The following is a 139,322-nucleotide window of genomic DNA, read 5'->3' as shown; positions in this document are numbered from 1 at the left end:
GTTTGCTAACAAGGGAACTGTCTTGAACGGACCGTGGTTCAAGCATACAAAAAGTTCTTTTGGCATATACTACATGCTTGGTTAATATGAGCACTCTACTTCCATGCCGACCCTCGTAGGCATGCTACGAAATGCCGCATTGCCACTTGTGATTTCGCACAGTTCCTAATACATTTCGCCGACCATTGGAGACTCAGCCGCCTATTTCTGTCTGCCATTGACGAGCGTCCTGGCGCCTATTATATTCGAAGTACTTGAACGATGCCTGTGAATCATCGGCATGTAGTTTCTGTTTGTAGACACGCTGTTGACCTCCTGGTTACTGTGCATGGGTATACTATAGGCCGTTGACTTGGCTGCGTCAGTTCTTCAGGCCCCGTTTTACCCTGCGTAAGCGAAAGCTAGCTACCTTCTTGTTTATACGGGCGCTCGCCCAGTTCGGACGCTCATAAGCGCGCGAATCGACCCAACTGCTGACCCGCTCAGCGTCCGCTTGGTTTTCGTCCACGTTTGAAAACAACGTTCTGGCCCAGGTCTCTCAAGCAGACTAGTCTCAGGTGTACGCGTCTCGCGTAAACAGCCTGCCTCCTGGCAGCGTTCCCAGGTCGCCGTGGAGAACGGTGCTGGGTGAATGCTTACTCGAAACTAAATTAACTTCGCCAAAGCAACTGCACGTAAAGCACGGAAGGCCAGGCGGTTCGCGTATACAGCGGCGAAAGACGGATGACGTCATAGTAGTCATTCGCTCGAGAGCGCTTCTCCAGTCTTAGTTGAAGAGCGCTTTTTTAAATTAGGCGTCAGGGTCTGTACTAACACTACCTAAAACAGAGTACAAAAACTAAAAAAAAACGAGAAAAATACTTAATTGGCCTGGCGTTTACTCGTATTCCTTCCTTTTATGTTTATTTTCTTTTAAAGTAGAGGCGCTGGCTGCCAAGCCCAGCTGTTGATTCTCTTATTTTTTTTAAATTTTTTTTCCATTGCCGACACGTCAGATGCTAGGCGTTTTGTACAGGGCAAGCGGTTGCAGCGAGGTTCAATGCATAAAATGCTCGGCGGCGACGGCTGAGTCGTCAGCGGGGGCATGACTCGTGGACTGCGGGAGCAGCCCGGTCGCCGCAACATCCGGTCGCCTCTCGCTACGCAGCATCGCGGTGAGAGGACTGCGCGTAGTCAGCCGAGGGCTCTGTGTCTCACGCCTGGCGGATGGAGTGACGTCATCGCTCGCGGAAGCCGCATCGCGCAAACCTTTCTTCTTGAACGTCTCGCTGCAGGAGGCATTATTACGGCCGCGCGTCGCTTAGTCGTTCAAGAAAATTGCGGAAGAAAAGTGTGTGAAACAATAGATTTCTGGCTTAGAAATCTTTCTTCTTTCTTTTTTTTTACTATCTGGACGCCTTCGCGCTTAACATTGGACGTGTTTGGTCGATGCGTTAGCCGTCGTCTCGTCGGTAGTCGTGCTTAGCGGGTGCCGGGCAAAAGCTAATCAATTTCGGGATAACCAGAGCAAAAAGATATCTTGATGATGATGGATTTTCATCGCGCAAGGACATCTGTGGCTAAAGAGCGCCACGGCACAAGATATTTTTCTTCTACTCAAGACTGGGGTTACACCAGACCAGGGGAAAGCTTGTACCAAGTGTATCACCGGTGGGTGCCCGGCGGCACTGGGGATCGAACCCCGCACCTCCCGCATTCGGGGCGGATGCTCAGACCACTAGGCCACCGCTGCGGTCTGAAAAGCATATCTTACCGAGGCTTATACATACGACTTGATCTTATGACAGTTTACCGCAGATATGATTAAGGTTAGGTAAGGTTTTAAATGAAGGTGTTAACAACTAAACATTGAGTGCCTTAGTTTATGACTGTAGATTTGCTTTTAGTTTTGCTTTGGTTCTATGGGGTTTAATTACATGAAGTGACTCAGGCTATGGGGGACGCCGTAGTGGAGGGTTCCGTATTGTTTCGACCACCTGAGGTTCTTTAAGGGGAACTGACTGCGCACAGTACACGGGCCTCTAGCATTTCGCCTCCATCGAAATGCGACCGCCGCTGCCGAGATCGAACCCGCGCCTTTCGGGTCAACAGCCGACCACCACAACCTCTGAGCCACTGCTGCTGTTCTAGTTTTGGTTAACTTTAAGATTGAGTTAGGGTTTAAATACAGTTGTTAAAAATTAACGTTCAACAATTAACTGTTAACTTCGATAGTCCGTGGCACTTTACCGCAGGTATGGTTCATGTTAGGTTGCGTTTAATGCCAAGTTAGGTTCGAGGCAGATGCGTTGACAACTAAGGCTAGCGATTAACAAAAAAAGAAAACTTAGACAATCATCAGCGGATCATCTGAATGCGTTAGCATTTTCTGTTGGTGCTGATAAAAATCCACATACACATTTGCTCACATTCGTTTCATATGCCTTTATTCGCATTTTTACAACACAGTGTATCGGTTATTTCGATCATACAAACATTTCGTGTTATTTTTCTGGTGGTGGAATATACTTATTATCACCATATCCGAGGTTGTACGCTATAGGGTTCGCTCTATCAGAAATCAACACACTAAATTCGTTGTAGGTCAGCACACTAAGCAAGTTTATTATATCAGAGGTTAACACACAACAGTTTGTTGTATCCGAGTTGCCATATTAAAATTCGTTGTATCATAGGTTAGTATACAACTAAGTTCGCTATGTCCCAGGTGGTCGCGTGTGCCGGGAGTCGCCATTTCCACTTGCACAGACCACTCTAATGCTAACGCAATAATAACTGCGCGAGTTCACGGCAGTTTACCGTGCTTTGGAGTTGGTCAGTGTCAGGTTACGCTTAAGGTTAGGTTAGATTAGTTTTGAGGTTAGGTTTAAACAGAAGCAATAAACGTTAACGGTTCCGTTAAGAGACTACAAGGTTCCGGTGCGGTGAGCTCTCTTTTGATCGGGACTCATGTTTGGCTAGGACACTTAATGACAGCCACCTGTCGTTGGCTGTCATGGTTGGATAGTGCTCTACGAGCGAAGGCTTATGGAGTGGATCACAAGCCCTTATTGGGCCACGGGATTTGCTGCCGTAGAGTGTGGTGAAGCAACTTGCGAAAAATTTCTGAGCGGTGAGGGCCCAGTGTGCACGGGAATAGGCAATCTCGAAACCACTAAAGCAACATCCTGCTGGAAGAACACTCGTCCTGATCCAGCAGTTCGTTGGAGCTTCAGGCGTACCACATGTGCCGTGCACGGCTCAGCAGCCATCCCGATATGGCCTGGGGATTTGTGAGTTGTAGCATATTCGTAAATGTGTTCCCTCGCCTTTATCACGGCACGCTTGACGCAATTACAGCCGTCATATCATCCTGCAAGTGCAGTTTGTGGGGTGGAAGGGGTGCCGTTAATCTAGCCCATACAAAAATGTCTTATGGCCGGCTATAGGATTTTGGCCCAAATAGCTATAAACCTTTCCTATTTCTGTCTATAGATGTATATACAGGCTGATATATTTTTCTATAGAGAGCTTAAGACAGTTGTATGGTTCCAAAGCTATAGCTTTAGTGGCATAGATTTTTCAATAGCTGGCAATAGGCACCTCTGTGGGTGCTTATAGACGTTCATAAAAGGCCATAGACGGACATAGCTTTTTCCACAGACGCCCATAGGACGTTTTTGTATGGGAGGAAAGCCCCTGGTTCGATACCCACTGTTCAGAGTACCGTGCATTGACTCGCACGCATACGCATTTCTTTGTTCCAGAACGAAACGACGGTATCGGGCAATTCAGTGCCATTGTGTTTCGTTCCTTTGTAATTGAAGGCGCCAGTAAAGGCATTCTGCCGGTCTCGAGCCACTGGCATAATGAAATACCTACAAGCCAAGATAGCTACAAGCCGTTATCATACACGCTGATAACTGCGAACGTGTATGATAACTGCGGGGGGGAGGGGGGCACAGCACCGATTCTATGGTTTTGTGACCTCTATATGTCAGTTATCAGAAAAACGGGTGCATTCAGAAACTGTGATAACCGCTCCTGTCAATGTCAAAGCTACACCACCTCCCTGATTTCGTGGAAGGTTTTTGCATAGATTATGAGCTGCACGTCGAGGGCACGCCGTGCTTCTGCACAGCGCAAACGTTGGCTACGTTCTTCAGCTTTACAACTGCGTCCGTGAGGCAGAGACTGGCGTCGTAATGATGGGGAGCGTGTTGGTCGCGCGAAAACCCAATTTCATGTTATTTCTTTATTTCACTCCCTCTGTAAGCAGGTCACGCGCGTGCAGAAGCCTCTTTTCGCATGATTAAAAACCAAGCACCTGCTGTGTGTGTGGATGTATGGAGATGTTGAGCTCATTTAGCATTGGTCTATCATTTGCACCCAAGCACCGGCAATCGGTACGTAAATGCAATTGCATCTAAACGGACATTTTCGCAATGACCAACGAGATTAGTAAAGTTTTTTTTTTCATTTCGCGTACTATTGCGAATAGCGATTCGCTCCATAAAGAAGCGCCCCGCCGCGGTGGCTCAGTGGTTAGGGCGCTCGACTACTGATCCGGAGTTCCCGGGTTCGAACCTGACCGCGGCGGCTGCGTTTTTATGGAGGAAAAACGCCAAGGCGCCCGTGTGCTGTGCAATGTCAGTGCACGTTAAAGATCCACCTCTTCTTCCTTTCTTCTTTCACTCCCTCCTTTATCCCTTTCCTTACGGCGCGGTTCAGGTGTCCAACGATATATGAGACAGATACTGCGCCATTTCCTTTCCCCCAAAACCAATTATTATTATTATTCATAAAGAAGCTTTTGATGCCAGTAAATCTGAAGAAGTCCTGGAAATGTACCTGTTGCCTTGAAATCTTTCCTTTTCCACTTTTATGGGTGAATAAAGTGTTGTTGCTTTTGTGCTTGCTTGAAATGTGTCATAAATTATGCTTTTTTCCACTCTTGATAGGGCCTAAATAGGGCCTGTGCCATTGTGAAATCGATAACTAATGAACAAGTTCATGCTTGATTGTCAGTATTCTCTCTGTGTTGAACTAGGGACAGGTTGCACTGAGGCGTAATTTGTTGAGCCCTTAAACGTTATCGCATTTATCTTATATTTTGCTTCCTATTTCAGATGAGATACCCACTGTGACAGCAACGAGGACGTGCTCGATCTCGCAACGTCCAAGAACAGTGCGCTGTCAGCGGGCAGTCATTTAAGATAAGAGATAACACATAACTCAGCTATGCAGAAGAGAACGGAAACAAATAATTGCATTACTCTGCGCAGGATGAAACGTGCTGTGCGCTTCCTGAATTCCTCAGCTGATCCAGAAGGCTGACCCAAGTGTTTCGTGCTCGTGTTGCTCGTTCAATTACTCCGCAGCTGCGAGACAGGCCGCCGACTTTTGCAAGGCTGGGAAGTAATAATATCGCTAACCAGGAGGCGGCTGCAATGCACACGAGTGGCATCAAGCAAGTTTCGGCCAGCCATCCGGCTCTGCGCTGCAGTGCTGACGGGGCCTTATGCGTCCTGATTGGACTGAAAATCGAATTTAAGCCAATTAGTTTCTCATGTTATTTCTTAGACCAAGGCTGGATTGCGTAACATGTGTGTAATTACATTTTGGGCAAAAATGCAAAGCTTAATTGAAAAGACATACTTGAGAGACGTTTAAGTTGCGCTTTAAGAGTGAAACGCGATAGCGCCTGACCTTTTACCACCCACATCCGGCAACCCTCCGCACTGCTCCGATATAGAGGCCCCCGTGTGAAATGGAAACTTTCGACTCCGCTTCCTCTAGGACGAACGATGACGTCACACTCACTCACAGCGCTCCTGGTAGTCTCCGCGAGAAGTGGAAAGCTTCCGTTCTCTTAAACTGCACATGACCTCCACAGCTGGTGCTCCTGGGATTTTTCGCGCACTAACGACACGACGGAGACTGTGGCGACGACGACGACGCTGGCTTTTCCGCCTCACGAGCTCCTTAACGCTCTCGCGTTAATGGGACTGCAACTGATTTCTTGTTGTTGCACATTATCAGGGAGGAATTTGGGAATATCTAATTGAGGAATCGCGTTAGGATGCGTTGTATTCGGAACAAGAATATAACAATGAACATACCCTCGCATAATTGGATTACTTGTGACAGGAGGGTTTGACAGAATGGTCTACGTCTGTGGCTGCTCTCTTATCTGACGGAGGTTTCAAACGGCAGTTTACAATGGCGCTAGTCTCTTCGTGATCTCAAAAGTTTTCAGAAAGGCGTTATTATATGCTACTGCCATTACCGTTACAGTATAGCTCTCTGTGCACGTGTACCGCGCGCATGCGCAGTCAGTTACCGGCGCTGTGGCTTGATGCCAATGGTCTGACAAAATCTCGTCCGGTGAGAAAGAACAACGGCGTCGACTTAGGAGGTATATAGAGGGTTGAGACGTTTCGGCTTCCATGCGGGAGCCTTGTTCACTCCGGACATGAAAGGTGCAAAACAACGAGCTAAGAACACTTCAAGAACTGTCCCTGGCTATTAACGCATATACGTTGGGGAGAGGTTTCGTTGCTGCGATTACTCATTTTCTTAGTCCGAATAATGAAGTACTCGAGAAAATGGTGCGGGCAGTTTCTTTCCCTGCAGATAACCATCGCCTTTTCCTAGTCTATACCACATGTCTCGATGATACAACCCCTTAGGCGAGTGCACCGAAAAGGCATCCTTTTGTTGCTTTGGTCTTCTGCTGTAATTACTGAGTTTCCGGCAGTCATTCCAGCGCCTTTTTCATCGTTTGTGAAGCCACTGACAAAGGCAGGCGGGTCCGCAATAAATGCTTCTATTTCTGTGACAGCTCTCAATTTGACAATGACTGCAATAGAAGCATCGAATTTATAGCCTCCTTCAGCCCGCCTCCAATTTCCTTTGCAACACTGATGGCTCCGTTTGTATCCGGAAGAGAGACAAACTGACTCTCTTCGCAGTCCGTCTAAATAGCATGGAAGAAACTACTACGTTCCAGGCCGAATAGGAGGCTGTGTGGGCCAGCTGTGGTTCTTGGATGTCTTGGTAGATGGAAAAGACAGCCGCCTAGTCTCTCTTCCGAAGTCTTTACGAGGGGATCGCAGCGGCTGCCACGTTTCAATGGTAACGAAATGCAAGACACGCCCGTGTGCCCTGCGATCACAGTGCTCTTTAAAGAACCCCAACTGTTCTAACCGCAGACACTGCGGCGTTCCTCACAGCCCCATACGACAGCTTACCCTGAGGGCACACTCAACCGAATACGGTGCACTATCGATCAAGCTCTCCCCGCATTGAGTTTCGGCGTCGGCTAACAGCGACGGTCTGTGACCGCTGAAAAGTTAGTAACTTTATGCTTTTGAAACACTGCTGAGGAGTTCACCTTTCACGCCTGTCTATCACTAAATGAGGAAAAATACGGTATGTCCGTAATGCTTAGCCGCAGCGCCAGTGCACACCATTCAGCGAGGGCCGCCCGTCCTCTGGGGCTTGCGGAATCAGCCACAACAAAAACATAGAGAAAAGAAAAGAACAAAAGGAAATTGAGTAGGCATCTCCCGTCTGTTAGAGAAAATCTGAGGCTGAGACACTGGTGAACTGCAGTTCGCACGCGCCCATCGGCGGCTCCTCCTGGTCGTGTTCAAAACCGATAAGCTCGAAGCTGTTCTGAGCGCCGGGTTTCTTCGGGCGCTATTTACGAAGCCGCAGGGGGGGTGTCTGTCGGAAGGCGTCGGCGTGGAACGCAAACGGCGCTCCTCGTGCCCCGACCGTATCAGACGCGTCCTCGGCCCGAGCATCCAGAGCGGCGCCTCGGGTGGAACAGCACCACACTGCTGCCTCCATTCGCACGAGTCGCGACCCTGAGAGAGCGCACACACGGGTCCGCGCCCCCTGGACCGCGTAGCTTCCATCCCGCGAGTGTCTCGGCAGGGGCTTGCTCTTACCGCCGCTTCTATAAATAATAGGCGGCACTTCGCACACCTTCCCGCCTGTGCTGATGCTTCTTCGCTCAGCGCCTATTCATGTCAGGGTTAGAGCGATGTGTTTTGTCGCCGGGAGCGGCAGGCTGCGGTTTGTGTCGCCGAGCTCTTCGCTTCGCACGACTTCCGCCATTCTTCGCTGTTTTCGTCTCGCGTGTTTTTTGTTTATTTACTTCAAATAACCTAATCGCCATAGGAAAACAAAAATACATGAATCGCCGACCAAAGGCTTGTGTCAATAAACGACGTTTCGGCTTCCTTACGGAAGCCTTGTTCACTGAAGGCTTTACTAAAAAACCCGGCTCTTAAATACGTTTCAATAATCGTCCGAGGCATCTTGCATACACTGGCGGGAGATTGCCGTCATTGCGATTAAGTGTTTTTTTTAGTCGTTTGTATCGCCAGCGACTCAAGATATTGGCGTGTAAGCCCGTTTATTTCTTTGGCGATAATAGAGGCCTCATTCCAGCAGATACGATGTTTTGCTGATACGGCATGCTCCGCAAGAGCGTTGGCAACTACTTTTTGGTTTTCTACGTCCTTCTTTTTGTTTTCCTATGACGCTACTACCCGACCAGACGAGATTTCGTCCAACCTTAGACTTTAACCTAATCGCCGTTGAGGTATTTACGTAAGGCTTGAGGGGGGGGGGGGGGGGGGATTCATGAAACAAACGAAAGGTTTCTATTTATATATAACCCCAGGGCTGAAGAATTATAGAGGGGAGTTGGCTAATAAGATGAAATAACAGCATAACCGGTGATCAGTCAAATAGTTATACAATTCTAGCGAGCCCAGTTACGTTAAAAAGAACAGAATGAAAGTTACTCGTGTTACTAATACTTACTGTCGATGCAGGAAGGTGGTTCCAGTCACGTGATGTCTTGCGAATAAACGACATACAAAATGAAGTAGTGCGGCATGCCGGAGCAGCTACTTTGTGATGGTCGCGGGGAGACGCTACATATGTTGTGACGAGAGATATTCTTGCGCTGTATAGAACAGGCTGACGAAAATTTGCCTACGAGTAGTAGCGCGATAGTAGCTACGATAGTAGCGCGGCGCCCACGGCGCACGTGCCGTCGAACGCAATATTAGCGTGTAGTGTGAGCGGAAGTTCATTACAAACCACGCCGTTTTGTGTGTTCAGCGCGAAGCGGTGCATACCCGGACGCTTTCGCTGTCGAGTTAGATTTGCGAGCGAATTGAATCGACAGCCTTGTTTGCGGTTCCGCTGCGCGGCACGAGCGTTGTAGAAAGAGCTCGGCGGAACCCACGCATCCGTTGACAAGAAAATACGGGCCCGGTTCTCCGAATCAAGCGCCACGTTTATGCAGCCCGGCATGCATGCGCACGAGCAACGCGTGACTTGTGCCGTAAATTTTCCGCTTCGTTTGCCACGCGCGTTCACGCCTGTAGTCATTAAATGCGCGCACGAGTAGAGTCACTGGAAGCTATGTCCTCCTCTCCACGACTACGGATCTGGAAGGTGTACATAACTGTTTCCAGAACAACAATCACCTTTGCAGTACCTTGCGTATCTTCCTTCTTCACGTGGTTAGTTTAAGCGATAATCCAAAACCCCGCGTAGTTGACACATCCCGAATCGACGATATCGGGAACACTTAAAGAAACAGCAAACGAAAATTTTTGAATGCCTTTCGGCAGCACTTTGTGCAGATACAAAGGCGCCGCGGTGTGAAATTTACCTGTAGATACTTGTGCCGCCTATTTTCGAAACGCCCAGTTGTGGCAGCCGTTTACTTCCGTGCCCGGTGGCACAAAGAGAACGATTACGGCACACACAATTAACATTTTCCTGTGACTAACGACGAGTAAGAGGTCCCGCCCGTCCTCGCCCCTGCCACTGCATGCGCAGCCGGCGTCCGGTAGCCCGGTAAACGTCTCCACTATGCTAGACTTCTGTTCGTGTCTGCAATCCGTTCGGTTCGAATGACTGTTGGTGTTAGGGGAAAGGAAATGGCGCAGTATCTGTCTCGTATATCGTTGGACACCTGAACCGCGCCATAAGGGAAGGGACAAAGGAGGGAGTGAAAAAAGAAAGGAAGAAAGAGGTGCCGTAGTGGAGGGCTCCGGCATAATTTCGACCACCTGGGGATCTTTAACGTGCACTGACAACGCACAGCACACGGGCGCGCCTTAGAATTTCGCCTCCATAAAAACGCAGCCGCCGCGGTCGGGTTCGAACCAGACCGCTAATTCCGAGCAATGGCTTTCTTTTCATACTGCAGAGTTCTGTTCCTCAATGAGAATATCGTTTATTAGATTTCTCCACTCCGACCTGTGTCAGTTCGATCAGGCCTTCAAGCAGAAAGGGATTTACGAAAGCGATCGCACCCACTGTGTGAGCACTACCCGTTTTTCTCGGCTTCGGGGATAACAAATATAGGTATACAAATCGCAGAGAAAGCCGTTGTAAATAGAATGCTCGTATGCCTAGTGGAGGGCCCTCAGTGAAACTAGGACGAACGACCCGAGCTCGGCGGGTTTCGACGGCGCACCGCACATGCGCGAACATCCGCTCCACGCGCGCTCGGCGCTCGCTCGCGCAGCCTCGGCTTTCCAGGTGTCGGCCCCGCGGCCCGAATTGCCGTCGACCCGACAGCGAAGGCGACGACCGCGGCTGCGAAAAGCAGCAAGAGCCGCGGCTGCTCGATCCGTCGCCAGATACTAGACCGCTGCTCGGAGCGGTGTCGGCGCTGACAGGACTGGGTGGAGGCCGAGACACATTCGCGCCGTTGTTTCGGGAAGGCCCCGACGATGGATCGCGCTCGCCGCCGCGTCGCATGCGAGAGTGTCACTGCATGGAGCACGCTCGCCTGTGTACGGGCGCCCTGATGGAACGGCGCGACCGCGACTCCGCGCACGCCGCCTCGGATCGCGTATGCAGGAATGCCGCGTGTCCTGTCTCGGACGCTCTTTATACGCCACGCTTCTCCTTTCCGGCTGAAGCCGGGACGAGGAACAGCATACGCCGTCTCGCTGACGGACGGGCGACCCAGCTGCATGTAGGGCCCCGCACTGTGCGCTGCAGAGTACGCAGCCGGCTGTAGGACTCTTGGCGAGGAGTTGTCTGGAGGCGCGCTTCAATTCGGCTGCGGCCCAGTCCTGTAGTAGGCGGCCCAGCGCATACTGGGTACCTTATGTGCATAAACGACACCTCACAAGGTGGGCGCTTGATTTTGGGAAGTCACTACAACTTTCTGTGTCTGATTGCCTCTTCACCGTGTGTGGAAAAACAATCCCGGAATAAAGTTTGAGACATAAGAGGTTATACCCACGCATATGGAGTTGTCTTCCCTACCCAAAGCCCGAATTTAGTGGTTTTTGAGGAAAGTAACTGGCGCAGTAGCTGTCTCACTTCTCGTACACCTCAACAACGCCGTGAGGGAAGGGAGGAAGGAGTGAGCGAAAGAAGAAAGAAAAAAGGAACCGCACAGAGTGCCCACTAAACGCGTGTACAAGGCACACAAGAATCCACAATAGCCCAGGTAGCGCTGAACTTTAGTGTAATTTTGTAATACTGCGTTTAAGCAGCAGTACCTTTGCTTCATTTGAACTTTACGCTACTGTTAAATATCGAGACATTTCGGAGCCGCCTTGGCTCCTTCCTAAGGCTTCCAGGGCGCTGTTGGCTTGTGTCACGCTTGAAAGAGCCATGCCGGCTCCGAACGTCGCGATTGTTAAACTGAAAAAGTTTTGGTTGGAGATGTCTCGCAGTTTATTATAGGTTATCAAACCCAACCAGACAGGAAATTCGGTCCAATGTTTAGTTTTCAAAAATAACAAAAGACGTTATGTTTCATGTCTTAAACACGATAAGTTAACGTTGAAACTAAACACTGTAATCTTTTACTTTAAATATTAGTATCACGTAAACCATAAACCAATAATAAAATTCTAAATGATCTGTAATGTGCACACCTTAAAACTATAAAAGAATATTGCGAATAATTTCAAGCATTGCTTCTTAGAACATTTCCAACAGTTTGTACAGTAGTGATGTTTTTAAGCATCATTGTTGTGCATCATTACTAGCTGAAATTTTCAGTTAAGTCATGATTTGAACAGCGCGAACTACAAGGGACAAGAAAAGAAGGGAAACAGGACAAGCGCTGTTTGTGGCCTGTAAAACATGTGTCGTATACAGTGTACCCCTTTCCTGTGGAGCGCGTTACATTGGTCAGACAGGGCGTTGCCTTAACAAGCGCCTACAAGAGCACAGGAACAACTTAAACAATGGTGATGACCTTTCGCATTTGGTCAAACATTGTCTAGAATGTAAAGTCATGAAAAAGAAAAAGAAAAAATGCACTGCATTATTCAATCAAACCCGTGTGCTATACACCCACAGTGATCAGACGACACGAGAAGTTGTCGAGGCTTTTCACATCGCAGGGGATCAACTGAAGTGCGTCAGCAAACCTTCTGTGTTCCTTTGCGATAGGGAGATGAATTATCTCGGGAGCACCTGACGAATGTTGCGTTTCATGGTTTTTAGTTTTTGTGTTGTTTTTTTCCCTTTGATTGTTTCTTCATATAAGAAGGTTTCATTGAATAAACCTTTTAGTTGCGAGTCAGCGCTTGTCCTGTTTCCCTTCTTTTCTTGTCCCTTGTAGTTCGCGCTGTTCAAATCATGAATATCTACCAACTCGCCCAAATGAACGTTTCAGTTAAGTATATACAATAGTGCCTGCTGTAGATAGCATACACAGCCTCAAAATTTCGTTAGAAAAATTTGCTTCTTACCCACTTACCATTATCACTAAGAGGCACCTTTCATAGCTGGCTCTATAAGCTTGAGGTCTGGTATCTGTTAGACGGTGAGTGTATGAATTCCATGTATTGGTTGTGCTGCATTTCAGTGCTCAAGTGTCACTGTTGTTCACTGAGAACTGTCGATCGAAGCTTTGGGCACTCACAATTGGCACGGACCGGTCGTGGAGGGTTGATCTATCGTTTTAGAAAAGTGGCATTTATATTGTTTGTACGTTTAATTAGGTGTAAAAAAAACTCCATTGTTTATTCTTAAAGTTTCTGAAACGTCAGAAAAAATTGTGGTAAGAACAGTAGTATACGTTCGGCCAAAACAGAAAAGTAAAATTCAGGGGGGCGCTTTGTTGAACTAAAGTGCGGTGAGGTTTCGAAAGCCTTTAGCGCGGTGTTGCTGCTTGTGTCACTGATGTGTGGTTCAGATGTTGATGAAGTACACAATTGTTTGTGAATCTTGAATGCTGGAAACACTGGAGGGCGTTTGGGAGGCATCCGTCTGACTCGACGCCTTTCCACAAACACTCTCCAACGTCCTAGACAAGGAGAACTACACATGCGTTGGGAGGAAGTAGCGTAGTCGTTAGCACGCTCGGCCGGGGGACGGAAGGATGGTGGTTCGAATCCCATCGTGCACAAATATTTTTTTCTTATCGAGTTGCTGAAGAGCGTAAAATCGGACGGACAGGCTCGTGGCCGCGAGTATGAGCCATTAAAGGCTTTCGCATTAATATTGTAACGTTTGTGTGCTACCTGGGGGGACGGATCACGGATGCATATCGGCTAACACTGCAGTATGTCGTCTTCAAGCGTGCGTCATGTATCCTCAGGAAATGATTTTCTGCGCTCGTAAATGTAAAAGGAACCGTTCTGCCTCGTCTATGTGTGCCGTTCTGCGTGCCCATTAAATTCTCCGGCCACCGAGAGGCACATAGTACGCTTACACGCACGCTCGCCTGCACACGCAAGCGCATACACGCAGTGGACCGCGGAAGCTTCCTAGTGTATGTCTTTGGCCTTTCTGCCTCGAAAACGCATTTGCGGACCCTTTTCCACGCGCCTTTCAATCATCAGATTGTTTGCAGAAACTTCATGAATGGTCTGAGTCCAATTCACTGATCATAAACACTGGAAAAAGCAAAGCTGTACTTGACCTCGTAATAAGGATCCTGCTGTCTCACAAGTTCATCTAAAAATGGGTTCCTCAGTCATTTAAATAGTTCCTACGGTCAAAAGCCTAGGAGTGCTTTTTAATGAAAATTTATCATGGGATGAACACGTTGAAAAAGTCAGGGACAAGTTGTCCAAGGCTGCTGGTATGGTGTCCCGCCTGCGATACCTCTTTCCAAAGCATATTAAGCTGATGCTGTACAACGCACTGTTTTCCTCTGTTGCTAACTATTGTATTTTGATCTGGGGAACAACATCATTTATGAATATCAAACGGTTGCATTTACTTCAAAAGAAAATTGTTCGAAATATTGTTAACGCTTCACGTTGTGAACATACGGAACCGATCTTTGCATCGCTTCGCATCACCCCCCTTCCCCAAGTCTTTGAATCTATACTACTGAGGCGGTATAAAACAAGTATTAGAAAAAATTATCTATTTATGGTGCACCTGTCGAACATAAAATGTAAAGAACTGATGTATGCCATCCGTACTGGTTTCACATGGTTCGTGCCGAAAACTCGTACGAATTATGGTCGCCAAATGCTTTCACACATTCTTCCGTCCTCATTAAGTAAGGCATCTAAATTTGTGTGCACATAAGTACCGTGAAAGTTGTACTTATTACCAACTGAGAGTTGTACTTATTATTTGTATTTTATTTCCTGTATGCTTACTTGCCGTTTTATTTTATTTTCATATTCATGTAATGATCCTGTTATTAACATATATGACACTCTGTATACTATCCTGATGCTGCTGTCAAGTCATTGTAGGGTGCGTCGACCCCTGTCAAGCCTCTGGCTTTTTGTCGACGCACCCAACATCCTCAAGATTTTGAATAAATTGAATTGAATTGAATTGAATTGAATCTCCATCCTCTTGGTCTTTAGTTTGCAGCTTGTAGCCTGGCTGAACAGAAAAAGAACTTTGCTGGCCGATTTCCCAGTCAGAGAAGAGTGGCGAGCAGGCTCAGGGGTCTATCGCCAAGTAGAAACGCGCATGAAGTCCTGTGACCGACAGAATTAACGTAAGTTCACTGTACAGCGGGCACACCTGAAGCTCCCATCACACAAGCAATCGACAGAGCACGGCACCACGTTTGGTTCGGAACTTCATAGGTTTCTTTTGGAGTTACAAGAAAGTTGGCGGAAACTGACGATGTATACGCGACCTTTATTAAAACATTGTTACCTGTGACATGTCTCATTACTTTTACTACCGAATTAAATTCACTGTGTGCATATGTAACTAACTTATCTCTGAGTCTTCTAATGAGTCGCACTGTTACAAACTGATGACAGTGTTGACTTTAGAGACAAGTCGAATTGCGTCTATTAAACTGAACCTTCGCACAGTATATGCCCTCCCCTGTGAGAATGCAAATTGAGTTTCGGCTCATCATTTATGGTGTATTTGTGGAGCCCATAATAATTCAACCCAAACTCGAATCTTACTGAGTCCAGTTGTTAAAAGGTCATTCTCTGCAGTAATACTAGTCAACATGAAATCAATTGCTTATAAATAAATGTCAACCGAATCTCTATCAGCAATTTACTTGTCTAAAGCTGAATATGATCTCATGGAACAGTTAAGGCAAAGCTGCTCGTTAATGTTGAAGATGTCGCTTTTATACGCTTCTGGAGCTTTGAGCATCACATATAGTAGACATTGAGCACTGCAACACTAATTATGTTACAGACAATCGCAAGACGTCTTCAAGCACTGACCAAGAGCTCTATCTACTGCTTGTGCAGTAATGATGCTCTTCAACTGACTAAACTTTGCTCTTAAGTATCTTGATTAGTGCTCTCCAAAGAGTGCATACATGACGTCAAAATTCTTCTAGAAGACTTACGAAGAATTGATTCACCACGTTTTTGACGGCCGGTACATAATCATGAGCCCGGGGTACGAGTTAGTTCGATTCAGGTGAGTGCATAAATGTATGTCAGCTGTACGCATAATGTTGCGGCCTATTAGCCTTATTTTTGCAGTTTAGATTTTCTAAGCCTTTTCCCTTGACCACAGTTTTCGCGAGCCTCTTGTCATCCCGTGATAATGAACTTATGAACGCCTTGAAAGAGACTTTGTCAGTACATACTCTGCAAAATAAGCAACATAAATCGGAAACCACGCAGTCCCACCTCATAAAAAAACCTGAATACCTCAACTGGGTGTATTGAGTTGGGCCAATAAGCTCTAACCACCAACCTGTAATGCGGACTCAATACGAAGATTCACTAAATAATTATTTGATCGTTATAAACCAGAAGTGGGCAACCTCATGAGGTGTCGACCTCATGGGGTCGACCTCAACCTCAAAATGACCTCAACCTCACATCGTGAGGTAAGGTTGAGGTAAAGTCGGCGACGGCTCGAAATTTTGTGTGAGGTCAGCAAATCAGACCTCAACCTCACGCGTGAGTTTGAGGTTGAGTGAGGTCGTCATTCAGTGAGGTCGAAATTTGGAGGTCGAGACTTTTTGAAGTTGCCACGTCTTCCTCCGACGAGTGCCGCTCCCGAAGCAGAGTTGCAAAGCATCACCGCAGTGCTCATGCAATGCCGCTTGGTGTTCGGTTTTCCCTGTTTGGACAACCGGATGCCACAGTTCCCTCTCAGCTTCCGGTGCTGCTCCGTAATGTCCGTTCAGTACGAGCCTACAGGAAGACGCACCCCTCTGGTCTTCCCGGAAGGAGTGTTACTGTCAGAGCACGCCTCCCTCCCTCCCCCTTGCCCCACTGGCGTAGCACCCGTAGCTTCCTGCCGGTTGGCTCAAACTCCCGGGAGCGCGCAAAGCACGTAACTCACGTTGACCCGTGGTAGCTTTTTTTGATGCCGCAAACAATTAAGTTCAGCCCAACAAGCACGCAATAAATTCGTCGCAGCGCGGATGGCCCCAAGCAAGACTGCTTCGTGTTCATGCTCGTTGCCGGCGCTGACGTCATGGCTCTTGCCTTGCAGTCGAATAAGGGGGATACTGCTGTACAATACAAGCTGACTTAACAGAAACTGGAGTAGTCGGCACAGGCGAGAGAATGTGATTCAGGTGGTTCCTAACAAGGACAACTGCTGACTTGATTAAAAAAAGCCCGAAGCCAGAAAAACCTGTATAACACCGTCGAAGCTTTTCATCAGTGACTTCCCTTTTCGAATCTCGCACTAATTCTGTATATTCCCGTTCCGTAATGCAAGCAGATGCAAATATAATTTCACTTTTTTATCCTTCCGAATAACCTCTCTTTTGGTCTCCGGTTCCTTATTCCTTGCCGGAAATTCGCTTATTATGCCGAAACACTGCAACACGAGGCGAACGAACCAGCATAGCGGTGTTGCAGCGGCTAAAAAATGCAAAACCATAATGAATGTATGTTGATGTGGTAGCTGATTCCTTTTCCTATCTTTTTAATGAAGATGTGTGAATGGAACTGATTACTTGCTCGCGCTGTGCTGCTGAGTCGCTGTTTCAAACCTTCTAATATGACGTTTAATGGGGCACATTGTTGTTCGCTTCTGTTTTAGTGTGCGATTTTTGTTTGTATGTTTCTAATCATTCTCTTTTTTTTCTTTTCTCGTATGGGATCAGTTAGGCTGGCGGCCTGCGTTACAGACGACCAGGTACTACACGTTATCTTTCGTTTAACTATGTTGCAGAGACCCATCGTTCACCTTAAACGGCTTCCCAGAATGCTCGCGCGGTGCTCGTAGGCAAAAAACGTCGAGGATGCTGGCGTACCATTGATTGGTTCAATTTTGAAGGAAAAGAAGTGATTGACATAAAGCAGCTTGTCTCAGACTGGTTGAAGAAATGGTACCCAGAATTTTGTTTAGGCGTATGAGTACTTAGGCGGTTTTTTTTTTCCCCAAGGGGGGGGGGCTCGGAAAAAGATTTCGCTGCGAAGAAATTTGACCGGAGAGCCGTGGTGCTCTTGACAGAGAGAGCGGCCGGTTCACGCCGCCCACTCTAGGCCAGTTGTTTTGACCAGTGTGATTTCAATAGTTAGCGCAGTGTTCGAAGACGTAACCTAGCCCTTTCTTTCAAAATACCGCGGGTTCACCGAGTCATCGGAGAATTCCCAGGATTTCGAAACCATTACCATCGCCACCTGGAGGGAAGTGGCGGAAACGGGGGAGGGTCTTGATCTCCCGGGAACATCAACATCATCATCCTTAATTATTAGCTGCAGGTATTCCTATTTTTCCCACAATAATTGTCTTCGGTAGCTGGGTAATGTACAATATTTAATCAATATTCTGGCAACATTTAATTTCGTAGCGGTATATCAGATTTCCCCGGGCTCATAAGAATACACTGTTAGCATCATCACCATCGCCATCATCTCGAGAGTCAAAGGCATGTGTCGTTGAATGATCTTTGCAGTATGTCACACATGAGAACTGGCGCATTTACCTGCTGGACAATCCGAATGTCATTAAAGTGAACCAGGTTGTGGGTACTGTTCGTAAGACGTCATGCGCGGATGTGTAGTAATGTGGGATCCATATTGATCTTGAAATTGGAGTGGAAGGGGGAGGATGGCGGCCTGGTACGACGAGAAATTACATCGTTGTCACGTGAGTAGGTGTGATGTCATATTAGAGCGTCGTCACGTGACTAGGTTTGATGGCACATTACATCGCAGTCACGTGACCTGGTATGATGCCACACACATGATGTCGTCACTAACTACACTAATTAGTCTTAGCGGTACCTAATTATATTGATTAGCATTAATTAATTTTGACGTCATCGTCGTCGCGTGACTCGTCGGCTCGTGACGTCGCATGGCGCCTTTTCTTGGGGACACTTTTTTCCGGATATGACGTTAAAAAGTGAGCCATTTAATGCTTTCGCATTAAGAAAAGAAGCCGCTCGCTTCTACACAGACATAAATACAACGTGCCTCTGTTGGCGTACTAGAGTCGCAGCTTGTTAAGTGTTTTCGAAGGCAACATACAGAGGACTGAAAAGAGCCTTCTCGCTATGCCGTATAGCGCTAGAAAATCGAAATATACTGATATGTGTCTGCATAACCGTCCCATTGCAAAGTACATCGACGAGTATCGTGAACCCCGCCCCCCCCCCCCTCCTCCCAATTTCTGGTAGATGGTGTAGAAGGGATGTGTTTGTCAATTGCCGGCTCGTGCGTGAATGAACGAGAGGCTTCCAATACAAACAAGTATACACGAAGTAGGCTGCCAAATATTGACACATATAAAGTACTCATCGACGTACTGGTGATAACCGCGTATGGGACACCCCTGCCCGCAGGCCATATACTCTCTGAGGGGTCATCCCATATTATAAGCTTCTCCTATTGCGTGCACATCAATAGCGTCTGTACGCACCTTATTAAATAATACCATCATCATTTTGGCTTTCCTGTCTCACAGGATTCTCAGAATTATTTTTAACTGAAAAACTTCTTAATCGATTTTTGTTTTTGTTTTCCGTTTTGTTTTCTGAGGCCCAGCAGCCGACCCAACCTCACAATTTGAGGTTGAGGTGAGGTCAGCAATGGCCTCAGGAAAAGTGAGGTGAGGGCGTCTAAGGAGACCTCAACCTCAACTTATGAGGTTGAGTGAGGTCGGCAAATTCTTTTTGAGGTTGAGGTGAGGTCCACATTTTTGAAGTCAAAAACCCACCTCTGTTATAAACACCCAGTTTCGTGCACACTCATTAGTGCTTCAATTTTAACTCAAGACTCATTTTTGTAGACGTCTTGTGCATTTCGAAAACGATGCGGAGCTGGACCAGTTGGCAAAATTGTTTCGTTGTAGACAGAAGTGCAGGGGACAACAAACACAGACAGGTGCCCTGTCCTGTCGAATGCCTCCGTGTGTTATTCTCCATTATGCACTTCTGCCCCCAGTGGCTTCTTCGGGGCAGGCCCAAGAGAAAGAGCTTGTTCCTTAGCGGCGCGTGCCCGCCAAACCCCGGTGCATTCTTTCTGTTTTTCTCGAGAGAGCGACGACTGCCGTCGGCCTTTTTCCTCCGGCGCTTTTGTTGTCGTCTGCTCCCGCAAAAGAAAGGTTCGTTATCATCTGCTGTGCAGCGGCGTCCGCGTGCCTTGTCGCGGTGGGCCCTCCCGCCTCTTCCCTCGGCCGGACGCGAAGCGTCAGGAAGCTCTCGGCTTTCGCCACTCTCTGCGGCGACGACGCAGGCGGCAACGTGATCGCGTCATGCAAAACCACGCGGGCCTCCCCGGTGGAGTTGCGCAAGCTCCCGAAACTTCATACCGACGACGATGTCCGCAGCCGACGATAAGGCTTCGACGGCCCCACCCGTCTGCGGAGTCAGTGATCGAACACACCGGGGGAACGGAAATCACGGGGGTGTGGCGTCACTCGAGGCACTGCCAGCTTATGGTGAGGATAGGGATGGCTCTCTGACTAAACCCTTCGTAGCTGGCGGGCGCTAACTTACGGAAATGCATTGTTCCTTAAACATTTTTCATAGGATCGTGGAAGTCTTTTTTTTTTTTTTACAGGAGTTAAGCCATGTTGCAATAATATGCAGCCAAGCAGTCAGGCGACGGCACCGGATGTATCGTGGTCCTCCTTTTATTGGGTCTTCGCCTTGAGTGCAGAGATACGGTTTGAAATATTACGAATAGAAAAGAATGCGCCTACACCGCAAAGGCTGTTATTGAGGCAATTCTTAGACGCTGCTAACTGGTACGTGGACGAAGCAGCTAAAAATGCGAGGCAAACTCATAACAAAGAAATGGGGGGACACTCAAGCTCCGGCAATAAGGGCGTGACGCGACAGCGGTTCCTCTAGCTCATGCAGACATGGACACTCTTTCAAATCAGAATCATTATGTGAAAGACCACACGACACACACACACAAAGCCCTGCGTTAACCAAGCCGCACGAGCGTGCCTGTGTGGCGTAGTGGTAGAGTGTCTGGCTCGCAACCCGAGGGTCAGGGGTTTCCGATGCGCCGCTGGTGTGTTTGGCGCCATCTAGGAGAGCTTTTTGCAACAGCGACCTTTTCGACCAGTCCGGATTTTTCCGTCACGCCGACGGCAACGCCGACATCGGCTTTTCTGCGACACGGGGCCTTTACGCTTTCGCGTAAAATTACAGGACGATCAGATCGTCCACAAGAACGAACATGTTAGTGTCATTTACGCAATGAGCTTGGATCACGTTAGTGTGAATATATCAACTGCGCCTTTTCGAGAGATACTTCAGCCTTATCCTATTCACGACGTTCTACCAACGTTAGGGCATAGGCGCGAGCGGTTGAGGAGCTCGATAACATTTGCGAATTTTCATGCCTTCCTATTGACCCAGGCGCCAAGAAAAGAACGCTACAACTGGACAAAGAGCCGTGCGCACTGCAGCCAAGGCCCGCGACGATCGCGTTTCAGCAGCGACGTGATCGTGCGAGACAGAACGTCTGAAGTTCGTGTTCCGCCCGCACCTGTACTGTGCGTGGCTGGGATCGCGTTCCACGCAGCCGGAAGGCGCGCCGTGCTTGCAGCGGCGAGGAGCGTTGGACGCGTATGCTGCGAACAGTCGCTTGCCGGCTTGTGCAATCGGGGAAAATGTGTTTCTTCACGTTCGCTGAGCTGAAAGCGGAAGTCTCAGATTTGAGGCAGATGCGCATAAACTGTATAGCGCCGTCGCGTCAGCAGATGCCTCGGCTTGGTATCTTCCTTTTTTTATTATTGCACAGTTCGCTTTATGACTCTAGTTGCTCCGCTTGCTCCTCATGTGAGTTGGTTGGTATACAAGAAGAGGACAACAAGCACTCGGTGACTGTTCTAACGCTGCCGTTACAGGCCCCTTTTTTAATGCCTAAGCAGTAACAGTGTTTTAAAACGCCCCAAAGAGGAAACTTGGTTACAAATTATAGATGGGCGCAAAGTAGCACGGCTGTTTTCGTCTTTATCTCTGCAACGCGTGCCAGTTGAGTAAATAAAGTCAGACTCTGCGATATTAGTGATAATAATAATAATAATAATTGGTTTTTGGGGAAAGGAAATGGCGCAGTATCTGTCTCATATATCTTTGGACACCTGAACCGCGCCGTAAGGGAAGGGATAAGAGAGGGAGTGAAAGAAGAAAGGAAGAATTAGGTGCCGTAGTGGAGGGCTCCGGGATAATTTCGACCACCTGGGGATCTTTAACGTGCACTGACATCGCACAGCACACGGGCGCCTTAGTGTTTTTCCTCCATAAAAACGCAGCCGCCGCGGTCGGGTTCGAACCCGGGAACTCCGGATCAGTAGTCGAGCGCCCTAACCACTGAGCCACCGCGGCGGGGCGATATTAGTGCAAGAGCACTATTAGTGCAAGAGCACTAATCCGGTGGTTCTGACCCGAGCAAAATCGTGTAGCGTTTGTTTGTGTGTCTGTCCGAGAGAAACCTGGATCGCACAAATTCCACCGGTGGCAGCACCTTCCATCGCAGGGCAGTGGCGCACCACTTAACCGTTGCACCACTGCGCCAGGAGTGGTACGAGGGCTCTCAAGGATCTATGAATGTTGAGTAGAGAAAGACCAATTATGCATATATGGATACGCCGTGTTTTCCACTGTATACGAATGTTGCAAACTTTCTGTCTCATTTTTGTTGCCTGGTCAAGCAATGCGCATTTCGAAGACGATATCATGACTGAGGCCAAACACAGGTTTTGAAGCCGGAGTAAAATCAGTCGTTTTAATGAGTAAGCATTTAGTTATCATTCTTTTAATAATCCTGTGCATCGATTACATCTTTCCTCATTTACAACTGAAATGTTTTTATTTTTTTGCCTACACTGTAATTCGCTTGTAACATAGCCTGTCCTTATTCAAGGGGTAGACGGAACTTTAGTGAAGCTGTGAAGGAACGGACTTTTCTCTACCGCCCCCTTCTTCAAACAACATTGTACTTTTGCTGGAATATATATCCTCTTTTTTTTTTGCTTCTAGTGATACTTAGCTAGAAGTGAAGCAGGCACAGAGTCAAAGTTTTTTCACTTATCGTAGTGTCGGCCGCCGCGGTGGCTCAGTGGTTGGCACTCGGGCTGCTGACCAGAAAGATGCGGGTTCGATCCCGGCCGCGGCGGCCGAATTTCCATGAAGGCGAAATTCTAGGGGTCCGTGTACTGTGCGATGTAAGTGCCCGCTGAAGAACCCCACGTGGTAGAAATTTTCGGAGCCCTTCACTACAGCGTTCCTCATAGCCTGAGTCGTTTTAGGACTTAAAACCCACATAAACCAATAGCCAACCTTATCGTAGTGCCGCGGACTTTGATTAAGCTAGGGCGAGAAGATGATGAGATTGTTCGGAAGATTTCATCGAATTAAATCGCGCTTTTCCCAACGCTTTAGGAGCGTATATCTGATTACGGCAAGCATTGCCTTCTTCTTGTTCAAAACACATGCCCATTCCACTGTCCTGTGTCCATGTTGTTGCGTCACCTTTAATTTCGTCGTTTGAGCAGCAAATTTTTCTTTACCTGCACAGGCGCATGTTTTACGCTTCTGATATCGACTTCTGCCAGAAAAATGGACGCATGGATGATGATAATGAAGTTTTATTGCCTTTGCCTGAGTTCAGCGATGGCCATATTTGCTCGAACACCTGACTGTACAGTTTATCATTACATCCGTTTCCCCCGCCCCCCTCTTTCCTCGTTTCAGAATCGCTACCTGATATGGGGCAAGCGCAGGCTTCAACGAATTATCTTTGCAAGAGGTAATTTAGATGACGTCGAGGAAAATCACGGAGTCACTGCCGGCCGTGCGTGACAGGCGTCGACGGCTCCCGTTCTTGATTAGGTCTTCTAAATACCTGTGCCTGTTTCCCTTTATGGTCACACCTGTTTCATCTCGCAATCGGACAGCCGCCCATATCGCAGGGCCCAGTTCCTCGGCGGTCGTCTCTCCAGTTTCTTATCTGGGGTGAAATACTCGAAGTTGGAGAGCGCCCACTTGATACTTATCGTTGATACCATCCTCTTAGTCGTTCTCCCGATCGAAGATGACCCGAGGACGGCACGTTTCTATCAAACGTCGCATATCAGCTGGCTTTGTGTGAAACGGTGCCGCTCAATTTCGTCCTGCTCCTTGTGCCTCAACCATAAAATGAGAAGCGACAATAGACGCCTCGCTTCTGCAGGCTTGGTCCTGTACGTGCCAGCTGGCACGCCGCAGTAAAGTTTTTTTTGTTTTTTTCAGGTGCGGCTTTGGTTACATCACGAAACAAAATGTTGCCACTATCTGCCCTTTATATATAAAAAAAGTATACGACGTCAACTTCACGCGCATGATGGGCGTGGCGCCCAGGATAGGCGTTGCATTTATAGGCCGACACACGAGTTTTTTGGTGTGTCCACGTTACTACTGCGTATTCCGTTCATGCTCGTACAGTTATGTCACCTACACTCGAAATGTTGTAATCACAACGTTTTCAAACAGCCTAGCCGTGCGCAGTGCACACCCGGCGCGTTACATTATTAGCTTACTAGCATGACTGGCATGAATAGCACAATGTACGCCACTCAGAATGAATAGGAAGCGTTGCCCCGTTCATCTGCTATCCCTTGTCTTTTCTGTCACGCTGCATGCTATCCCAATTAGCTTTACTCACAGTTATCGGTGTTATTACTAATAACACTGAAAATTCATGACCTTGCAATAGCTTACAATGGAACTGCCGATTATAAAAATCACTGCTTGCTGTAGAACAGAATCGATTAGAATAAAGGAGCCCATTATGATAGCTACAGTACAGAGTCCGTGGTAAGGACCCTATATGTATCTCCTCTCTCATCATTTATTTCCTTCAGCCACCGAGGATTCACCATTGTGAGACGGTTTTTACTGAGTCAGTAGGGACAGCGGAACTCCTCTGCGAGCAAACGTCATCCTCATCCCACATGACTTACCGTGCCTAACATGCATTTTCGAAAATTCCAAAGCGACGACTTGCAGGCGAGCGCTTGAGAGCGGGAAAGGGCATGGCGGACATTCCTCACCTACTTTCCAGGAACGATCGCTGCTGGCGCTCTTTGGCGGTACAGAAATAGAGCCCCAAAACAGAGAGACAAAGATGACGAGGAGTTCATAGCGCAAAGTTGTTATTAAGGCATCTTTAATTACAGGGCTAATGTACACAATCCGGGCGGACAGCTCACGTAGTCTCGTACTCTCTCGTGTGAGCCCTCCCGGCACCAGCGGCATACCTGGGCTCTATCAAACCAGCGTATACAGTCAAAGCGCGCTCTCGGGGTCCCGTTTCGGGTGCCCGCGTTGTATTTCTCGGTTGGAGGTTGCCCACTTGGCAAACTGCCGCCGGTGCAGGAGAGCGGGGGTGTGAGTGGCGTTTAGGAGAAGAGAGAAGGGGCTGGCGTCAGGTACGTGACGTCATATATTCGTAGTCAGTGACGTCACTTGGCTTGGGCCAGGGCGCACTTGGTGCACCGGCTGTGCCGCTGCTGCTGCCTGGCGGTGAGTTTGAGTAGCTGCGGCTGGGGCTGAGCGCTGGCCGCGTCGCTGGATGCAGGGGTAGGAGAAGAGGCGGGCTTTTTGTCTTTGCCGTTGAGAACCGCACTCGACTTGCACCTGCAAGAGTGAACTCAATGCAGACCACGTGACGGAATTCATTCATCTGACAGCTACTGCTAATAGTTAGCTTAATTATAAGTGAGGGGCTAGAAAAATACCCTCGACTATATGACAGAAGCATCATCCAGAAAAACAAGTTCGTTGTAACCGGAGTACGCTTTATGCGAAAAAAAGAGGAAGGCACAGCTGCAAAAGACCGCTTTTGCGATGCAATTTACGAATTTTTTTATTTGTTCGAATAGAACGGTTTTAAATAAACCGGGAGGAACTTTGCAACTGTGTACTAGAAATGCGACGCAGACATACGGCAGAACAGCTATATTGCTGCTCAAGAATCCTTTGATTGTCTCGATGTGCTGAATGGGTTCGTGCGAGGTTTATTTAAAGACTGTAGGCACCAAATTCTTGCCTGCGTGCTTTCTTCTTTGAAACGATGCGTTAGAGATTGGTATACATGGTGCACCCAGTGGAATTCGGCTACGACCGTTAAATAATTTATAATTGAATTTTGGTTTCATCAACCGAACGATGGCTGTGACGTTGTAGTTGAAGGCAGTGGCGCATCGAGTAACCGCTGCACCACTGAGTCAGGAGTGGTATGAGGACTCCCAACGATCTTTGAATGTTAAATAGAGAATGACCATGCAGTTCCACATATATGGGCCCATTAAGGCTATCGCCTCAATCCCTTAAAGCGGAGCTTAAGTCCGATTTTGCCGATCTTTGCTGAAGCCTGTTTGACCTTGAGAACCGAACATCGAACTGAATTTGAAGAGAAAACCAAAGTGCCAGCGCACCTAATTCGCATTTGGCCTAACCGCGCTAAATCGACCGCCCCTTTTTTTTCGTAGATTTTTCGCTCAATGCCAACAACGCCGACGCCGCCGCCGGATTTTCTGCAATGCTATAGCGTTAAAAGCCGATTCTCTGTCACTTCATATATATATATATATATATATATATATATATATATATATATATATATATATATATATATATATATATATATATATATATATATATATATATATATATATATATATATATGGGCTTTTAGCCTTTTCGCCTTCATTCTGGAAGCTCTTTGCCCAGATCAACGCCCTCGTCTGCCAGACCCATCTGGTTGATCGAGACACCACTAAAGGGGCAGAGTCTATGGATGCGCACTCCCAGGCGCACCTGGATAACATTGCCAAATTGGGCGGGTGGTGGCAGAGCAGTCGCTGTCAAATTTTCGGCCCGGAAGAGGGCGAAAGGTCCTGGCGCACTTTAGGGTGCCTCGATGCAGCGTTTCTTCAAGACAAGAAAGTTGCATCGAGGCACCCAAGAGCTTTTCATCGATGAGAGCGTGGGGACAGAGCGGCGACTTATTTTGTTTTCCCCTCTTCAGTTTTTCTTTCGCCCTTGTGCAATAAGATCAGCACAGCCTAGTCTTATTTATGTCACAAGAATGCAACACGAATAATTGGCAGTAGCAGTAACTGTTCAGGTGAAATTCTTCATTGGCGACATTCCCAGCATGGCCACCTTAATGCGTCGAGGATAGAACAGGAAACTGTCGCAAAATAGACCACTTATGATATGCTTAAGGTATCCCCTGGCTCTTTTTTGAGGCCGCCAGTCTGCATAATTTAGCCACACAAGCTGTAGAGAGAAGCCGATCGCGTTCACTCATTTACGCGGGCATGCTCACGCACCTGGAAATGATTTTGCCGATAAGCTTCTCCGCCTCCCTGGTAGGGGACATGTTCCTCAGTTTGGTCAGCTGGCCCTCCTTCCGGGGTCCCGCTGTCCCGTTGGAGCACTGAACGCTCTCCAGGGGCACCCGGGCCGTCGACCGGCCGAGCGCGTTGGGCTTGGTCACCGTGGACGAGATCTTGCCCGTGCGGACGTTGTAGACGTTGTAGCAGTCCGTAGAGACGTCACTCGCAGCCGACGGCGGCTCGAAAGTCTTCTTCGTCACAGGGGTTGCCTTGGCATCTTTCGTCGCGTGTCCCTGCGTTCTCGCGCTGTCTCTCGTCCCCGCTCTGCTCTGAACACCATTGGCTTTGGCGGCGGCTGGTGCCTTGGCGCATCCATTTAGTCTTCGTTGGCACTGCGGCGACGGCTCTCGGATCTTTCCGACGGGAGAATGAGAGCCGTTCACTGCTCTGTGGCACATAGGCGATGCCGCTCGGCCTTTGCCCACAACGGGGGATTGCGCCTTTGGTGGCGGGCGTGTGAAGAACCCGTCCTCTGGACAGTCGTCAGCCATGCGTGATTTCTCCCCGGCGGTCGTCCTATCTTTGTTACCTTGTTCGCAATTCTCGTGGGTCGTGGGCAGGACCTGGAAGGTGACCCTCTTGAGCGTGGGCGAGGCGTTCTCCTCTGCCTGCCGTCTGGCCTCCTCCTTGGCCTTCCGCGGCGGAAGCGGCGGAGGGGAGAAGTCGTCCGTCGTCCTGGACGCAGCTGCGCTGTGGCCGTCCGACAGCTCGGGATTCCGATGGCTTCGGAGACTGCGGCTGCGACACAAACTAGTCGTCGACCCGATGCTGTGACCGCTCTCGCCGGTGTCGCCATTACTACCGGCAGAACTCTGTGCCCTTCCGTTCCAGGGGAGGCCGTCGCGAACGTTGAAGTCTACGTGAATGGAATTGCGCGATTCAGACTTGCGCCGGAAGCTTCCTGTTTCTGGCAGAGTTCGGAATGTTACGGTGAGCCTAGTGTTGTCCCTCTCCTGAATGGTGCCGTTTGGTGAGTAGCGACCGCTGACCACCCGGACGGCGTTGCTGTCTTCCGAATCTGGCCTGCCGTTATGGGCAAGGACTCCGAGGTTACAGCTACCAACCTTGTTTTGAGTGACGATTTCCCCTTCAGTAATATCACTGCAGTGATTATGGTGAGGACTCGATGAATCTGCCCTTGTCGCTATTCCTAGTGACCCTTTTATCGCGCCATCCGTGTTCGGAGGGCTTGCTTCATCCTTCTCCATGGCGCATGGCTTCAAAGAAGAATAAAAGAAGGTCCTGGAGCAGATAGGAGAGGGCACTTGCCGTCGTAAGCTGCTGTCTTTCCCAACAAAACCGTCCTGGTGTTTAATGTCGGCGCCGGAAGACACCGAGTTGTGGTTGTCGAACGCATGGCTGCCTGTCCTCACTAGCGCCCGCGAGACTTCCATCGGACTGGAAAGATCTGCAAACTCTTTCGGCACGTGCGTTTGTGCTGGTGGTGAGCAGAAGGGCTTGAGTTCTCCGCCACAAGGCGCCTGTGTCCTCAAGACATCGTCCTTAACAAAGCCATCGAGGTGATCCTGCTGGCTTGGGGAGCTTCGACTGCTGTCAGAGTACGTCTGGCTTCCCGTTATAAGAAGCGTTTTGGATGCAGGGTCGCTTTGACACGTGGCGGTCGTGTCCGGTTCTTTGACAGGCTGCTTTTGCGGGTTTTGCACCATGGACCTTTGGTCGAGGCGAACTGGCAGCTCGGTGAAGGGACGCCGGAGAGGGCGGTTCAGACGGTTATCCGGAGAGTCCGGAATGTGTGCAGTGGGGACGCCGTTCGCGGCGTTCCCATTCAGCATCAGCGCACGGCGCCTTCTCTCGGGGCTCAGGTATCGTCTCCTGGGCGGCGGACTGACCGGGTAGTCGCGCGCCGAAGTCACGGAACCCGTGGAGGAGGAGCGCGGCAGGCAGGGCGGAGGCCGCTTGGGCACCGGCGGTGGAACACCGTCGTCCGCTGCTGACTCCTCTTGCTCTTCCTGGAAGAGGCGCGCAGAAATGCCACCGGTTAATATAGTGTGGACGCTTATTTCTCTCCAATCAGTAAAAACAAAAGATGGAACTGCGACCAGAGCTCCATCAGCGGTAAGGTAGGCTAAAACAGGCTTTGGCGGTCGCAAAGTCCTCATCGGGCTTCTGCAGTCTGACGCCTATGAGTAATGTGTATGTGAGTAATGTGGCGGAAACAGAATGGCTGTAACGTTCTCAGGAAAAAAACGGAAAGAGAGTTGATGTAGGTGCATATATATCCGTTGTCAAACGTTTATGGGAGGAAACAGAGTTAGTCAAAAAATTTAATTTTATCATAGTCTTTGCATAGATGCTGCAATATCTAGATATACCACGTGTTACAGGGAAGAAACCTGTAACATCTGGTTTGAAAGGGCAACTGAACAGGTTTTAGAATTCGATGAGTTTAAACGAGCCGAATGTGTGAAACTCGCAGGTAAAGCATGCGAAATCTTTTTTGCGCTAGCATTCGGCGATTTCGCAAACGTCTGGAAAGATCACATTCAAGAAATTTCATTACTGTGCATGAAGCTCAACGCTCTCAATTGCACCTGATGAAAATACAGTAAAATATCAGCAGCATTTACTTATCTGCATGGCTACTGCTATCCAACGTAGCTTCAACCACCGTGGCATCAACTAAGGTTCGGTGGCTAAATTGTAATGGAAACTTAGTAAGTAAAGTGTCCAAAGAATTAATCCATTCTCCTAAAGGTGCACTGCACAAACTCAATAGCCGATTAATTTAAGTTCAATAGAAATTTTTGTAAGGCGTCGTAGACTGCCTATCTAAGCGAGAAATTTGTTGAAAAGCTGCATCGGCCCCGATTTCTTCCGATTAAGAAGTTTAAGAAATATATTGCGCAAATGCAAAACATCAGTAATAGATTTAAATTACTGCACATATAACTCTAAACCACAGGAAGCCAGAGGCTCCGAGAGGGAGCTGGAGTTGGCCTCCGCGACGGCTGCTGCCGCGCATCCACATCGCGACGAAGACAACTCCTAGTGCCTCGGGCAGATGGCAGCACCTTCCTTACCGCCGTCGTTTTTTTTTTATTTGTTGCGCGCCGCGGAACCAGTTCGCGTTCCTGCCCACTGTTCCCGCCTAGCAGGCATGCATGTCGCCCCATCTACCGAATGGCTTTCTAATGCTCGAACACGCGGGTAATACGATTTCGTCGACACATGGGTGTTGCTGTCTGAACGCGTGGATAGCGCTGAAAACTTCTTTACTGCACAGTCCAACGCTTAGTTAACAGTTCCGCGTTGCCTGAGTGCACTAGATGGCGAAGCGGCGTATGACAAAGAAATTTTCATACCAAAACATTAGCGAGCGCTTAAAACGGCATTGTTACTGTAACTATCAAGTCGCGACAGCTATCTGATAACGTACACATATTAGCCATCGAGTAGTACTAAGGGCTTACTAAATCCGACTGTAGAATAAGTAGTTTCTGAATTACAGAGTATCGGGAGTACTGGGGCTATAGTTCTGTGTGGTGCCTCGCACTATGCGCGTGCAATTCATCCACGGTTGCGATTGAGATAGCCGATTTTTCCGTGTTTCAGACTTTGAGCGATAACCATGCATAGTGCAGGCAGGAGCATGCCATTCATGACTAAGCGGCCAGTATTTTACTTATCCCGAAATGTCATCATCATCATCATCAGCCTGACTACGCCTACTGCAGGGCAAAGGCCGCTACCATGTATACCTGCAATTAACCTTGTCCTTGGGCTAGCTGCGGCCATCGTATCCCCGCAAACTTCCTAATCTCAACCGCCCACTTTATGCCGCCCCCTGCTACGCTTGCCTTCTCTTGGAAATGTGACAGACAACAAAGAAGGGAGGATTCGTTCATGGCTGGTGCGAATGCTAATTATATCTCCGTCAATGTATATATATATATATATATATATATATATATATATATATATATATATATATATATATATATATATACAAACACGCAGACTTATATTCTGCTTTTTAATGTGGCCGGGCCCTATTACTTGGTAGATTATTATGAGAAGAAACGCTACAATTAACTGACCCAACCAGTCAATAAATGTATGAGCTACATGTCCCACGAACACTACGTCACGATCAGAACTGAAAGCCCAGACACGTTACCACAAGGTTTGGCAGAATTTTACTGCATTCTGCCGCGACCTACCCAGGTTGATTACCTGTCTCGAGACAATACAGTCGGTCGTTTTTTCGTTAATGACTCGCGGCTGGGTGAACCGATTGTCTCAGGGCTGTTCACCAGTCGATACCAAAGTCGGCAAGAAAACGCAAACTATACGATCTCTTGCTCCTACCCACGCTGCCTGCGGGGGAGCGGATTACCGAACAGCCCACAAATGATGGCGTCAGCGAAATTGCGTCCCCGAATGTTACGCAACTGCACGAGCGACCATTTGCCTCGATCACTTCGGAAGTGCTGTTTTTCCGACGCGCACTCGCGCCAATGTGTGTGGAAGGCCGGCCCGCCATGGCCGGGTCACCGACCTTAACGACGTCGTTCACGATGACCAGGTTGATGGAGAAGCGCTCGTGTGCCGGCGGCGCTGCGTCGGGCGCCTTGTCCGCAGGGGGGCTGCCCGTCGACCGCCTGCAACACACGCGACACGTGAGCCCGAGGGGAAAGGGCACACACGAAAGCGAAACTGAGCGAGCGGCGTGACCACAATCTGAACGAAGTTACACCCTTAATGTTGGGTTATCGTGTTTATAATCAATGCCCTTACACCCCAAGAGAAGCGTTTCAGACTGCAAATTTCTATATAAAGGGCATTATTGTCACAACTGCACGTTTTTTGTGCAAAAACCGTGAAGGGTGTTTTACAACGCAGACGCCATTTCATAATGGATTTTAGAAACATTACTCCGCATTTTGCACCCATATTGCATTCGGCTTTATATGTGCTGTCCTATTTATCCTACAATCATCGTGCTGTGTACCGATAAACAAGGCGCGTAAAGGCGAGCATGTGTTGTTTTGTCATTTGCTTTCGTTTTCGCTCTCATGCAGCTGCCCTCTGTACCACAGCTGCAGGTGGCGGTACCACAGCTGCAGGTACCACACCTGCAGGTTTGCCTCTTGGGAGGCAACGACTAAGTGGAAAAATACCAGGAAGCGCAAGCTCACCATATCCAGAATGACCTGAGTGGGCGTACAAGCATACAAACATGGGCGTAAACAATGCAAAACGGAATGTGAGCCTACGCTTCGCAACATTATTTACAGTACCACGAGGTAATATATGAAGTAAAGGGTGCTCAGGGTCCATCAGAATCGCAGCGTATACCTTCATATGTGCACACCAGCACATGCATAGAAGCACACGTCGTATGCAGAATAAAGAGCGGTGATATCAAAAGGAAACCACAATGAGCATTCAACCAACTGTTGCCCGTTAGCGAGAACCAGGGTTTTTTTTTCTTTTTTTGCTAAGAGAATGATGTTCTTGTTTGCAAACTGCCTCGCGGTTGTCTCGACTCGTAAATTTGCTCTCTGCCAACGAGGAGAGGTACATTTCTGTTCGGGTAGACACCATAATGCTATCCTCAGAACCTTGCAATTCATTTCTTTTCTACTGAATCTTTGCGTAACCAACAGTAATCTGATATTATAAAAGAAAAAATAGTTCGGAGTAGGGTTAGCATTGTGGAAAATTTTTCGTGTGATGAAACGAAGGAAAATTAGATACACAGACACATAACCAAGTGTGCCGTCACGGTGGCTCAGTGGTTATGGGGCTCGGCTGCTGACCCGAAAGACTCAGGTTCGGTCCCGGCAGCGGCGGTCGAATTTCGATGGAGGCGAAATTCCAGAGGCCCGTGTACTGTGCGATGTCAGTGCACGTTAAAGAACCCCAGGTGGTCGAAATATCCGGAGCCCTTCCCTGCGGCGTCCCTCATAGCCTGAGTCGCTTTGGGACGTTAAACCCCCATAAACCTAAACAAAAACAAATGTGAACAAAGTAACAGCTAACAGATGCACAAAGCGCCAGTCTTGTGCGTCTGTTATTCGGCTTTCTTAGGCGGTGTGAACGGCCACAGTGGAGACTTGATATGTTCCTAACACGTCAGATGCGAGGGACGTACCCCAGAGCAAGCCGAGTCAGCACAGTCGTGCCATGGGTACAGGAAACAGCTACGTAACACTTCACTTATCTCGTTCAGCCTTCTACAGCCCTACATCACCTCGCTTTGCAGTCGAACTTGTTTGCGTCTCCGCACGTGGCTGCACCATCTCCTTTACGTCTCCATAATGTTTAGCGCCACGCACTCGCGCGTTTACCCAAGCGAGCAAGGAGCCGAAAAGAACGCCTGCCAAGTTGGGGGGGGGGGGGGGGGGGGGGGGGGGCACTGCAGGACGTGATTGTTGTGGGGCGGAAAAAAACGCAACAGATTTGCCCTTAAAAGAACGTCTTGCGGGACAAGTTGGTACATCTTTGGATTACAGGCGCGAAAACAGACAGACCACAGATTGGAACATAATAGTATTTCTTGCGTGTCAGCTGGTATATATATGTTTGTCGTGCATTTGAATAAATCATTTGTGAGTGGCGCTCCGTCCCGTTTATCTACCTTGTGGTCTGTCTGTTTTCGCGCCTGTAATCCAAAGATTTGCCCTGGCGGTGTTGTAATTAATGGCCGCAACGGCCCGAATTTGTTGTTACTGCCCCCGTGGGACCTACGTAGACACCTCGGGGGGGGGGGGGGGGGGGGGTCGTAAAAGGCCCCGAGCAGATGCGCTTACGAAAGCACGGTACTGCAGAGAGGCGGCGGAGCTCCTTTCGTGCGTCGGCAAAAATTTGCGCTTAGAAAAAATGACGCTCCCTTATACCCCTGTCACACGGGCACTTGTAAGGCCTTAGAAATTAAGGTCCTTTGCCCCAAAGGCGCGTGACGCGCATCTACACGGCAAAGCGTTGAGACCTTTGCGATAAAGTTCCGTAGCAATAAAGGCGGCCGTCAGCGGCCTTAAAGTTGCTTAAAGGAGCAACCCAGACGGCAGCGCCAGCTAGCGAGCTCAAAGAATAAAAAATTGACGCAATTTTTAGTTTTGAAACCGTAAAAAATATCTAATTTATCTTATTCAATGGTTAATTTTGCGTTACAGTGCACTTAACCGTAGAGGAGGCTATGACTAAAGACATCCACACTGCTAAGAAAGGACCTGAACGCTTTTCAGCAGCCGCATCGACACACACTTGCTTGCGCATCTCGCTTTGCTGTTTTTTCTTCGTTTGCTCTTTGTTGTGTGCGTGTTTTGAGTTTGGTTGTGTGCACAAAGACACAAGCAACAAAGCACGCTTCTCGAACACAACGAGGAGCCGAACGGAAAAGTGCGCCTACCGTGGTCGGACCGAGAACGATGAAAAAAAAAAAAAAAGAAACTTTGTTTCAAAATATCCGTTTCTCACCGTCAGAACGCTCGTTTATTATCGTGATAGCTACTTTTTCCAACATAAACGAATGCACTCTTAGCTGAAGTGCTACCGTCTGCTTTAATTTCATAATGTTACTAGCGCCGCTTCACACACAGCGGTGACTTTTGGCATTCACGGAGGCCGCGTTCTAGCTCCTTTGGATTTGCCGTGTAGCAGCGTCGCTGCTCATTTTCGGTTTTCCTCCTTTAGTGCAATAAGACAACTTTACGGCAAAGGCCGAGAAGAAGTCCCGTGTGACAGGGGTATTAACCTCTCTCAGCAGTCAACTTGCACGAGAACGGCTGAAGGCCTTGCCATCAATTACCGTGCCGCAGCAAGGGTGCTGTAAACCCCTTTCTAGCTATACGAAAAGAATGCCTGGCACTGTCTTCGTTGCACGTTCAAGACGACTGCGCGCACAAGTGGGAGTAATCACGATAAACTTCGCTGATTCGATTCCGCGAAGCCGGATAAACTGTGGTTAATCCGACTGATCAGCTAGATGCAATCCCCGTCTGATTTTCTCCGTGTATTGCAACAAGTTTGTAAGTATCGATATATTCCAGCTTTTTAAAATATCAGAGAATATTTTCTACTTCCTGATAACGTCAAATTTGACTAAGTAAAGCTGCGCAGATATCAGCTAATCCGCACAGGGTTAAGGCGAAATTAAGTTGGAGCAAAAATAAACACCGATGGCTTGGTGGCGCTGCTGTAAATTTGGCTGTCGGATCCAAATAACCATTTTATGTCTGGCTGTGCGAGAGTGAGTTTGTGCAATAAATTCTTATGAGAATGCATTAATTATTTGCTGACTTCTGTATCGAGGTGCTTTTAAAATTTGGTCACTGAAAGTTAGTTCAATATATATGTCGAGTAGCAGGTAATAGTTAATTGAGCCAATCACTATATCCTCTCAGGGAGTTTAGCTTTTCATGAGGTGTAATTGAGTATGTATTCATGAAGGAGGTATTCATATATAGGAATAAACGTTTACTATATACAGCGAGTCGCTAAAAGTGGTAAAGAAATCTATCTACTTAGGATAGGTAGTGACCGGGGATCCGGACCACGAAAGAGAAATAGCTAGAAGAAGAATGGGGTGCAGCTCATTTGGCAGGCATTCTGAGATCATAAATTCCAGTTTACCAGTATCCCTCAAAAGAAAAGTATATAACAGCTGTATCTTACCGGTACTAACCTGTGGGGCAGAAACGCGGAGGATAACGAAAAGGGTCCAACTTAAGTACAGTGCAACGACCTATAGAAAGGAAAATGATAGGTGTAACGTTAGGAGACTGAAAGCGGCCAGAGTGGGTGAAGGAACAAACACGTGTTAATGACATTCTAGTGGAAATCAAGAGGAATAAGTGGGCTTGGGCAGGGCATGTAATGCGAAGGCAATATAACCGCTGCTCCTTTAAAGGGTAACGGCGTGGATTCCAAGAGAAGGCATGCTCAGCATGGGGCGGCGAAAAGTTAGGTGGACGGATGAGATTAGGAAATTTGCGAGTATACGGTGGCCGCAGCTGGCACATGACCGGTTAATTAGTGAGGTATAGGAGAAGTTTTTGCCCTGCAGCGGGCGAAATCAGGTTATGATGATAATGATGAATTGAGTGTGTTGGGTTGTCTGCTGTACCAGGTGTCCCAGCCAAATGTAACCAAGCTTTTTGTAAAAAAAACGGAGTGTCCTAGCCCAGTGAAACCAACTGGGGGCTATTGATACAGCGCATGGCCTAGTCTGCAGTATTTTTTTCATTCTACAAAGTTAACTAATTAGTAAAGATTAATTAGCTAATTTTTAATATAGCTGCTTCAGAAATGGAGTTTAAATTGGGAAGGAATAGATCGTCTTTAAAAGCAGCTGACTGAAAATTTTGCATCTGGGTAACATTTATGCAGCCTTATTTTCAAACGGGCTGCAAAACGTGTCTCAATAAGCGTCAGTCATCATCATCATCATAACTACGTTCACTAAAGGATACATACCTCTCCCGTATTTCTCCTATTAAATCTGTCCTGCGCCAGCTGCGGTCGCCTTATCACCGCTAATTTCCGAAGCTTGTCCGCCTACCTGGCCCCCTACAATCCCTGCTACGCATGCCTTCTCTCGGAATTCACTTCGCCAGATTAAAGGGCAACTGCATATGTTTTAGAATTCGACCAGCCTAAAGAGAATGTGAAATGGTTTTTCGACAATTCCAGATTATTAAATAATTTGTGTCTATGAAGCTTCCAGGTAAAGCATGCAAAGCAGTTTTGCGCTAGCGTTTAAAATGGCGACGTAATCACCGATTAAAACTGCGACGATTTTTAGGCTTCTCCTCACAGCGTTGGAGCAGTGCGCAGAAACTCGTGGTAGCGTCATTGCTGCCGAAATTTTAGATGACCGCTGCCTTCGCCTACGTGCTGACATGCGTCATTCGATGCCGCCAAACAATGCTTCGTGAGCATTACCTTCGACGGTATTCGTTTTCTTCCTTTAAACTGCCGTTTCTCCGCTGAAAACTTAGCGCCGCCGCACGTGACGTCATCATTGCGGTCTCTGTCCGTCGCTAGGCACTGAAGAGAAGCCTGAACGCCGGTGCCGCTTTATTCAGCGATTACGTCACCATTTCAAATACTAGGGCAAAAACATTCCCATACTTCACCTGCAAGTTTTGCACATTCGGCTCTTTTAAACTCATCGAATTCTAAAACCTCTTCAGTTGCCCTTTAAAACGGTCGAATTCGTGAAACTTGCGGTAAAGCATGCGAAGTCCTTTTGGGCTAACGTTTGAAATGGTGACGTAATCGCCGATTAAAATCGCGACAGCCTTCAAGCTTCTCTTCAGCGCACAACGCCGAGTGGGGGGCGCATGGCGACGTCATGGAAGGTATTGGTACATTCCAACGCATAAAGGCCTGCTTTGAAGGAAAAAAAAAAATGCCACCGAAGGCAAATCTCGCCATGCGTTGTTTGTCAGTATCTAACGAGGCGCGGCAGGCTGTGGCTGACGGCGGCGGCAATTTGAAATCATACCTTCCACGACGCCGCACTGAATTTCCCCACACTCCTCAGATGCTTTGAGGAGAAGGGCAAACTTCAATCGTCGATTACGTCACTATTTTAAATGCTAGTGCAAAAACACTCGGCATGCTTTACCTACACCCTGTGCAGATTTGAATCCTTGAATATCGAGAAATTCTCAAAAAAGTGGTGCACTTGCCCTTTACATTGCCTACATCGGTTACATTGCCTTCGCATTCATGCCCTGCCCATGACTATGTCTGATTTAGACTTGAATGTAATTTTGGCTCTCTTCGTGTCTCTTAACGTCATTCCAAGTATTTTCCTTCCCTTAGTTCGCTACGCTTTCTTCCTGAATTTAATTTCAAGCCTTTTCATTAGCCAGTGAGACATTACTTTCCTCTTAGTGATACTGGCCAGCTGCTCTTCATTACCCGGGAGAGCCTGCGATATGCAATATACACCTCATTCTTACTTTCCCAGCTATTTTACTGCTGTGGTCCAGATATGCGGTCACTACCCTGGTTATATAAGTGCTAGTGGAGAGTTCTTAATCCGCTGAAACAATTATAGCGCTGTGAGTGCAGATATGACACGCAAAAACCAGATTCTGTGATGGAACAAATTTCTGTTATTGAAGTAAACCTTCATTGCATGAGCAGCGCTAAAAAGTTCTGACGCAGTGCTTAAAGTAGACGTGTACTCGTCGGGAACTTTTTTTTATCGCTGTAGCAGCGTTATAATAATGTTTTAAGTGAAGGTGTAGTAGATGTTGATAAACAGTTTCGCATCCAACATGAATGAGGAGCTCCACCTTGAGCGTACGTTCCATGAGTAAATTGAGATTCAGGCAAATTAATTGCCAAGCCAGATTCCATGAGATTCAGTTGAGTTATAGGAACTTGATTTCCAATTTATTGGTATGTAAGTAGCGAAAATTTTGACATTTAAACGTCAGTAGCTAGTTTAGGAACCAGATCGCTTAGTGGCATAGGGGAATAGCGGGGTGTCAGTGCGTATGCGTAGAACAAAACGTCCCCTAGCCGATGGTGTTCCCTTATTATAAAACTCGCTAGTAAACTGAATATTTTTAGGCTCCACAAGAACCCAATCAATGGTCTATTGGGGCTCAAATGCAATTTTTGCAGGGGAGTCTTTACAGGGACTCCTACGAAGTTCTACGAAGAGCCAACAGAGCGCCAAGATGGGACAAGCCGGACGCATTCGCAGCGTTGACTCGTAGCTGATGACCTTTATTGCCAGCGTGCAGAGAATTGAACGGAAAACCGGGAGGAAGCAAAACCTCAGCCATAAAGATCCTCAGATGCGAGCCAGCTAAGTGTAGTGCGCTGTTCAGTCTGTGCGGATGAATGTATCATGTAATTCTAACTACGCGATGCTTTCTTCCTGCCTCCTTTCACTGCCCTCCCTCTCATATCTTCCCTCTATGGCGTGGTTCAAGGGGCCACTGAGAGCGCGACTACTACTGCGCCTTTTTTTTTTCTTAAAAAATAACAATTCCTGTTTTTGCGAGCACTCTGGCTCTAATGTTCTGCCAGTGCTATGACTGTGCACTATAACCTCGTATTTTATTTAAACTTGTTATTTGCTTCTTTTTACCTTAAGATTCATGATCTATCCGAAATATTTTACCTAGTATTTTACCTATATTTTATGTAATATAACAACACTTCTTGTGTCATTTTTTTTCCTCCCCTGCATTTGTATTGTTTTATTAATACCTGATATTTTATTCTGAGATCGCATTAGTTTTTTTTTTTTCAAGCGGTGTTTGTTGCCTCAGGGCATAAAGGTTATGAAATGAGAGATGAGTAAGATGCTTAAATAAATGACAAAAGGTGGGCTGATTTGATGAAATCAAGAAGTGAACGATGATATGGACCCTGTGTCCAGGCAATATAGCAATCCGGATTGTCCGGTGAGAGTCCCACTGCCGCCAGGTGCCGAATTCTCGTCGGCTTCACCGCCGGGCAGTCCCACAACAGGTGGTGGATATCCGCCTCACAGTCTCTGATCTTGCAGACTGGACACCCGGGGCGGGGATATAAATCTTTGAAATGCGGCCACTTGCGTGTCACAGCTGGAGTTAGGGCAACCCCGACCCGTATCCTCCGAAGCGCAACCTCCTCTGCACGGGTAGGACCACGGGGGAGGGTTACCGCACACGGAGGGATTAGAGCACGTGTGCGGCGCCGGAGGTGTTCCTTTCTTGTTAAAAGGAGGGTGGTGTCATCCAGAGTGAGGACTCGAGGCAAAGACGAGGTTGGGGTCGAAAGGCGGGTCGCTGAATCTGCGCGGCTTTGTGCGCTCAGGAGGTCACGCGGGGCCCACTCAATACGTATTTGCTGCGGGATACGTGCCGCTAGACGATGGATGTCTTGGCAGATTTCTGGGGTGCGACTGACTCGTCGTAGTAGGCGTGTGACGTGAAGGGCGTCGGTGCGAATGACAATGCGGGCCGTAGGTAGCATGGGAACGGCGGCCACAGAGCAAAGTGCTTCTTGAACCGCAAGCATCTCCGCACAAAAGGAGGAAGGAGGTTCTGAGAGGCGAAACCTTGACGGTTTGTTCAGGGCAGGCTCGCAAGGACAGTAAACTGCCGTTGTTTCGCAGGCCTGGATGCTTGCGTCAGCGTACATAACGATGGAGCCATGCGGCAGATTGGCGTCTTTCTCAGTAATTCGGTCGCGAAACGACAATGCAGCGCGGGTAGATGATGGCCGACGTAGATCAGTTGGTTTGCTGTCGCTTAGCTGCACAAAACGCCAGGGAGGAAGAACTGGCGGGGGCGGCTGTAGAATGGAGTGCGATGAAGCATATGCCCTGAGTGCACACGTTGTGTGTGTAAGGCTTGACTTTAGGCGGCGAGCATCGGGTCGTTGCTGCACCAGCTCATCTAGCGTATTCAGCTGCGCATGCTCTTGGAGCGCCACAATCGGGGTAATGCGGGGAAGGCAAGTGATGACCCTCATTGCCTCTCGATTAACAGCTTCTAGACGATCCCATTGAGCCCTCGTCAAATGCTGGAATTGGGCTTGGTAAACGAGGCGCGGTTTGACAACCGCCCGCACCAACTGTCGTGCAACATGAGAGCGGGCTCCGCCTGTTTTAAAAGCAATGCGTCTAATCAGACCCAACGCCTGAATTGCTTGCTTTTTAGCCCGAGAAAGCCAAGCAGCACCTGTTCCTGACTTGTGTATTGTCAAGCCCAAGATTTTTACGGTCGAACTTTCTTGAATTGTAGTTCCGGATAGATGGAGACGAATTGGTGTTGCAGCGAGTTTACGGCGCCCCCAGCGGTTGGCGACTGACACGAACGTGATTTTGCTCACTGAAAGCTGAAGACCAATTTAAGAAGTATAAGTCGACGTAATATCTATGGCTGATTGTAGGCCTGCTGCTTGAGTCATCAGGTCGTTGTGAGTGTTCCACACCATTATGTTATCAACACACAACAAGAACTTAATCTCAGAGACATCATATAAGCGCCAAAACAAGGCGGATAAAAGCAATATTAAATAATGTTGGCGGTAACACCGATCCCTGGGGAACGCCGCGAAGAGGCACAAATGATCCGGCGGCCTCACCACTGAGGCGTATGGCAAAGTGTCGGCCTTCAAGGAAGGATTTAACAAAGTTGCGCACTCTAACGGGGAATTGCAGCATGTCAAGCGATTCCAGGATGGCAGCATGACTGATATTATCGCATTAGTTAGTGTTCATTTTTAATATGTCAAATTGGCTTATATTGCAGTTTTATGATTTGTGCCGAATTTATGTGCCATTTCTCGAATTTATGTGCCGTTTGGCTTTAGTTGGTGTCCCTTTGTGGTCGATTTTTTCTCATTATTTCTCGTTTTATTACCTGCAATTTATGTCCTGGTGCCATTTGGTTATTTATTAACAGCAAGTCGACCAGACAGTCTTTTACTCCGGACCTACCCATGTTGCACTACCAACAAAGTCGCAGTTCTTGGTCATTATTTCTGAAATAAATCTCATATCGTAAAAGCCTTGCGATAAGCTGTTCACATCTATACATCTCTGGCTTCTGTGAGTTTATTTAAGAAAGATCTGCACAGATATGCACGCACCCACAACAGATTCTACTATTTCACAAGGCAATCGCTCCTCATTGCTACTTCCTCCGATGATGGCCGACTCGAGCTGATTGTATATATGGGGAAGAAATGAACAACAATCACGGAAACACAGAGAGACAGACTGCAGGTTGAGGTCGATAGAAGAAGACCTCGTCCGCTCAGGGAAACATGTGTGAATGCATCTTTAAAGTGAAGCGTGTATCAGGCTTTGGACTGTACACAATTACCAGAAGAAAAGCTTAGCTCAACATGTCACACGCAGTGACTGTCGACTCCTGTTCAGCAGAAGCTCCTTTAGCTGTTTCTCACTTTCGTTAATCTTAATCTAGCATATCGTTTCGTTGGTATTCACGCGTGTGAAGAGGTACCGTATACGCCTGCAAGAGTCAACCAGTAAGTCTTCAAAAACGGTGGCTGCTGATGTTAGGCCGAAATTTGCGAGGTGAGCAATCATAAGAGATGTAGAAAGTGACGAAAAGAGGATGTAGTACGGCACATCTTGCGCAGCGCACAGAAATGGGGAAACAAAGGAAAGAACCTCTCTGATAAAAATGCACATTTAGTCTCAACCGCCCACCAATTCAGTTCTTGTGGAATCTATAGCAACTGTCTTTCCTTCTACTCCTCTTCCTCCTCCTCCTATAGCAGCTCATCAAAAGGCCAAAATTCTATTGATTACTGTCGTTAAAAGAGTCACAGCGTTTTCTACTGATACAACTCGACAAGCTTTCAGCTGTCTACAAATAGAGATAATTTCAGTATTGTTTCTTGGCGACTGGTCAGTTTAACTAGAGCGTAATTTATTCTCATGCAAATCAAAGCAAAAGTGCTGAATAATGCTGCAGTGGAACGTTTAGTTTATGCCTTGGTTAGTGCTACTTCACGTTATTACGTTACAGTGCTACCTGGAAAGGCAGCAACCCTGCATTATATAAGTGAAAATATCCTGATAGGTTATGCTGAAGGGGTATAATAGAAGTATTTCTGGAGAGGAAAAATATTTAGTATATCGACTGAAAAATATGCAGCTTATGCGTGCAGCATCTAGCGCAAAACACTCTTTAGAAACCCATCGAACATTCGGATTCGGTAAGATCCCAAATTATAAGGTAAGAGCCATCAAAGAATTAATTTATTCTCATGGGGATGCGGACACAGTATCCTTTTAGTGTGAACTAAGAAGCCATTGCAGACATGTCCTGTTTAATTTATTAAAGTATCTCCTCCTCCTCCTCCTCCTCCTCCTCCTCCTCCTCCTCCTCCTCCTCCTCCTCCTCCTCCTCCTCCTCCTCCTCCTCCTCCAAGCAACCATTTCTGTACGTACGCGAAATGTACGAATTATAATATACCTTATTTGCACGGCCTTTCGCGTCTCTAATCCGTAAGCGCTTGTGCACTGCCCGATAGTAATGGACTTTTCCTCATTAGAGCAACAACTGCGCTCCATCGACAGACTCGCACTTTTGAAAGTATACATCTCAAGCACCAGACCCGGTCGGCCCTTCTTGAGTGCAAAGAAGCCATGTGTAATGTGCACTGTTTGGCGTACCTCCTATAGGCTAAACCAGAAAGCAAGAACATATGCGGCAATAGCCGCGTGAAGTCTGTCTTCAAGCTAACCAGCTTCCTGCTGCAATCATCACCGTAGCTCGTAATGTTTCTTAGGGTCGCTCCAGCTCAAAGACAAAGTGAAGACAACGATAAGCGAATCACTGAGACGGAGAGAAAGCGGCCATTACAACACGTGTTCCTGTTCTTCCCTGGGCTATAGACTCACCCTTTGGATGCCTTGGGGACAGAGGCGTCATTCTCGGGGGGTGGTGTCGCACCGTTGTCGGTAGGGTTGCCGTTGTACTCGGCGATAACCTTGTCCAGGAAGTCCAGAGAAGCCCGCACGTCATCGGAGCTGCACGAAGAGCGCTGGTAAATACGTGAAACTGCCTATGCGTCCGACCATTGCCATGTCACTGAATGCATTAAGACCTGCATGACTGGACGCTGGATGCGAAAATGCTGCTGGGAGAGATACAGGTTTGATAGAGCTCAAAGTATGCAGAAAGGCCGCACTTAGTTTCTTACTGGTTTGTTTAACATGCTTGGCGGCTGTACTGGCTCGTTTCCATAGTCTTAACAGCGTGAGACCACGTCGCGCCATTAGTGTGGCGTGACCCTATTGATACCCCATGGCTGAAAAACTTAAACTATCAATTAAGGCTTGTTCTGGAAAATTCCACCACACCGAAGGGACGGCAAACGAGCCTCTTTCACTCAGATATGTAGCGTTCTGTGTGCTTAGCGAAAAAATTGTTTTCACTGCTCGCGGAAGTTCGCGCACGACACCATCGCTTAAGGCGGGTAGATTCTCCTCACGCGTAACATAAGTGTGAATACATATCGCGCATCTCAGTGCAGGCAGTGCTTATTATTGCCGCAATAAAAAAGTCCGCCGTGGTCAAGGTAATGTGTACACAGCTCGTATAATATTAGATTCTGGTGCACGGTCGTGAATCCTCGCTGAGCCTTAATAAGCACAGATGCCTTCATTTCGCAGGTGTCCCTCATACCGCGGACACTATACCCAAGGGATCACAAATCATGCCGCGGCGTCAATGCCCTTGTTCTTAATACACCGCCTTATCGTCATCATCGCATCGTCATCGCATTGCACCTCCATTGCCGGTGCCGCCAGGAGGCCAACTTCCTGCGGCGGCTAGCGCGCGCCCTCTCGTGGGCGTCGACGTGACAGGGCCTTTCGCGATCTCAATGCACTGCACTGAGCCGCGCACGGCCAAAGGCAGCGCCGCACCACGCGGCTGCCGGACGCCACACCGTGGTCGCCCGATCGAGTATGCACGACGGGCCGCGTACGGCAGCAGACAGGGGGGCAGAGTGCAGGAAGAGGGACGGCGCCGCGTCTTGTCACCACGCCCCGAACGACGCCGCCGCCGCCGATCGGGATGGGGTCCACGACCGGAGCGCGGATGTGCGCGCCGCCGCGCTGCGTGCATGTTATTCTGGCGGGCGGCGACTTTGACGTGGGAATCGCCTGTTGGGCTGTCATCCTACCGAGGGCACCCCCGAATGTAGCACCTTGCGTGTGTGTGTCCAGTGTTTCGTCTGGCGTGCACGAATTCAAGTGAGGATTCACATCGCGCAAACCTGGACGAGGAGCCCAAAAAAGAGGGCAGCGGCTCGCAACTGAAAAGTTAGACGGAGAGAACCAAGTATACGAATAGGATCGCGCACGTAAGCATTACAGAATTAATCAAACACTGTTCATGTCTGAGTACCCCCTTTCCCAAAAGTAACCGAACAACAGGTTTTTTGCTTCTCAACCGTATAACGTAGCCTTTACGGCACCTCTAAAGACCCAGAGGTGTCGAAACGTGAGGACAAGGGTTCACCTTACTTTACACAGATTCAGAGTTTAAGGGCTGCCATAAGTGCTTCGCTACGCGGCTGAGAAACAAACCACCGCTGCCCGGTTACGTTTGGTAAAGACGGTACGTGTCTTTCTCTTGCTGTTGCGCGCTGTGAAGCCTCGCCATCAAGTAAAGAGGCCACGTCATTTTGATCGAACGGGTGTCGTACAATCAGAGTGAAATATTACTTAATGCCATCATTTTAACGTGCAACTCACAGTAGTTGGTAGGAGCTCAGTTCACGAAGCAGTGCGAATCCAGGCGATGTTAAAAGTGAGAATGCAAAATGCCATTCCTGAATGATAGATAGGTTTCCTGTACCAACCGAGCAGATTTGGTGCTTCAAATTACGTCGTATTCTATAAGTATGAGGTGCAAACCACATGCGATTGCTACCGGTGTTTTTCAGCTTGTGTTCAGCACGGCTCTATTTATCAACTAGTGTATCATTAGTTTTCAAAGCCACTATATCCAAACTATTCAAAGCAGCCACACGGTCATATTGGAGAGCGGATAGGGAGCAACTGTCATGTACATCAAGATCAGTGCACGTTACGATGAGACGTGATTGAATACACGATTGCAGCTAGATTTGAAAAACGAAAATCGATCTTGAAGAAAGAGAGACGCAATAACTGTCTCACATCTCGGCCGGCACCTCAACCGCGTCTTGAGGGAAGATTTGAAGGAGAGAGGGAAATAAGAAAGGAAGAAAGAGGCGCTGTGGTGAAGGGCTCGGGATAGTTTCGACCACCTGGGGATATTCGATGTGCGCTGACATCGCACAGCACACGGGCGCCTGCCGCGTTTCGCCTCCTTCGAGACGTTGTTTTTTATCCGTGCGTCGTCGAGGCCGAAACATGGCCGACAGTTCTTCGGCGACCGCCACGTGCGAGCGCGCGCGAGGAAAACTGCGGGCTCTAATTTTGGACTTCGTGTACACGATTCAAGCCGGGCGCGCTTGTGTAATCAGACCTTCATTGTTCGCTGTTCTCGCCTTGAGTTGATCAGGGCAGCTTCCCATAGCTTTTTCTGGTCGGCGATTAGGAAAAATGGGGCGGACGTACACCGCTTTCTTTATATCGAACATCTCGAGGTTCGCGAGACACCGTGTCCGCGGGGAGGAAAGCCTGCGGGCTGCTTCGTGGCGATCGACAGGCTGCGTGCGGGCTCTCAAAAGCCGCGTGGAAAAGGAAAAAAAAGTACGACGTAAGCGATTAAAAAGGCACTGAGTAAGAGGTGAGTGTGAGAGTAGCTCTTTTTCCGCTTCCGTTATGAACAGCATTCGTCGCCGCGATTTGGGAGCGAGCTGCTTTCGCTGATTGGCAAAAATACGGGCGCTCTGAGAGGGAGACGCAATCTCCTTCCTCCGGCTGTAGAGGGACAGGCCCTATCGTGAAAGTTCTACTCTATATCATTCCCGCTCTCAAAACTTCAGCACACGCACACAATGACATGATTCTGGGGTGCGTCTCGGCCGCACAGAATCGTCAGGGAATAAAGAGTGCAATGGCTCCGTGTACTAAGGCGTATATGCAAGAAGCTGCCGTTCATGTTGGAGGAACACACAAAAATAGCAACAGATGGGGGCGGAGATGACGTGCGCGCAGCTGTAATGGCGGGGTTCCCGAAAGATGTGCTCACCCAACGATCATGTCGGGGTTCACATCCGCGAACACCCAGCGAGGCTTTCTTGCAGGGGAATGACGTTCGAAAGCCTCGACGCAGAATTGTATACGACGCGCCCTTCGCCGTGATGTTGTATATAGCCCCTTCGGGAACGGTGAAAGCATGGATCGCCGTCGGTCCGTAATCATCGTCTCGCCCACGTCAGCGCAGCGTGCCCCGGCGGAGCACGGATGGGAGCGGGGAGCCGATCACGACCTGGGATCCAGTGTGCGCCTCCTGTGCCAAGGCGCCCCACCACATCCGTATAGCGAGGCTATAAGCCGCTGCCGCGAACAGCTTGCCGCGCTATTGAACTGCATGTGTACATCAGTCGCTGCGTCCACACGAGCTCAGTTTAGATCAAGCCAGCGAATGCTGCTGGTGCCGCTTAATGCTGAAGGGTGTCCCCACGAGCCATAATTTATAAGGATTCTTTTTTCCTATTCATTATTTTCCTTATTGTTACATGTTCGGCCCTCGGCACTGGAACCGACCATGTACGTACGCTTCTTGCCGTATGTATCGGAGCTGACGTCACGGGCACCGTGGTCGCGGGTTTAAAAGCGAATGGTTGTGAGGCACAGTAGCCTGGGAAAGGAACAGCGACTAGGTACCCCTTCACATACGAGATAACGGGACGATTGTTTTCTTTGCGCTCATCGTCCGCCACATCGATTGGCAGATCCCTTCGAAAGCGGTGTGTGCAGAACGAATTGGAGGATCGGAATAGAATACTTTTATTACTCTGCCCCATGTTCGTTTCTTATCGGAATTAAGATACGGATGGTGCGTCACATAAATAGGTCAGCGCTTCTAATTTATCCGTTTCATCCCAGTCTGTCTCACGGGAATGAAGAGCACGCTATATTTCATGAGTACGGCTAATTCAAAATGTTAATCAGCGGAATTTCTAACTGCCGCGGAAATGAATTAAAAGGCGAAGTTAGCCATTGCAGAGCGTCGAAACAAAACTTTTTAAAATTTAATTCGGTAATGAGAAGCGCAGTTTAAAACCGGGTTTCTCATTCCCGTCCGCCGTCTTCCTTTCGCGCTGCGCACAACAAAACATGGCCCCGGAAGGTGTTTTCCCAGCGAACGCTACGAGCGCGTACATCAGGCATTCTTTTTGCGGAGCAGGTGCTGCTGTCAACGTCGCCTCGATCACCCGCAGCGGCATCAGCAAGTGCGGCTGGAAGGCTGGCCGATCAGGAAGTAGAAGGAAAGAATCTCGCCAAAGGAAGGGGGGCCGGCCGGCCGGGAGACAGGTTGCGTATACGCCAATCCGCTCTTCGTTCTTTTCTTCTTTCACCTTGTTCCCTCTTTCACTCCCTGTCCTTTAATCTTGCGCCGGCAGACGCGCTCGCTCGCTCCTCCCGCCCGGCTGGCGGCGTGACGAGTGCGCAGTGCCCCCCGTCGACTCCGTCAGCGGGACCTCGGCGCTCCTTCGGCGAAATTAAATATCCTGTCGGCCGCGGCGGCGTTCCGCGGGGGCCGTCGCGCACGCGATGTCCCGACACCTCATCTTGACACATCTGCGTACAGGCAGGGACGACGGCGGACGCAGTGGTTGGCGCTTGCGTGCACGGCTGGCCATGCTTTGCTTCCCCATGAATTGTTCTGCACTGGTGAAGGGAACGACGACGCGTGCATTCCTACTCAGGACTTCCCGAGCACTCGTGACTTGTGGCAGGCGGCGGCCAGCAATCTCCACTGCCGATGGCTATGAGGGTTTAGACCGTTGCGCGCGCACTACTGTCCGTCTCACGTGCGCGTCGTTCACAGCGTCAGCAGTAATTCTCCGCAAAGCCCAACAGAAGGCGCGGACACAGGCCGAGTGTCTTGACAGTGCTCCCCTACTCAAATAAAATACTGGAACTCTGCTCGAGTCTGAGCCATTAATAGACGTTGTAGCATATACCGGACACTCGTTAGCATAGACGTTGTTACGTTCCTGGGCGATTCGACGAGCAAGCGGCGACACCGAAGGTTGCCAGGAATGCCCCCATTCCATCTCGGCAGCCCGGCAGAAAAGAGCGACGCAGCGCTCTGGCGTGGCGCATATGAATAGCCAGCGAGATCAGCGTTTTTCATACGCGTCATGTTGAACAAGGAATCAGCAATGCGTTCCGCACGACAGAGGGTGTTATCACCAGGGTGACAACGTATACCGGACCCCTCCTGCGCATGCGCAGTGGCATTGTTGGGGTCAGGGGGAGCCACTGTGCGTGCGCAGGAGGGTCCGGTATGCGTCTATACTAATGCGTCTCCGGTATGCTAAAAACGTGTAATACCGACGAAAGGGACTCTTCATGGCGAAATTCAGAATAGCCAGTTCAGGCCAGACCCGCCGTGGTGGCTCAGTGGTCAGGGCGCTCGACTACTGATCCGGAGTTCCCGGGTTCGAACCCGACCGCGGCGGCTGCGTTTTTATGGAGGAAAAACGCTAAGACGCCCGTGTGCTGTGCGATGTCAGTGCACGTTAAAGATCCCCAGGTGGTGGAAATTATTCCGGAGCCATCCACTACGGCTCCTCCTTCTTCCTTTCTTCTTTCACTCCCTCCCTTATCCCTTCCCTAACGGCGCGGTTCAGGTGTCCAACGATATATGAGACCGATACTGCGCCATTTCCTTTCCCCAAAAACCAATTATTATTATTATTAGTTCAGGCCACGCAGCGCTCTACACAGAATGGACCGGAATGCAGGCACGCGCGCAACTTTCCGTCCTGTTTTCATCGAAACAGGACCGTCGAGTTCGGAAATCCAAATGGGGGCGGTGGAATCGGCTGTTGCGTTCAGAAGACCCTAGCTAGCCCCGCGTATTTAATATTCGCTCCTCCTGTCCGCATTTTGCTCTCAGCTGTGAATAGACGGGTTTGAGACAGCCCTGGGCACCGGTCTCCAGTGAAGAAGCCCGACAGAGCGGGTGCCGCACTTATATGTACGAGCAGCGCAAACACAAAACCAGGAAGAAGGAGGAGGAGATAGTACAGAGTGCTTCTCCTCCTTCTTCCTGTTTTGTGTTCGCGCTGCTGATACAAATGGATCGCAACCAACTAGCCTGGCCACACTTGCCGTTCACGATCATCGTTCGCTATGGGGATAAGAGTACCGGAGGCACGTTTTTCTTCATTATTTCTCATCGAATTAATTTTCATTAACTGGAAAAGATTAATTTTCCTTCATTTCATCAAATTTACTTTTAGACCTTTTTTGTGTGGGACATCGAATAGCCTTTTTTTTCTTCCCTATTACTTTCATACACAATATAGAAATTGAAATTTCGCTGAAAAATTCTATCAATTCATATATTAATTTTTTTGTCATTTATTAAAATGATTTTTTTTCATACACTGCCATTTTCCGAGCAGCCCTTCCGTGTCCGCGCACGACCTGCTTGGCTTTGTTTGTAATGTTCGGAGACATTCATTAAAGATCATGACGGCCATTTTAAGCGCCCAAGAGCCCTGGAGCAGTACGCCGTTAACCTGGGCAGCGCATGAAACAACGGCGCCAATAAGACACCTGGTCAGAATTCGGGTATCTTCTAAAACGTAGTACTTTTCAGTGTTGTCCTCAAATTAAGCCGTGTCAAGAACAACAAGCGTTAAAAGCAGGTTAAATTATCAGTTAACTGAAAACGCCGCTCTTGAGCACTGAAGATGCCCGATAATTTTGGTGCGGTGTCCTTAGACTTGTGCGCTGGAGACTTTCGTTGTCAAAAAGGAGGTTTTCGGGTGAAAATCGGGTTTAACTCGATATTTAACAAATGTGTTCGAGGTGAAAGAATCGGGTAAAAGCGGGTTTTACCCGAAGGCGAAGGGCCTTTTATGTATACATCATGAAACTATGATCTAGCAGCGAACACTAAACCCAGCTCTCGTGATACCACGTTATGGCTTCCACCTAATCCTTGCCCGCTGCCTGCAAATCAATAAAATAGAAACTCTCGTTGCTATATGTACTCAGACTTGGGAATTTTTCAGATTATTTTGACTTCTATCTATATGAGCTCTTTCTACAATTGCTGGATGATTGTTGTGGCCGTGGCGTTTTGCACGGACGCTTAACGAGCCTTCCTCTCGTGGCCAATATTTGTCAAGGGCAGACTACGAGGTCCATGCACTGCGCACTTGATCGGACGTCGTAGCCGTCTATGGGAGGGTAGCCCAAAGTGTGTTATGGAAATTCGAACACTGCTTAAAAGCATTTTCTTTTCTGGCCACTTTGCATAATTTCGCTTCGTCAGTCCCGAAATGCCAACGGCCCGCATGCCAGTACCTCATTTCGCGCAAGGTGGTGTTGGTGGTAAAACTTTATTGGATGCACTGGGGCGGGCTTTAGAGGAGAGCGGAGGGCTTCACCGCTCCCTTGCCTGGGTGATAGTCCTCGTTCCGGGACACCATTGGCGGTAGCCGCTGCCCGCGCACTCTGGACCGGAGCCCTCTGGGACTCCAGGTCCAAGCAGCTGGACAAGGTGTAGCCGAAAGACTTGTACGTAAAGCGTTACAAGTAATCGATTACTTGCAATAAATTACATTTTCTTCGAATTTAGTAATGAGTAAGTGCTTGGTAATCCAAACATTTTTTTCAGTAATTGGTTACAAGTAATTTGCAACCTTTATTTTTTCAGAAATAAGTTGTAGCCAGCGTCATTTCTTCGAGAACCTGAACTCGGTGGCAAACTCTGGTGTGGCACGGGATTCTCTCGCGTATAGGAGCGGCATCGGTCGAGCTACGGAGAAGCCGCGCGCGCGTAAGGATGGATGCCTGCGCACGCAAGCTCCAGCGGCCCGCATCTGACTAGCCCGGGTTCCGTACTTCGCATTTCACCACGATGACACAACAGAATGTCGTGATTAGTGAGCTTGGGCTTTGTCCCCTCAGAGCGCGAACGTGCGCGCGTTGTGCACCAAGCAAGGCGCATCAGCTAAGTCCGTACATGTTTATGGGGCTACGCTAATAGAAGGTGAACGGAAAATAACGTAATACTAATCGAGTACATCTCTGGAATTGTTCAGTTACCTTTCATGAGCCGTAATTCACCACTGCAATCACTTCCATTTCAGATTAAGTCATTGTAACTGGCGACTTCTCTGTAGCGTGTAGCCGAGATGTACAGGCCCTTTAACGCGGCCTCTTCTACGACTTGTCCTCGCGTCATGTATCCGGCCTCAAAAAAGAACAAACACGCCATGTGTGACCGAGTTCTGACCGGTCGTACTTAGACGGGGTAGTTGCTTGAGTTTCATACTTCGTTGAGTTCGAGACCATATCCGCTATCCAATGCTTAATGTCACGCATCCGCCTCCGTGTGCGCAGTCAGGGCTCGCATTTTCAAATAACTCAGGACCATCTGCATCGCGAAGCCTTACGCGTGATGCGGGCAGCAGCTGGCCACTCGCACTGATGCACGCAAACGGTGAGACAGAGGAGCAGGCACTGCCGCTCGACACGACGCCGACAAGGGCGGCCCGGTGAGCCTCAAAGGGGGCGAGATGCCGCTCCTGCAGCTCGCTAAACACGGGTAGGAGAGGAGGGAAACACGGAGCTACAAGGACTGCCGAGAAGTCCGCAGCCACTGCCGCGGCCGGACTGGAGTAGTGGCGCAGCCGCCACTCTTCCAGTCCGGCCGTGGCGCTGGGAACGCAGGACAGCCAGACACGAACGGACGCCGCGTAGTGGGAAGCTCGAGACTGGCTTGCGGACAGAAACCAACCGCTGTCGCGAGAGGTGCTACGCGGCCCGAGGTGCCTTCATGACAGCGCTAAGTTTAAGGGGGACGACAGCCACTGTTCGGTTCACAGGGATGGCGTAGAACTCTGTTATAGACATGGTGCTACTAGAAACAAGACTGAAACAAGACTTGGTGCCTAGCAACTGTATTCAACGATCTCGTTACTCAGATAGCCGAAAATGCGGCCTTTCGAAAATTGCTTGTAGAACAACATATAGCGTAGTCGGCGTCACCCTAAACGGCAAATATGAATATTGATGCATTCGAAGACTGCCAACGGAGCACCTGCCTTGCACTCCAGCGTGGTTCAGACGGTTGCGAGAACTAACGCGATAGGAACATGGTATAAAGGCCCGTATGGCTCATTTGATACATAAATACGCAAACAACAACATCCATCTGCATGCGCTCTGCGGTCAGTGCTCTGTTTTCTGAGACGTCAACGCGACATTCTATGGCAATAAAGTTGTTTCTCTCTCTCTCTCTCTCTCTCTGCGTTAACACTCATATCGTGACGTCGTGGATGCAATTCCTGACACGGAGGGGGCTTTAACTATGCGGGCGGGTTAAACCATGACAGTGTTAGTATACCAGCACTTCAGTGAACGTCAGTTATAAGCTGTCAGGCCGAAATCAAATGTGAATCCCGCTTATGTGCAGAACGCCGTCCTTCGCCTTCTTACGCTCACCTGCAGCAAGAAACCAGCATATCTCGTGTGTTTTTGCGTAAAAGGTCGTGCGAAGTGTATTCTTCGCCGCTACAATATTCATTACCTGGTTGCACACCAACGCCACGCAGTGCATTCGAAGAATAACGCATAGTTTTCGCGTTTGAGCCCGGTCTGGCAGGTGTGTCCGCAAAGGGGATAAACCTCAACTGAAGCCGCTTTAAGGCGCAGGTTTACATGTGTGTGATATCTTCATGCTCAGATACGGCATACCCATAAATTCTGGACAAAAGCCTCTTTCAATGGGTAGGTTTATGAACGCAACTTTTTCATTAATATATTCGCAGATCTCTCTTCGGCAGGCTTCCATTTTTTTGGCTATTATCGTTCTTTCTGTCGTCATAAATGTCCCCCCCCATTTTTTTACGACAATCTTTACTGCTCGGCGCGAGCGATGGAAAAACTTTTAAAAGACTTTGCTATGCATTGGAAGAACGGACTATTACCTTCAATATTTACACAAAAGCCCCTTACAATATTCAAATATTCAAATATTCAAAACTTTGTCATGAATGCTGGACATGCTTAGGTTTCAGTTCCCCAGAGCAAGGGATGCTATAGCGATTCTTCTAAGCGATTTTCGGGCGGTTTGTAATCTGTTTTCATGGGACAGTTTTCGGCCATCCAAACAGTGTCAGATATCAACACTATAGCATAGGATAGTGAACAGTGCTCCCACAATATCGCTACAACAGTTGGCAAAGGGTGGGAGAAGCTACACCGCTACAAACGACGCCTGCCGGCATACCTCCCGCCAGTCAACACGACTGCAGACGCTTGGCAGAAAACTTTACGGACGTCACCAGATTACAGCATATTTTGCGGCGTGGACGATATACCGGGTTTTTCAGCGAACACTTCCAAAAATTTTCGAGAATAGGCTTTTTGGGGTACAAATATGGCTTTTGGGGCATATATAGTATTACCTGTGTTGGAGGATACCAGAAAACCGGTGAACCGTCTTAAGTAGTAAGCTGGTCAACTAATTTTTAACAATTAGCTTTTTAGCTAGTACAGTTAGGCGCCTAGTTTCAATTAGAGGTTTGTAGCCGGTCGTTGGTAATAGCCGTATGTTTTTAGAATTTCGAAAACGCGATTACCCTCGCCTCTGTGTCACGACAAAATTTGGCTGCATCGTGATAAAATACTGCATGCTTTCGAAAGCATGTAGGCAAAGCAACCCGTCCAGTGCACGTAACTAGTCAAAAGAGACAAATTTTGTCGCGCCACAGAGCCAAGGGTAATCGCGTTTTCGAAATTCTAATAACTGATACAGCTATTACTAACGACCGGTTACAAACCTCTAATTGAAACTAGGCTCCCAGCTTCTAAACTATACTAGGCGGAAGCCACACACGTGTGCGTGTGTGCGTGCGTGCGCGTGCGCGTGCGTGCGTGCGTGTCAATGCACCTAGGGACAGTAATGCTTTCGCATTCCCACACGTAAGCAGTTTTAAGTGTCTCAGCCGAATTTTTTCATGGCAAGATACCGCGTTCACTCCAGCGTTGTGTTATAGCCACTTTAAAACGTTTTTTTTTCTTTTTTCTTTTTTACTATAAACAAGCGATTCAAGCTTGTCGATATGCGGGAAGAGGCAGGCGGACTTCTCGTTGCCGAGAGAACTGTCAGGCCAATGGCAGGCTAAGAACGGGAGTGCACGGGGCCGTGATTTACGACCACAGCGCCGGTCGCTGGGGCCACACAGGTAGTCCGGAAATAGCACGTCTGCGCCATCTGTGAGGAAGTCAACGTAACTTGCGCCGAAAGATAGACAGAGAGCTGTTTGAGTCTGTCTCACTAAAGCCGTGCAGTACTGTGGAAGGTGGTTAGCGTCATCTCGCAACGAGCCGATCTAAAGCTAAGGTGTCGACATGGTAACAGCATTTCTTGATTCGCCGGTGCCTTGACTACTGTGTCATCGGTCACAGTGACTGACGCCACGATCGTGCCCCAGCCAATCAGAAACCGTTATCAGATGCGGACGGCTCTGTGAGCACGGCGCATGACCTGCTGACGCGAGTTATAAGGGCCGCTTAGCTGCACATTTTTAGTGTGACAGGCAATAAAAGTGGGTCGAACCGGCGGTGAATGATGGGTCCCGACAGGTGGTCTTCGTGAGGAGAGCGGCGCGTTCTTTGCACTCTGCATGCGATGGCATCGGGTTCTCGAGAGAGGGAAATGATGCGCACCAAGTCGTGCTGTCATGCCTGCTGATGAAGCGGTGGTAGCGAAAGCCTGGTTCGTCCGGAGAGAGAGAGTGCGAGTGAAATGTTCTAGGTTTGTCCACCAACATGCATCCACGCAGGCACGCAGTCTAACACCGCGTCAGTAGTATGGCCTTGCACCAGAACCCTCTACACACTGCGGCAGGTTCTAATGTCCTTCGACTGATGCTTTTGTCAACGTGGGGCGCTTCGTTCGAGGGTTGCTATCAAGCTGATTACTGAAAGGATAAGCATCTTACTGTTATATAAGCCCCGCCGCGGTGGCTCAGTGGTTAGGGCGCTCGACTACTGTTCCGGAGTTCCCGGGTTCGAACCCGACCGCGGCGGCTGCGTTTTTATGGAGGAAAAACGCTAAGGCGCCCGTGTGCTGTGCGATGTCAGTGCACGTTAAAAGATCCCCAGGTGGTCGAAATCATTCCGGAGCCCTCCAATACGGCACCTCTAATTCTTCCTTTCTTCTTTCACTCCCTCCTTTACCCTTCCCTTACGGCGCGGTTCAGGTGTCCAGCGATATATGAGACAGATACTGCGCCATTTCCTTTCCCCCCGAAACCAATTAAAAAAAAACTGTTATATAAGAACTGCAACATGCGAAGCACAATTTAGCAAGAGAATAAACTAGTGACAACAGAGAGAAACTTCTGTATTAGAGTTAGCAGAGACTTTTTGAACACACCGACAGAGTAATAACGGATAAAGCAGGAAAAAAAAACAACAACGAGAGAATATTTGGAGCAATATTAGATGAAATCTTCATCACCGAATGTGGACGTAAAGGGGCCGAATAAAAAGCCGCACAAGACAGCTGGGGAGTGTATCGGCATCAACATTAAGGCGGCAGCCGACAACAGAGTACGTGCGACGATTGCATCACAACAAAAAGAAAAGCATAGTACTGACAAATGCAGACACATATATTTTATTAGATAATTTCGGTAAATAGAACACAATCCGCTGCGGAACACAATGATCCACCAAAACAAATGTAATCCCAACGGTCTGCGCTTCACCGATCTTCAGGACCTGGTCCTATGCGGCGAGAGGAGCCTAAAAAGCGCGCTCGACGAAGTGCTGGTAGAAATAAAGACAACAGAACTCTGTAAATGTTGAGGCATGACCATATTCTGTTCGTGATCATGGGCTTCGATTTCGCTTGCACGTCGACAGGAAAAACTCAAACGGTGGCCCTGCGTCGACCTTTCAGCTGGGCCCACAGGTCTATGAGCTCTAAGCACTTGTCGAAACCTACGTATAGGCGTGTTCACGTAGCCTGCACTTACGCTGGCAAGGCCCAGTCGCGCATTATTTTTGTGGGTGGCCAGTGGAGCAAGTAACAGGTGACCGTTCACCCGAAGAACTCAAAAACTGCACCCGCAATCACCCGCGCTCGCGTAGGCAAACATATCATCAGTGGCCTCGTTCCCCGATGCAACTGCAAAGACCTAATCGCCGCATTGTGCTCGCCAATAGAGATAGTGATCTTTGTTCCGGAAGTCATACGTATATGCGCGCACGCACGATGTTGGCGATCGTTTCCTTTCATGTGAGGTATCGCGTCTTCTCTGAACTATCACTTTCTAGCGCCCCCCCTCCCCCTCCCTTCATTACGCCCTCTGCACTGCTGCGTCTACTGACAATCTGCGATGTTAGCCACGCAGAAGAGAGAACGGCAGAGGAGCAAGCTGTCTACACGGATACATACGTGCATACGTAACGCAATTTCATATGTCGCGCTCTCCATGCGTTGCACCGGCGACAAAGGCACGGCGCGTACACGGAAACGTTTTCAGCCGTGGTATGGAGCACGGATGGAACACAGTTCGTCGCAGAGATCCATAAAACGACTCACGTAACGATAACGAGACGATCGCTCCGACGCTCGCTACGGTGCTACCCGCAGCATGTCCCCCCCCCCCCCCCCCCCCCCCCCCCCCCGGAACTGGGCGGCGGAAAAACGCATCTTTCGGCGCGAGATCGTATCATCGCGGTGCAAGACTGGTTCAATGGCGCGCCATCGCATCGTCCAATCTGGAGCGGCCTCAATGCGGCATCCCTTTCCGCATGGGGAGCGTATCAGGCCGGTGGTCCTGGTGGACGTCGTGAAGAGCCAGCCCCGCGGCAGAAGCGATGCCGAGATGGCCTCGCCTGACCTTGATTGCCGCTCGCGGAGGCGAACAGGCGCGAAAAGACGGACGGACAGCGTTCTCTACGTGTGCACTATTATACACCGCGTCCGCAAGCTGCGCGTACGCTGCATCAGATGCATAGCATAGCGCTGCAGCGGGGAACGAAGGAGGACACTAAACATAGACCAGACGTTTCATACGGCTATACGCGTATACAGATGACTCCGGAGCCGACCCCTCTGTTTGGTTGTTTCCAATCTTCTTTCTTTTTTCAACGCGGCTAACGCTCCGTCGGAATGCACGGTGCGTTAGGAGACACAATTTTATCCAAGAGGGATGTGTGTTTAGTTGGGACGTGCTCGGGGCAAGCGGAGTATGTACGCAGTGTCCCAAGACGCGATAACAAGCTGCGCTACATATTGCACACGCAGTGCAAGTATATAGGTCGAACCACGGATGCCAGGTTTGGACCTCCTTTGACTTGGCCTAAGATACGGTGGTAGAGCGCGCATTTGGCTTGGTGCTCCGCGCCAGCTTGGAGGACACGCAATCTATCACTAGTATTCTAATCGTTTAATCTAGCATCCTAAACGGCCCGTTACATGAACGCCTGTTATGTATGAGTGTTGTCACACGGGTCACCTGATCCATGGGCTCGGCCTGTTTGGAAACCTTGTAGCCCGTATACATCAGCCGGCACTTCCTCGTTCGGTCGGGTTCGTTTGCCTCGCACGTTCTGCAGCACTGCCGGTAGCGAAGGCGGCGCCACCCCGCGTCCGATCTTCTCTGCAGAGGCCTCCGCATTTAGAAAGGAGCGCCGTTCGCCGCCCGGAAGGTAAACAAAGAGGCGCCGTCCCCGTTCTGCCATGCAGCGCCACTCTTCTTCTCCAGGGCCGCATTTTCCTCGGCGCCAAACACCGCCGCTGCAGCGTTTAGCGAAAGATGAGTGGAGGTGGGGAGAGAGCGGCGCGTGGAGCCACCGCCTGTCATACATCAGCGCATGCTTGAATGCCGGGCGACCAGGAAGATGGCGTCCCCTGGTCAGCGAACGCACGCGCGCACGCTCTCGCTCCTTAATGAAAGGCGTGGGTTCCGCTGCTGCAGCGGCGAAGCGGGCTCCCCTTCGGACTGCGCTCGGTCGCCGGTTCACAAAAGGCGCTCTTCTCCCCCGAAGGGAGAGTCGTTTTGTTTCTCCCGCCCTCTGATCTGCGCGCATCCCGCAGCGCAGACGGCGCCCACGGGTGTCTTCTCTTAATTCGCGCACGCCATGGCTTCGCGGCCATTGATGGGTCGTTAACCCGCCTGTTCCGGGCGGCAGGCTAGTCTGCGCTGCAAGGAGACAGCAGTTCGCGAGCGCTATGCAGCTGTGGTTCGTCCTCGCCACATGTAGCGCACCTCGGGCTCCGCTGTCTCCTAGAGCATCAATGCCGGCCGTGCTGTGGTGCAAGGACTCTCGCAGATACATGCACTCGCATTCAGAAGCAGAATGCTTACCAGTACAGACCGGATAGTGTATGTCGTCTGAGTCCACTCACCGGAGGTGTCATCTACGTAGAAGCCGCGTTCTGGAAGACTTTTGTCGAAAAAAAAAAAAAAAAGCCAGCCACCATTCGCGAAATGTCGGTTCAGAGGAAACCGTGTATCGCAGCTCCTATGGCCGGAAATCGAAGCTCTGACCTCCTGATTCCAAAACCGGCGCCTTTTCGCGAAGCTAACGCTGAGAGCACGTTGCACATTGAAGCGCATGCAATTCATGGAGTGGTGCCTGCTTTGACCGTCCAGCGATTTAATCCGTGAGCTTTTTTGGTCCAGCTACAGGAACGTCTAGGAGTTGATTAATGGGAAAAGGAGTGGCGGCCTGACTCCCACACATTACCGAAGCAAGAAATGTTATATAGGAAAGCCATGCCGGACCACATTTTTTTAGACGAAGAGAGGTATTTCGACGAATTACGTACACTGGAGAGGTTGCTTTGCCTCTAAGATTCCCGAATGCGCATGTATTTTGGCGCCATGTAGCCAGAATTTGTTGGGCCACAGCGCCGACGGTAACCACGTTTTCAAAATTCTAGAACCTGATATGAATATTGATTACGGTAGGCTACAAGCCTCGCAATAATTAAGGAGCCTGACGACAAGAATTAAAAAGTTAAATATTTAATATTCGCAAAACAGCCTGCCAGTTAGCACATCTTAACTGTGTTCTCATGTACTACACCGCTGAGAATACTACGCCAAAAAAGCGCTCTTCTAACTCAAATAACCTATTTTTAAAAATTGTGGAAAGTCTTAGATGAAACACCGTGTATTGATTGTTAAAATGAAATCTTATAATATATGAAAAAATTGAGTGCATAAACTCTTTCCCGCTAAAAAATGCTTTTGCCCAGAATTTTTGCATATAAGATCCCATTGCGTCGCGCCGCCGTGAAATAACGATCCGTAAACAAGAAGCGAGCACCTATGCGATGTAGGACCTAAATACCGTGTCCATTAACGTTTCCCCCGAATGCTCAAATGTCGCGTACATGACGCAATACAGTCGAACCCGGACGTTTCGAATAATTGGCTACATCGAAAACACAGGTCATTTCCTTGAAAATCTTGCGTAGAAGTATAGGGAAGTTGCGCTGTATATCGAACAGCAATTTCGCCGGCGATATACCGAACTGAGCGCCGCACCCCTGAGAGTGGCCGGCCGCTATTCGGTCACTTTCCGTGCGCGGAGACAGGTCGGCTGCGCGGCCTTGGGCACCTGCTCATAGCGCTATGTAACCGCTTGACGAGGTGAACGTGGGGTGTGCTTTAAAGTGGCCTTCGGTGTCTTGTACTTTTTTTCCACGCCATATCGGTGTCATGCGGTGAAGCCAGCCTGACTAACCAAAGCTATGCTGTGGCCCTCGTGTAGCGTCCATCGCTGCCGAAAGGGTTGCATAAAAAAAGCGATTATTCCTTTTGCAGTGTACTGACAATAAGATTAGGCATTTTGTCATGACACTTGACAGTTCTAAAGCAGCGTCCGCAGCGGCTTCGATGCGAACTAGGTGAGACCTAGGGATGCCTTGCAAGCGGTGCTTAGCCAGGACGCCTGCGAGCAGCACGTCACTGAAAGAAGCGCGTATCTAGCATGGGTACAATGCATTATTGCTTGCAGGTTACAGGTAAGCCAATCTAATACCATTTTTTATATCGAATTATCGATATATCGAACTATTTCGCGACCCCCTTCGAGTTCGATATATCCGTGTTCGACTGTATTTAATCTTTTAATCGCACTGATGGTGTCTTAGGTCACCAGTGCAGGAAAACCCCCCTTCTGACCCTATTCAAAGCCCGCGTGCATGGACTGCTCGATGTCTCGACATAGGCAAGCAGTTTCTGTGGCTGAACGAGTTCACTGCCACGATCGCGAGATAAATTCCGAATGCGAACAACCCTCCCGCGAAAATATCTGCTTCCTTTCTAAGCCCACCTCCTACCTACTGCCCTTTCTTCGCCTACCGTCCACCTTTATCTGCTTTATCCCGCGTTCTCTCTTCTGTAAAGGTCTCCTGCGGAGGCCCTTATGTATGCGGAATGTCCTTCGACGCTCCCTTTAACCCACCCTCCTCTCCCATCTGGATCTGCCTCCTCACGACGAGAACCGCTGAACGGCTGCATACCTACAGCCTTTCTTTCCCCTTTCTCTCTCTTTCCAGGCCCCAAAGCACAAGCAGTTGTCACGGTCAAAGCGCTCCTTTTTTTTTTTCCTTTCGGCGGTCAACAACAGCCCCGAAGGACCGTGGTAGCCACCCGTCGGTGCAAAATGAAAAGGAGGTAAAAGGATGGACGACGGGAAGAAGAGGGGACAAGTCAGCTGCGGCATGCAGCGAAGTTCCCTTCTCGACCGGCGCGCTCCTGTCGGCTCGGGCAGCAGCGGCCAGTGACCAGGCGCCGACGCTGGGCCGGTGTACGTGCCACGGGGCCGCGCGCGGAGAAAAGACGAAGCCGCCGCCGAACGTGAACGGCGGTGGACTCCCGCCGCGGAGCCCGCGCGCGGCGACCGGGAGGCCGACCGAACCCGGTCACACCGGTTCCTCCTGCGGCCAAGCTCGCCCCCGGTGCCCGCCGCGCTGTCGGCTCCCTCCTCCACTGCGCAGCACTCTCGAATGCCCGCACCGCGCACTGGTCGCTTGCATGTGGCCGAGGCGTTTGGAAAAAAATCCGCGCAGCCCGAACAGACGGTCATCTACAGATTAAAACTCGGTTACTTGCTGACGAGGATGACTTTTTTTTTTTATGGCGCAAGGGCCAAAGAGCGCCGTGGCACAAGGTATTTTCTTCTACTCGAGGTGGGGTCGAAGACCCATTTTCCAAGCATTTCACCCTGAATAAGCCGAGCACCAGACCAGGGGATAGCTTGTCCCATTGTATCACCGGTGGTACCCGGCGGCACCGGGGACCGAACCCCGCACCTCCCGCATGCGAGGCGGATGGTCAGACCACTAGGCCACCGCTGCGGTTCGGTTACTTGCGTTGGCTTACCATTTTGATTATTATGATCAATCAGTATCCAAGCTTCTATTTTAGCTTGAGCAGAGTACTTTCATGTGTGTTCCTATGGGTTTCCACTTTTATGCACGGAAAGGCAGATTACGCCTTGTTACGCTTGGATGACTGCTTTAGCATTACTATCATTTGAATAACGCAGAATTTTGATTCCCGAGAAAAAATTGTCTTTATGCTAGAACATTTTTTTTTTCTGACATTCGTGAACCTTCCTGAGCGTCGTTTGTAAGTTGGCCTTGTCAAGCACAATGAATGGCTTTAGGCGTATGTTCTCGTTTAGCTCTCCATGGTACGCTCTCGCAGGATGATGCTCAGCTTAACAATGGAAGGTTGCGTGCGAGCGCGCCAGGCACACATTACACCGTGCGTGTCGATTAGGACAAACCTCAGCCCTGCTGCCTAGGAAGAGGCGCTCACAATTCACGAAGGTACCGCATACAGACATTGCCTGTACCCGTGATGCAGATCATGGCCAAGCTCCGTGGCCAAGCTTGCAATATGACTCACTGAAAGCTGTATAAGCTACATGATCTCGCTGCTGTAGCGGGAAGGTTCTTTACTGGAATTTATAAATGACATCTCACGACAAAGAACTGGCGTGTGCGCCGAAAAATGACAAGTGATTTGATTTATCGATTGCGTACAGAATTTTGTATTCAATACACCAGTATACAGCGCTGGGGACCACCTTGCTCACGCGCGAACACGAACGCCCGCACATAAGCACACGCGCACAGAAACCACGGGAAGACGACAGCCACTGCGGTGTAAGGCGCGAACGCTTTTCCGCATTGCTAACGTAACCAGAAAGCAAAGCTAACAAAAACCGATCAAGGAAGCAGAAGCGTGAGATGAAGGAAACGTTGCATACGAGGAAATGTCCGAGAGATAAAAACAACTTTCGACGCGTGTAGGATGCGCTCGGCTTCGGGACAGTAGACGCTCCCTTACATAACGCCGCCCGACGGAAGTGGTCCGAGAACACTGCCATTTAACGGCGCCATTTGGCGGAGCGGTAAAAGTGACCGCGGTGGCCGCCGATATATAGACGGGGATACTGGCCCGCGGCGCTCCCTCGGAGAGCGTAGCCGGTCGGCAGATGCACTGCACCTCGCTCTGACCGAAGCTGAGAGGGCGAGAGAAACTGGACGTTTCGCCGCCGACAGCGAGCGCTCCGTCTCGCATAAACTGTGCAGCGGTGTGGAAGGTAGGGTTGTCATCTGGACGGACTCGAGCGCACTTTTGGGGCACAAGCTGCATCCAGGCCCCGGAATCTTTAAACGCGCCATTTATGACAACGGCGTACAGACCGATCGTCTTTACGTGCGGTCATTGTCTCGGTTCATCCTTGTAGCCACTCAGCGCACTCGAGTTACATGTAGCGTCTTTCAACTGTGGTGTGTTCTTACCTGTGCATGTTCTGAGCACTCGTGAGCAGTTCCTCCTACTGTAGGCGATATAAACGCACCCCCTAATGAACGTAACATGGCTCCAAGCTTTCGGCCGGTAAGCATGCGGCATATCAGTGAGATTGGAAACTTTCCGGGTTGGAATGATAACACCTGGCGTGAGACAGGGCTAACGAGATCGGTGGGAGAAGCCTTTGTCCTACAGTGGACGCAATAACCGAGTTGATGACACAGATTATGATGTTCAAGCGAGGTCTCTGTGCGGAATTCCGCCGCTGATATGACTAAACAGTTGTGACACGAGCCGAAGTCGCGTTCTCGAGACAGAATAGAGGGGCAGACGTGGTTAAACCGGCATAGCATGAAACAAACGTGCCCTGGTAAATGAATACCTCAGGTAACAAATGTTCGAATCATAGCACAGCTTCCGGCTGCGCATATACGATGACCGCCCCAGAAATCCCCCTTCGCATCCAGTACGCTGCACGGAATTAGCGGGAAGGAGAACATCTCGGTCGAATTAGCCGGGGCTCCCCTGTGGCGACCGCGCACATGCTGAGACCGAGTCCGCGCCGCGTTGCAGCGCGCAAGCAATGGGTGCGCGCCGATTCGTCGCGAAGAAGAGCCGGCATGCGTGACCGCCAGCCTGCGTGGAAGATCCACGCCGCCTGCACGGTGTGTGTGTGTTGATGCAGCAACGCTTAAACGGCCGTAGTCGCAGCTCGCAAACCGAGACACCCCGTTTTATGCATGCGTTCCCTTCTTTGGGTATGGGAAGGTTCGCACGGATGTCCGCGGGAAAGGAATCGATGAGAAACCAATGTGGCACATATATATGCGCGGCTGAAGAAGGAGGAAGCCGGGCGACCGTGGCTGAAAGTAGTAGGCGAAAGAAAGTCTAGAGCGACCGCATTTCATGCAGCTGCATATGTTTGCAGAGGGGTTCCGCCAAAGAAGGCAAACCGAGCTGGGCGGCTACAGTCCAGAAGACCACTGGATATGAAGGTAAAGAAGGGCTGCGTAACATTCGAACTGAATCCTTTTTGTTCCAGATTATCTCCCCTAAATACCTCGTAACGAAATGATGATACCTGACGCGTACGTTTCTGCACATTTATAGAAAGAAGAATGTATCTTGCGATATGCCATGACAAGTGGTGTTCTGTATGTCATGTGGTAGAAAAAATTTTGTTGAGTGTAAACCCATATCCTACGTTAATGTGCATGGCCCGCAAGGCCACGAGCTGCAACGTTCCTGTATATGGATGTTACTGTTCTTGGCTGAGCACGCGAAAAAAATAACAAAATTTCTATACTACTACTACTACTACTACTACTACTACTACTACTACTACTACTACTACTGCTACTGCTAACCGCACCACTGTGCACAACCTTTCGTCACAGAAACTGGACGACGCTGAGCTCTCAGTGTTGAGCCTTGGTCTCAGTTTCAATTTGGGACCAGAGCCGGACATAAAAAAGATGGTATGCGCCGTGGTAACTGCGGTTGAAGAATGTGGAGCCGTCCCGTCGCGACGAGGCACGCACCCGTGTCGTCAGCGTGCTGTCCAAGCTGAACCGGCATCAAGTACTTAATCCTCTTTTGCCCGAAGAAAGAAAGGCACTAAAAAGATTGCGCGGCAATGTGAACATCGTGATCCTGCCCGCGGACAAGGGAAACGCAACGGTCGTCTTGGACAAACGAGAGTACGTGAACAAGATGACGAGCATGCTGGAAGATGAGAGAACCTACATGCCACTTAATCGGGACCCCACTTCAAATGTGCAAAGGGACCTGCAGAAACTTTTGGCTGATGTCTTCTCCTTTGTCCCGCCACAACACAAGTCCCTCTACTACTTCCTCCTATGCCACAATGGTTCCGCTCCCGCTCTGTATGGACTGCCAAAGATCCACAAAGAAGGCAATCCAATGCGCCCAATCGTCGATTTCACCCGCTCCCCGCTTCACAAGCTGTCGAACTATTTGCATCGTGTTATCTCCCCTTTGGTCGGTAAAAGCGAAACGCACGTGCACAACTCACACGACTTCGTTGAAAAGGTTCGCAACATGGTTGTAGAGGACGACGAAATTTTGGTGTCATTTGACGTGAAGTCACTGTTTACGAGCGTGCCCACTGACCTGGCCGTGAAGGTTTGCACAGATGCGCTCCAGGCGGATGCAACCCTACCGGAAAGAACACCCATTGAAGTTCCAGACCTCAGCAGACTTCTTCAATTCTGCTTGTCAAACACCTATTTCACGTTCCAGGATATAAACAGGTCCAAGGTACGACTATGGGAGCATCAATTTCTGTGACCGTTGCAAACTTGACAATGGAGTCACTGGAGTCCCGCGCCCTTTCATGCTTCACGCCGCGCCCGAAAGTCTTTCTTCGTTATGTGGACGACTGTTTCTGCATAATCAAGAAATCGGCTGTGAGTACATTCCTTTTGCACTTGAACAGCATGGAGCCGGCCATACAGTTTACCACGGAAGAGGAAGTAGGTGGCCGTCTGCCTTTTTTGGACGTTCTGGTGAAACGCGACGGCCCTGGAATACCATTCAGTGTATTCAGGAAGGACACGCACACTGGCATGTACCTCAACTTCAGTTCCGGTGGGTACCCGGCGGTACTGGGGATCGAACCCCGCACCTCCCGCATGCGAGGCGGATGCTCAACCACTTGGCCACCGCTGCGGTACTTTGGGACATTAAACCCCCATAAACCAAACCAAAACTAATATATTCCTGTACTTTGTAGGCTGTAGCAGTGCCGTCGCCTTGCACGAGGAATCCAGGGGATTCATATTAGTTAGACATGGCAGGACATAACGTACGCGAACCATTGCTTCCCATATATAGCTGCCTGTGTAAAGGAGCCTGACTCAGCAGCTGAGAGAGAGAGAGGAACATGGGGAAGTAGAAAGTGAGGCAGGGGTAGCGCGTTCCCTTCGCCCATACCGAAGCCGCTCAGGCGAGCAAAAGCATCTATGGCATCAGCGTGCAACGCCAAAGCCCCGTGGGAAGATGCGGAGCGGCAGGGAGCCGGTAAAAGTCCGCGGAAAGCGCTCGCTGGCGGCCGCCGCCTCTGTCCTGCACAAGCTCGTATCTTTTCGAGCGTATACCCCCCAAGGAGAAAAGAGCGGCCCGCTAGTCGCCTTCCCGGACAGCTGTAGAGCCGAAAGCCGGCTTAGCGGGGGAAAAATAAAGGGAAAATGGACGCGTATGCGCACCGTTTTGCGGCTACTTTTCCTTCGCTTCTCAGCTGTTTCTGCGTGGCGCTCAAGGGTGTGTCTTCGGGTGCTTTGTGGGCTTCCTGGCGGGCGCCAAGAGCGGCGGGCCCGTTTTTACTCTGAGTCGGCACTTGCAAATGCGGATGGGTAGATAGCAGAGAAAGCGCGGGAAGACGAATGCCCGCTTGCCTGCGCTTGAGTTTATGCACCATAACCACATACGGGTAGCTGAAGTTTGCTTGAGTGCAGCAAACGTATATGCCACTGCACAGCATGAAGAAACTCGCAGCTCGCGCTCCTACATGGTTACGAATGCGTCAGGCGTGTTCTTCTATAGGGCGCGCTGAACGTAAGTGAACGCATGACAGTATAGTGAAGTAGCGCGATGCACAGATACTGGGTCTCGCTTCCCACGAGAGAAAACCTGCTACGATCCTCTGCATCAGCCACTGCCGTGCTTTACATTTTCTCATTGTCCCTCTACTATCATCACCATGTGCTGACAGTCGCGGTAAAGGCGCGGGATAAGAAGAGACCGTTAGGGCATGCAGGCAATGCGCGCACCCTTGCGAGGACACTCCGCAAGATTCGAGGTAGCGTCCCAGGCCAATGCAAACTAAAGACGCCGCAGCAGCGCTTCTGTCACCTTGACGCCCATGAGGCGTGAGGCCAAGGTTCCGAAACCTTTGTTTCGGAGAATGGCCGATCGCAAGCGGCGGAATACTATACGGTTGTCCAAGCAAGGACAGCGGCCTGCGACCGGAGCTGCTTGCGTCCACTCACGGCGCGTATACACTGCACTGTCAGCCGTATACCAAGCAGCGAGGGGCGCATGCGAAAGTCACGCGTGTACAGGGTGGCATGACATAAGAAGAAGACGACTGCGTAATGTGAGAGGGAGTACATGCGTACGAGCGCTTTCGGTTTCGGGCTCGTTCGGACGTCGACATCGGACGCTGATGTATGCGCATAACAATGGGCCATCGCGGTCGACCTCGGTCGGCCTCTCCCGCTCGTATCTGCGCGCGCATCGTGTTGGCGCGCGCCGCCGCAAACAATGCTGCTCGTCGGACAGCCCGCTCGCTTCCGAGAAAGGCAAAGCGTCGCCGCTGCACGCGCGGGTGGAGAAAGGCGCCCGGAAAATGCCCTGCAGTGAGCCTCTCTCCCCACCACTATTCCAGAGCCGAACGAACAGAGACAAATGTTTGCGTCAGATATTAGAAGGCTGGCTATAATTTAAAACGTTACAGCCTCTAGACATCGACATCCTTTACCGCACGCAACCGCCGCTTGCATTTCAGCCCTTTTTATGGCTTATGGTTTACGAGAGTTTAACTTCAAAAAGCAACTCAGGCTATGACGTACGCTGTAGTGAAGGGCTCCGGAAATTTGGACCACCTGGGGTTCTTTATCATGTACTGACATCGCAGAGTAGACGAGCCTCTAGAATTTCGCCTCCGTCGAAATTCGACCGCCGCGGCCGGGATCGAACCCGCGTCTTTCGGGTCAGCAGCCGAGCGCCATAAACACTGAACCACAAATTCAAGTCTTTTTAAGGCTGCCTTTTCTAAATGATTCCGAGTGTAGGACGAAAACTCCTTTGGTCTTTTTTTTTAACGTTTTAACTTAACCTGCCTCGTCGAAAACAGGGAAGGCGCGCCAACGCGCTACGGAGAACAAGAAATCATCCACTCGACTGCCTGTTACTGAAACCGAAGGGAATAAATAAAATGAAAAAAAAACAACAACTTAGATGGTGCATGAAATGCAACAAACGAAAGATTTGGCAAATGCAGCGTACTTCTCTGTGCCGGAATAGTGAACGAATGTCCGGGGCGATCCCAGGACGGAGCGCTCTTCGCTCGCCGGCGTGGCACACGACCTCTCGGGTAAACTCGTAACGTTCTCGTTACGCGCTCCGCGGCAGGAATTTGCATTTGCGCTCTTTTCTTGTCGAGCGCGGCTTCCGAGTTCAGCGCCGCAGCACCCCGGCAAGAGATAACATTTGCTCTGGGTGGCGCTTCCTCAAGACGCCGTTCGCTCTCCCGCGCGTAAAGCGAACGCGCCTGGGCCGAGCGTACTTTTCTCTGTTGCGGCGCGCACGCGGCGGCGGCGGTCGTGTACAGTCGTAGCGACGCCGTGCAGCTTAGTCCATCTCGCGCGAAAAATACAGCGAGGCCATTCTGCGCGCGAGGCACGCGTGCCGCAAGCGTGCCTTTGTTTCCTGCTGCTGCCGCTTTTGTTCGTGCTCGGTGGAGCGTTTTTCGCTTCAGGAGCTCCCAAAGGCTTCCTGTCCGCCGGCTACGCTTCAGAATAAATTGTCACTTGGCGGTGGCCAAAGGTAAGCAAGCAGACAAGCGACGAGTACTTTGAAAGCGAAGTGTGCCCTGAGCGGGACCTGTGACCACCGAAGGAAGAAACTCGCTGGAAAGCTGTCGCTGCTTATGACGACGCGATATTTAAACATGACACGGAACGTCCACGGCGACGTACGAACATCACGGGGAGGATTCGCGAGCATCGTAGGGATCATTCGTGGGTGATCGCGACCTTTTTCGACCTAATAGCTTTGTCGCATGACGTACGTAAGATGCCTCGGCCTGCGTGGTGACACAGAAAATGACAGTACATCGCGCCGGGCAGCAAGAATCAATCAATCAATCAAGCTAAAGGTTTGCTTGGGCTGCTAGTTTTTCTGGCAATAAGGCTGACTCTTGTTACTGGCATATTCTTGTGTTAGTGGCACAGACACAAAACATACGAGGCAACAAGGCAGTGATTTCTTCTCCTGTGTGAACAGTATAATATAACCGACGCCGCTCTCTAGCAACAACTTTTCCTTCTGTGTCCATGTAAATAATAAAAAGAAGGCAGATTCAGCCAATTTCTATGTCGCACCTCTTCGTCGTCATTCTTCGTACCTCTTCGTCTGCGCTTTCATCACAAGATCGTTCTTGGTTTGGTTCGGTTTGGTTTATGGAGTTCAACGTCCCAAAGCGACTAAGGCTATGAGGGACGCCGTGCTGGAGGGCTGCGTATAATTTCGACCATCTGGGGTTCTTTGACGTGCACTAGCTACATTGCACAGTACACGGGCCTATAGGCTATAGCATTTCGCCTCCATCGAAATGCGACCACCGCTGCAGCCGGGATCAGACTCGCGTCCATGGGTCAGCACCATAACGACTGAGCCACGGCTCCAAACGTTTCATTACCCATGAGCACGCGCGCAACACGTAAGAGGAGACACGCAGCGAACCATCCGAGCTGAGCTTCTTTTTTTTTTTTTCCTGCACGAACTTTTTGCACGAAGGATTCCAGTTAAGGGACCCTAGAAAGGCTTGACTTAGGAGCACTCGGTATTCTACCCCAAGATGGTATGCAACTATAGTGTCGTGAGTGCACCACAGAGCTCTGCCACATAAGCCAAGGCGCGCGATTTCAGGCCGGGCAGCGACCGAGGTGTTTACCTTGAAATGTCTTTTTGGAAGCTTTGGGACCCGCCGCGGTGGCTCAGTGGTTAGGGAGCTCGACTACTGATCCGGAGTTCCCGGGTTCGAACCCGACCGCGGCGGCTGCGTTTTTTATGGAGGCAAAACGCTAAGGCGCCCGTGTGCTGTGCGATGTCAGTGCACGGTAAAGATCCCCAGGTGGTCGAAATTATTCCGGAGCCCTCCACTACGGCACCTCTTCCTTTCTTTCTTCTTTCACTCCCTCCTTTATCCCTTCCCTTACGGCGCGGTTCAGGTGTCCAACGATATATGAGACAGATACTGCGCCATTTCCTTTCCCTAAAAAAAAACAATTATTATTATTATAAGCTTTGCCTGCATGCCGGTCATGCATAGCTCGTGAGCACGGTTGTTTTGGGCCTGGAACTGTGCGAGTCGGAAAAATGAAAGTGAAGTCTGGGCTCAGCTGTTTTATTATTGGTACAGCCAGAGCAATGCTTCTGGCTATGCGCCTCCGCTCCAGCACAGGCATTGCTCCTGGAACCGAAATTCCGCTTTCGTTGTGCGACAGGGCGGCGTTCGAGCACTCTAGAGAAGCGTGCACGCTCATGGCTGCACGCGAGATGTGATGACGAGGGTCTCCAAGTTGACCTCTAGACAGCCACCAACCTTATGATCAGGCTGTATCAAGGAAGAGAAACTTTTTTTTGCATTTTAAGATACGCATATGAGTCGGTAGAACAACGCGCCTGGCGCCCGTCATCCATCTCTCTTCTTTTTCCCCTAGCATTCTCGGGCGCGAATCTGAGCACGCCAACAGACGTTCCACGGCACCGGAGCCAAGGCCGGCGCATGTTGCCGTCGTGGAAACATGGCCTGCTGCGCCTATATACAAGCAAGTCCGCGGTGCGCGCCGCCCGCACGGAGTTGAGAACAAGTGGCTCTCCCAAGGGGACGGCGCGGCGGGCGCCCATACGCTGACCCCGAAGTCGGGGACGTGCCGCGCACGTTTCGATCGCACGGCGATGCGTGCTCCTTGTGCGGCGATAGGAGAGGCAGAGCTTAATTTGGCCGTGGGCAGCTCGGGCGAAACTCGCGGATTGCGCGCCCTCTCCTCAGGTGCTGCACGCATGCGCAGTTGAGTGCAGCGGCGACTTACAGCGCGCCCACGCCACATTGGGCATGCACGGCGGCGCCGGACGGAGGAGCTAATTAATGGCCTCTCGAACCCGATTACGCGCTTTTCCGTGAGAGACCGCAGAGTCAAGGCCTGCTAAGCTAGCCGAACGCTCCGCGACACGCCGCATATCGTCGGTATTTAATGCGATAGCCAGCGGTGCGCGGCTGCAGCAGTGGGAGACAGAATGGACAGGCTAGTGGTGAAAATTGTGAGAGGAAGATGGTTACAAAACAAGCGGAGGAATTTATGCGCGTGCGCCGTATTAACGCGATAGCGTTAAGGAGCCAAGCGTTAAGGAGCCAATAATACACGGAAAATCAAGAGAATCAACCTAGGAGGCAGGTGGCCTACTTAGGTCTCGTAACCTTGTAGCGCCATCACAACCTGCCCACCGGATTGTGAGCGAACTGCGCACCGTGGGAGGTGGCAGTTAAATTAATTATCACTTGCTAGAGGTTGCTCGGTAAGAGCAATGCGGTTCGCACAAGCCCCACCGGTGGCAGCACCTGCCATCGCAGGCCAGTGGCACATAGCGTAACCGCTGCACCGTGCACTGCGCCAGGAGTGGTATGAGGACTACCAGGAATCTATGAATGTTAACCAGAGAATGACCAATTCTGCATAAATGGGCATCACCGTGATGGGCATTAACCCATTAAGCTTTCGCGCCATACCCATAAGGTGGAGCTTATGTGCCCCTCCAATTTTTTTGCTTACACGCCTCATCCGCTTCATGTGCAGGAGGTGAGTGTTCGATCCTCAGTGCCGGTTGGCACTCCGGTATCCAATCGATGCAAACTTTATCCGGGCCTGTTGCTTGGCCATACCTGGGATGAAATGCTTAGGGAAAGCAATGGGCTTGGACCGCACAGGGCGAATTTAGGTCCTTTGCGGATCGACGATCCATCGGAAAAGAGGGGGGGGGGGGGGCAAACTGACGAAAAAAAATGTCCAGATGTAGTATACATGGAAAGAATCAGCACAGAAGGGGCCCTAAAGTATAGAACTGCGAGTCAGTACCACAGACACAGGATTAGTGGTCATCAATCGTGATTTTATTTATTTATTCCGGCTGTTAAAGAACCCCAGGTGGTCAAAATTTTCCGGAGCCCCCCCCCCCCCCACCCCCCCCCCACCCCCCCCCCCCCCCACCCACCCACCCCACTACGGCGTTCCTCACAGCGGGAGTCGATTTGGGACGTTAAACTTCATAAACCAAACCAAACCAAACTATCTCGTGCCCTGATGTAGCACTCCTCTGGGGTACCTCTTGCGAGGAAAAGACGCACCGAACAAAGTAAAAAAAGTGTGCAAAGCACGGAACAGTTCTGTTCTACAAAGTACATACGTCCAAAAGTCAATTACACATCCAAAAAGCCCACCATTCTTCCTTTATCAGCTTCGTGTTTAGCAGTTAGGGCGAAGTTGGCAGGCTTTCTTTTGCAATCAGTCTCTCTCTCCACCTCCATTTGCTGAAACCCTTCCCAGATGGAGCGAGATGTAGGAGGGGCCCATTTAAGCCTTCGAAGCTGCCAGAAGTATTGTCCGCCAAGCGTAGTCGGATGGCGATACGCAGCCATTATTTCTCCCGCTCGTGGGTGTTCGCGGGATGTGCTTCACCTTCGAGCCACCTGGCGGCGGGCGAGAGTCACGCTCGGCCAGGCAGCCGCCTTTACGGGGGCCTGGCAGGCAGCCGGCGAAGCGCTTCGCCCACGGCAACAATGGGGCTGGGAAGCGCGGAGGCGCTGCTCACGGACGCTGTTCCGCCTAATCAGAGTCGTCGATGCGCACGCCAAGCCGCCCATGCAGGCACGGCGGTGCCCCTCACGGGAGTCGAACGCGCGTCAGAAGTGACCTCGTTCTCGCTGCCGTGAGGACGTCCCAGCACGGCCTACTTCTAGGAAGCCGTACGACAGAGGGGGAAAAAAACAACTAAGAAAGCAGTGATGGGACTCCTCCCTAAGCGTCCGCATTGATTGTAGCAATCTTCGGACCTCTTGCGACCAGGAAACCCCTATAGACTTGTATAGACTTCTTATAGACTCTATGCCTTCCTACAGATATTTCTTTTTTGTCTATTCACAGTCTGTAGACTGCCTATATAGACAAAAGTCGAGTAAAAATGTATGGCCATAAATATATATATTGTCTAGAGACTGTCTATAGGCTTTGTATTGACTGTAGACTGTTCTTTAGGGTTTGTCTATAGAGAGTCTATAGACTTTATATACAGAAGTCTATGGACAGTCTATAGACTGTACAAATAATTTTTATGTAAGGGAAGCCTGGTACAGTTCAACTGTTATAGAGTAAAAAGATTTGCAGCATCGCATAAGGCGACAGTGTCTGTAGTTCGTCGAAGAGCTGACACATTTTTTCCCTCGGGCAGCGCGGTCGGTCAGACTTCCTGTCTCGAACGTGGCGGGCGCAGTCACGTGCGCACCGGCATCCTAAAACTTGGGCAGATAAATAAAAGAGTGCGCCAAGCAAATTAAGATCTTATCAGCAGCACCAGCATTGGAAGCCGTGGAGTGGCCTATACTAGCAACAACGGCGAGGCCTGCGTGTACCAGAATGAGCCGAACGAACTCCCAGCAACTTTTCGTTCCCTCACTGCCCAAGTCAACCAGTTCTGGTCTGTCATGAACGCAAGAAAAGCGCGTAAGAGAGAAAGAAATGTCTGGGCCGCATGTTAGCCTATTTGTTCCGCGAACTGGCGCAGCCTGTTCCTGCGGAAGCCCTCGCATTCGCACTAAGCGGTCCCTGCTGCAGACAGTGTATAACTCTCCAGAATCAAGCGCGCGAGCAGGAGGAGGCCGGTGCTCGATCTGCGCCCCCGGAGCAGAGGCATGACAGGACCAGTCCTGACGCGGTCCAACGAGGTCGTGGGAAAGGACGCACTCTCATCGGCCAACAATCGGTGCGCTCCCGGAGAAGAAGGGGGGCGGGTTTATTACAGAGCGCGCGCTTGGGCCCGTCGGCAGATCCCGTTATCGGCACGCCGCCGTCCACCGAGGCCGACCGGACGATTTTGCGTTCCGCTGCAAACCATGCATTCTCACTGGCGTCTCAAGGTGCTCGCCTTGGGAGCCTCAGGATTCTGCTGGAGCCATCATCACCCATGTACCACGCGGCGACAGTTGTTGGCGACGCCAGAGAAACCGAGGCCCTCAGCGTCGCGGCGAATGGCTCCCCAGTGATCTGGCCCTTTTGTTTCTGTGCCTGCGCAATTCGATGGCGGTGTGTCCGCGGCAGTCATGCACTTCCAGTGTTTCATGCCTCTATAGAATGTGTTGCAGACATCGCAAACCGTTTCTTCTTGTGCCAGTACCTTTCTGTGGCCCATACAAGCCAAACAACTAAAGCGCTATCGACAGGCTGCTTCACAGTAAAAGCTATACGGAGCGGTTTCTTTTTCTTTATTTCGCGCAGTTATCTCAAATGGAGCCAAGAGCGATATTATCTTAACAATATAAAAAACGGTTTTTTGGTTTGTTCGTTCGCAGAAAGTTGTCAAGTTCTACACCAGGGCGGCCAGATGCTGCTCTGGTGAGGGAGTGCGTGGTCGGTTCTGGTCACCGAGATCAGGCCGCACCACAGGCCTGGACGCAGACGACGGCTGCGTATGCCCAGTGCGCACTTTCTCATATCTGTCGTGGCCCGTGGCTTGTGTGCGCACCGAAAGCGCCATCGCGAGACCCGAAGAGGAATCGCCGGAAACCTTGACAAGCGGCCCCGCGCCCGTAAATCTCGGAAGGAGGTGGCAGTGGGCCCACCTCCGAACAGCGCGCGCGTGTTGGGGCAAAGTGCAGCAGAGGCCGACTGCCGCCCCGAGAAGCGAAGGTTGATGGTAGGGAGACACCGACAGGTCGAGACTCGAAGCGCCCAGCCTCAAGGACAGTGCGGATGAATGCGACGCGCTCCGTCAGCACGTATGTCTAGAACGCTTGAACGCCGTTCCAGAAAAAAACAGTTGCACTGGAGCGATGGCGCATTGATGATGACGAATTTTTATGGCGCAAGGGCAGCTTTGGCCAAAGAGCGCCATTGCACAAGGTAGTTTTTAATTGTAGGTGGGGTAAGAGACCCATTTCCCAAGCATTTCACCCTAAAGAAGCCGAGCACCAGGCAGGGGAAAGCTTGTAACCATTGTATCACCGGTGGGTACCCGGCGGCACTGGGGATCGAACCCCACACCTCCCGCATGCGAGGCGGATGCTCAAACCACTATGCCACCGCTGCGGTAGACTCACAAGTTGTCCTGACAATTCCACTGAACCAGGTAACATCTGAGCCAAGATTTCATTGTGTGTGCCTGGCAGCACACCGCTGGAGCGCTCTAGACATGCGTACCAACCACTGTACCAACGTACTTGCTGGCATAGAACACACAGCTGATTTGCGCTTGATTTATATAATTATATATTTTGTATAATTATGTACGTCGTTGCTAACTTACGTCTCCGTTTATTGTTAAATAGCGCAATTTACTGTATTAAAATATCATACTAACTAGAACCCACACAACAGTCGATGCACTACATTAAGGGTGTGCACGGCGCATTTTTTCTTTGATCCACAATTACCCAATTGCAGCAAGCAGACACGCCAGAGCAAGCGTACAGCAATCATCAAAGTGCCGGTTTCTCAAATGAAAACGTTAAAAGGTTAAGGTTTGCGAAGTTCGCGGCCTTCTGGAAGACTTCGAAAAGCGATTCGTTGCAGATTTGATTGAAAGCATACTCCGAGCAGCGCTGATGTTGCTGGTTGAAAAGCAGCAAATATGAGGGTGGCTTTCTCAAGGACCGGCTCGTGACACGAGCGCAATATTGGCTTAACGCTGTATGAGATGGGTATGACAACGAAGTGTGCATTGTTCGGGATTGTGCATGGAGTGTTGTTGGGCCTTCACGTACCTTGTGTTTTGCAGCGAACGAGAAACGGAGGGATACGTCAGAGGGCTCACGTATGTACGCGTTGTCAGCTGCCTTTTCGTCTGTCAGGAAAACTGTTTTGCAGACAGTTTTGCAGCCCATAAAGGTACATTATCATCCTCACAGGGCCCTTTTGGTAGCGCCGCTTGCAAGCGTTCGTTGCTGGAGACAGCGTGATGACATCAGAAGATGTCGTTAAAGCAGTGACAGAGTGGCGTATAAACCCGAGATGCCGTGCTCTGAAACATTCAACCGTGACCGAGTACGCACGAAGCGCTGCTCATCGAGGCACCCTGTAACGTCGTCAAATCGTTCTGCCTGTCGAACTCGAGTCAAGCAGCTTAACGACAGGGGCACGCTGGAATACGAGTTGCCGTTAAAGAGCACGCACGCGGGCGCGCTCATACCCTGCCGTGCTTCGACGACGACAGCACACGTATGTACGTACGCTACATTCGACCGACGGCTGTCAGCGCGCGCTCGGGGAGCGGTACACGTCACCCGAGCGAAAACTGTTTCCGCGACGAAAAGCGGTCGTCGCGAGACAAGAAACAAACAAAAAAAATGAGAGAAAGGCCGCCGTCTCTTCATAGCTAACGCGCCCTTGTCACCGAGCGCGCAGTATGCAAATGGGTGACGAGTTAAAAACGCCGCGGCGATGCAGGCGGTGCCCAGACGATCGCGGCGTTTGGCCTTGCGCGGACGGCTTATTACAAGGGTCTCTACCACTCTCTCTTTTCCCCTCGTGGTTCTCGGGGGTTCTCGGGAGATACTGCTCCGCACAGGCTCCGCGATCGACTCGGGCTTCCGCTGTGGCGACAGGGTTCTCACGATTCCCGATGGCGACCGACGGATGTTTACGCATGCGAACGAGGCCCGGGAAGCGCGTATGCGGGATGCAGCGGTAGCCACATAAAAGCGCCGTTCTAGATCACTTTTATGCAACAAACACGTCCGGCGGCAGGGGCCACTCATATTTTATCAGGCTGGCTCCGTATAGGCACCCCAACGACGGTTGCATGCAAGCTTGGCGCAACTGTGACGCAGAGGGCGCGGATGCAGGACTAACAGCGACAACGAAACAAATAATTCGGCGCATTAGCAACTAAACGTTGATGAATGAGCGAAAATTCTTTTCAATAGAGAGGAAATACGCTTCTCAAGGCGCTTATTCTGCTCTGCAGCTGTGCAGCCGCCGGCTCAGTGGTTACGGTGCTCGGCTGCTGACTTGGAAGACGCGGGTTCGATCCCAACCGCGGAGGTCGCGGTGAAATGCGAGGACCGTGCACGATGCGGTTTCGGTGCCCCTTAAAGAACCTCAGGTGGTCGAAGTTACCCGGAGCTTTCCAATACGGCGTCCCTCATAGCCTGGGTCGCCTTGGGGCGTTTAACCCCATAAAACCAAACCACACCTATTCCACTCTGACTCCTGTCGGCGCTTTGCAGTGAAGGAAAAAGTGGATAATACCTAGAGATAGAGAAAGACAAGGAATGTAGCAAAGTGCAGCTCCGGGCTACTTGGTATTGGATTCAGGAAGAATTATCGCGGCCCGTCTTTCCGCGATAAGCCTCTCTGTAAAAGAGACACAAACTAATCTGCAATCGTTCATATCGAGAGTTTTGGGATTACAGTTGCTTGTGCGTTAAAGAGCTTGTGTCTCGTTGTTGTTCCGCCGTGTCCACGTTTCTCTGCGTTTACAGCTGTGCCAGAACTTCAAGCTTCAGAAGTGGGTGTACGCCGTACGGCGCCGTCCGCCGAACAGTCAGCGTCACGCGATTCATTCAAGGAATCTCAGGCTGTCATTCTCTCATGGATAAAAAAGGTGTTTTGCTCGCTAACCTGCAACAGAGCCCATTCGCATATAGCGCTCAACTGTTTGAACGAATACACGGCACGGGAACCGCCAGTGCCACTTTGAAAGACGCTGCCAAATGTGGTTCGATGTGGTGCTCACTCCCTGTCCAGTGTCTGTTTCGCTTCCGGTTGACTAACTTTCACGAGCGCTCTTTTCGTCTTTTCCTTGCTTTCGAGCTCTCTTGTGGGGAGGAGGAGTACTGGAGTAGTCTTTTTTGAAATGGGGCTGACACGAAGGCACAGTTGTGGGAGAGGGAAGTGTGGACAGGGAGGTTACATGCGACTGTCAATGTCTGCCTCGCGAGTAAGATCTCAGAGGGTCATCTGCGTGCATGCATCGGTCACAAGCGCCGTTATTAGGTGTAGGATATCCCCTCTTCCCGTCCTGTTGGTCCCAGGGGCGAATTCTAGTCTTCACACAAGCGGTGATGAAGTCACATGACGCTCCGCCTGTATACGGGGGCCTTGCCTGCCTCAAGGGTAAGGTGTCCATGCTACGGAGGAATGCGTTGCCCAGGGCCAAACCGCGCTGCCGCGTTTTCGAGGGCCTCGCACTTTGAACCTCCCTCCCTCCTCGCATCTGCGCAGCCCCATCATCATCTCGGCGCAGCTGGTTTTGCGGGGAGTTGAATACCGTATGGACGCACATATAGCGTGACATCTAACGCGTCATCTGTGAATGGGAAGGTGTGCAGAGCTGGCGTCGTTTCCCGAGGTGAGCGGAAGATTTAGCTTCATGCATCACTTGGGCTAAGCAACCGTGGTTGGCAAGAGCGGGTTTGAAGGTGCGCAGTACCACTAACGTGACAAGTCATTTGAGAGACGCAGGTCCTATGCATTAGATAACTAAATGACGACACTCTTTCTCCGCCAGGCTGTATCTTAAAAAAACACTCGGACATGCGCCTATCTCAGTGCGATGTGAGCACTCGGACGGAGAGATGGATAGTACAGAGCTGGTGCATTCATAAGAAGCACGAGGTCGCTGTCCTGGTCGTGAACGCAAGCGACTGCGTCGTCAAGACCTAGACGTGCGCGCTCGAAAAGCCATGCAGTGCAGCGAAACATGGACGACTGAGCGAAGGTGGAAGGAGATGGAGGTAGAGAAATACTTTATTAAAGGCATTATTGCTGTTGGTAGCGATTTTAGACTACGTTTGGGCACATTTATCAAAGGAACTTTTTCGCCTTTTACAAAAATTCACAAGTTTTACATGAATTTTGACCCCTGTAATCAATACAAAACCAAGAAATTTAACCATCCCTCTGCTGTTGTAATAGCCGGGGAGCTACTAACACGTTTGCATTTCAGAGCGGAATGACGTTACAAAGTGTATTCCATGGTCTTAGCTATTTATTTGATTGCAGTGTGCACACGGACAGATCTTCAAAAAATTGGAGGGGACACGTGAGCTCCGTCTTATAGACATGACGCGACAGCATTAATGAGTTAATGCCCCTATATGCGGAATTACTCATTCTCAACTTTGCATTCATAGGTCCCTCCCTTACAAAAACTTCTTTAGACAGCCCACAGACTGCTCATAGACTTTTGTCTATAAAGTCTATAAACTCTCTATAGACTAACCCTAGAGAACAGTCTATAGGCAATAAAAATACTATAGACACTCTATAGATAATCTATACATTTATGACCATACACGTACAGTAGGCTTTTGTCTATGAACTATGGATAGACCAAAAGAAATATCTATAGGAAGGCAGTAGAGCCTATAAGAAGTATATAGAGTGTCTATAGACCATTTTTATAAGGGCTGCGAGTCCTCACACCACTCCTTTCGCATTAGTGCACCAGTTAATGGATGTGTCACTACCCTGCGAAGGCAGATGCTGCCACCGGTGGGTCTTGTGCGACCTAAGTTGTTCTTCCCGAGCAACCTCTCGCTATCAATCATTAATTTAACCGCCAACTGCCACGGTGCGCAGTTTGCTCACAATCCAATGGGCAGGTTGTGATGACACCACAATGTCACGTAACCTAGGTCGGCCACCCAGGTTGCTTCTCCAGGGGTGGCTGTCTGAGCCACCCTATTTATCGCTCACAACGCCGACGCCGGATTTGCACGCGCCGGTATAGACTGTGTGTGGAGTACGCGCGTGGTTGATATGCCGAGCGCGATAAGATGGCATAGCACTCCCAGATAAAATTAAGTGCTGCTTTTCTGCTCCAAAAGCAAAAGTCAATACATTTGATTCGCCCCTCCCTAATGCTTCAAAAGTTATTCGCCAGTCGAACACTATAAATTCCAAAACAATAGCTCTAAAAGCAGGACGGTAAAACTAGACTCCCTCATCATTTTTTTAATGTGTTTCTCGACCATGCTGGCCTTCAAAGTACGGCAATTGCAAATGGCTGTAAACGCATCGGACCAGTGTCCCTTCTCCCTTGTTCGTGCCCTTATCTCAACCTCGTGCAAGGTGCCTTGAAAATTATGTCGCTTCCTACGTCAAACCTGGAGTCGAAGCCTGTTTTCTCGCAAGTTGCCTTGACGCAAACTGAGCATAGGAAAAATACGAACCTGAAGTTACTGGTGGCAACGTTGAGACTGAAGTCTGGGCTGCAGCTACACTGCAAAACGTCGTCAACCTTCGAGGTTCCGAGTAATCTTCTGCAGAAAATGAACAAGAAGATCATAGACTGGCGCAAGTTACTGCCATTGGGCTCTTAACTGTATTTTCTAAAGGATGGAGACAAATTTGACGCCGAAATAGAAGGATTGGCAACTTTTGGCTAATTTTGAGCTCTGTTTTGGCCACTTTCCTGGAATGCTCAGCGGCAAAATTAATTCAGCGCATGTGAACACAGTCGAACTTGTGATCGCGGCAGTACGAGATAGCGGCGCCAACACCTTCATAGGTACGCGCTTGCGAAGGCGCGATGAAGCTATATATTTTTTTCGATAACGGCGGTGCCAGATCCCGCCACTTGTAATATCAGGATTTGTGTATTAAGCGGGTGTTCACGGTACTGATTTAAGGGCGCCATGCGAGTTTCGTGCGGAACCAAGTGGGCGCTGCGCGCATCGTGTAACGGCGCCTTTTCGGCAGGCGATTACGCGCGCCGCCGATTTCATTGACTTGGAGATTCGCGTACGCGCGCGCCGCCTGTTTTTGCGATTGCCGCATGCGCAGTCGCGATGATGCGCTTCCTTGAGCCCCCGCGAAGCCGCGTCTGCGCGATGCGGACCCGGAAGAGTGGGTAATAACGACTTCGGAGCTGACCGCAACAAAATGTTACTCAGCATTCAACGAACTAGCCCAGACGAGAGGGGAACAATCGCGAGAAACTATATATAGATCGCAATATTCATCCCGCAGAAAGACGCGACTGTCCGAGCGTTATCGCTCTGCAAACCGCGCTGTGGTTTTCGTTTCGTTCCTGTTATCGCATGTTCCTATGTGAGGCCGCATAATATACGGTCGCCTGTTCCACACTTCGAGCAAGAATTGAAGAGCGGTAGAAAGGAAAAGCTTTCCGGATTTCCGCCTCCTCCCGGGACGAAGTGACAGTGATGGCCGTAGCTATGCTGCCTCCCCACCCGTCACCGTCTATTTTACAGTAGGCTATATCTCTCTCTGAATTTATTTATATATATATATATATATATATATATATATATATATATATATATATATATATATATATATATATATATATATATATATATATATATATATATATATGTCCCTGGGCCAACGTGGATGACAGGCTAAAGACGGCGCACTGCTATAGGCCAGCCGGCGATTAGGGCATTCTTACATACTTACTGATCAGGTGGTTACTTCGTGAGCCCGGAGCAACAGCGACAGCGTTTTTTTATAGTGCTCACAGGGCAGATATGGTTTTCTGAAAGACGCAAGAGTGGCAGCGCATCACCTTAAGTCGCATCGGAGTTCGTGCGGTGCTTAATCCAAGAGAGCCGCTCATTTATAACGGCACGCAGCGGCGGCGGCGGAGAAAGCGACTCCCGGCCTCAGTGCAGTGGACGAGGAGGGAGACGGAGCTGGGAAGCTTTGTGCATCATAGCCGAGTCATGCTCTTCCATCAAACGTCATGCCTGCGTTTTTTTTTCTTCTCCTTAGCATCGAATGCCGACAAACCAATCATTTGGCGAGCCTTCTGCTGCGCGACCTGAGTTAACAGTCCACTCTCCCAATGGAAACAGCGTTTCAGGGCAGCCTTCTTATCCGCAGGACCCGATCGCGAACGGAGGGCATCGACGGACGTGTTCGTGGTATGGGACAAACGAGACCGGTATAAACCCGGATGTTCGCGTGGTGCAAAAAGCAAGATGCTGCAGCAGCAGCAGCCGGCGGCGGCGGTGGCGATGGCGATGGCGGCCAGTCGCAGCACACACACACACACACGTGCGGGCGTCCTGAATACGTGCGCGGAAGGTTCTCCGTGCCGGTGATTACCGATGGCGATCTCCTCCGCGCAGAGACGCGCAGAAACCGGGCGAGAGGGGGGAGTGTTGTCAGCCGGATCCGTCGCACACGATGAGAGAGGGAAAGAGCGGAGAGCTGCTGGAGCTTCTCCGCCGGTGTTGCGTCTTCTCGGGCGCACGCTGGACGACGACGCGTTGCCGTCGATTGCGCGGCCTCATAGCTGAGCGGCACGTCCTCGATCGGTCCTGCGGATCAGGACGGCTGCGGGCCAACTTTGCTACCTGTATGCCGCTTCGACCAGCTCGAACCTGTAGGCACGCACCTGCGGCTTACCGGACGCGAGAGCAGAATTATGGGCCGCACGCGCTTTTCCGCGGTAAGCCGCGGAGCTGCAGCGTGTCCAACGAATAGAGTTTTTGTTCAAGGCTTGCCCAGCTTCGCGTACCTCCCCGCGCCAGACTTAACATTTTATGCTCTGTATGATGAGACACTCAGCGAGTGGGTCTTCAGTTGGCGGCAGCAAATCCAAAGCCGACAGAATTCGCGAAACTGTTTGCCAGTTGGAACGGTGCGCGCCTGGCCGGCGGTGTGTTTTTTTTTTTTTATGACATTGGGCACGCTATCGAGAATTTCCAAAGAGAGTGGCTCAAGCCAGGAGCCAACTGTACTTACGCGCGAGACGCTGTGATGTGGCAGCAAACTTATTTGCTGGCCCTCGCTGTGGTTTAATTACAATCCAGAGCAAAAAAGAAATAAAAGTTCAGAGGGCACTTAAGGCAGCTTACGTGCTGTGAAGGCGAAAGCATTAGTGAGTCATCGCGAGCGTTCGAACTCGACGCAGGTTGCGCACCGTGAGAAATGAAACGAAGACGCGCCTCCGAACGCTGATTCCGCAAACGCTGAATCAACAAACGGCCTAGTTAAAGACTTGCTTTGGACCTGCCCATTTTAGCGCGCCATTGGGCAGAAACGCCTGCTTCGGTGCGGACCGCCCCCAGGCCGAGCGCCGGATGTAGAAGTGTGGATTTCTGGGCCGCACCACCGACCGTTACTGGTCTACCTTCGAGAGTCCAATGTGTATTTATATTTGTAGCTATTACCTTATGCCAGCAGGCGCACTGTCGAAATAATGAGAACTACTCGGACAATCGGTTCGAATGCCTGTCGCTAGCTAGCCTGCAACCTGACTAAGCGACGTATGCTATATGCAACGAGAAGTCGTATGATACCACACGCAACGGTGTACGACGTTCCGTTGCGTCGCAGTCTTGATACGAAATTTGGTTTTTGAGGAAAGGAAATGGCGCAGTAACTTCCTCATATCCCTGTGGACACATCAACCGCGCTTTAAGGGAAGAGGTATAGAACCCGGGAAGGCATACAACTGGAAGCGCATACGCTGTCGGTTCGAATCCCGATCGCAAGCGATAGTCTTCAGTTTGACTATCACATGTAAGCCAGAAATCGTATGACACCACCGGAACGCTGTACAACAAACGGTTGCTCGCAATTTTCGTACGAATGTAGTGGGGAAAACTGGCGCTACGTTGAGGTCAGCCAGTGGGGGTATACAGAGACGAACGACATTTGTCTGAAATGGCGGTGCTCGGCTTGATGATGTCATCCTACCGCCGCTTGGTGTAGTCACCAAATTTTAACGCAAGAGCGTTAAGTGACTCCTGTCGCAGATAATCTGGTGTCGTCGGCGTCGTTGACCGTAAACAAAAAATCCCGACAGAAGCAAGGTAAGAGGAAGCTGGGCCACCTAGGTCACGTGACCTTATGACGTCATCACAACCTGCCCACCGGATTGTGAGCAAACTGCCCACCGTGGCAGGCAGCAGTTAAATGAGAGATTCGCCGTGAGAGGTTGCTTGGGAAAAGCAACCTTGATCGCACAAGTCCCACCGGTGGCAGCACCTGCCATCGCAGGGCAGTGGCGCATCGCTTAGTAGCTGCACCACTGCGTCAGTAGCGATGTGAGGACTCCCAGCCATCTATGAATGTAAACTAGAGAATGACCTTCTGCATATATGGGAATTAACCTATTACGCTATTCTCTCATACCTCTAACGCGGAGGTCAAGTGACCCCTCCATTTTTTTTTTCTGTCCATCGCTGGGATTTTCTGCACCGTCTGCGAGCACACACACTAACATACTAACACTAACGCACGCCGCCGGTTTCTCTCTTAATGGGACTAGTAGTGCCTTCGCATTAAAATTGGAAGCAGCGTATAGATGCGCCGGCGGAGCAGTGCGCACTTTCGTAGAGTAGCCCCGGTGTAGCAGGGCCCCACAGTGGTGAAGATTTCGCGAATGCCATGCATGCTTTGCCACATCTGTTAAGTAGGCTTCGCAGGAAAGCGGTTGAACCATGCCCACTCTCTGCGAGTAAAAGCGGTGCGAATCCGCCGACTGCATGCTTTGGCCGAGGCTACAGGAAAGACGATCGCTTCTCCAAGGCCAAGGCCACTTGAAAAGTACCGACGAAACCCGACCAAAGGGCCTCGCAGATTTCAAACCCGCTTGCATATACGAAATATCGTAGTAGGTCATAAGCTTTCTCATGTTACTGGCTCACATTTAGGCGAAGCCAAAGCTTTCTCTAATTCCGGCCGAATACCACAGCATATGCCTTCTTTTTCAGATCTGCCCACAACGTGAATTATTACCGCTGCGTTCAAGTTGGTATACGGGCTTTGCTTCAGAAGTGAGCTGTTGTTTTAGTGCGAAAGTGCTTGAAAGTGCGTGCTTCGTCTGTGTGTTCACGTCGTTCTGAACCACTTAGCATGATTTCCTCAGTATGAAACGCCCCCTCTCTTCTTGCCTCGTTAGCGCTTATACGCTCGGCAACACCGACCAAGTATCTTGTCATCTTTGGATCTTATGCCGTTGCGTAGCAAAGGCGATGCCACGTTAGGTTAAAAAAAATCAAATCAATATCCACGACTGGGAGTCGAATCCGCGTCTGCGCGAGCAGATCAACTTCGCATGCAGGGCGCTGCGCGAGAGCACTGGGCTGTCACCGCATTTTTCCCCTTTTAAACATGGTGTTTATTACACTGAAATATGTTATATTTACATGAACTACTTACAAAGGCTTCAGGCAACGCCACGAAAGACATACAAAAAAACAACAACAGAGTAACAGAGCACTAGACGGGAGGTAAGGTTCAGCACTTCACCAAAAGAGAATGCACTCCGGTTCAAAGTCGGCGTGATAACCGCAGCCGAACACGCCTCTTGTTAAACTGGCACCCACACTGTCGCTCTGTGCATTGCACACCGGCATATTCGCTTACTAACAATGCCCGTGCTTTCGCGCCATAATCGGTTTAACCAAGTTAAAACCATGATTTTTTTTTTCATAACCAGCCTTTATACAAAGCAGAAAAAGAACGGGATCTCAGTCCTGAGCCATGGACTGTCATGGTTACAGCTTCCCTCCTTCTGTGCGGCCGCAAAAACAGTTTAAGCATATTCACTCCATGTTTGTAACGTTCTTGTTCATCTATACACTGCGCGTGCTTAGTCGCTCGCAAGAAAGCCGCAGGCTGGAACCTCCGCACGTGCTCTGCCAACGGCGGCTTGCTTCCCGAAGGCCTTAGGGAACAAGGCCAAAGGTTAGGGAGACAGCGCAGCTACCCCGCCTCCACCATGCAGGAGGGAAAGTAAAAAAAAAGCAACAGGTATAACAGCTAGAGCGAACAACATACATGAAAGGAGTTAAGAGCTGCACGCTTGTGAAGTGCAGTGAATTGTTCGTTTTTCAAAGAAAGCCCACGTTTTAGAGATCACGACAAGTACTGCCTTCATTCACTGCCCCAAGATGCCATGTGGATCTTATCATACGGGAGGTGCAATAAGATCTGCAGGCTTTATTCAGCCCTCTGGCTAGCGCTTGTCTACTTCCGAGCCTTTGTCTTAACGTGCACTCCCCGATGCGTGTCAGATAGCCGACTGTGTGAGTACACAAGTCTGTTTGAGCGCTCTTCAGGGCAAGAAGACTTAGATCTAGCGTCACAAGATTTTCTCACCAGCCGCACCGCACCATAGAAAAACCTGCACAAGACACCACGATCCTACACCACGCAACAATACGCCAGAAATCATGCTGCCTCAAGTGCATTAAATGCGTCATATACATATACCGAACCCCCACGTTCATCGCGTTGCCGCGATATCGCCACCTGGCTTTGATCACCCTGTCCAGCCACTCTGTAAAGAACCTTTCACTGGATTCCTCTTCACATCGGCGCCTGGAACTTTCTCCTACACGCATTCTGTTCGCGGCGATACGCGTGAGCGGAGGTCGTAAACCAAGACCCGTTCGTGCTCTTGCAGCGGCGGTGCCTCGTTGCCGGGCGCCTACATTCTCCCGTGCCCACAGCAAAGGGGGCCGGATTTCAATGGATAAGCAGAGCAGCTCCTTCTAGAAGGGTGCGTCTGCTAGGGGGCGAGAGCGTCGGATAAATGCGGACAGCAGCGGTATACGACAAACAGTGTTCGAATGGTTTTGCGTTGGCGAATAAAGCACTACAGGCGTGAACTCGTGCTACAGGCGCCATTCAGCGCCCGTGTCGCAGCAGATGGCGCTAAGAACGCCTGGATTCGGATCGGCCACCACTGGGAACTGAAGCGGGCAACGTTCAACGCGGAGAACTGACAGCCATGCAGCGGTAAAATAAAACGTCAGAACGGACTGGAGAAGGAAAATGTTGAGAACGAAAAAGGGTGTCATGTCTACGGAGGAACTTCACTAATCGCCCACAAAGACACCTCCGGATAGCGTTACGAGCGCACCGCCATCCTGATAAGCAAGCACGCTCGGACGAACTCTGCCCTCTACTGCTAGGCGCCATTCGGGGAGATCTCAGGAGGAGCCAGGCAGTCGGCGGACTCTCAGGTGCATGTGCTTCGCAAAGTTCACGCGTACGCTGTCCACACCCCTCTAATGCTCTGCAACTTCAGATAGCGTGACACTGTCTCAACTGTCCAGATATCAGGGTAGACACCGAACATATATTCTGTGCTCATGTAACACTGCCATTAGCTCTCCTTAATTCCGTTACCCTCCCCTTCCTTCATACAGTGCTTGGCTTCACTCAATGGGCCTTAGCGGAACATGGCACTCTTTTTCCCTGGACCTTAGTGCTGGACTTGAATAAAGTTTATTCTTCCTCCTCCCAGGTGGGGCGCCTCCGACGACTGAACAACACTGACTATGCTACGAGCGATACGCGCGTTACATGAAGCAGGCAGTTCTCTGAGAATTTCATGCTTAAAAGGCGATGATGAAGGATACATTTATGCATTTTCCGCTGCGTAATATATTTATTCTAGAGCGCATCTGATAGTCCAAGGTGTGCAGGGTCACACCTTGGGCTATCAAGAAGGCTGGATACTCAAATCAAACTCGTTTATTAAGACTTTACGATTATTCTATGAGAATCTGCAGTGTGGACGAACGTTACTGCCGCGTCTCTCTCTCTCTCTCTCCCTGAATAGCTTCGCTAGAAGCCTGGCATTTTCGCACCGCGCATTTCGGCGGCTCATGTTCCGGCGTTCTCCTCACTCGTTGTGATGCCGAGGCTTGGCGAGTTGAGAGGTTCAGAGTCTGAACGCGGGCGCCCCTCGTGATCGCGTGGTTTGTGCACAGGGGCGTCAAGTATCCTGAGCCTCGGTGTCCGCGTGTCTCTGAGTCACGGTGAGACGAATGTGCAGCTCACAATCTGGACTCGTCCTGTGCAGACAAGCGCTTACACCGCGAGAAGAAGACTGCGCTCCTCCACTAACGGCAGTAACTGGCGTGGTGAGAACTCGACTGAACCCGCAACAGAGCCCGAAGATAAACAAGCGAAGTTTTGTTGAATCACTCATCTCCCAGTAACTTCAGCAACGTGCCGGACACTATCGCACGTGCGAGTGCACCGCCGTGTCAGTAAACTCCTGTTGACAGGTTTCCACACAATGCGTTCTGCCCCTGACACATGCAGCATGTGACATTTATGACTGCAGAATGATGAGCTTCCAAGTCCTGCTCTCGACTTGGAGGGAATGCCCCAACTTCCACCGATAACATCTGCCTCGATGCTCGTGTGAAGAAGCGGCGCCCCGCGGGAAAGAATTCCGCCTGCCCCAGCATCAACGCGCCGCCGCGCACAGAGTGCTGAATAATCATTGCTGCCTGCGGGCAACCGTCGACTCCTGCGGACGGGTGTGCAAGAGCAACTGCACAGACACGAACCAGCCCTGTCGGAGACCAGAGGAGAAGCAGGGGGCGTGGGGAATTCCCGCCTTTCCTCAGCTGTCGAACACGCGACGAGTCAATTGTTAGGGGCCAGTGAACAAGAGCAGGCACGGCGGTAATACGCCGTTCGCGTTCGAGCTAGCGCGGCTACGCGCTGTCTCGCCCATCGCGGCCTGTGTTCAAGAAAACGAGGTTACGGTCGCCTCCGCTTTCCTTTCCCGCCTTTTTCGATGTTTCCTGCCTATTCTCTCTTTGTTCTCTTCACTTCTTCCTCGTGAGGTGCTCGCTTGCGAAAATACGGTTCGCAAAACTGGGCTGGGCAGGAGAAGGCGTTTAAGCCGCGCAAAGGCAGAAGTCGTTTTCCCGGTGAAAACAATATAAGAGAAGTGAATTGTGCTCAAACACCTATGTGGCTCGGAGCCAGGTTTGCGACGCCCTCAATGAATTACGAAGTGCAGTACACCCTTCGCTGTGTCCTAATAAAGAATTATAAATAAACATGGCTGATTCCTTTGTAGTCTGTGCTCACTCCAGCAGTATAGAGCCATCTGTACCACCAGGCTGTACAGATGGCTGACAGACATCGGCGGGAAGTATACCCATACACAGCTGAAGCGAAGACAGAGTGTCGCAATTTCATGACAGCGTTGGCATTGCGGCCTGCTCGCGTACTACAAATGACACAGGAAGTGAAATGGACACACTTACTCAGAGATCAAAACGGAGTGATGCGCGACGATCCACAATTTAGGAGGTCTGATATGCATCGAATTGAATTGGCTGTTTGGGAAATGAAATGGCGCAGTATCTGTCTCACATATCGGCGGACACCTGAACCGCGCCGTAATGGAAGCGATAAACGAGGGACTGAGAAAAGAATGGAAGAAAGAGGTGCCGTAGTGGAGGGCTCCGGATTAATTTCGACCACCTGGGGATCTTTAACGTGCGCTGACATCGCACAGCACACGGGCGCCTTAGCGTTTCGCCTCCATCAAAAAACACCCGCGCATGCGACCGTTTCGGTGCAGCATCTGTCCCGTAGCACACAACGTCCCCAAATTTCATATTACCAGGACGCTCAGCCGCTGAACCAAATTAGTCCACAACCCTTTTACTTTTGACGGGACTGGTTCGCACTGGCAGGCGGACAGCCTCGTCTCAGCCTTGGGCGGCTCCCCTCAGGCCACGGTTAAAGTCCTGGCAACGACAATTATTTCCAGCGAGGACGAGCGGCCCGCGCATTTGCATTCGGGGCGAGAACGCGTTCTTGTTGCAGGCTTGCGTGCTGCGCCCTCACGGCGCTTCTCCTACGCGCATGCAGCAGCGGTGCTCGGAAAGCGCGCGCGAGAGAGCGAGTCGTCTTCACATGGCGGGGGTGCACGCCCCCCTTCTCGGCTGCTCCCTCCAGCCTCACGCCGCCGACGCTGGGGCGAGCAACGCCCACCGCTCCTCTGACAGGACTGGGGCGCGCACCGTGAAAGAAAAGGGGAGCGTGGGGGTTTCTTCGCCGCCTGAATGCGCTTAATTTTCGGGGGTGATTGCCTTCCTCATTCAGGGAGGGCGGCCGGTCGCGCGAAACTTTCATACGGCACGCGAAGCCGTCCTTATGGTGGTGCTGCCAGGCTCTCTCCCGTTACAGCGTTGTTACTCATTATTGCGAAGTGGGGGTAGCTGTGGAAAGTGCGGCTGCATGCCGCTGGAGAAGGCGTAATGCGCCAGTCCTAATACGAAGTATAGTATAACAATTATCGGTAATGACTGGTTTACGACGTTTATGCAGTCGACTCCCGCCCCTCCTACGTAATAGTGAAGGCCTCATTACGAGAGAGCACGTAAAGCCTGTGATTAAGTTTCGTTTTTGTTTGTTGTTCTGCACACCGCTCTGATTGTGGCCCTGCTAATTTATCGATAGTTTAAGCACTTGATATTAAAGTGAAGGCATGCACTGAGCAATCCAAGAAGAGTAAGAAAACAGAGCAGAGGAAATTAAGGGGGGGGGGGGGGGGAAGCAAAGGAAGAGCTAACCTAATCTAATGCTTTCTTTTCTTTTTCGTGAGCAGTGACTTTTGAGCAGTGTACGATGACAGTAAGAACACTTGGCCACTCCAGTTTAGGAAAGCTGTGGGTGTGCAACTTACGCAAACATAACAAGCTTGTCGTAAGCGCAAACATATTTACCGGTCCTGTCCACACCAATAGGTGCGGACATCTTCGATGAGAGAAAACGAACGGTCTACGGTGACAGGGACTGTCCCGGATCATGCACTTACTCTTCGGTGGCGGCGACGACGACTCGCTTGGACGATCGAGTTCCGGCGGCGCTTTTTCTTGCCGCGCAGCCAGTTTTGCCCTGCACCCTCCACTTCATCATCTTGGCAAGCGATGCACAACCACCATGCTCCCGGAAAAAGAAACTGACACTGGCATTGCCGAAGAACCGCACGATGACAGCACGACCAATACTATTCTGAACAGCACCGTCGTTTAACCATCTTCAGCACGAATGCGTTGGCGATACGTCAACGGTGCAGAATAGCGCGCTCGCACTCTTGCTCGCACCGCAGGACATCCAGGGTGGCGGCGTGAAGCACGTACCGCTTTCTCCGACAACCGCCGCTGCACCACCACACAGCCCCGCCATTCACCGGCGGCCACTTGCCGAAGAATGCCGGAGCCACCGGCGGGAGCCGAAAAAACGCACGAGGCTGGATTCCGGCCGCGCGGTGAGGAGCGTTTCCTCTCACCTTTGCGCCAAAACAAGGAGAGCGGGACGTCACGTGACTCCCCTCTCTGCCGCCTCATTGGTCAGGGCGACCGAGGGGAGAACTGGTTGCCGGAGGTAGTGAGCGCAGGCGGCCGCCTCTTGCTGCTCCGCGAGCGCAAGAATGAAAAGAAACACACGCGTCATACACTCGCGGCGCTATGGAGCGAGCGTAGCCGGCGGTTCTGCGGTGGGTGGCAAGCGTGCCGGCATCGGAGGCGTCTCTGTGAAGTGCCCGCTTTTGACGGAAAGCGCGCGTGATTCTTGGTGTGGGCTTCCCTCCCTCTCCCCGTCTCTCTTATTCCCGTGCTCGGACGAGCCTTGTTTGATCACTGGTCCCGTGAGGCTCATTCCCCTTCCCCCTACTTTCCTGGCGCCTGTTCGCATCTTCCAGCCGTGTGTGATTGCGCCCTTGAAAAATGCACTCCGTCTGTTACGATGATCGAAACTTTATTGGTTTCCTACCTCGTTACTGGACTTGAAACCGGTTTGGTTTTTGTGGCAGTTAAGAGTGAGGTTGTTTAGGTAATACTTCGGTTTTTTTTTTTGCGCCTAAAGAAGAATCCTGTTTTCATGCTATCACGTGCACCACTCTGCCAAATCGAAGTTGTAAACATGAACTGATTGAAAAGTCGCAAGCAAACCATGTGGACCTCAAACCACTCTCGTCCATCTCTTGCTACTTAGAAACAACATTTTGGTGTACGTGGACAAGTTCACGGGTTCGATCCCGACCAAGGCGGCAATTCGACGCGTGTAAAATGCAAAAAGCGCCTGTGTTCGTACTATAACGCACCTTAAGGAACCCCAGGCGGTTAAAACTAATCCGGTGGCCTTCACTGCAAGGCGTGCCATATAGACTCCCCCAGTGTATCTTTGGCGCATACGTAGAAACACTTTACTCACTAACAATGGCACAAAGAATCAACGAAAACACGTAACTTGCTTCCTCCTTTCTCTGATCGGCCACATCTTACGTGTTCTACAACCTTAGTGTATTGCTTGCCTAGGCCTCTGAGTTTTTCGTCCAACGACCAATCAGTCGGCTATCGTCAGCTATTCTTACGGTATTCGGAGAAGACAAGGGGAAAGGGAATACTGGGCCCAAAAAAGGCGAAGCACTATTCCGTGAGCTGACGTGGTTTGGATTTACACGCACTCAACAAAACTTCAAAGAGAATGAAGACTGAAAAGGGCCCACGTTAAAGACTGCCACTTTCAATCACACATATCTTCAGCGTAATCTAGGCTACATGCTTCTGCCTTTGCCAACGAAATATCTGTAATTCTCAGCATGCTTGCATGCCTGCATTAATTAAGCGCTCTCTACACGAAACGGAAAACACCAAACATTAGACAAGTGAAATACTAGGAGTCATGCTAGTGTTTCGCTTCTACATGTTACGTGGAAGAATACATGTCGTGTTGCAAATTTTCCGTGACAACTGGCTCACTATTTAATCTCGGTGTCCGCGAAAAGCGTCCCTATCAGAAGGCAGCTTTCACCGCCTGAAGTTTAGGCGGCAAAGTGCTCTGTCAGGAGGCTACTTCTATTACCGAGTTGCGCCCGCTGGTAATCCCTATTTGAGTATGACAGCACACGTTTTCCAATGTTATTTATCCTACTTAACAAACAGTACAGGCACAATAACAAGCTTTGGGTGTTCGCATATAAAACCTGAATAAACCGGAAAAAAATCAAAGTTATGAGCGACGACAAAACTTAAGAGTAGAAACTTCATAAATGTGAGCACAGCAGCAGGACACAAAGAACCCCCTCCCCCTGCCCCCCCCCCCCATCCCCCCCACAAAAAAAAAAAGAAATGCTTGTGTTGGAAAGGAACAGCTTCCCTTTGCTGCTTGGGCTCTTAAAGCAAAGCGGTCATATTAATACATGGGTCCTATTGGAGGATGTAAGTAGTCTTTTCTAAATTGAAGATTTCAGCGATAATCGTATTACCCGATATCCTATATTCAGAGACAATTCTAGAACCCTGCAGCAGAAGATATGCAATCGGTTACAAGCACGTTCTAAATGTACCCACCTATGCAGCAGCCTCTCCAAAAATCTACAGCAAGTAATGCACAGTTCCCAACGTTTATATTCATAGTAAGTACGAAAGCTATAAAGAAAGCTTTAAGACAGACTACGCTAAAATTCACCGCTTAACCAGAAGGAAAGAGGCATGGGAGCAGTCCATTTTTTCTGATTCACACGGGCTATTTCAAGTTGCCTGACTTTATCATGTTTTTCGGCAGGACTACGCTTGTAGACGCTAATTTTTGGCCCAGACGTGGTCTGCAAGAGAGCTAGGGGCGAAAACACTGTTGCGAGAGGGTTTTGCTTGGCTTCAAAAGAGGTTTTAACCACCCTGGCGGCGGTGCAGCTTTTTTAAATAGCGGTCATCGGTCTGTCTCCTTCTTGTGCAACAGTTTTTTGCAGCTTAAAGAATTCATAAGAAACTGAACTTGATTGGAAGACAAGAAAAGGGGCTGGACCCAGCGAACCGATTTGTGAAAGGAAAACATCGTCGCTTTGTAAAAATCGAACTCTTGGCATTCAAGAGTAATTAAGGAGTGAGGCTAGAGCTTTAGTCGCCGGTTGCATCCTGCACGAGCATCTTAGAGTCGAGTCGGCCGAGAAAGCTTCACCCCGATGGGTGCCCCCGTTTTCGACGAATGGCGAAAAAGGTGCCAGCGCTTAAATGTGTAAACAAATGGGGGTCAAATTAGACAGAGGAAGCTCTAGACTTGTTCTGACACCGATACACATGATATGATACCTGGATTTTCAAGAGCGCGATGTGACGGAACGAACCTTACGTCGGTGACCATCCAGCAAAAGCGAACCAACTCCGAAGACTTTCTGTGGCAAAATAAGTGGCGTCGCAACTCTTCCACCGGAGGAGCAAGCAATGTTACCGCTCAGTCGTACACAACAGTAGAGTGCCTACCGAAAGTCCTATAGGCACAGCGCATGAAGGGGGAGAACAGAGACCATCTTGAACCACGCCAAAGCGTCCGAAGACGAAGACGAGAATCAATGACCGTTCATTTCCTGACAACAGGGAAATCGAACTCGTGACTCGTCCGTCTTAGGGACCTGACTTGCTACCTAACGAATGACTATCCCGTATTTCCTGCACTATGTAATCGTGTGCTCTGTAAGAGTTTCTCAAGTCCTGCAGAAGCTGCTCGTACTGAACAAAATAACCTTGAAGCGCTCGAAAGGAAACACTTAAAAAAGTATTATCAAAAATGGTTTACAAGAATTAAAAATGAACAGGATATAATGGCAAATACCTTGAAAAATTGATGCTTGTTGGGTTGTTGGTTAAACATGTCTCGATGGGGAAAGAGCAAAGGCGAAACAACACTCGTCATGATGCCACAGCATAGCACCAGGAACCTAATCCCAACCATTTAAATATCTGATCTCCTTCTGCGACAAAAGGACCTATGACATGCACGCACACATATCCCCCGCACGCGCAATCTTCCCCGCCTCGATTATTTCCCTAACCCCCTGATCCATAGGCTTACTATCAATCGTGCATTGATTAAATGCTGGCACGCATGGCTTTTTTCGACGCTGACGTCCGCAGTTTTTTCCGCAGTTGCGACAGCGCGGGCTGAGCTGGCCCTGGTTTCCTCCATTTACGTTGTTATTGCGTCCTCTCCATATTTAGTTAACACATCTGACTGTCTGTCCGATATATTCGCGGCCACACGACAAAGGCACGCGATGCGCAACACCCTCTTGACAAGTGACGAAGCGCTTTTGATGATTAATGCCGCGAGGGCTCTCCTTAGTTGCGAATGGGTTTGTTTTCTTGCATAAAACTGATAATATTAACGGTGCGGAGAACACAACTTGAACGCCTGCTCGATTTCCCATTCTTTTCAGATTATGTGATGTCTGATGTGCATATGGAATTGCGGCTACTTTGCTGCGGTATTCCTTCTCGTGTCCCGCTCTTTTCTTGCTAAGCATACCTTCAGCCACTGAACAAACAAGGGGCGGCTATACCCTGAACCCCTTGTTCGTGGTTTATGGTTTATGGGGGTTTAACGTCCCAAAGCAACATAGGCTATGAGTGACGCCGTAGTGAAGGGCTCCGGAAATTTCGACCACTTGGGGTTCTTTAACGTGCACTGACATCGCGCAGTACACGGGCTTCTAGAACTTCGCCTTCATGGAAATTCGACCGCCGCGGCCGGGATCGAACCCGCGTCATTCGGGCCAGCAGCCGAGCGCCATAACCACTCAGCCACCGCGGCGGCTCTGAAACCCTTGTTTGCTCAGTGGCTGAAGGTATGCTTAGAAACAAAAGAGTGGGACACGAGAAGATGGTTAGATGGTTAAAATTAGGTTCCGGGTGCTATGTTGTGGCATCATGACGAGTGTTGTGTCCCCTTTTCTCTGATTTCACTCTTGCTGATATATATATATATATATATATATATATATATATATATATATATATATATATATATATATATATATATATATATATATATATATATATATATATATATATATATATATATATATATATATATATATATATATATATATATATATATATATATATATATATATATATATATATACAACACCCGGGAAAGAGAACAACGCGAGTCGTACTTCATTTACAAATTTGAAACAATTCCTCACGGCATTAATGAAAGTCCAGGTGTATTGTCCTCCATCCGCCCCTTGCAGGGCCGTTGCTGACATTACGAGAGCCAGCTTGACATACCTCGGTCGTTTCTTGCCAGCGACATCTTTTTCAAGCTCACACAAATTTCTTCATTCCCTACCCCATCCTGCCCCTATCTTCCCAGTTCGATTACCTTGACGACGGGGTGCAATTGAAGAACCCTTGCCTAATTGCTCACGCCATTCACATTTACCTCCCACACCACACTTGGCCGAACTCGGATGTTTTTCCACTTTTTTTCTTTTGTGGGTGTTTTCAGGCACAGTGCACGTGTGTGTAGTTAAGCTCACGGCGCCGCTGATTCTACCTTGACTCGGGCTGCGGAAATGGTTCCAGATGACGGAAGTCTCCTGTCCTGTCTGCATTTTATTTTGTTTATTTGTTTACTTTTTCTGGCCAGGTCACGCGAGTGCAAGCATCTCCAATTTATATATGTTGGACAATTCCGCCACCGTCTGTTTCTGTACACCTTACTCGCTTAAATGCTCCCGCCATTGTCATTTAGCCGCCACACGACGCTGGCATGAGCTCGGATGTTTTACTGCTGTGTGTCTGGGTGTTTTCATGCACAGTGCACGTGTGTTTAGTTAAGCTCACGGCGCCGCTGATTCGGCCTTGGCTCTGGCTGCCGAAGTGGTTCAAGATGACGGAAGCTCCGACCCTGTCTGCATTTTATTCTGTTTATTTGTTTACTCTTTGTGTACGGGGCACGCGAGTGCACGCGTCTTTAACTTTTGTGTGTAGGGCGATCCCGCCACCGTCTGCTCCTGTCCACCTTACACGCCGCCGCTCTGTTGCCTTGATGGGTAGCCATTATCCTCTCCCGCTCCGTGTTTTCCTTTTTTTTGTCTCCCTCGTCCGGGGTCGGCTCCCCGCGGCTTCGGGGTGGGCGGCGGGGTACAACACGTTTTTCTTTTTTATTGGTTCCCCCTTTTTTCCCTTTCTATCTGTATCTTTTCTAGTATTCTTTGCCACCGTTTGTTTCTTTTGTTCATGTGTCATATATATATATATATATATATATATATATATATATATATATATATATATATATATATATATATATATATATATATATATATATATATATATATATATATATATATATATATATATATATATATATATATATATATATATATATATATATATATATATATATATATATATATATATACAGCGCCTTTCGTATCAACTTATTTTCGTGCAAGATGACAGGGACAATTTGCTAAACAAGTCTTGCAGCTATAGGCTTCCGTTCAGCGAACCGCTCAGTCAAAATTTCTCTTCCGCCGTATTCGGAACCGCCAAGCGGCTATAAATCACTTGATCGAAATTATCGTCCTTGTTCAAAGCCGTATTACCTGAAATACGCTTTGCATTGCTAATACTGCACGACTGAACAGCATTGTCTGTTCGTAAGCCGTTGTTAGTTATTCATAAGTTCGAGTTTCTAAAATCACAGCCCATAACAACCAAGCTTCGATCCACTTCAAGCCACGGTGGTTTCCGTTGCTGTGCAATAATTGCCGGGTTAGAGAAAGCGTCTGCATAGATCCACAAATCACGGAGCCCTCGGGGTAATAGCGGCGGAGCAGGTTGCTGAAGGCCGTCATATACGCGATAATATCACAGATGGCCCGTCGCGAAACGATCAAGTATTCAATAGTGTTTCGCACGCGTTGGAACGCAAAATACATGCACGGAGCAGGTGATCAGAACCGGTATTCTCCCATCGCTGCCGAACTGCCCGAAAGCGACGATAACGGGGTCGTATAAGTGCCGTGGTGGCCCAGCGCGGCAGTTGTGCTGTGTTGCTTTGCATTATAGGTTGTGGGCCTAAAACCCGGTCGCGGCGGCCGCCTTTCGCTGGCGGCGCTGCACGAAAAAGCCTCCTGGCCCCAGGATCACTGCGTGTTAACGAGTCAGAGGTGGACGATACTGATCCCGAAAGGGGCCCAAATTTTAGCTTGTACGTGTTAAGATGCGCTGACAATTTAGCGCCCAATCGCCTTTGCCCAGGGACTTTTGGCTACAGCCAGAGCTGCCCAGGTCACAACGTGTGCTAGCAGCACCCTTGCACCCCCGGATTTCAGAAAGAATATACGACTCCTGGAGTTTGCGCTGTCAAAGGTGCCGAAGTAGTCGACGCGGAGCATCATGGCCCAACGGGAAACAATGTGGCGTGAGGACGCTCGAAAAGGCTGTGCCTCACCGTAAAACGTAACATTGCCACAATATGCGTAGAGTCTTCTCTCAAAAAATCTTGCAACCATGAAATGCAGGAAAGCTTTGACGGCCAGATTCGTAAGCTGGAACGGACAGACTTTCCCTCATCTGTTTTAAGTTCTGTCAGCGAACCATTACTAAAGAAGATGAACGAAGAACGAAAAAGAAAAAAGAGTGATACAGACGAATCCCCAAGAAAGAGAATCATACCAGTGGTAGCTCCGTAACCCATAAAGTGGCACATAATCTGAAGCATGTTGCAGTCAGGTGTAAAGCCCTCTCGTTTTTTCTACCCCCAGGAAACTCGCATAAATGTGCCGATTGATTAGCTCGGGAATTGATAAAAAAAATTGTGTGTAACAAAACATGCTAACCCTTTTGTGGAGTCTACGGTCTGTGTTGTGTATAGCATCCCACTCACGTGTGGAAAAATTTACATCGAACAAACAGGCCGTTGTATTAATCATCGTTTGAGAGAGCACAAACTGTCAATGAAAAACGGAATAGGTTCAATACTGCCGCTTCACTGTAAGGAATGCGGGAAAGAAGAAAGGAAGACCTGTGAACCAAGGCTAAAAGAAACCAGCATTGTCAAGAAGAGCAAAGACACAATTGCGCGTGAACTGATAAAGGCTCTCCAAACTAGAAATATTGGGAGTGATTATGTCAGTATCCCCTCTATCATGATGTGTAAGAAAGAATGTTTGGTTTATGGGTTTATGGGGGTTTAACGTCCCAAAGCGACTCAGGCTATGAGAGACGCCGTAGTGAAGGGCTCAGGGAATTTCGACCACCTGGGGTTCTTTAACGTGCACTGACATCGCACAGCACACGGGCCTGTAGAATTTCGCCTCCATCGAAATTCGATCGCCGCGCCCGGGATCGAACCCGCGTCTTTCGGGCCAGCAGCCGAGCGCCATAAGCACTCAGCCACCGCGGCGGCTAAAGAAGAAAGAATAAGTGTTTAGATATGTTTAATTTCTGCTGATACACCTGTGTCCCCTTTTTGCAGCCTTCGAGATCGCGCGCATGAGCAGTCACCTGTTTTTTCCCACCCTCATCCCAGTCTATTTAAGCAGCTGTTCCTGAAGTGAATAAAAGTGTTGCAAGTATAGCGCATGCCCCGTCGTTCTCCTTTCTATGTGCTGTCCTTGTTGCGCTTGAGTTCTGGAAAACACATGCAAAGTCTTTCCTAATACTTAAAGAAGAAGCAGAAGTACTGCGGAGCGGCAAGTGTGGGTGCCTTGGAGACCAGGTATAGCTCAACTGTATGGCTTGCAAAGCAATGCCGCTGCCTGCTCCATTTTGTTCTTGTTTGTCCCTCTGTGATGTAGCGCGCATTCAGCAATCCCCACTGGTCGACCAGCTATATAGCAAGTGCACCAGGAGACGTGTAACTTATAGCCGCCGCATATTGTGCGCTTACTGTGGAGTCGCAATTGCGCCCATATCCGCTTCTAAGCAGGCCTGTATAGCATCCTGCTGGAGTGTGCTTCTCATGTCCACGATACCAACCAGGACGTTACTAAGAGTGCACCACCGCAGGAGATCCAGAACTTTTGCTGACGGTAAAAGACTCATCCGTCCTTTTATCTACTGCCTTCTCTGGACAGGCCTTTGTAGAAGATGGATGCCTCCATCAACCTATAGAAAACCCAAACAAGGGGGGCGAGCGCATTCTTTCCTTTGGAGATTCCTGCTGGCATGCACACAGGCCTCGCACGGGATCGGCCGCTACCTTCTGGTCACGCAACTGCGGCCTGCTTCAAAGCCAAAGTGTACTTACATGGAGTGCACATGTAGGCTCCCGTTGGCTATTGGTCGACTTTCTTTGCAACTAAATTTACTGCTCTTGCATTGTTCTGTCTACTTTAAATTATTTTTTGCTCCTGTGTTCGTGTGAATAACCTGGTAGTAGCGAAACAGCCTACACCCTCTCGAGGAGTCTTGTAACCAAGATATCATCGCCTTACACGCAGGATGAGTTATCTCACAGAGCTAACATTCTGTTACAATGCTCAGCTTATCCAGACGAGCAAACATAACGAGCACAGAACTGAATCTCTCAGATATGTGCCACTACGCAGCGACCTGTATATTAGATCCCTCAACACTACCCAGCAGTGCCATGCACTGAACTTCTTATTTGTTTTAATGGTCGAAATTTAAAACCTTCTCGCACCTCATTTCATATGTACTCACCGTGCACTGAGCATTTTGTGTGCACATCTGGAGGAGATTGTACTTCTACACTAATTTTAACTCTCATTTGTGCCCTTTTTATAATTATGTCCACCCCAACTCAATAACCGCGTATTTTTATTGATTTTATTATTTTAATTTATTATTTCCTGCACCCTTCTACTTCCACTTTTCCCTGTTAAAACCGCTCGCCAACGCAGTGTAGCATGTCAGCGCTCTTACGGCGGCTATATTATCTGTCGTTCATAAACAGCTTCACTAATTCTCTCGGGAGACTGCGGGGAGATCTGTTCACTCGCATGTCAAGACAGCCTTATGGGCAAAGACTATTCATCGGCTATAATTTGGCATGTTTCACACTGAACGTGACGTTATGAGAGAATTTTTTTTATGTGTGTTCGAAAAGTTTGCTGCATAAACAGTGGGAATTTTCAAACCTATAGATAATGCAGCCCTTGAGTCGCGAACTTGCAAATTTGTCGAAATGTCTGTGGCTCCAAGTCAAAAACGTCCGCCATGGGCTCGGGCCTAAACGTCCTTTCTATGGGCGAATGATAAGAGGAAACATAAAAAGTGCTGACTTCAATATTTCTCAACGTGCGACTTGCAGGCCGCTGTTAGTCATCCGGTATTTCATGAGCTGAAGTGCGACCATGCAAGCCCCTCTGTTGTCATGCATATGTGCGGCTAGCTTTAGCTTCTAGCGACGTCACACCTATATAGGTTCTAAGAAAATTGACAGTGTGCACAGATTTGCCGGTCATCTCGTAGTGTTAAAATGGCTAGTGAACCGACAAGGTGTTAGGATAGGATGTTATAGCGATGATAGGATACAGGTAAGATAAAGAGCTCATGCTGCGAACCCAATGAACCACACCCTGGAACGCATAGAAACTGACCAACAGGTGTATAGGCGGCACCACACCGCAGCGGATCGCCGCAGAGTTTCTTGGGGCAGCAAACTCTTACCAGCCGCGGTGGCTCATTGGCGCTCGCTTGCTGAACCCAAGATGGGGTCGAATCCTGGCCGCGGCAGCAGCATTTCGATGGAGGCACAGACACCCGTGTGATGTGCGATATCAGTGCCCGTTAATGAACCCCACGTGAGCGAAATGAATCCGGAGCCCTCCAGTACTGCGCTACTCTAACCTATGGTTACCTCCAATCGCTTCTTCATCTCTCCCTCTCGTGGCGCTGTTCAGGCGTCCATCGAGATTGCGACAAATGCTGCGCCTGTCCTAGCAAATGAAACGTTTAGCTTCCTGTCGCTAGTTCTCGCGATAGAGAGCCCGAAGAAAGCGCGCTCGGCTGTCGTCGGCGGTGACCGCGCCCTTGGCCAGTTTGGTCCATCAGCTCGGTCCTTTGAATTCCGCGCAGACCACTGATAGAGTCTAGAATTATACCGTGAGCCCAGAGACAGCGTTTAGTCAGCTACGCTAAACGAACAGTACTAGACCACTCATAAATTCTTTAAAAAAAATGCAGCTGCCAATGAAGGCAGTAAAAGAAATGGCTGGCGGTTTAACATTGCTAAGTACGAAATATCGTGCGAAAGCAGTTTTTTGCAGGGGAACACCACTGTCACGTACCTGAAAGCGCGATTGAGGTGTCCACTGACCCAGGGAATCAGTTATGCGCGTATTCAACTCTCTGCTTCAGTGCCGCGTTTCTGCAGCAGTGTGGTCAACGCCAACGCGTATTGCTGCAGTGCCGTGTTTCTGCTGCAGCGTAGTGCACGCCAACGCTTCACTGCCGCCGCATAGCTCAAAGCGCGATTATTAGATTGATACCACTATTAGTTGATGAAGAAGACCATGTGCAATGCACAGCGCGAGAGTGTGTTGCAGTTTAACACGAGGTGTGTTCGGCTGCTGTGATAGCTGAGCTATTGTAACTAATCTGTATATAGTCCCTTCTGTACTATCAGCAATGAATGAAACACGAATCATACAACTGAGCCACGAAACGCAAAATAAGAATATTTTAGCCAGGGAAAGCCCAATAATAGCTCAGGTTCTTTTAACTTCGAAAGCGCGAAGACTTCTTCAGATACGTTAATAATCCCCGCTTGCATTTCTCCTCCAGGAACTAATATGATGGTGTTTTTGTGATGTCACCTCAGTTTTCTTGTTCGCGTGTAATTCAGTGCTGATAGTACATACATAACTTCGTATAAATAGCATGTTGGCAAAAAAAAAAAAAAACTCGGCAATAGCCTAGTGCTCTCGCCCAGTGGCCAGCGAAGCAGATCGGTTTCGCGCCGCCGCAGGTTCGAATCCCAGTCGCGGATATTTATTGGCTTCTTTTTATTCATTTGTTTCACGCGGCACAAAACAACAAACATCCCAAGACCTTGCTAGGGCTTTTACCATCGGAATATTGTTATCGCACTAATAAACTCACATGACAGTTACCACTGCGTAACGCGAGTTTGAGGTGATCAATATAGTATCGTTTATTCTTTATTATTTGTCTTCTTCATTGGGACAGCGCGCGTGACGTCACTGTGTTCAGATCACTCAGGGCGGTGCGTTACCACAGCCCTATAGAATTTCTCAACGTTACCTAGGGGGACGCAAAACGGCTCAGCACTTCATCCACCAAGCAGATGCGCAGAAATGCCGGGGAGATGGGGCTTCGTATTTGGCTTGGCTATTGTCGGGCGTGAAACGATGATTCAGCCACAAAAAATACGCTTCTTCTCGCGGCACAGGTCGGAATGCTGCGAAAGTTTCTATATTGTGTGAAATTTATTGAAGAAGTTAAAAGCGCACTGTTAAAACTCATGCGATTTTCGGTGGATCGTTTGAATTCGTTAGCAGCCAAACTTTCGTCATGTCCGAGGTTGACACACTACAGTTAGTTATATCTGAAAGGTACAATTAGGATCATTATACTCGAGGTCGACACAATAAATTCGTTACATCCGAAATCCAGACACGAAAGTTCGCTATATCCGAAGTGGCATACATAGATTCGTTATACCACAGGTAGCACACGAAATTTCGCTACATCCGAGACTGACCCGCGAAAGTTCGTTATAGCGGAGTTAACACACGAGAGATCGTTATATCCGAGGTGGCACACTAAGTTCGTAATGGTAGTATACCAAGTTCGTTCGTAGCCAGGTGGCAACCCATCGTGGTAGGTTGCCATCGTGGGCAGGTGCCAGCTGCCACTGGCTAATGACAGAAGGCGGTCGCCGTTTCCGCTTACACTGACGCCTCTCAATGGTAACGCATTAATAATTTAATCGGCGAACAGAGGAGAGCTCCGCGGTGCACAACGGCGTAGCTGCCATTTATGAGGCAGAATCCACGTTTTCGACCCGACACTAGCCAAGTCAAATAAGAACCCTCGTATACCCGACAATCCTGTGCTGGACGAAGTGCCCTATAAGAAATTCGCATAGATGGTGGCGCCAGTTTTTCCTCATGATAATCTTAAGAAACTCTATGTAGCCCATTGGAGTGACGTCATGTATGACGTCGATACATGCAGAACAATCACCGCTGAGCGTTGCGGTGACGTCATGCGTGACGGCACTGCATGCTGACAAATCAGTGCAGTGAGGTGTTAAGCCCACGACGCGCACTCTAGCGCTGAAGCGATCTCGAGAGATTCGGGATTCCTTAAGCGCCGCCATCCTGTGACACCGGTTATGATGCACGCAGAGTAACAACAAATGACAGGTAGCCAAGACTTTAGGCAACGGCACTTTCAGGGGGACTGCACGGCGAATGCTCTCCGTTGGTAACCCTTGCACATAGCAGAGCGAACAGTGGAGGCGCTCGCAGTGCGCGGCTCGAAGACGACGACGAAGACAACCTTCAGCGTCACACGCATGATGTTGCTCGCCAACAGTGGAAGACAGCCTGGGCGTGCTGACTGCCGTCATCAAAAACTAAAATGCCAGCAGCTCTATCCTAGTCTGCCGTTACGCGCGCTAGGTGCCATTTTCTTCAAGTGTACACATTTTGTCTTGTCTTCGTCTTCGTCAGAGTGCAATGAAGTGATGCGAGCCCGAAAGCAAAAATAAGTGACAAAATCTTCCTTCTTTAGGTCGGCGCGCACGGTCGCCCACGTGTGCACGCGAGCATTCTACAGTCGACTGCACGCGCGTCGCCTTCGAAACGCGGTCGAGTGCTCGTCAGCAGTGTGCGTCCCCTGATCACCGATAAAAAAGAAAACACAAAACAACCCTCGCGCCGTAAGCATTACGTTGCCCAACCCATCGCTGGGCAGCTGTAGCCGCCGCAAGTGTGCGCGGCTCCCGGGCTTCGCTGCATGTGGCGCGGAACGAACGGTCCGCGCCAATTTTTGTCTCCGCGCCTTTTCCCCGCCTCCTCCGTTGAGTGACGGTCGTGCGCGAGAAGCGCCCCGTAGAGGAGAGGCGCACCTCCTTGCAGCCGGCGTGAGTGGCGGGCGTACCGTTGGCGTCTGCTCGCTCTCCATGGCTGCCTCCTAATCGACGCATTGTTCGAGCCGCCTCTGCGTCTTTCTCTTGCCCCTCTTCGCCCCGTGCGTCGCCGCGACGAGACCTCCATTAACGGAGCTGCGCCCCGCAAGATGCAGGCTCTGCTCCACGAGTCTCTTGTTGTCTTCCGGCGCACGTCGTATAATGCGGCGCAGGGAACGCTCCCTCCCTCCGATCCCGGCATCGCCACGGAAAGGGGAAAAGAGCCCGCGCGTGGAGAAATTCATCACGACACACATTTGCGTATCCGCCTCGGTCGTAATAGCGCGTGGGTAACGCGACGCCCGGCGGAGCCCGATCTCGTATTGTTGTGCGTGCGCGGCATAAGCGGCGTGTGGCTGTGTGTGCATCGGCCGGAGGCGGCGAAAGTGAGCTCCCGGCCATTGTAGGAGTGCGCTGACGGGCCAATTTTTCGGCTCGTTTTGCTTTCTCTCCTACCTTCCGCAAATCCGCGCCCTCAGATTCCTTTTATTCGGTTTTGGATTTGCTCACTCGCGCTGTCGGGCGGTGGTGGACGGCTTGGGCGGATCGCGCGTTGAATTCGCCGCTTCCGGCTGAGGCAGGAAGTTTAGTTGCATGCCTGACGACGGCGTTCGCGAACGGGACAGTTAGTTTTTCGTGCTTTTCTTCGCATGAAAACAGACGCCATGCATTTCAAGCTTGAAGAGTCCGGGGGGGGGGGGGGGGGGGGGGTATTTGTGATTGGCATAATGATTGGCCTAGAAGATATGAAATAGCAAGGCTTTTAGGTGAATAACAGAACAGTTGGGATGGTGAGGAGCGTTACGAAAAACCGCTGATAACGCAAGAGGGCTACATAGGCACATAACATCAACATCGTTCTCACGCATACTAACGGAACTTCCTTTGTCCGCCTTCATGCAGGCAGACTGCAAAGCGAGGTGGACATTTTGTAAGTAATAGAGCTCAACTAAAAGGCGGCTTATTAGTTAAATTAACTAATCAACTTTTTAAAGTTTTTTTTTCTCAGGGCGCAAGATTATATTATGTGATTAAAGGCTTTCAGCACCGAAAACGCGCCCAGACTGGACTCACTTTCGCTCGGAGTACACTAACCCTGAACCTATAGCCCAACAGGGTTATGAATCTTGGTCTCAATATTTGGCGGCCCAGATTCGTAAGGTTGAACAACAAGTTCAACTCTCAGAGGCAACGCCGCTGGTGGGCAACCGCCACCTGCCCCTTTGCGAGGCACGGCATAGTCTCAGCACAGCAGCCAACTCAAAATTCGTATCACGGCACTCACCCAGGAGGCAGTCAAGTATGCGGCCCAACTCGCCGACTCAAACTGGGTGGAACGCTGTAATACTGCGGCACGACAAATGTCGGATCGGAGCACGTGGCGCCTCTCCCGCGCCTTGATCGATCTGGCTCAAACACGCAACGATACCCAGAAACATCTGCACAGAGCTATGCACGCTTTCGACGGGGACACTATCAAATTGGCTACAGCGCTCAGAGATAAATATCTCTGTGGCATCCAGGACTCCCGCGGGTCGACATACTCATATGCAGGCTAGAATGAGGAGCTGGACAGACCGTTCCAGATTTACGACTCAAAAGTGGCCCCGGCAAAAATGAAGCGCGGCCTGCAGCGCCCAGACGGGATAGAGTGAAGGTCAAGCTCCTTGCTACCCTCCCGGACCGGGAATACCTCTGCCTTCTTCACTACCTTAATAGCACATGGGACGGGGGCACACCCCTCCCGATGGACTGGAACACTGCACTAGTCACTTTCTTACCGAAACCCGGAAAAGTCATCAATATTGAGAATCTCCGACCTATTTCACTGACTTCTTGCGTGGGGAAGTTGATGGAAACTGATGATGATGACGACGACGATGATGATAGTGAATTTTTATGGCGCAAGGGCATCTGCGGCCACAGAGCGCCGCGGCACAAGGTATTTTCGATTCAAGGTGGGGTCATATACCCATTTTCCAAGCGTTCCCAATGGAAATTATGGTCAGATACAGACTTTCAACACATCTAGAATCCAAGCACACCTTTGCGGACACCATACATGTACGGATTTCATCCATACCGATCCGTGCAGGATGTCCTGCTCCAACTACACAAGGAAGTCTTTGATCCAGTCGAACACCACACTGACGACAAGGTGGTCCTCGCCTTGGACCTCAAGGGGGCGTTTGACAACGTGACCCATGACATCATTCTCACACATTTGTCGCAGACGAATTGTGGCCGCAACACGTTTAGATATATCCGACAATTTCTCACTTATCGGCTAACCTATATATGTATTCAAGACCAGGAGCATGGCCCGTGCCCCGGGTACAAGAGGAGCCCCACAGGGAGCAGTCCTCTCTCCTCTCCTCTTTAATCTTGCCATGGCTCACGTCCCCCTACTGCTTAATGATGTCCCAGGCATCAGGCACGCGCTGTATGCCGACCGACGACATCACGCTCTGGGCAACACATGGGTCGTTGGGACAGATCGAGGCCAGCCTGCAACAAGCGGCGACTATCGCGGACGGATACGCTCGCCGCTGTGACCTGGAATGCTCCCCGACCAAATCAGAATTCGTGCACCTTCGGCCCAACCCGAAGTGTATCACAAAGATTGACCTCACCCATGCTAGCGGCTCTATCCCTGAACACGATGAGGTAAGAGCGTTGGGGGGGGGGGGGGGGGGGACTCTTTATCCACCTTAACCGCAATATCGATACAACCCTGCAGAACCTACGCAAGATTGGAGACCAGGTGGCCCGCATGGTCCGTCGGTTATCTAACAAACGGGGGGTTCATGATGCAAAGACACCCTGAGGCTAGCCAACGCATTCATAACCAGCCGGATACTCTATTCGACACCCTGTCCCCACTTGCGGAAATGCGATGAGAACGCCCTAGAGGTGACCCTGCGCAAAAACTGTAAGCGCGCTTTCGAGGTCCCCATAACGACGCCCAATCAACGGCTAATCGTTATCGGAATGACCAGCACCTTTGCGGAGCAACGCGAGGCGCTCTTAAACAACTAATACTTGCGGTTTAAACAAATCGTCAGCCGGCAAAAGCCTCCTAGACCACCTGCACGTTGCCTGCAGATCACAAGCAGAGGAAAGGACCAAGGTTCCAGAGGACTGGCGCAACACGCTATAGGTCCAACCTCTGCCACAGAACGTGACAAAGGAGACTCACGAGGGCCGTCGAACCGCGACCGCTATGGCTCTCGCTACGGAGTCTTCTACACGGATGATGCTGGCCCACACCACGGGGGATGGTATACGGCCGCAGTAATCCATCGAAATACGTACGTTCAGGGACTCACTTTCCCTGCCCCAAACATTACACACGCGGAGGAGATCGCCATAGCACTCGCCGCTGCAGAACCAGACTCCCTGGCTATCATCGTCGACTCCCAGGAAGCCTGCCGGAATCTAGAACAAGGGCGCATCTCTCGACGCGTCGCCAAAATTTTACATAGATGCGAGTACCGGGATCGCCCGGACACACGTGTCGTCATCTGGACCCCAGCACATGCGGGACTAGAGGGAAACGAGGCTGCAGACGCTTCAGTCCGCGCGCTCAACCACCGTACATCGCCGCGACACTCGGTATCAGAACCTAACCTGGCTATCACTTACAAAGACATTGTTCAAATATATCAGACCCAGCATAGCCGCTTTAATCCCCCTGCGAAAGGGCTAACCAAAAGCGGGCAGCGTTGGCTCCTTCGCTTATACTATAGGCCAACCAACACGGTACTGTGCCCGGCAGTGCTGCAATATTTTAATCCGGCTTTTAACGGGGACTGCCCGCATTGTGGGTGCGCGTTCTCGGACGTGTACCACATGGTGTGGGCGTGCCCCTCTATCCCCGCTGACCCCCCTTTAATCCTCATCTACCCGAGAGAGCTGGGACGCTTCCCTGCTCGGCTGCTCTACCTTAGAGAGCTAACGAGCTCTCCTGGCTAGGGCCCGAGCTGCCGAGGAAGACACAGGGGTCCCGGGCTAGGCACCCCTCCTAGAATTTGTAAGGAGCTGACCCTTAAGGCCAGTCCCCACTCCTTCCTGTAAACAGCCTCGAATAAATATTTTCTACCACCACCTCCACCCAGTTGTTAAATTTTCTGAATCGGCGTTGCGGTTCGAAATATCGAAGATGCAAAATGCGCGTTTCGAAGCTTGTTACGTTGGTTTTCCAGCGTTGCACGCTGATAAAATGGCGTCGCTCGCATTTATAATGCTAGAAATACAGACGCAGTTTGCGTATATTATGGTATAAAAGTAGTTAACGTGATTTCGGCGACGACGTCACGCTCAGCGACGCGATTTTATCAGCGTGCAATATGGGACAGCTAACTAGAGCTCTCAAAAGCGGATTTTGGACAATCGCTTTTTACAACCAGAATGTCGTTTCAAGAAAACGTTAGGCAGTGTTTAACCGCTGTTATACCCAAATGTCCAGCGATAGCAATCTGACAATGACCCTGGTCAAATTTGGACGTCCCATCGTGTCGGGCACGCTCAGATATGGTTGGATATCGATAATAGTCCAAATCAGCCAAGGTCAAATTTCGGGGTTGGACCAATTTTGGAATTTCGTAAACTGCAAAGAATGCTCACTACATTCGAATCAGTGTGAAAGGACGGATTTGTGCTACGTAGAAGTCGGCGATGATCCAGGATGGCCGCCGGACGGAGCAAAAATGGAAGTTGATGAAGACGACGCTCTGCAATGCACAGCGCGAGAGTGTGGTGAAGTTTGCTATTGATGTCGCTAAGGCAACAACAACACGAGGCGTGTTTGGCTGTGGTCTCGCGCAGCGTCCTATGAAGCCGATCTATTCGCGCTGCCACGGGTTAGACTCCTATTAGTGGATGAGATTTCTTTTTCTACATCATTTTTTCCATCCAGGCACATTTTGACCTTGGCTAGGCTAAAGGTCAAATTCATACAGCGGACAGGTCCCGTGGTGTTAAGCGGGGTTGGTGCATCGAGTAGAGCTATCGCTCTAAAAAATTAATGAGTGGGTGCACCTCTTCGATGTTGACTGGTCTAAATTTGGCAACATAATCTTGCATCCGAAACCAAAAATTAGAAAGCTCATTAGTCAACTTTAATTAATTATTTGTGTTTTAGTTGAATTCTTTCACATGCATAATGTCCACTTGCTGAACAATCCACCTGCACAGATCGTACTGACACATCTCTCACTGTTTGCAATATAAAGATCTGTAGAGGTTAAAAGAAATAACCCTGTATATTTATGGGTGCCTGTATTATATCCATCTGAGGCATCAGGGTTTGCAACGCTGAGCAAACAAGTGAAAATTAAACGAGCAAAAATCCTACAATGGGGCTGGCTGCTAAGGCCGACATCGAAGGGAAGAGAGCCTGAACTGAAGTAACACTGCAGGTACCAGTAAATTGTATAGTTTCATTGATTTTATTTTCTTCAAATGTGTAATAATTGTTGACGTACACATCGTACACAACTCTTGCCTCGGCTCACGCCGCCAGTATAAATAAATAAAATCAATTAATATATTGTACCATAGAGCCCTGGCGATGAGACTCCTACTTCCCTGCTGATAAGCTATAAACAAATTATTAAAAATCATGTTTAGAAGACTTAGACCTTGTGATTGGCAAAAGCAATTAAAATATAGAGAAACAAAAGCAAGATCCAAAACTCTATTATAACCGTTTCTTATGGGGGAAAGCCCATCAGAGTTCTAAGGGAGTCATGACGGAGAAGAATATATATGTGTGAGTGATTCCTGCTTGCAGCAAACAAAAGGCTAAGCCCCCTCTTACACACCGAAACATGGAATGCGAAGGCTCTCGGAAGCGCATTTGCAAAATATGGCCTCTCTACAGATTTGCGACAGATAGCCTCACAGCTTGCAGGTTCTTTCACAGACTGAAAAGTAAGCAACTATGTGCTACGAAATAATGACGATAAAGAAAAACGAATAAGAAAGGAATCTACTCAACGTTCTTCCGATCTCCGGTGCACAGAAGTGTGCCCCGATATCAGTTACGAACAGTGAACACGCGGGCACTGTTGGATATGCCTCATCCAAAATGCGGCTGCCGCGACTAGGATCGAGCCGAGATCACGCTCAGTTAGAGAACGCCGTAGGCAATCGTCCTCCGCGGGCGGCACTCCAAGGCAAAGTACAGTGCTTCAATTCTTTCTAAAGAACACTCTCGTATGTCCTTCAGAAGGTGTGATGACTTACTATACGCGTCGACTGCTCGAGTCGTTCATTCGGGCTCATTAAAGAGCAAAATCAGGAAGAGGCTCGAGGGTAAATGACTGGAGTGACGCAACTCTGCAAGTGAGCCTCCCACTCATACGGACACGAAAACGATTTCTAACGGTTTTCCGGCTGGCTAACAGCTCTCTACGGAGATAAATGAAGGACTAAGCGAGAACTCCAGAAATGAAACGGGCGTACAAAAAGAGAGGCGCGGCAGCTACAAGTGTCGCCGGCGGCCCCCAAGCAGTCGAGCGAAGAAGCGTTTCGAAAGTGCCTCGGGCGTGGGTGCTCGCGGGCGTATAGAGGAAGTGGAAAAAATCTCCCGTGATGAGGAGCCAAAAGCCGCTTCGTCTTCCTTCCCCGGGCTCTTTGTGTTTTCATGCGTTCTCCTTTGCCGTCTCGTAACGTGGGTGTCGTCGGCAACTTTGTCCCATCGTAAAACGATGCAGCAATGGAGAAGCTAGAACCGGTGCCCACTAATCAGAGACCAGAAGCGACGGGGACGGTTTAACATAACGACAGTGGAATGTGATCCGCTGTCACAATGACTGCCTTACGTCAATACAGCGTCCTACGCCCATAAGCCAATCAGTTACAAACTTTCCGCGCATGTGCAGAGCCTCGAGTGTTCGGAAACTCCTTGGATGACGCCAGTTCTATAGCTTCCATACTGCTGCATCCTACTAGTGATTCGGAGTGCATACAACACAGCGTTTTCGCCCGCGCTGGAAAGCCAGACGCGCTGTCTCTGTTGGCACGCGAACTCCGGAATGGCGTCCTCGACTGCGCGCCCCGTTGACGCCTCCTCAACACCGACGTTCCGAATTGCGTGATTTCGGAGCGCGCTCGACATCTGTGCCAAGCTCCCGCGCGACCTCAAGGAAAGGCAACGGCTTCTCCTTGACGCGCGCGCGGGTGTCATCCGCGTGGCCCTATACGAGTGCGATCGTTAGGGATGGCACTTATCGCGCTGCTTGTCCGCCTCGCTCCGGTTGTGCGCGCGTCGCTGATGTGAACAGTTGGCCCCGAGTTTGCGCAACAAATGTCTCGCATGATTAGCCGGCGACAATTGTGCCTCCTCCTCGATGTCTTCACGCTTCTTAACACATACTTTTACGGCACTCGGTCTATCATGGAGGCTTCAAGGAGATCACGGCAGTGTCGAAAAAGCAGTCGTCATGGTTTGTTTGTCATAACAGAAAACCCAAAGATATCGTAATGGTGACGTCATCGACGGCGTCACAACTGCAGGATCACCTCCTTATGTTTGAGAACTGAGCACTGCCATGCTTGCCTGCTCGTTTTACGGAGCGATGATGTTCGATGTGTATGCAGTCATGTGGAGCGTCTTAAAGGGGTTAGGATTACAATGTAATACAGATATCCCTTTCATCTGCTGTGTTGGTGGGGTTTACTTACCGCTTTGAGCAAGTTTCTTAATTCTGCTTGATTCACATATGCGTTCACGTCACGAAGAATGTGTATTCCTTTGGTGAAGCGTGGTCTCTCCGTTGACTCACACCGGCGACGTTTTCCCGCTACAGTGCGCTGTTGTTCGGTTTACCTTGCCTTCGTGGCGACCGCTGCTCTTGCGCAACGCCAGAGCGTCCTTTTGCCTCGTCACGCGCGGGCGCATGCTGCCGTAATAGCTGAAGCCAGCTTCCGCGCGCGTAACGGAATCCGTACGACGCTTGCCCTCTGCAGCCTTCGAAGTGAATGCCGAGTTGAACGCCCCGACGTTAGGCCTACGCCGACGTCTTCTTCAGTAGCCTGCTGTGTGTCTATGCCCTCCGGCCGTCCATCCACCTCTTTACGAGCGCTAGGAGCGCAGAAATGTCCGCGAAAAGTTCAGGGGAAACAAAGAGAACATAGCAAGCCTTATTTGACGACAAAGCAGAAACAGGAAGCAATGGGAGAATGCAGCCGCTTCGTTGTCGTTTGCTTCCCCGGATGAAGCCCTGTCTGCCCGAAATGGCCGCGTAGTCTGTTACGGCAGTCGTGTGCCGCTGGTGCTGTTAAAAAGAGACACAGGTTCAATCGAGAGCAGAGAGAAGAATAAACGAAGGAAATGCCAGACTTTGCCACGGGAGGCAGTAAAAGAGAACTAAGTACTAGAAAGGGAAGCATCAAAGCGGCCAAAGATTTGCCGCTGGAACTCGGAGCAGGTTGCCTTCACGGTTCTCAGTCCTTCAATGACACGGTGCGAACTGAGAAACACACGGTAGTGATGTGAGGAGCGAAAAAATAAGAAAGAACAAAGGTTCACAGGCTACTTGACACGTCTTGTGTCAAGAGGGGCCAAGACGTGGAGGTCTATATTTAGGAGGCCAGGCTGCATCCCTGTTCTTTTCTTGGTGAGTACTTTTTCCCCCCAGGAGGCGCTTTTTAGAAAGCGTGGCCGTGCGTTACGAGTAAAGCGGGACCGCCTCATCGGGGAAGCTGGCGGAGAGTATGCATGTACTCGGCGCGCGGAGCGTGGCGCGCTTGCGCGGCCGCCGCAACGCACGCGACTCGCTTCTTCTGCTCACGGTCTGCGGATTCCAACACCTGGAGTTCACGATGTGAGGAGAATGCGCTTCTTTTGCGAGTAAACAGCCGTGATTACTCAGGGGAACCCGTAAAGCCGTTAGTCGGGCACATAAATACGTAGTTGTGTACGCGTCATACTGGTTCGGGATTGGACAGCGCATGAAAATTGGTTTTGAGAAAAGGAAATGACGCAGTAACCGTCTCACTTCTAGATGGACATCTCAGCCACGCAGTGAGGGAAGGGATCAAGAAGGAGTGGAAGAAGAAAAGGCGATGGCGTAGTGGAGGGCTCCGGAATAATTGCGACCACCTGGGGATCTCCATCGTGCACTGTCATCGCAAAGCACACGGGCCCCTATTGCCCTTCGCCTCCATCGAAGCGCGGCCGCCGCGGCTGGTTTCAAACCCGGATACTTCGATTCGGTAGCCGAGCGCCCTAACCACTGAGCCACCGCGGCAGGGGCCATCGCATGTAAGAGGAGGGGGCTGTTAAAAAAAATAACAAGGACGCGGTAACTGTCTCAGTCTGCAGGCACATGCCACACAGTGTGTGTGGGTCCAACCAATTCGAACTCCCTGGCCTCTGGGCCGTGCTGTCGGAGCTCTGCCGACACCCGTGTTAACAGATCTTACATATGTACAGGGGACGTGAAAAATTACGTTGTCACAGGATCTGCTTTTGAGCTTTGCAGTGAAGAGTTTAAGACACCCAGGAAAGTCGAAACTTTTTCAATGGTAAGGAGAAGTCTGATCCCTTGGGAACATTCATAGCTTCACAGGCGTCATAAGTGCCCGGCTATACTGATCAAGAAGCAGCTATGCAGTATACCACGAAAGATGGGAGCGAGCATTGCGCGAAGAATACATGCGGATGCAAAGGCACACGTCGATGGCTTTTCGCGCCTCGACGCCTGCATCGGCTGGTGAGGACGGAGGACCGACTCTATCATGCTTTCACCCAATTTTTTCTCGTCTCAGCGGAAAGATTGCTGTCTAAGATGCTCGGTTCCGAAACGGTTTTATTGGAAGCGCTGTAGGCCATTCTTACGGAGAATTTTTTGAAAGTTTTGTGTCAAAAGTGAATCCTAGTATTTTAAGAAATTTAACATGTTGTAGCGTTTATGTGCCGAGATTGATATGGGTATGGGGAAGGCCAGAAGGTTACCGACACCCGGGTAAGAGTTTCGAAAGCAAGCTGACCGGCCAACGACTTGATAACTCAAGCCCGCCGACGCGTGCCGCGGACGGTATACAGGGAAACCGATCGCAGAGTGCTTCCACAGCTCTTGAATAAATTTCACGCGTACCTCAGCACGCCCCTACCTGGAAAAACTCTGTTGTTGCTCATGCTGCTGACTTCCGAAGAATTCCCTGATTGTGGACAAACACCCACTTCTGCATGTAAGAACGTCCTATAACCTGGTGAAGACGCGCATTTCTTCAACTTGCGCTATGATGTTCAACTCTAATCATGTGTATGCACTATCGGAATGCGCATAATTAAAGTCGAGTACACTTAATGCTTTCCCACAAGAGTCTCCGACGGGACTTCAGCGGTAAAAAGCTTCCTGCAGGCGTGACCTATAGAACACCGTGACAAAATATGAATCGCTCCAATAACTGTCACCAGCGCAATCGTATGAACGCGAGAGGCTGTGTGCCATGCTTCAGATTATGCCGGCAGCATACACAAATGGACATTGCTCTGAAGAGGCCCACGAAGTGTTTAGTGCAGGTCCGTAGATTTCTTCGCTGAGCTTTCAATGAAAAGTGTACAAAAAATGGTATCCTATAGCAGTAAACAGCGCATATCTCATGATGTGCACAAGAGTTTGAGTGGTTTTAAACCGAATATGCGTGTGACGGAAAAGACAACGACCGCGTCGATAACTGTCTTTAAACTTGGAACCGCTAGTAAGAACACTTGCAATGCCAATGTGAACCATGCACCCACCCGGACTGTTCGGAACACCCGATTCTCGTGCTGTCACGGAAAGTATGGATTATGCGAGAAGCACGGAAGCTTAATACAATGTGTGACAGATAAAGAATGCATCTTTTATCACATGATTCTTACTTCCCAATCCTTCGTACGACTGCGCTAGTCCGAGGAAAAGGTTTTCAAGGTTTCGGCAAACTTTTAGTTTGCTGAGCTAGTTCACTTCCATCTAGGCGGGAGGACCGAAGCAATTTGCGCTCATTAGCTGACTGGGACTTAGATGTCTGCTGTAACTAAGGTCCGCGCAAAGTTACACATGGCAAACGATTAGATAAAAAGATGAACATACAGGCGACAGCTGAAAGAACAGCTCCAGAGAGATTGCTTCATCCAGTCCACTTTCTTTATTGCGTAAGCATTAGTACTACTGCTGTCGTAAAACCTGTGTGATAGTGTCATTTTGAGGTCAGGGAGTGGAATGTGGAGAGTGTTGAGGGACAGAGTGGGGAATTAAAATCCGTAGGATTAGTCACGGGGAGAGGAGGAGACGTGGATGGGTGGACACACACACTCTCGATAACAGGTCAGCGGCGGCGCCCACTCTTTCAGTTTTCTTCTCCGCTTGTAAGCGGTCAGGTCTATCCTGATCGAGAGTTTTCATCCTGTCTCTGAAGTCGTTGGACTTGTGTCCATGTGAACGATGCTAGCTGAAACCGGCATCGACAGGGAGGGGGACCAGTGATGGACTCTGCCTCTTCGGTCAGCAAAGTAGAAGCCGGCTGGGAACGGCGGGCTGAGCTTCAATGGCTTTGAAGGGAGCGGCTTACTGGGGATCCTGTTATTAAACGCAACAGGGATGTAAATGTGGGGGCAAAGCGTCGAAAGCGACAAGCGGAGTGTTGGTGTCAGTGATTTCAGTCCGTCCACACAAATCGGTCACACAGCGGAGTCACTAATGCTAACGCACACACCGTCGTGTCAAGCGAATTCATCACCTGTGATTTTTTTTTTGTCACCGGCACGTTTACCAGCGTTCTTCTTATTTCTATATGGCTTGTATAAAATTCGCTGACGTGATAGGAAGTCCGCTCGCGAAATGCAAGCGGAGGGAGCTTCGAAAGCAAAGACGTTGAAAATCAAATCAAATCGAGAGGAGGCGCCCAAGATGAACCCGCACTCTCCTGGCGTAAGGGTATGTAGTGCGGGACACTTACTGAAAGGATTGCGGTTATGCAGGCCTGTAGTGCTTGAGAATAGGGTGGCTCCTGAATGGCGGGATATTTGCATGGCTATCTCCCAGAAACTGCAGACAGAGAATCAGAATGTCCGTACAATGAATGTCGATAAGCATGCCTAGATAGTGCAAGTGATGCGGTCAGCCAATATAGAAGAGCTTACTGTAGCACCTATTGTCAAAGTGCGCGGTCTTGCAATAGAAGCCAAGACCTTCAAGGGTGACATCGGAGGTGGTTGGCGGTGTCCCCCTGTAGGAATCACATGATTGGCGAGGTAAGAATACCACATATATAGTCCACATGCACTCACTGTTAGTGGTTGAACGTGAGCGTCAAGTTCAACCGTTGTGTTTGACAGGAAAATCCACGGGAGAGGAGGTGGAAGCGGGGGTACATGCAGCTATTCGCAAGTGTGCTAAGCTATGCAGTATGCCATGTGCAGGTAAACGGCTGTGGCCCGTGAGATGCTTGGCAGCTCGCGCCGCCGAGTTAAATCCACTTATCTTCCCGCAATCCAGAAGTATTAAAGTGCTGTTGCGATGGTTTACAGACATTTTTTTTTTTAATGGCCGGCGCCTTCCAGGTTTCCCATTTTTGTTCTCTCAGGACACTAGACAGCTACTAGACACAAAAAAAGCTTACTCCTCCGCGTCATCGTTTCGCAAGCCTACCTTTATTACTAAATTAGGAAATCGTTCACGAAGACCACTGCTGTACACCGTGCCCTTTCCCATTGCACGTTACGCCCGATTCAAGACCGCCGTTCCTTTCACAGCAGCTGCATTTTATGTGCGTACTATACTACCAGGAAGAAAGTTGCTCGGCCATTGCCAACTGCCCACAGACACGGCAAACGCTTGAATGTGCACACGCATTACTCGGCTGACGCCATCAGTTCATTAGGAGCAATGGACATCCCGGTCAAGTCCGGCGTGATCGAAGTGCACCTTCCTTCTAGTTTTAGCCCGCAAGCGCAGTTGCCAAAGTAGGTTTGGCGTATACTGCGCGTCTCGTTCATTCAGTCGTGGCTGGAATTCTTGCCCAGAAAAGATCCCGCATGACTAACTCTGCAGTCATGAATTAGAAGGTGCTGGGCTGAAGCTCAATTTAAGAGCTCTCTTTGGACGGCCTGCAATCAGAGCCTTCTATTATGATGATGTCATAAATGACCGCGATCAGGGGCCAACTGTCATTCACGCAGTGCCCTGTTTCGGGCTGGAGTTGCCATCCAATCGGTCATAAAGCCTCAAAAAGGGGGAGGTGGCCATTAGTCGCGTTCTGAGCCGCTCGCATCCTGCCGTCATCGGTAAGGGCCGTGCCACGTCAAGAAGGGAAGAACGCCCCATGTGGCCAAGTGCTGCTGATTGGCTCGACGAGGCGTCGTTTATTCATGCAGCGCGTCCCGAAGGACAAGGCGAAGCAAACACGCGATGTTCCTTCGCCGAACTGGCGCGTGCCTTGAGCTGGTCTCGCGCCCGCTGCGCGTCATCTCCACGAACACTGTTCCGGCCTTCCTGGAATCCTCCATAGGCAGTATATACTCGAAGCGAGCTCAGCGTCGATACTGTGGAACCTGTCTCCCGCGGTTTCCGTTTCTTCGACAGTGCATCGCGTGACTTACGCTGCCTCTGCTTGCAGGTGGATTTTGCAGTGCAGTGCTCACTCCTATACGGCACTCCGTTCAGTACAATGCTTTGTGGGGCCTGAGCTTGTTCAGTTTCCGTTGAGGGTTATGGTATGACCGGTTGCTCCTGAGGCTGAATAACGGAATGCGCTCAATCTGAAGATAGTCTCAGAACAGTCTCAATCCGCCCTTCTATTGGCCCTCCCTAACCACGTCCTGAACGTAATCAGAAGTGATTAGTAGGAACGGGTTTTGAGACTATTTTGATGCTGTCTTCAGATTGAGAGCATCCCGGAATTGGTCCTCCACGACTAGGATACTTTGGACAAGAAGCTAGTAGTGGACGCGCAACATCTCGTGAATAGATGAAATCTGTTTTCCCCTCTTACTCAGTTCCCCTAAGTTCATGCATGCCTGAAGAGCCCCGGAGGCTTGGTCAAGAAACAGGTCCCTACACTGGCGTCGCGTATGTGAAACCCCTGGCTGCATCAATAAAAACCTAGCGTGATAAAAGTGGCGCAGTATAAAAATTTGCAATGCCCAATTTGTGTAAAGCTTCGTTGCGATTACTGATCAGTCACGTGCTGTTTGGCGCGCCGAGTCTATAGCGCCCGATGTACAGCATGGCCGTCATTTCAATTGCCCCACATCTGGCACCCTAGCGTAATGAGCAGACCATCGTGTCTATATTCCGTTGGCTCGGTCTATAGACCAACTCGTGTAGATCCGGAAAACAAGAGAATTGGGCTAGGATCGAAAACTGCGCGCTTTGGTTGACGCTCAGTCTTCTCCTGTGTACAGTCTATGCCAAAAGTAACCGGGCTAGACGGTTTGGTTCTGAGTTGTATATTGAAGCTATTATGCCAGCCCTCGAGCTCTGAATCTCTGTATCGTAAGGAAAACCTGTGTCCTCACCTACCGAGAAAGCACTCATACGCTCACCAATACCGACCAAAAATCTTGTCCCAGTACGTACGTACGTAGGTTCGCTCAATCTTGCGCCGTCGCCTGGCAACCCGAGTTACTACTCGAGCTGGCCCGAGTTACTCGGGTGCGCTCGGGAAAGTTCGGAGGAGCGTCGTGGCAGCTGCGCGAGAGTTTGCTCGCGAAGAGCAACATGGGTCGCACAATCCCTGCAGGTGCCTGTGATAGAAACAGCCACCTGCAAAAGGGAGTGACGCATCGCTTAACCGCTGCTAAACTGCACTGACAGTGGTATGAGGACACGCCGCCGTCTATGAACGTCAAGTAAACAATGACCAATTCTGCATATGTAAGCATTAACCCACCAAAGATATTGGTTCATACCCTTAAGGCGGAGCATAATTGTCCTTTCTAATTGAAGAAAGAATACCTGCTCTCGCACGTCGACTCGGTTTAACTACGTTAAACCCCTACCAATGTTTTCTCACACATCTTAAAGAGTGGAGAGAACAGAGTCACTGGAAACGTTTCAGTGAAGTCATTTGGGAAGTGACTCTAGCTCCCTAATTAATTTCGCATAATGGCCGAAAGGGCGCCACCCAGTGCAGTGTCCCACGTCCATGCTGCACCGGCGCCTCGGTTCGTGGTCTCGAGTCTTCGCGATTGGCGATGGGCACAAGGAGGCGCGGATTGCGGATGACCTCTGAGGGGCCGTCGGACGACAGCGTGCTGGCAATGGCCGACAAAGAGGATGTTGTTTTTGTAGGTGGTCGGCAGCCGCGGGTTGGAGAGTACCCCGCGGCGCGTAGCCTCGTCTCGGCGCGAGACAAAAGAGCCGGCGGTGCGGCCCCCCCTCAATGAACCCGGGGAGGAGGTAGCGAGTGCCTCGCCGCGGCCCCGAGGCGCCTCCGCGGCGTATCATCTGTTGGTTCTGGCGCTGCTTTGACAGGAGCCGATAAGCGCCGTGGACTTCGTCCGCCGCCCGGGCTTCAGTCGCGCCAAAGATAAAAGCCTCTTTTTCCGAGTCGGCACGCCCGAGTGCGGGCATCGGGAAAAGTGCGTCCCCCTCCGCTCTCACCCACCGTTCGCTTTCTTTCGACGACCGTCGGACATCGGTGTTCACCTGCGGGTGCCCAAGAAGTGCGCTGGCTCGTCGGAGGAACCGTGGTTTTGCGAGGCCATAAAGAAATCCTTCGACGGCGTTTCTTCACCGCAACGTCTCCGGGTGTTCGCGGGCTCGCCGACGGCTGCCGGCTATTCGCAGGTGAGACTCCGTGTACGTGTCTCGCTGCGGTTGCCATGCGCGCTCTGACTCGCTGGCTCTCGCAATCGGTCGCTCTGCCAGAGCAGGCCGGCTTTTTCCGTCCGCCACATGCGGCTCGCGCTGTAGACAATCCACTAGTGTTTTTCAAAGGTACGAGTACGTGCATTTCTAACGTATACCAGTAAGGGCATGCCCCTAACTGCGGTGTATATTTAGCCTGCGAGCACGCTTCCTAACGGAGACCAGCATAGAGCGTCGGTCGTAGAGCCCTGACTGACTGAAGATCATGACTTATGAGAAGAATGGGCTACTTTTGTTTATTTCTCACTGGCAGCGCGGCAAATATGCATTGCTAATACAAAATTAGCAAGAGAAAGAAATATTCTTTAAAGAGTCGTACGACACCCCTACAGCGACGAAGTTACGCATTAGAAAGAGCAAAAATGGCTTCAAGCCGCGTCTGAATTGCTGTTCGTCGAGTTATTTCGGCAGACTACCCGTTGGGGTCTCACAGTGGCCAGGAATGCAAAGGTGGAACTTTGGGATACTACACGCCAACCTTGCGACTGTGTGATTCGCGTGAGTGTGTCTCTCTGCGCAGCATTGTAGGCGGAGCTACATCTGATATTCTTTTTTTATTTATTTTTTGCATACTGTCAACCTGGATGTTAGGCCATGCAGAATAAAAACTCTATGCGTCAACAGAATTCATGTGCAACCAAGTTAACGATGACATTAGCATAACATGTACAACAGGGCACCTGCTCACGTGTTCAAAGAAGCGAATAGATTGAAGAATATTAAAGATTATTAAAGAATATTAAAGTTGACCTTTTAACCGGTCACTAAATGATATCTGTCTGACATATGCCCTTCGTATTTGTTTTCTTTCCTCCCGCCTAATTTTACTCGCTGTCGCTCTTTCCGCTTTATTTCGCAATTTTGATTTGACGTTAAATCCAGTCAGAAGATTGCGTCCAAGTGTTCCTTGGAAATAAGTGGCAAGGTTCTGACGATCAATACACAGGGCCTGCATACCGAAAAAGTCACGCTAATTCTGGCTTCAAGGCTGCCGTCAGGAGAACAACAATAACTTTCTCGCTTTTTGTTTGGACAAGCACCGGAAAGGGCTCATGGAAAGGTTAGCTGTGGTGCACTGAAGAAATATCCGATATGACGGCAGCAGCAGACGTGCACAGTCAGACACAGCCTTTGTTTCATGCATAGTAATCCGACAATTTCATCTGTTAGCCTGACGTATCGGAAAAGTAGTGTGCGTGACAATACTAAGAGCTGGCGCAAAGAGACAATATTTAAAAGAAAAAAAAACATTGCCTTGAGCCACCGTTTAACTGCGCATAGAGTGTGCACCACAGACTCAGAAACAGTTTAATTACGTGATTCGCGATCGCAAAACCACTTGAAGTGCGCTATCTCAGAGTCACCCACAGTGACGGTTCGTGGCCACCGTTTTCGTTGAAACACTGTCTGCTTTAGCCGCGCTGGACACATGGTAGAAGGCTGGCTGCGCAGTGTTCAGTCTTGTCGACGTATCAGCATACCGCATAAACATACTGAGCCATAAGGATACAACTTTTACGTACTGAAATTTTGCTGCAGGACAAAGCACCGGTCTGTTCAGTATCGATGAATTGAGGAAGCCAATCTTAATGATGCGCTATCAGGTCGGAATGAAACGCAAACAGTGCGTACGAAGAAAACACAATATTTCGCCTTTTTACATTGAGCTGCAGTTTACAACCAGTGTGATCCATGCTCATGGAGCTAGCGAAGTATATATTTGTAAACAGAAGGGCAGGAAATGCGTGGCTGCTCAATAGGAAAATGCGGTATATGCGTGTTTGCATTTCAATTCGACCCGATAGTGCATGACCGTCGGCGTCTCTCAATTCAGTTCCTTCATACACACTGCGATTCCTGAAACCTTATATCAAATTTGCGTGCTTGCGACGCGTGAGCTTCTCGGCCAGCATATGCTGAGCGGGAACTTTCCTCGCAGCAGTAATTTTCCTGCTGCTAATTGTCCTCGTAATTTTTTGATTACGATGTGATTAGAAAGTTTTCTTTTCCGCCGGATGTTAGCGAATGACTCAAACTCTGGAAACGATTGCTGTCGATGTACGACATACGACTGAATGTGATATTTGGAAGGCAGCGCAGAACCCGAGAGATATTTGACTGCCGAATTTGTTTCTTTCGAGGCCCTTGTGAACAGCAGCCGCGACACCGTCGCTTCCTTGCTCCCATCCGAAATTTGGCTATTGCATTACGTCTTCATCGTTAACGCTTAGAGTGAAAAACCACAGTGACAATCCGCTTAATTTCACGAGGCATGCCTGGATATGTGTCTAAATTTATATCAAAAGGTATAACGAAATTGTAAACTACTGCATTTTTCAATGAGCAGTCCGCGCAGCTACTTGCTGGTTAAGTCGCCTCTTGAAACAAAAATTTCATGAGAGCCGGAATCTTGGCCAGTTGGTACAGAGCCAGTCGTATAGGGCCAGTCGTCGTTGTGTGCCTTCCTTTTCTAGTCTTTTCGTCTTCGTGACTGGTTTTCCACATAAGGTTCGGAGTTACAAAACACCGTTGGAGACCCGGCTATTTAATTCTTGCTATAAATCTCCTCCAGTCTTCTCAGCGGATGCTGTGTAGCCAAAAAGGATTCTTTTCAGACGCTGTCATATATACGCTGCCTAATATCTGATTAGCGTGCGGTGCTGCGCGCGCTTTTCATTTCCTTGGGAGTGCATGTTGTTTTCCGATAGATTTGTTTGTTTGTTTGTTTTGTTGTCAGTGCAGCGCCGTCCTTTCGCCTTTTATTTTATGTACGCCGTGTTCTTGCTCGACCATTGACGTGTCACCAGCTGATCAACTTGCCCAGACCTCAGTGCTTCGCTGATGCTGTCGTGACCGAACATTCTGGGCATTGCCATGCATGTAGCGTGCACTGCTTGCACGGGAGAAGGGGGCTTCGCGGTAGCATGCAGATGAGGCCAATCAGCTGTAATTACCGCTTATTTTGCCCGAGCATGTATCTTTACTGCATTCATCTGCGTTTTACGGTGTGCCTATCCGCCCCGGGATGACTTTACTGCCCGCTGACTTACACGAAGCACGTACGCGCACTACAGAGCGTGACGAAAACGAGGCCGCAGTGGCAAGCAGCATTCCAGTGCGAGTGCGTTTGTTTTATGAGAAAGGGCAAAATTAAAGCAAGCTGAAAGCGGCTCCACTTCGATACGTGTATGACGCAGTTTCAAGTTCATTTCCTTATCTTAAAGGCCTGCTACAGCGGTGGTATTACGCTACGGCGTACGAAAATAAACAAGGTTACTGCAAGTTGAACTGCAGGTGCGACCACCTAATGAAGTTCGGAGGCTGCCGATGACAGTGTCCTCAAAAAATAAAATAAAGTGAGGGACAAGGAAAATGCAAAAGCCTTTACTTGAGCTAATGCAAGACATTAGATGCAATCAGGCTTTACCAATAGCCAGTCCTTTCACTTCATACCCAGTCACATTCGTACTTAACAAAGGCAACCAGCCATTCCGAAATCACGACGCCATGTTGCGCTGATAGTTTAGTCTGTGCATGATTGTGCTGGTTGTTATGCAGGCTGAACACGCACATCACTTTATGGGCTCTGAAAATACTCCCATGAACCCGAGACCATACACCTCTCATATGAGTATTAAGAATGTTAGAGTGCAGATTCGTATTGTTCCCTTGTGGTTGCTTGAACGTGAACGCTTATCCGCAGGGATATAGTCGAGGAGAAAAATATCTATATATAGGCCAGCCTCATGGAGTCAGCGGCTATGGCGTTCTGCTACAGAGCATGAGGTCACAGGTTGGGTATACGCCTGCAGCGGAATTTTAATACACGTGGAATTCAATTGCGATTCTGTTAAGTTAGCTTCGGCGCACGCTACGCATGCAGAAAGAGATGCAGCGGCAATGTTTCGCTTGCGACTCAATAAACAGAGCCAACCTTGTCCGCGACAGCGACGAAAGGGTTAACGCGAGCGTGTCATATACCTTACTCTGCATTCAAGTGGGCAGAGTCAAAACACGTGGCATCGTAAGCAGAACCGTTATCAGCCACGGGCGCTTATCATCGGTATTGAGACCGCGCTGTCTCCGGGCTGTTTGCACAAGCTCACTCTTTGCATGCGCACGTCCGAATATGGTTTTCGCTCGCGGGCAAACAGGCTTCTCTGCCGCTGTCACAAACAAGCCAGGCGTGCCCTCACCTCGCGCATGTCGAGTGCTTAACCACGTGGTCCGCGCTGCTGCTTGACGACTTCTTTGCGCACCGCCTGATACGGACAAGGAGACGACCGTAACCGCTCGCTTCCTTCCCTGTAGCAGTTGAATGCCCGCAGGTGGGAGTCGCCCAACGCACCGTAAATTAACAAAAAAAAAATGACAGTGTTTTAGCGTAGTTAAACCGAGTAGACGTGTGAAAGCGTCTGTTTAGCCTGGTTGGCTCATGGTTTTGCTTTGCTGGGTCGCTGGCACGTCTGGCGATGATATTAGACTCAGGTTAAGCTCTGGTCGAGGTGAAGCTGATTCGATCTGTTCACGCCTCAGACGGAAGACGACTGCGTGCAATGCACAGCGTGAGAGTGTGTTGCAGTTTAACACGAGGCGTGATCGGCAGCGGCGATAGCCTGGTGCTCTCACGCGGCGGACTGCGAAACTGATCAGTTCGCGTCGCAGCGGGCTGGAATTCCAGTCATAGATATTTGTTTGCTTTACTTTTATTTACGTTTGTACGTAGGTTGCAAGATTATTGCTCGGTGTTGGGGAGCGCATAAGTGCTTGCGCACTGATAGCCTGTTCATCAAATGTACCTAAGCAATTATAGCGTATTCAATATTTATGGCTCACACAGGCTTCTAACCGCCCGGCTAAACATGCCTGAGGAGATCGACACCACCATCTTCGAAAACAGGATCGTCGCGCACTGTAAAAACAAAACAAAAAATGTTGAGATGGCGATGGCTCGTACTGAAAGTTGTGGTACATAAAGCTACGGCTCTAGATAAAGCTTAGTTCTTTTTATTTCGTTTTTAGGGGCTTCACCGTCCCAAAGCGACTCAGGCTACGACGGACGCCGTAATGGAGGGCTCCGGATAATTCCGACTACCAAGGGTTCTTCAAAGTGCATTGACACTGCACATTAGACGGGCCTCTAGCATTTCGTCTTGACCGAAATACGACCGCTGCGGCCGGGATCGAACGCGCGTCTTTCGGGCCAGCAGCCAAGCACCGTAGCCACTGAGCCACCGCGGCGGTTTGATAAACCTTACAAGCCTTTGTACGCTGTACTAGTATTATACACTGTCTTATAGTACGTTGCCACATGCGGGCAGCTGGCCGCACCTAAAGGGGAGAAGGGGGGTTGAATTTTGGAAGCTGTTCACAGGCGATAACGGTGCATAGTTGCCCGCTACTTAGGTCGTCGCCTCGCTAACTGCGACTGCCGAAGCGACGAACGCGAACCAGTCGCAAACCGTTTCTACGTGCGGGATAAATCGATCATGTCATCACGACTGTAATATCGAGCAGAGTTCTGAAATCATGCTCTTTGTCTTGACTTGTGTGGACGCAAGACGCGTTGCCTCGAATGTCGTGTCACGGCGATCGGCCAGCGCCGGGGAGCCGGCACAACTGTTCTTACGCGGCAAGCAGATCAGTAAACCCGACCAGCGCAAGCCGTATCTTCTCAGATGCGGACAGGTATTAGCGAGACGAGCTGCAGCGAGATGTAGTTCTGGGTTCTAGCCTGCGGAACAGGATTCGGCTAAGCCGCCGAGCCTGTCTCATATATAGTGTGCACGCGGCTTCTGTGGCATGCAGATACTAAATGTTTTCTGTACACCCTCGCGGCCAGTCGCGTGTTTCTCTGCGCATTACCCTTCTTCGCCAAGGATGAGCGTTACGTCAGGACGAAAGCAGCGGGTTTGCTTCGAACGCAGCCGGGAGATAGCGAGGTCGTCGTAAACTCCGGTCTGTTTGCACCGGGCGCAGCTCCCGGCCCTTGGCGTGCCGCCGCTCGATCGCAAAAAGGCCGTTGAGGGCGCCTCTCTGTGGCGCAAGTGTTGCGCACCTTTGCGATGGCAGAGCAGTAAAAGCACTGCCCTGTTCCAGAACACACGCGTCGCATTCTCCTTTCATGTATGTCTCATATCCTACACGCAGTACGTCTTCTCATCCGTGATTAACGATCGTGAAAGAAAGAAGGCACATGCATATATAGTTGCGGAAAGAAGTAGAATATATTATCCTCACATCTTTTCGCCTTTTTCTCGGTGGTATTCGCCATCGTAAATTTCAGTAAAAACGTTCACACTAAACATATCAGCCTAGCACTTTTTTTTTTTCATGTTCAAATATGGTGCATTGTTAATATCAACGTACGCCTTTTCTGGTGTCTGCCGTCGTTTTTAAACGCGCTGCAGCGGTGCTTATCTCAATGCCTCCATGTGAATGCTTCGCTCGCATTTACTCATACGCAGAAAAAAAAAAAAACAAGTACTCGGGCTGGATTCAGCAGAAGCGAGAAAGGTTGTAGGGATGACAGCTCGGCTTCAATATATTAGGAGCTTTTAAAATTTTACAGACGGCTACAATCACAAAGTATTGCGCGTCACCACAACTGTCGTCTCAGCCTGCGCAAAGCGCTGCAGGCATGTGTGCCTATAGCGCTGCTTGGTTGAACGTTAGGAGCATTGCGCTTCACTTACAGACGCTTCACGTTTTCAGAGGTTTTGTTAATCAAGGCTGCGAAGTGTTCTTGTTCGAACTTACGAAGCTTAAATAAGACGAATGCTGTTGAGCCGCGGGCGAGTACCGAATGAGCGCAGAACACAAGGGCACCTGTCTCTTGCCTCATTGAAAGAGGGCTGAGTCGTGAATGATGAAGTGCGTGCGTGTGTTTGGATCTGCTTGGGGTTTGTGTATCACTTAATTTCCTTTGAATGACGTCCGGAGCAGCCTGCAAGGCTTGCAGCCACAGCGAAGCTCTCCAGTGTGCATTGAAGAATATCTTTCATTGAAGCAATAACACTGGGACTAAAACCTTCCTCTCTGCATCATTGGTCTGCACCAGCACTAAATCGTGTTGACCTGAATGACATAGGACACAGAGATCTTGAGCAGACGCCAAATAAAAAGGTTAAAAATATATCTAGAAGCCAAGGAATGAGCATTGTGCCGTAGTCGGTATTTGCGTTTGATAGCACAGGGCGACGGAGCGCTTCAAGAGAGCCGGTTGACGTCAGCAGACACTCTTCGAGGAGCAGTGAGCTGTCGGCGGTAAACACAGGGCATACGCCGCGTGTTTCTTACAAGGATGTCGCGGGGTTAAGAAAGAATAAGAGCGGCGTTGATAGCAGCAACGTCGAGAAAATAAGGCACGCGGAAAGTGTTCTCTCCGAGAGCACTCTTCCGCGGGAGGCGCGCTCGGATAACGGCCGAGATTCGCGCACTGCACGGAGCGCGCCTCGCTGCGACTCGGCTGAGATGGGAGGGCGACGGCGCGCTGGCAAACCGATCGAAGGGCTACGAGCAGATAGGGCTGTCCAACCATGCCTGCACCTGTTCGCCCACACGAGAGGTCATACCGCGGTTAGGAACCCAAGGCTGGCTACGGCGACAGGCGAACGCCCAAACTGGGAAACAGCGCAACGACGGTACGACAGCTTGAGGAAAACAAGACACTGAAGTTGCAACCAATTTATTTAAAGACACGTGGAAGGCAATCATAGAGTAGCACAAGCCTACAAAATCAATCCTTTTTTTAAGTACTACGCTATGCTTACCTTTCACGTCTGTTCAAGTAAAAAGGTTAAAAGTTCAGCTCCTTGCTTGCCTCAAGTGTTATCCTGCTCCTTGTGTTGTTTCCTACTCCTGTCGCAATAAAATGTACCAATCATAGAATATACCAAACAACCCAAGCAAGCGCGTTGTTGCCAGACTGGTGCGGCCGCTTTCACGCCACTCGGGGGAGCTAACGTCGATTAAAAGGCAACAGCTTATTCAGAACTTGAGGACCTGAAAGGAAGCCTATTGTTTACAGTCATGAGGAGAGGGCGGACAAGGAACCCTTTTCGTTGACAAGTAGTTTATAAAAGTTATAAACAAAAGAGAGAGGGTTAAACGGATTTAACTGCAGTGACGTCCGAATAACTCAAATTAGACTCGCGTCATCTCACAGCAGTCCAAAGCGGGCCCACATACCGCGGCTCCTGAGTGAACGCCGACGAAACTCTATACGGCCGCCAGGCAAATATGAGCGATGAGAGAGTGTGTTCGTTGCATCAAGCCTGAGCAAATGCTCTTGACGAAAAAAGTGCTGCATTGGTTCGGGAAAACGCTAACATTCGTGCTGCGCGTTGACTGCCCCTGATTTAATGGCTTTTGCTCCTAGCTCGACTGCGCTGCAGAAAAGCACACAAACTAAGTTCAGGCAGTGAGAAAACAAAGGGAGAGAGATGGAAACGGAGCAAGAAAAAGAAACAAAAAAGAAATAAAGCGATAGGGGAGTAGAGATAAAAGGAAAAGCGAAAGACTGGAAGAAAAAATACTGAGGGCTTTGTGCATTAGTAAGTAACTAGGCGAATAATTAACGGAACTGAAACCTGGCAAAGATAAACCAGTACTTGGATGTCGCCGCGTATGAATTGACTAAATTCGATGTCCGCGGCAGGATGTATATAATTTTACGACGAAAGCCACAGGTTTAAATAAGCTCGAAATTATGCTTGCATTTGCTTACTATGTTCACCGCGAATTTCAAGTTTTAGTACCATTTTATCTTTCTCGGCTTGCTTCTGTCCTGTGTCATACTTTAATGTAAAAAAGGATTTCGAAAACGCCTGGGTCAGGATAATACATAAATTAGGGTATTAATTATTAATGTGAGCTGCAATTCGGCTCTGTAACAATACACTCCAGAAGAATAGATGCTTTTTCCCAGCGGGAACAAGGAATACTTTTTCTTTGCACAGAGGCGCATGTTGGGGTTGTGGGGATTTGCAAAGGTCTTGACCTTAGTTCGTTTGCGTGTGAATAGGCATAAATATGAGTGTGCGTGTCTCTTTTTCTCGGACCTGTCTTTCGCGCGCTGTTTTCGCGGAAATCATCTACCAACTGGCCCGGCAACTTTTCGTAATAAATATATGGTTTTCCGGGATAGTACCTAATAACGGTATCAAAAAAATCCGGAACATACATAAAATTTTGAGATAATTTAAACTTTGGTTGAATGAAAATTTGCGGAGCCGTTGATTAATGAACGAAAATCGGCAGTGTATACGCACAGTTGCGGACAAATGTGGGCGGAACACGCTATTGGCTTGCACAGGTTGTCCAATTGTAATTGCCAACTACGGTATGTGATGATGTTGGTAGTGGACGCTAGTGCGCTTTCTCATGGACACACAACGTTCCTTCATTTCCGGCAGGGAAAGGGTGTTTGCCCTTAAAACGGAATAGCGTACTCCGTTTACTAATGTCCGCACCTGTACAGTGTTCAAGTACATAAATGATATAATGAGGGAAAAGCTGACCAGCTGACCAGTCACTTTTGCATGTACACACAATTAAGCACTTTCGAAAACTCTGTAGCACTAGTGGTACGTCTCCCACTGAGCTGCAGTGTTTATAAGCGTCATTTATTAAACTATCACTGAAGATACGGGAATATTTGGCTCTGCAAGATGAAACGGCGTTAAATAAAACACGAAATCGGGCCATTTTTGAACTGAATGTAGCCTCCATGGGCTCGAAAGTAAGGCAGCCATGACATCGGACAATATACACAGGCACTGTGGATGTAAGACGAGAGATAGGGTGGATACATTAGGCAAGGATATCTTGGCACCCTGTGTATAATATACAGTGCCTCATGACCTCAAGCATGCCGGAAACCTGGGAATATGCTAACATCTTTCCGATTGGTTCCAGTTGGAACCAACTCGGAATCGTTCCATAAAGCAGATAGGACCAGTTATTATTTTCCCCTGGGTGCGAATAACAAAGAATTAAAAATTATTCGCCGATTAGATTGTGCTCATTTTTTGCAAGGTACGTGCTAAATCAATCGTAATAGAATCTAGAGAAGTACTAGATTTCAATCAACCAGAAAAACAAGCGGATTTTCGGAGGGGGTACTTCAAAAGGGGTCATATTCACGTCATGAATGAGATGACAGAGAAACGTTCAGATAAAAACCAGTAGCTTACATAGTTTCTATAGGCTACAAAAAAAAAAAAAAAAATCACAGTCTACAGTCAAACCCGGATATTTGGAATTTTTGGCTATATTGAAGACACATGTTATTTCCTTGAAAACCTTGCGTAAAAGTACAGGAAAGTCGCGCAATATATCGAACTCTAATTCGCCAGTCATTCGATACATCGAACTGCGGGCGGCTCCCCTGCAAGTGACGCTTCACCTAATAGCGCTCTTCGATCACTTTTCGTTCACGGAGACAGGTCATCAGCATGGCCTTGGGCGCCTTCTGACATCGCTAGTGCTGCGAGACCGTTTGACGAGGTTAGCGTGGGTAGAGCGGGAGGGTGGCCTTCGATCTCTTATACTCATTTTCCACGCCGCGCCGCCGCCATGCGGTGAAGCAAACCTAAATAACTAAAGCCTAGCGGCGGACCTCGCCTGGTATGCTTCGCTCGCTTTCCTGCCGAAAGCGTTGCGGTAACCAACTGTACCTGAATTTTATAATGAGCGATTATACTCGATTCGTAGTGTACTGGTAACGAGACATCTTATGGTAGGCAGTGACAAGTTCCAAACAACCGACACTGCGGCTTCGATGCGAAGCAGGTTAGCTATAGAAAACTCATACCAACGCCCAGCGAGGCGGCGAGTGGCACGTCGCTGCAAGAAGCGTGTCACCAGAGTGGGTGCAATGCATTTTTGTTTCCAGGTTACAGATAAGCTTCTCTGTTCCCATTTTTATATATCGAATCATGGATATGTCGAGCTATTTACGATCCCATTTAAGTTCAATATATCCGTGTTCGGCTGCATTTCCCTGCCGAGAGTACATTCAAGCATGAAATGCATTCCAGAAAAGACGTAGTGCATCTAGGTTGGCTCATAAATGAATGGTGGAAACCGCAGATCTGTATTGGCCGGGTCCTTCGTTTGGTGAGCATGCCCTTGTTTCGCCTGCTTCTGTTCTTCAGCCGAACTAGTAAGCTTGGTCCCCGTGGGTGCTTCCGCGACTTCAGGGCCGGACCTTCGCCGTAGGTCGTCTTTTTTTTTTCGTGCAGAGAGCTCGACTTCACTGGCTTCTTTTGCTGCTTTGCGTGCTGCTACGTACGGACGCTTTCTTCTGCAGTGCTTGACAGCGCGCTCAGTGTCTCTCGGTTCTGTGACTGTTTGACGCGTCATAGCGCTCACCCGCTCTTAAGCAGGTTTAGCAAATGTTTGCGGCAGAGAGCGAATGAATGAAACCATGAAGAAAACGATTATTCGGAACACAGACTGCGAGAGGCTACCCAGTTAGATCACGGAGCGTCACAGACTGCGGGGAAAAAAAAGCGGATGTGGCAGAGTGGTCTAAGGCATCGAAAAATGAAGCTCCTTTTTGCACCACCAATGGTCGGAATCGCACCTGGGGATATATGCGGTATTATAATTTTCTTGATTTTCTGGTGGACATCATTAGGAAGGAAAGTTTGATAACGTTTCATTTAAGTTGTGATTTATTTTCGGCCTTATATTCCCCCTCATGTTTAGTTTCAGGTTCGCCGCAGTTTCCGGGCAATGTTTGGCTGAGTTTGCAGCAGTGCTTAAAGTCAGGAGGGTCTCGGGGGGTCTCCGATCCCCCACCACTATTGACAAGGAATTTGAGACACCCCCACCCGTGCTAGAATGTAGAGACGGCATGAATTCGAAGCAAGCAACCATTTCTTATTCTTCTTTTGAGTGGCGGCCGGAAATTTTCTCCTCTATCTTTTCGATAATTTCGCTGTGATGTTTAGTAAGAATCATTAGCATGTTTTCTAAATCCCAAGACGGAGAAGAGAGAGAGAGAGAATGAAAAGGAAACGCAGGGAGGTTAACCAGATGTGAGTCTCCGGTTTGCTACCCTACACTGGGGATGGGGGATAGGGGTTAGAAAGATGACAGAGAGGAAAACGCAAAAAAAAAAGGAACGTGCACACATGGAGACACACACACACAAGGCGTTCCAGTTAAAATCTTTCACACAGGCCGGTAGATTGTAAGAAGCGCAAAAGCGCTTGCACGGCCTTCTTCTGCGACGGTAGGTCCTTCCGATGTTGTAGAATTCTTTTTTCGGATAGCGGTTGGTCGTCCAGTTGGTCAAGTTCGTGGCTAAGGCATGTCCTCTGTGGACTGTACTGCGGGCAGAAGCACAATATATGGCCAATTGATTCTTCATGGCCGCAGTGGTCACAAGTTGGGGTGTCGGTCATCCCTATGCGGAAGGCATAGGCTTTAGTGAAGGCAACACCCAACCAAAGTCGATATAAAAGAAGACGGAGAAAAATCCAAAGGGGGCAGCACTACTCAAAGGGTGGAAGAAAGAGTGAAACCCCTGCCCTCACACCACGAGTCAGTCCAGAAATGGCCGCTGTGCTCCAAGAATACAAAGCAACAACGAGCACACCGCCAGAGTGTGGGATCATTCGTTTCAAGTCTGTGACATAAACTGAGCGAACAACGACGTTTGAAAATGGTTTTTCCCCTTTGTATAAAACGATGTGTAAAACAGGTCACCAGCCGATTTCTCACTCTCCCTCCTTATTTCCCTCTACGCCTTTGCTTGCTCAAATTACTAGCGACCGCCTTACGATGGAGCCAGACTTTAAGCACTGCTTTGCAGAGAATGAGAACTAAATGCGTCACGTATAGAGCAGAAGGCAGAAAAGAGGAAAAAGAGATCGGCGGCTCGACTTAAGCCCTGTGTCCACACATGCGGATTACTTGAAGGGCCTCACTCTTCGCGGAAAGTGGACATCGTTGTTGATGGCTGCTGGAGGGTGACTGCAGGCTGCTTATCTGAGGCGGCAACGCGCCCTGCCGAGTGGTCTCAGCCGATGAGCGCGACGGGACACTTCCCGCGCTTTGTCTTCTTTTTCTTTCCCGCCGTCTCGGCTGACGATCCCCTTCGACGAGAACGTCAGTCGAACGTCGACCCCGCTGGACGGACCGGGCGGCAGGCGAGTCGCTCCCTGCAGCGATCGGTCGGTCGCCGCTTCCGCGGCCGATAATTGATCAGGCCACACCCACCGCCGCCTTCGTCGAACACAAGTCATGAGCGCTCGACGCTCGCCGTATTATTTATTTTTTCTCCTACCCGTTTGTTTGCTACGCTAGGCCGCTGTCGTGAACGATAGGGTGACGCGATCCGAGATTGCCAAGACCGATGCCTGGGTGGAGGGCTCCTGTTTTTTGACGGCGAGAAAATAAGAGTTGTACGGAATAACACTTCATTCGTGTTACAACGAAGCGTCTTAATTACACTCGTGTGTTCTAGCTTTGTTAGGACAGCGACAGCGTGAAACGCGCTGCCGAGCTGTACTGTTTCTGAAGGTTTATTGGGGTTTAACGTCCCAAAACGACTGAGGCTATGAGGGACGCCGTAGTGAAGGGCTCCGGAAATCTCGAACCCATGGGGTTCTTTAACGTGCACTGACATCTGACAACGCACAGTACACGGGCTATACTGTTTTTGAGTTGACATATGTACTTGAAACGAAAATAAGCCGAATGTCGGGAAAGGGCACTTCATCAGTGGCCCAATGCGCAATTCATGTGTTCATCCTCCGCTGGCATTACTATGCTTTTTACAAGTTATCCAGATTATTTGAGAACGTTAAAGGCTTACAGCATTCTCCTATCTCGCATTGCGTTCTTGATTTCATGTGTGTGGGAAAAGACACATATAAAGCACCCGCACTTTTCGCATTCTACTCATTTGTTTAAGAGACAGCGATGATGCTCCTTACGATGGCACTGCACTGCACTACACTACGCTACGCTGCACTTCTACACTGCGATGATTCTACACTACGATGACACTACACTAGGATGTCGCAGGTGCACGCTTTAAATATACTGCCGTGTTTGTGTACACTCCAGGCAAGAAGAATGCGGAGCCACGCTTCGGAGTTTTAACTACTTTCACGCGTTAACTACACCAGATAGGAAAGTTTCTTCCGTCTGCGAGCGCACCAGCGGCAATTGCCAGAATATGTATTCTAACTAATTTTTGCCAGGTGAAGTTAGAAGCGAGTTATTACTAAGGCTGCGACTGTGCAGTTGGCAGAAAATATTTACGAGGTGTGGTTAAAAAATATTTAAGCGCCGTCCCGCAAGCCGATCGCTTAAAATGCCTGTGAGTATAGGGGGCTGACGTGGTCTCTTAAAGAGCAACTGAAGAGGTTTTAGAATTCCAAGAGCTGTGCTATCATTTGAAACGGTGACGTGATCGACGAATAATGCAGTGATGGCGTTCAGGCTTCTCTCAACAAACAGCGGCGGGTAGCGGGAAGAGGGGGGGGGGGGGGAGGTTAGATGATGACGTTATTTACAGCGGCGATACATTCCCTACATAGAAAAGTTTGCTGGCAGGAAGAAAACCAACGCCACCGAAGGCAAAGCCCACAATAGCTTTGTTCAGTGACGTCGGACGACGCACGGCAGGATGTGGGCGAAGGAAGCGCCGCAGCGAAATCTGAAATCTCACAATGACGTCATTGCGAAGCTTCTCCGCACTGTTTTGATGTAGCGAGGAGAAGACCCAAAATCATCGCAATTTTAATCGACGATTACGCCATTAAAGATCCCCAGGTGGTCGAAATTATCCCGGAGCCCTTCACTACGGCACCTCTTTCTTCCTTTCTTCTTTCACTCCCTCCTTTCTCTTTTCCTTATGGCGCGGTTCAGGTGTCCAATGATATATGAGACAGATACTGCGCCATTTCCTTTCCCCCCAAAACCACTTATTATTATTATTATTACGCCACCATTTAAATGCTAGCGCGGAAAATCTTAGCATTTTACCTACAAGCTTCATACGTTCGAGTCCTTGAATCTCATCTAATACTGAGTAAAAACATTTCATCTTCAATTTGTAAGGGGATGCAGGACAATACACGTTATTTCGATTTAAAAAGAAAAGACGTTTCTGGATTTCGGTTACCGAAAGTTCAAAAACTAATAAGAACGTGCCTGCCAAGTTTGGTCATGTAGAAAATGAAGTGTTTCCCAATGAAGGGGGTGCAAGAAGTGTCGGCGGCAGAGCTTACAAACGCCGTTTCTAACGCGCAGCGCATTGGCAGATAGGCGCGCCCCAGTTTGTTTTGGCCCTCTCTGCTCTGTTCGGGCGTTCTGTAAAGGCTGCAGCTGAAACAACTTGATAACGCAATCAAAAATGATAAAATCTTGGCTTCGCGCTCGGTGAGTGATAGGCAAAAACGAAACTGAGTGGTTAGCGGGACGCTTCACGTGACTTTTGAAAACTAATTTTTGGCCTTTACTCTTTATAAGAAGTTAGTTTTATTGCTATTTCCAAAATTTTCCAACCTTGACAAAGCTACACATTGAAAAACAGACAGATACTGCTAGCAGTGGCTACTAATCGAACAAGAAAATCCTACTTACGCAGCAATTGCCTGTATCCGAAAAAAAAGCACCTCAAATAAAATTACAGCTGCTCAAATATTAAACGTCGTTTCTCTCAGGAAAACTATCATTTTTATACTTCCCAGCCACAGATCATTCTGAAGGAGCTTTCCAGACCTTACAGGGAAGCTGAAATGGTTTTATGAGAATTCGAGGTTATTCAAGGATTTGAATCTACGGAGCTCCTAGGTGAAGCATGCGAAGTATTTTTGCACTAGCATTTAAAATGGTGACATAATCGCCGATTAAAACCGCGACGATGTTCAGGCTTCTCCTCACTGCGTTAGGGAAGTGCGAGGAAACTCGTGATGTGATTACTGCCGAGACTAGGCGGCCGCTGCCTTCGCGTGCATGCTGCTGCGCGTCGTCCGATGCCGCGAAACAATGCTTTGTGAGATTCACCTTCAATGGAGTTGGTTTTTTCCACCAAACAACTGTTAATTCGCTGGAAACGTAGTGCTGTCGTATGCGACGTCATTAATGGGGCCTCTGCTCGTCGCTGTGCACTGCAGAGCAGCCTCAACGCCGACGCCGCTCTATTCGGCGATTACGGCACCATTTCAAATTCTAGGGCAAAACAATTTTTCAGGCTTTACCTGCATGTTTCACACATTGGGCCCTTTATATTCATCGAATTCTAAAACCTCTTCAGCTGCCCTATCTTTTTTCCCGTGGCGGGGGGGGGGGGGGGGGGGGGGACCAGCTAAGGCACTTATCATGCCCAATTTTTCGTTTCTTGCAGCAAAAAAAAAAAAAAAAGCAGACTTGCTTTCAAGTGGTGCGAGTTTCAAAAAAACGTGACAACGCTACCATCCCTTCATTTTGTATTAGGGGCTTTTCCGGGGTCAGCTATGAAGAAAAATGTGATCAAATTACATTTATCTTTAAGATCACTAGTTCATTGTGATGTGGACAATTTTTTCACATTCAATAAACATGATTGAAATCTTGGTAATGTCCTAATGAAGAGAGGGTACATCATCCCTTAAAATTTAATCAAAATCGCCTTAGTGGTTCAAAAGTTGATCCTCCAGCCACGCATCCGCCTCAAAGGGAGCATCGGGTTCGGGGGTTTGCGCCCCGCCCCGCCCACGTGACATGGGCGCGCCGAATGAGAAGGCTCGCTCAGATTCTCCGCTCTCTGCCAGAGGTGGAGGAGCGGCTAAGAACGCACAGTCAGGTGTTGCCCTTATCGGTTGCGAGCAGCTTATTTAAAAAAAATATTTATAAATTATGTGGCTCACGCAGAGCTTTTAAATTTTACCCTAATGCTTACAAAGACCACCCCTATAGATGTGTTGTATTAAAGTATGGTTGGTCGATTTGTTCATGGAGGTTAATGTTCCAAAGCCACTCAAGTTATAAGGGACGCCGTAGAGAAGGGCTCCGGATAAGTTCGACCACCTGCTGTTTTTTAACGTGCACTGATATCGCATAGTACAAGGGACTCTTGCATTTCGCCTCCATCGAAATGCGACCGCCGCGGCCGGGATCGGACCCGCGTCATTCGGGTTAGCTGCCAAGCACCATAACCACCCAGCCACCGTGGCTCCTTTTTTGCATTAGAATATGACCACCAAAACCATTTCAAGGTCGCTTCATGCTGGTAGCATTACCAGGCGAGTTGCTTTACTGCCGACTGTACATGCAAGTAACTGACGCGTTCAAGAGTAAACCGGCTGTATCTAAGCTGGTTGGTGCCTAGCTCGAGTGACGCCAGCACAGGAATAGACACAAACACATGTAGGACGAAGCGCAACGCTGACACTATCAACGTCTTTATTGACGGGAAATAAAGCATATATAGGGGCGACATGAAATTTTCTTCTTTGTGTTCTTCCTCAGATGTGATGTCGCATAAATTCTACGTCTATGCTCTGCGCAAGAATTCTTTTGTCACGTCGCCCCTATATATGTTGTCTTTCCCGTCAATAATGATGTTGACAGTGCCAGTGTTGCGCTTCGTCCTACATTTGTTTGTGTATATTCCTGTGCTGACGCCACTCAAGTTCAGGAGGAAGATGAAAAAAATCGGGAGTTTTTTTATGTCAGCTGCGTCAAAGTTGTTAGCTGAAAATTATTTATACATTATGTGGGTCACGCAGAGCCTTTAAATTTTACCCGAATGCTTACAGCTTCCTTCTCCCATAACTACGACAGCAAGAGGAGGCGCCCACTCACCCTTCCTATCTTTCTCGGCGCATTCCAGCCAACGGTCCGTGCGCAAATACGTCTTATCCCGCAGCGTCGGCGCTTTCAAGAGAGCGTCGATACCACGTTCGCGGTATCTCTGCTGTAGCTGACTTCACAGGGAAAGCTATAGCTGCTCTGTATAGCAGCTCCGTCCAAACAGTGCCGTTGTCATCAGCGTCGTCTACTACTTGACTGCTATCTCTTCTGAGTCGCTGTCCCTCTG

At 49.6% G+C, this 139,322-nt stretch overlaps 3 protein-coding genes and 1 long non-coding RNA gene across 5 annotated transcripts in view; 3 read left to right on the top strand and 1 right to left on the bottom strand.

The window, feature by feature from the left end:
• Positions 1-5,652, top strand: part of LOC144123645 (uncharacterized) — an 8,701-nt gene extending 3,049 nt beyond the window's left edge. Inside the window, exon 2 of the long non-coding RNA XR_013313130.1 lies at positions 5,109-5,652. This is a non-coding gene — a long non-coding RNA (uncharacterized LOC144123645). The remainder of the gene's footprint in view (positions 1-5,108) is intronic.
• Positions 5,653-25,002: 19,350 nt separating this feature from the next.
• LOC144126099 (uncharacterized) lies at positions 25,003-91,734 on the bottom strand. The gene is made up of 5 exons (XM_077660027.1): positions 91,306-91,734; positions 43,631-43,759; positions 31,787-31,889; positions 27,202-29,237; positions 25,003-25,501 (listed from the first exon to the last, which is right to left on the bottom strand). Exons 1-5 carry the CDS (start codon positions 91,404-91,406, stop codon positions 25,327-25,329), a joined length of 2,544 nt encoding a protein of 847 aa, XP_077516153.1. The 5' UTR covers positions 91,407-91,734; the 3' UTR covers positions 25,003-25,326.
• A 25,840-nt stretch (positions 91,735-117,574) lies between these two features.
• Positions 117,575-139,322, top strand: part of LOC144126096 (uncharacterized) — a 45,466-nt gene continuing 23,718 nt past the window's right edge. The window contains exons 1-2 of one of the 2 annotated variants that reach the window (XM_077660024.1): positions 117,575-117,657; positions 117,742-117,825. In XM_077660024.1, coding sequence (XP_077516150.1) covers positions 117,646-117,657; positions 117,742-117,825 — 96 coding nt within the window. In that variant the 5' untranslated portion in view covers positions 117,575-117,645. Of the gene's footprint in view, positions 117,658-117,741; positions 117,826-121,079; positions 121,208-139,322 lie in introns of those variants that run through there. The other variant, XM_077660025.1, reaches the window with a different exon arrangement.
• LOC144126097 (uncharacterized) overlaps positions 120,788-139,322 on the top strand; it is a 57,627-nt gene continuing 39,092 nt past the window's right edge. Inside the window, exon 1 of the mRNA XM_077660026.1 lies at positions 120,788-121,195. The gene's annotated coding sequence lies outside the window, so the exon portion shown is untranslated. The remainder of the gene's footprint in view (positions 121,196-139,322) is intronic.

The sequence above is a fragment of the Amblyomma americanum genome, chromosome 3, assembly GCF_052857255.1.
Source record: "Amblyomma americanum isolate KBUSLIRL-KWMA chromosome 3, ASM5285725v1, whole genome shotgun sequence".
Taxonomy (NCBI): Eukaryota; Metazoa; Arthropoda; class Arachnida; order Ixodida; family Ixodidae; genus Amblyomma; species Amblyomma americanum.
Note: the sequence above shows the minus strand (reverse complement) of the source record. Positions and strands in the feature narration are given on the sequence as shown.

Excerpts from the sequence above, each read along its gene's own strand:
- LOC144126099 (XM_077660027.1), bottom strand. The coding sequence starts at position 91,406 with ATGATGAAGTGGAGGGTGCAGGGCAAAACTGGCTGCGCGGCAAGAAAA. Across the intron at positions 43,760-91,305 it reads GTCGTCGCCGCCACCGAAGA|CTCCGATGACGTGCGGGCTT; the intron begins GTAAGTGCATGA and ends CTCTTCGTGCAG. Across the intron at positions 25,502-27,201 it reads ATCGGCAAAATCATTTCCAG|GTGCAAGTCGAGTGCGGTTC; the intron begins GTGCGTGAGCAT and ends TCACTCTTGCAG.